This window comes from Phyllobates terribilis, unplaced genomic scaffold, assembly GCF_046119375.1.
Source record: "Phyllobates terribilis strain yellow unplaced genomic scaffold, ASM4611937v1 Scaffold_11__3_contigs__length_659146591, whole genome shotgun sequence".
In the NCBI taxonomy this organism is placed as follows: Eukaryota; Metazoa; Chordata; class Amphibia; order Anura; family Dendrobatidae; genus Phyllobates; species Phyllobates terribilis.
In genome coordinates this window covers 407,816,334-407,960,512 of record NW_027362771.1, presented here as the reverse complement: position 1 = coordinate 407,960,512, position 144,179 = coordinate 407,816,334, and positions in this window count along the sequence as shown.

Sequence of the window (144,179 nt, the reverse complement as noted above, 5' to 3'; positions counted from 1 at the left end):
GGATAACACATTGGATGATGACGAGATTGAAGATCCTACTTGGTGTGAACCTAGAGTCACGCAGTCGAGTAGCTCATCTGAGGAGGTGGAGGAAGAAGACAAGGAGGTTACATTTTGCCCTACGGTGCAGAAATGGAGTGATGCAAGCACGAGGAGCCAGCAGCGGTCATGGGTCTGCTGCTCGCAGGGGCAGCAAGGATTGCCTAGCATGGGCCTTTTTTGTCACTGCAAAGGATGAGCCAACTCCCGTTATCTGCAAACTTTGCGATAAAAAGCTCAGTAGAGGGAAAAACTGCAATAATTTGACTACTACATGCATGAACATTCACATGCTCTAACATCACTCTTTACGCTGGGAATCTTACCGCTCTGAAATGCGGACCAGCGCACCTCAACAACCATCAGCTGCCCCATCAAACGCATCTGCTGCTTTCTCCTCCTCCTCTGTTACCATACTAAGTATTGTCACGCAGGTCTCCCATTGCAGAAACTCCGGTTCTTTACCTGCTCCAGTCAGTCTGAGTGACAGCTCGTCAGCTGTAACGGAAGCAGACACGCCTGCTGTGTTTGTTTCGCCGAGCACACCGCATGTTTCTCAATCCACCAAAACATCTGCACCTCACTCACGCTCCACTAGTTTTTCCAGTTCACAATACTCCGCCCTCTCTCAGCACCTTAGCCAGCCCTCAATCCCACTGTTGTGGTCACATAAAAGATTGTTTCATCCTACACATGACAAAGCTATGAGGTTGAACTCCACCATCTCCAATCTGTTGGCCACGGAAATGGTGGTCTTACAGACTCTTTCTGCTGCACTCTGATACAGACTCTGCCTGCTGCACTCTGATACAGACTCTAACTGCTGCACTCCTGATACAGACTCTGCCTGCTGCACTCTGATACAGACTCTGCCTGCTGCACCATTTAGTCTATCCTACTGGGTCCAGTTGCCGCGCATCCGTTGGTCTGTCTTGGAGTGGCACCTGGCGTTCATCGGGAGCCAAGTCTAACCTCACCATCACATGCTCTAGTGAACAGTCCAGTGCTCTCTTAGTCATGCCCCTCCAGGCTCTCCGGGTTCCGTGGCACAGTGGTTCCACAAACTACATCCATGATAGTGCACCTTGGCAGGCAGGGTCCTCTTTCCTGCTGTACCAGTCAGTGACCCCTTTTGACATGTAAAGCGCAACTGAATAAATATCGCTATCACAGAAATAATAATTATAGTACTTGTACTCTGGGTCAATGGATGGCTCTTCCCTGGTGTCTACACCTAATTTGATGTGTTTTGGCAGCTTTTGGTCCCGTTTCTAGGTGTTGTATATGCATTTTTTTGGTCCCCCCATTGACTCCTATGGGATTTCGGAAAGGTTTGACGAACATTCGGTAAATAAATTCGGCCAACATCAATTTGTTCGGCGGACTTTTCCGAACCGAACATTGAAATGTTCGCTCATGCCTAGTTCTCATCAGCTTCTGTAAACGGGCCACTAAACAAACACCCATCAACTTGTATATAGCTCACTGCTTATTAACGGGATAAGATTGGTAAGTGTGACTGTAACCATAAGTTGTCCATATTAGATAGCTGCCAGCGAAACGATAGATTCTCTCTCCAGAATTTCCCATACGCAAAAATGTTCAACCATTCCTGTGTTCTCTATAAAGGAGCTGCTGCGTAAATAATTTGGCAGCGATTTATCCCCTTGCAGAAAAAAAGGTGAGTGATTGAATTTAATCCCCCAGATCCCTATGTCCCCAACATAATCTGTCAGTCGATAGTGAGAAGACCGCCATGTACATTAGATGATCAGCTGATCTTGCCAAAATCAGTGATTCTGGACAACAGTTATCTAATGTTTATGGGGCATTTAGATCTTGGATGCCCTTTGGCAATTGTGTCTATTGCCCTTCCTATGGTCCAGCCTTGTGAACATTCACTCATAAATGTTGAAGAATAACAAAAAAACATGATAAATGAGCATAGTTACAAGGAGGAAAGAAATGCCTTATTTATGTCGCCATGTATTTCACAGCTTGATTGCTGAATAAATATTCCGTAGCAAAAGGGTGTACATTTTAATGGGATTTCAGAACAGATAAGTCCCATAAATGCGTTATTGTTTTCATAAAAATGAACTCGCAGCCATCACAGTATCATTTTCTTGATATAACTTTCTCATTTGCAATTCATAAAATGTCATTTTGCTCTGCTAACTTCCTCCCAGTTCCCTTTGTGGCTCTTGCTGAGCTTGCACCATGCTGCAAAAATGACAAGACAAGTGGAAGAACTGAGCTGCCTCCCACAAAGAGAGCAGCTGCCGCTGTCTCTCATTCAATTCGTCTGCTTCTAATCTGAAGGCAGTTTATCTTCATCAAGAGAGCGGCTCCTGTCAAGTATTCTTTTTTTTCTGTTTTAGCATAAGAAAACATTTTGCACTAGAGAAAATCTATACTACCCATTAACATGTCATGCATGTTTACCTTGTGTTTTTCCTACTTAGATTAATCATGACATAACCCAAAATTCAACTTTATATCATGTTACAGCCTAATGTATTAGCCTCTTTATATTTTAAAGATCATAGATTTAAAGCAACAGCTACATTTTTTGTGCTCTATTTTTTAGTTGTATCATGTTTTGGTGCATTATTACGCAGTGACTACATTCACTTTTGTACATATGAAATATTTGTGAAAAAAAAAGTTTCCCAAAGATTTATATATTTATGCACACTTTGGATATGGCAATTAAGGCTGTGTGCCCATGATAAGTTTTTGATGCTTCCTGGTATATGGCTTTCACAATACTTTATTGATATAGTCATGTGCAGATTAATTGCATTTGTTGATGCATTTCAGATGCAGAAATGCATTAAAAATGCATGTGCATGCTTTACCTGCAAATTTTTCGCATCTAATGCAAGTCTACAGGGAAAATCTGCTCATAAAACTCAGTGAACCCGCAAGAGAAATTGACTCGTTGTGGATCTGAAACACGTTTATGAAAGAGGGCACCATTCAAATCTGTATATATGTATTGGGATCAATCTATGCAGCAACATATTGAAAAAAAAGAAAAATAAGTATGCAAAACTAGGGATATGTGATGCTGACAAGCTGTAAGTCTCAATAGTCAAGGAGTGCGAGGTCAAAAGCCAGGAGGGTACATCATAAACAGAAGGAAGACACAAAGGTGTAGTCAGGTAATGGTCCGAGGTCAAAATACAAGGAAGACTGAGGATCAAAACAAAGGGGTTAAACAGACGGATTGTCAGGACGAGCTCCAAAGTCAGGCAATGAAAGATCAACAAACAGAACACAAGGCGCAGAGAGACAAACCACACAAGGCTGAATGTACGTCTGGCAGAGGTCTGTGACTAATAGCGCAGTTAAATAGCCAGGCAATCACCTGGGACAATGAACACCTGGAGACAGCCAGCACCTCCCATAGATTATGTCCTTGTCGTGGCTGTGAGACGTCAATATATGGATTCATAGAATATATCAATGATAACTGTGATAATATCAAATTTTCTTGTAATGTACATAATTGACAAATTTCAATTCTTGATGTTTTACTTTTTGGTGATCCACTCAATTCCAATGTTAAATGTGAACTTTATAGGAAACCCATTGCTGGGAACTCTCTCTTATTTGCTACCAGTTGTCATCCAAGACATATTATTCACAACCTACCAGCTGGTGGATATGTTAGAGCAAAAAGGTGTTGTACGCTTGAAAGTAAATATATGACAAAAAGCTCAAATATTGATTAACATTTCCGCAAACACAGTTATTCTGAACATATTTTAAACAGAGCTAAAAAAATTGCTAATCAAAAAACAAGAAAAGATTATTTATCTCAAAAATGTAAAAAAAATACAACCTATATGGATGACAAACCAGTAATTTTTTTCTATCCGGTACAGTACTAATTATTATCAGATTGCGAAAATATAAAGAGAAATTTACCCATTTTACATATGGATGAAGCACTGAAAAATATTTTGCAGAAAGGGTGTAAATTTGTCTCTAAACGTTGTACAACCATTGGTAATTATATTTCTCCTAGTGACCACATAAAGGTAAAAAAAATAGTGCAAACAGGAGAAATTAGTTATCCACCACTGGGTCCTATATATGTGGACAAAAATCTTGCGGATTGTGCATTTTTATGTTTAATACTAAAACTAGCATATCCTCTGCTGAGGGTAAAGAGTATAAAATTGATTCTTTTATCAATTGTGTCAACACCTATGTAGTATATGCCATGACATGCACTAAGTGTAACATGCAATATGTTGGTTGTACAACAAGAATGTTACGGAGAAGCATCTCCGAACATATTTATGATGTCCAGAACAATACAACCTGAAGCTTGTCAGGTTCTTCCCAACACTTTCTAAATTACTACCAGGGTGATGTCTGCACTCTTAGAGTTAAAGGAGTTGTCCACTGCTATTGAAAATAAGCCAATGTATTTTTATGTTGAAAATAAGTTTCTTTGTAAATATCTTGCGTTGCTGTTCTTGCCTGTGAGCGGCACTATCACTGGCCACTCACAGGCATCACGTGACCCCTGACTGCAGCCGGCTCTGACATCCGCTGATGCCACGTCAAGTTCTGGAAGGGACAAACTCCTTTAATAGAGATTTATGAAACACGTGAGGGATGCGAAGGGATGGAGGAAGCTTTAATCTAAATGCCACTGGATTGACCATTTCCAGGATTTCATATGGACCAATAAACTTTGGACCCAACTTCACCAATCGCACTTTAAGTTTAATATTTCTAGATGACAACCAAACCTTAAAAACAGTACCCACCGAACATCTTCTATTGGCCTTCCGTTTTTTGCAAATCTGAGCAGTCCCAATATTCTTTTGTACCACCCTCCAGACGTTCCCAAGTCTCTGCACTGCCACTTCTATCCCAGGACATTCAGAACTAATTCTAGAAAATTCACCAAAATGGGGATGAAATTCATAATTAAACTCTAGAGTGGGGTAAAAACAAAGACTCCTGCCGAGCCACAAAATGCACCTTAAAATTTGTTCCAAAGATTGATTTGTCCTCTCAGTCTGACTGTTGGTTTCCTTGTAGTAAGCAGATCAAAATGACAAGTCAATCCCAAGTTTACAACAGAAAGCTCTCCAGAATTTGGAGACAAATTGCACTCCTCTATCAGACACAATGTTAAGAGGGATTCCATGTAACCTTACAATAAGAGAAATAAACAACCTTGAGAGTGTCTCTGCATTAGGTAATCCTGACATAGGAAGAAAATGAGCTTTTTTTCTGAATTGGTCAACTACCATCCAGATAGCTGTTTTCCCACCAGACAGAGGCAAATCCGTGATGAAATCCATGGATAAATAAGTCCATGGTCTTTCTGGAGTTGGTAGTGGCAATGGAGCTAATTCCCCGGACGGCCGGCCATGACAAACTTTAGCGTGTGCACAGACTTCACAAACAGATACAAAATCTCTAATATCATTATGCATGGATGGCCACCAAAAAAGTCTAGCAATGACTTACCACACAGCAGTAGCCCCTGGATAACCACTGAAGATGGAATCATGAAATTCCTGTAACACATACAATCTTAGGTACACAAGCACAAATAATTTGAACCCTGGAGACAGCCAGCACCTCCCAGTCTCAGATTGGAGAGCCAAGCTGTCAATCAAAACCCCGACATCTCAGCATGCCCACTGAACTAAACTGGACACCGAGCTGCCAATCAAAGTATTGAGAACTTCAGTATGCCCCTGAACCAAATTGAACAGCTGAGCCATCAGTAGCTGTATCCCACACACACTGAGGGGTATTCATTAATTAACAAACAAGCCAAATGGAAATTTAAAAACATTTAAAGACTACAACTGGCTAAAGCAAATAGAAATATCAGGTTACAATAAAATGTAATCTAAACTGTCTGTATATACAATATGAGAATTAGAGATACCAACACATATCACAATAACCTTCTGGAGAATGGCCTAGTGTTCCCTCATGAGAATCAGTAGAGCAGACATAAGTTAGATAAACCCGCAATGTGGGTTCAAAAACAAATAGACTGTTTAGAATTGCCTGACAAGAGAGTTAAAATAATCATGCAATAACAATCCTAACATATGTGCCATAATAAATAGTTAACATATTGTTGGCACAATGATATAACCAGTTAAATATGTAAATACATTTGAAATAACCTGAGTGAAGGTAATTATACAGAGAGTGAGGAAAAGACCCTATGATTGTGGCGTCATCAGGGAATTTGAAACCCGCACCGCTGGTCAGTTTACGCTGAGTAAAAAAAGCACAGTGGGCGTGAGATTTCTATAAATCTCATCCACTTTGAACTGTAAGACGCTGTGATTTAGGCTACATTCACATGTTCAGTATTCGGTCAGTATTATACATCAATAATTGTAAAAAAAACAGGAGTGGAACAATCAGAGGAAAAGTATAATAGAAACTCATCACCACTTCTGTATTTATCACCCACTCCTGGTTTTGGCTTCCAAATACTGAGGTAGCATACTGACCAAATACTCAACGTGGGCACGTGGCCTTATTTACAGTGAAAATACACAGTATCAAAAGCTCAACAAAAACTCATTGTGGGAATTTAATTTTAGTTCTGTTTTTGGAAAAGGTTACCTGTAGTTCAATCTGCTCACTTTCAGTCATTTTGGTCAATCCAAGATTTTTACTCTTAGTGCTGTAGATATAGAAGAAGGAACACCAAATGTCATTATTTTTGTGATCTCCATTGTTTCCTCATTCTGGGAAAACAATTTTCTAACTTTTCATTGTTAATTTCTTGCAATCCTATTATTTATGCATATACCATTACCCACGTAGCAACACTTTCTGTAGTCCTATACATAGATTATAATCACTTTTAAAAGTACTTGCTTCCAATAAGGTTCACAATGTAATATCCCTGTATTAAAAACACATGTAGACACGAGGGTCAATTTCATAGGAAACCAGTTAACCTATCAGTATGTGCTAGGAGTTTCTAGGTGGAAACTAGAGAACCTCTATGCAAACATCAGCAGAACATACTAATGGCATGCAGATGAGTCCCTGGTCTGATGCATAGGGGTTAGCAGTTTGATAGCATAAAAAGGTGACTGTCATGGTGCTTTCTTTCCACTAAGAACTAGCAGCAAACATTTCACATTACTTCTGTAAGTTCTTCTTACTGAACACTTTGCTGGTGAATGACCTGGTACCAGTTTAAGAAATATCTGCCAATTGGCCTCAGCGGCTTTTTACAGGTTGCGGACAAATGGAGTCCTCTATAAAGAAAAGTCTCCAATTCCAGATCCAGAATGTATGTGACCTGTATAGTATTATTGCTAACAAAATTACCTTGAAACATAGAAGTCATATAAGTCAATATAATTTGATTGATAGAATAAATATAAGATAATGGAATCCATATGATGGAAGCTTGATCTGATTTCCTTCATGTCCTTCATGAATACAAAACATAGAATCCAATTAGAGTTTCTTATGTTGAGCCGGGTAGAAATAGGTTCTGAATATCTATAAAGGCACATGTACATAAAATACTGTTACTGGAGGGTGCATTTTTAATATCAACATATCATATTATTTCAAATGATGGTGTTTGTTTTACTTTTTGGGGAGTTCACCACCGCAGTCCAAAATAGCTCAGCACGTGACAGTGGGAATTGGATGTTTCGCCCCCAGCAGTTCGCCTCCAGCAATTTGCCCCCGGGTACATTTCGCCCCCGCACATTTTGTCCCCAGCATTTGGCCCCCAGGATGTTTTGCCCCCCGCACATTTCACCCCCGCACATATCGCCCCCAGTTTGCCCCCGGATGTTTCGCCCGCAGCAGTTCGCCCCCGGATGTTTCGTGTAGGGTGAGGCCTACTGATTCCAACTATGCCTCACTTATTTAGTTGCGGTCTGATTCTCTGCTCAGCTTCAAAGTAGAAATCCTGCCTTTGAGATACAGTGATCTGCCATATTCATAAGCAGAGTGGTAACCTTGTCCACCAACCATGATTTGCAGGTATCCAGCCATTGTCAATCACAGCCAGAGGACAAGGTTGTCGCATCAAACCCGCATCACTAGATATCAATTTTAGTATAGAATTTTCTGCTATAAAAGAGCTGCAGATTGTCTGCTGCAACTACTTAGTGCATGTGAATGTACCTTAAGGATTCATTAACATGTCCCCTAACCTCTGTGGAATATCCACAACTGTAGATATACAGCTATTCTGGTGTAGATAATTCTACACCAAAATCTCCATTTAGCTCTATGGATTTAGGTGCAGGTTTAGTGAAGAATTTTAGCCCCTTGTCTGAATGGCTGGAATCTTCGAAACGTCCGGGGGCGAAACATGTGGGGGCGAATCTTCCTGGGGGCGAAATGATAGGGGAGAAATGTGCGGGGGCGAAATGTACCTGTGGTCGAACTGATGGGGGCGAACTGCTGAGGGCAAATTGCTGGGGGCGAACTGCTGGGGGCGAAACTTCCTATAACCCGTGACAGTATCAGATATACCCAAGGTTATTACTATTTTTGCATAGTAATTGTGGTAATGGACTACATTCATCTATCAGACACTCTGACTTTAATGATCTATCCACAACTTGGTTTCCTTCCACAATACATATTTCCATGTCTCTAAATTTATCGAAACACCTACCTTATTTTGACTGGATACAGCTGACTCAGCTACTAGTCATTTGTCATTTGACTCTCAGCCTCTTGCAATTTTTAGCTGTCATATTTATACCGCCATCTGCAGAGCTTCCATATGTATCTTTAAACTTTTAATATCACAAAGTAATTGATGTTACCAGGGAGCATGAAATAGCTTTCAGAATACACAGTCATCCTAGGAAGCCAACAGCTATGAGAGGAACAAGATGTATGCTGCATAGACTGAATTCACTGCAGAGAGCCATAGTGTCAGAGCTTTGCCTGTAGGGAAGTTTTGGAAATTCAGAGGAAAATGCTGTGTACATGTCACTGAGTAGAAAGTAACAGATGGTATCCTGGAAGGCCAGAGTTTAGCTGGTACTAGCTAAATAAGAGTAAGCTGGCTTGTTTAGAAATCTAGAATCATTTAGGAAGAATGCATGCTATTGACATATACACTCCTCAACATTGAAAGAGCAACATCAATAAGGAAAAGTCGTGGAATTATGGTAATCACAGGATGGAAAGACATGTTAATGATATGGAAATAATGAAACAATGGAAGCAAACTTTTAAAAACATATTGGCCCAGATTCATCATGACTAGCGATGTGCGAATATGCTTGGATAAGATGTTATCCGATCACGCTCGAGTCCTAACAGAGTATCTTCTGCATGCTCAGAAAAAATGTTTGCATTGCCGATGTTGCATGTCTCGCAGCTGTTAGCGATTGCCTTTTTGTCAGGCAATCTCTGCATGTGTTGTGGCTATCAAACAGCCGTGGCGACTCCAGCATGCCAAAGATGCTCGGTTAGGACTTAAGCTTGCTCGGATAACTCCTTATCCGAGCACGTCCGCACATTACTCAAGACCTGTGTTATTCACGCCAGTATTGATGAGGGGATGTATTGGAGCGAGACTGACCTGATTCATTAAAGAAGTTGGCCACAACTTTTTATTATACCCCCAATTTATCCCCCTGGGGCCCATAAGTGTGTTTGTAATTACCTTCTGTTGCAGGTTCTGCCTGTGAGCGGCGCTATCGCAGGCAGCTCCCAGGCATCACGTGTCCCGCCATTGGTGTCACGTCAAGTAAGGCGTGACATCAGTGATGCGGTCCCCGCGGTGGCTGCAGGGTTGTGGACGGGGTTCCCCCGCGCGTTACACCCAGCATCCACCGCGCGCTTTTCCGATGAATGAGGAGAGGGAGAGCGCGCGGTAACTCCACCCACAACCCAGCATCCACCGGTGGAACTCAGAAGAGGGACCCTCGGCTGCAGCCTGGACTTGTCGTGACGTTAGCAGATGGCAGAGCCGGCTGCAGCCGGGGGTCACGTGATGCCTGTGAGCGGCCAGCGAAAGCGCCGCTCACAGGAAGTAACTGCAACAGAAGGTAATTACAAAAACACCTATGGGCCTTGGGGGGATACATTGGGGAGGGGATAATAAGTAGTGGACAGCCTCTTTAAGAAACATATACCTCTTAATGAATCTGATGTGTCTTAAAAGTGTCATGTGCCTCCATGCGCTTCAGCAGAAATCTTACTCCAATTCACACTGGAGTAAGATTTGTGGCATAAGGTATACAACAGCTCACCATAAATTAGATGAGCAAAAGTCTGTCTATTTTGGTAGAGCTGTCCAAAACTGGCAAACGTCACAAATGTTTTTGTGTTGCGCCAATATTTAAAGAGTTTTACAGCAGACATAATTGCTTTGATGAATGACGTCCTAGATGAGCTCGATGGAGAAAAGTTTGGAGATGCTGCAGGGCATGGCAGCATACAATAACATAAGTAACATTTGTACTGGCTTTGTCGTGTTGCAAAATGGCTCCTGGAACACTTTGGAGTAATGGCCATACTACTGGTTCTGTGACCAAATCAATATAATGCTCATCTGTTAATGTACTTGGAATCGAGACTAGAGGGGACCTTACATTATAATACCCCACTCCATAATCCAGGGAGTTGGTCCAGTGTGACGTTACCTCGTGAAGGTCTCTTTATGGAGTTGCCCGTCTGGTCTCCAGGCCAATCTCTGGCTATCATTGCACCCAATACAAAAGTAAGAATCATCGCTGAAATGGATTGACCTCCATTTCATCCTCCATTGCAGTCTTGCTCTGAGGCTTAGCTTTTGAGAGTGGTGATGTGAGGTTGATAAAACACCTGTAGCTGGATGTCTGGCTTGTAGCCTAATGTCATGCGAAAACCTTCTTATGATTTGTGTAGACAATGTCTGACGCTTAAGGATTGGTATGTGACATCCAACTACACTTGCCTATTAAGGCCCCGTCACACTAAGCGACGCTACAGCAATCCCGACAACGATACGACCTGGCAGGGATAGTTGCTGCGTCGCTATTTGGTCGCTGGTGAGATGTCAAACAGTCAGATCTTCCCAACGACGCAGCAAAGATGCGGCGACCCGTAGCGACCTGAATAACGATGCATTCCTATGTGTTTCTGTGTCGTTAACAAGGTCGTTGGTAAGGTGTCAAACACACCGATGCATGCTACCCAGCGGGGCTTCAATGATCAAAGAAATGTCCAGACCATTCCGACATGACCAGCGATCTCACAGCAGGGGCCTGGTCGCTGCTAAGTGTCAAACGCAGCGAGATCGCTACTGAGGTCGCTGTTGCGTCACAAAACTTGTGACTCAGCAGCGATCTTGCTAGCGATCTCGCTTAGTGTGATGGAGGCTTTAGAATAGATAACTATGTGCTGTACCTCTAATCTGATGAACCGTTTGTGCATCGGTTCAGCTTTGTGAACCTCTTGCTAACATTGCAGTTCATCGTTGTTGTACAAGCACTTGGGCATGCAACAATGAACAATGCTGACATCTCGGTATATGTGTATAATGATCTTCTGTAGTGATAAGTTAAGGTTTCTCAGTTCATGGATTCTGTACCTCTCAGTTGATGAACAGGAGGCATTGCATAATCATCCCACATGACACAATCCTATTTTTTGAGGCTTCAATATGGCTAAAAAAAAAAGTGCTTTCAATCTCGTTGTTATGCCCCTCACACATGCCACAATGGATGCTAGGTGCTTGAAAATTTGATCGTTAGCAAGGCATTACATTTTTAAGTTAATTTTACAGAATATTTCGTGCAAACCAATGTAAAAAAAAAAATCACTGTTGTCCAAAAGGAATGTGATTTGAAGTGAGTAGCAAACTAGGTGAATAAGTTATATCATTTTACCTCATAACAATAAGGACATGGATTTATTGCAGACAAAACCAATATTTAAATTTAGTTTGTATATTTCTACCATCTTTCCTTTTCAGTCCATAGGACTTTGCCATTCAACCTGCTGTCACCAGAAGTTGCATCAGTTGATAACATAATCCTTCCAAATGGGAGACATCAATAACGAGGTTACAGTGTGTCACCATCTGCAGATTTAGTGAGAGCGCTATAGGATTTCTTTGAAAATTAATATTTATTTTTTCTAAGCAACGCTGCCGTACTGCCATATATGGCACATATTACCGTAGATCCATACAATATGCTAACTAGAGATGAGTGGATCTGCCGAGATTCAAATTTGCCAAATCCACCAGATTTTACCGGGAAATTCAATTCACAGTAAATTTATTCTCTGCAAATTGAATGTCTTTATGATCTTGAGAGACCCGAGGGCATAGTAATCATAAGATGTAGAAAAACAAAAAACAACAACAATATTCACTTCTCATCTCCACTGCTCACTTACCCAGTACAGTCCTTGGCACCTCTTCTTAAAGCTGTCGCATGCATTCTTCCTGGGCATTTTCAAGCTAGACTGGGACTTCCACAAGGATATCCTGGGTCTAGTTGAGATGGAAGGCTTAGCCTGGAATGCCCATCGTAATGTCATGGCAAATGCATGGCCTAGTGTGAAGAGGCCCTGGGTTTCAGCTTACGGCAGCAGTAAGAAGAGGCATCAAGGAACTGCGGAGGAGAGCGTGCAGCGGAGGAGGCCAGGAGGTGAGCAATGAGGTGAGTATTTGCTTTTTATTTTATTTTTTAAACCTTTTGCCGGCATCTATGGTTCAGCAAAATGGTGGCCAAATTTGATGAGTTTGCTGGAAGCTAATTACAATTTTTGTAAAGTCTGAGCTGAATTCAATTTCACTCAAATAAATATCCTAATTTTAAAAATTATTTTAACGAAGATATGCGACACCATGGCAAGTATTTCTGTGCGTTAAATGTGCTCACAAGTAGAGATGAGCGTTGTTCTACTCGAACTGTTCGCCAATCTCAAATTCGAGCTGTTTTGGGCGGTGTTCGAGCCGTTCGGCGAACACGAACGATTTGAGAAAAATTCGGCTGTTCGAGGTTATGTTCGATAACTGTTTGTGCACCAAAATCATAACTGGATTTTTTCTCAGTAATGATGAAAATTAATGTTAATACGCAGTTTGAGTGTACAGCGGGGTGGGGGGAGGGGCAGGGGATGGATCTCTGCAGGAATAATGAAGATCTCCATTTTTTTTTCTCTTTCCCGCATTTGCAGTGGGGAGGTGCAGTCTGTCAGCCTATCAGCAGCGCACACACGGAGCGAACTGCTGTTTTTCACACAAGCAAGGGCATGTGTCATTGGCAGTGTATGTCACATGTCCTTGCCCTATAAGACCAAGCCATTTTCCCCGTCGCCACCATTTTCTCACTGCTGCAGCTGCGTGTTGGACGGCACCGCTGTTGCTGTGTGCGCTATACCTTGTTAATTTCAAGCCAATTTTCGCACAAATCTACAGATAGCTTGGGAGTAGGGAATAGTTGTGATTGCAGTCCTTTTAAAGACTAGGTTACAGCATTTCCTACGACTTTTATCAGGCAGGTCTGTGCTCTTAAATAGATAGATTGTGGGAGTAAAGACTAATTGTAATTGCAGTCCTTTTCAGGACTAGGTTACATCAGTTCCTATCAGTTTTTGCCAGGCAGGTCTGTGCCAGTGCTGTGCAAGTTTTTTTCACAGCATTTGGCTGAATCTAGCAAAGCTAATCCTTTTTGGCCTATTGCAGAGTGTGATAGTCAGTGGAGTAGCCTATCTGTGTTGCAAGATATACCACCTGTGTATAGAATACCAATTTTTTTACTGCACCTAGTGAAGTAAAATCTTTTGGGCATAGCATCATTCTATTAGTCCATCTATACTGACCTCCATCAGGTTGCAAATTGAATATAATTTTTTTCTGCATCTAGCTCTGAAAAAATATTTGGGCTTCTAGCAGTGTGTGGGACTTTCTCTATTAGTCCATCTATACTGACCTCCATCAGGTTGCAAACTGAATATATTTTTTTTCTGCATCTACCTCTGAAAAAATATTGGGCTTCTAGCTGTGTGTGGGACTTGTTCTATTAATCCATCTATACAGACCTCCATCAGGTTGCAAACTGAATATAATTTTCTTCTGCATCAACTCTGAAAAAATAGTTGGCCTTCTAGCAGTGTGTGGGACTTTCTCTATTAGTCCATCTATACTGACCTCCATCAGGTTGCAAATTAAAAATAATTTTTATCTGCATCTAGCTCTGAAAAAATATTTGGCCTTCTAGCAGTGTGTGGGACTTTCTCTATTAGTCCATCTATACTGACCTCCATCAGGTTGCAAATTAAAAATAATTTTTATCTGCATCTACCTCTGAAAAAATATTTGGGCTTCTAGCTGTGTGTGGGACTTGTTCTATTAGTCCATCTATACTGACCTCCATCAGGTTGCAAACTGAATATAATTTTTTTCTGCATCTAGCTCTGAAAAAATATTTGGCCTTCTAGTAGTGTGTGGGACTTTCTCTATTAGTCCATCTATACTGACCTCCATCAGGTTGCAAATTAAAAATAATTTTTATCTGCATCTAGCTCTGAAAAAATATTGGCCTTCTAGCAGTGTGTGGGACTTTCTCTATTAGTCCATCTATACTGACCTCCATCAGGTTGCAAATTAAAAATAATTTTTATCTGCATCTACCTCTGAAAAAATATTTGGGCTTCTAGCTGTGTGTGGGACTTGTTCTATTAGTCCATCTATACTGACCTACATCAGGTTGCAAACTGAATATAATTTTTTTCTGCATCTAGCTCTGAAAAAATATTTGGCCTTCTAGCAGTGTGTGGGACTTTCTCTATTAGTCCATCTATACTGACCTCCATCAGGTTGCAAATTAAAAATAATTTTTATCTGCATCTAGCTCTGAAAAAATATTTGGCCTTCTAGCAGTGTGTGGGACTTTCTCTATTAGTCCATCTACACTGACCTCCATCAGGTTGCAAATTAAAAATAATTTTTATCTGCATCTAGCTCTGAAAAAATATTTGGCCTTCTAGCAGTGTGTGGGACTTTCTCTATTAGTCCATCTATACTGACCTCCATCAGGTTGCAAATTAAAAATAATTTTTATCTGCATCTAGCTCTGAAAAAATATTTGGCCTTCTAGCAGTGTGTGGGACTTTCTCTATTAGTCCACCTATACTGACCTCCATCAGGTTGCAAATTAAAAATAATTTTTATCTGCATCTACCTCTGAAAAAATATTTGGGCTTCTAGCTGTGTGTGGGACTTGTTCTATTACTCCATCTATACTGACCTCCATCAGGTTGCAAACTGAATATAATTTTTTTCTGCATCTAGCTCTGAAAAAATATTTGGCCTTCTAGCAGTGTGTGGGACTTTCTCTATTAGTCCATCTATACTGACCTCCATCAGGTTGCAAATTAAAAATATTTTTTTTCTGCATCTACCTCTGAAAAAATATTGGGCTTCTAGCTGTGTGTGGGACTTGTTCTATTAATCCATCTATACAGACCTCCATCAGGTTGCAAACTGAATATAATTTTTTTCTGCATCTAGCTCTGAAAAAATATTTGGGCTTCTAGCTGTGTGTGGGACTTGTTCTATTAGTCCATCTATACTGACCTCCATCAGGTTGCAAACTGAATATAATTTTTTTCTGCATCTAGCTCTGAAAAAATATTTGGCCTTCTAGCAGTGTGTGGGACTTGTTCTATTAGTCCACCTATACTGACCTCCATCAGGTTGCAAATTCAAAATAATTTTTTGTCTGCATCTAGCTCTGAAAAAATATTTGGCCTTCTAGCAGTGTGTGGGACTTTCTCTATTAGTCCATCTATACTGACCTCCATCAGGTTGCAAACTGAATATATTTTTTTCTGCATCTACCTCTAAAAAAATATTTGGGCTGCTAGCTGTGTGTGGGACTTGTTCTATTAGTCCATCTATACTGACCTCCATCAGGTTGCAAATCGAATATAATTTTTTTCTGCATCTAGCTCTGAAAAAATATTTGGACTTCTAGCAGTGTGTGAGACTTTCTCTATTAGTCCATCTACACTGACCTCCATCAGGTTGCAAATTAAAAATAATTTTTATCTGCATCTAGCTCTGAAAAAATATTTGGCCTACTAGCAGTGTGTGGGACTTTCTCTATTAGTCCATCTATACTGACCTCCATCAGGTTGCAAATTAAAAATAATTTTTATCTGCATCTAGCTCTGAAAAAATATTTGGCCTTCTAGCAGTGTGTGGGACTTTCTCTATTAGTCCATCTATACTGACCTCCATCAGGTTGCAAATTAAAAATAATTTTTATCTGCATCTACCTCTGAAAAAATATTTGGCCTTCTAGCTGTGTGTGGGACTTGTTCTATTACTCCATCTATACTGACCTCCATCAGGTTGCAAACTGAATATATTTTTTTTCTGCATCTACCTCTGAAAAAATATTGGGCTTCTAGCTGTGTGTGGGACTTGTTCTATTAATCCATCTATACAGACCTCCATCAGGTTGCAAACTGAATATAATTTTCTTCTGCATCAACTCTGAAAAAATAGTTGGCCTTCTAGCAGTGTGTGGGACTTTCTCTATTAGTCCATCTATACTGACCTCCATCAGGTTGCAAATTAAAAATAATTTTTATCTGCATCTAGCTCTGAAAAAATATTTGGCCTTCTAGCAGTGTGTGGGACTTTCTCTATTAGTCCATCTATACTGACCTCCATCAGGTTGCAAATTAAAAATAATTTTTATCTGCATCTACCTCTGAAAAAATATTTGGGCTTCTAGCTGTGTGTGGGACTTGTTCTATTAGTCCATCTATACTGACCTCCATCAGGTTGCAAACTGAATATAATTTTTTTCTGCATCTAGCTCTGAAAAAATATTTGGCCTTCTAGTAGTGTGTGGGACTTTCTCTATTAGTCCATCTATACTGACCTCCATCAGGTTGCAAATTAAAAATAATTTTTATCTGCATCTAGCTCTGAAAAAATATTTGGCCTTCTAGCAGTGTGTGGGACTTTCTCTATTAGTCCATCTATACTGACCTCCATCAGGTTGCAAATTAAAAATAATTTTTATCTGCATCTACCTCTGAAAAAATATTTGGGCTTCTAGCTGTGTGTGGGACTTGTTCTATTAGTCCATCTATACTGACCTACATCAGGTTGCAAACTGAATATAATTTTTTTCTGCATCTAGCTCTGAAAAAATATTTGGCCTTCTAGCAGTGTGTGGGACTTTCTCTATTAGTCCATCTATACTGACCTCCATCAGGTTGCAAATTAAAAATAATTTTTATCTGCATCTAGCTCTGAAAAAATATTTGGCCTTCTAGCAGTGTGTGGGACTTTCTCTATTAGTCCATCTACACTGACCTCCATCAGGTTGCAAATTAAAAATAATTTTTATCTGCATCTAGCTCTGAAAAAATATTTGGCCTTCTTGCAGTGTGTGGGACTTTCTCTATTAGTCCATCTATACTGACCTCCATCAGGTTGCAAATTAAAAATAATTTTTATCTGCATCTAGCTCTGAAAAAATATTTGGCCTTCTAGCAGTGTGTGGGACTTTCTCTATTAGTCCACCTATACTGACCTCCATCAGGTTGCAAATTAAAAATAATTTTTATCTGCATCTACCTCTGAAAAAATATTTGGGCTTCTAGCTGTGTGTGGGACTTGTTCTATTACTCCATCTATACTGACCTCCATCAGGTTGCAAACTGAATATAATTTTTTTCTGCATCTAGCTCTGAAAAAATATTTGGCCTTCTAGCAGTGTGTGGGACTTTCTCTATTAGTCCATCTATTCAGACCTCCATCAGGTTGCAAATTAAAAATATTTTTTTTCTGCATCTACCTCTGAAAAAATATTGGGCTTCTAGCTGTGTGTGGGACTTGTTCTATTAATCCATCTATACAGACCTCCATCAGGTTGCAAACTGAATATAATTTTTTTCTGCATCTACCTCTGAAAAAATATTTGGGCTTCTAGCTGTGTGTGGGACTTGTTCTATTAGTCCATCTATACTGACCTCCATCAGGTTGCAAACTGAATATAATTTTTTTCTGCATCTAGCTCTGAAAAAATATTTGGCCTTCTAGCAGTGTGTGGGACTTGTTCTATTAGTCTACCTATACTGACCTCCATCAGGTTGCAAATTCAAAATAATTTTTTGTCTGCATCTAGCTCTGAAAAAATATTTGGCCTTCTAGCAGTGTGTGGGACTTTCTCTATTAGTCCATCTATACTGACCTCCATCAGGTTGCAAACTGAATATATTTTTTTCTGCATCTACCTCTAAAAAAATATTTGGGCTTCTAGCTGTGTGTGGGACTTGTTCTATTAGTCCATCTATACTGACCTCCATCAGGTTGCAAATCGAATATAATTTTTTTCTGCATCTAGCTCTGAAAAAATATTTGGACTTCTAGCAGTGTGTGAGACTTTCTCTATTAGTCCATCTACACTGACCTCCATCAGGTTGCAAATTAAAAATAATTTTTATCTGCATCTAGCTCTGAAAAAATATTTGGCCTACTAGCAGTGTGTGGGACTTTCTCTATTAGTCCATCTATACTGACCTCCATCAGGTTGCAAATTAAAAATAATTTTTATCTGCATCTAGCTCTGAAAAAATATTTGGCCTTCTAGCAGTGTGTGGGACTTTCTCTATTAGTCCATCTATACTGACCTCCATCAGGTTGCAAATTAAAAATAATTTTTATCTGCATCTACCTCTGAAAAAATATTTGGCCTTCTAGCTGTGTGTGGGACTTGTTCTATTACTCCATCTATACTGACCTACATCAGCTTGCAAACTGAATATAATTTTTTTCTGCATCTAGCTCTGAAAAAATATTTGGCCTTCTAGCAGTGTGTGGGACTTTCTCTATTAGTCCATCTATACTGACCTCCATCAGGTTGCAAATTAAAAATATTTTTTTTTCTGCATCTACCTCTGAAAAAATATTGGGCTTCTAGCTGTGTGTGGGACTTGTTCTATTAATCCATCTATACAGACCTCCATCAGGTTGCAAACTGAATATAATTTTTTTCTGCATCTACCTCTGAAAAAATATTTGGGCTACTAGCTGTGTGTGGGACTTGTTCTATTAGTCCATCTATACTGACCTCCATCAGGTTGCAAACTGAATATAATTTTTTTCTGCATCTAGCTCTGAAAAAATATTTGGCCTTCTAGCAGTGTGTGGGACTTGTTCTATTAGTCCACCTATACTGACCTCCATCAGGTTGCAAATTCAAAATAATTTTTTGTCTGCATCTAGCTCTGAAAAAATATTTGGCCTTCTAGCAGTGTGTGGGACTTTCTCTATTAATCCATCTATACTGACCTCCATCAGGTTGCAAACTGAATATATTTTTTTTCTGCATCTACCTCTGAAAAAATATTTGGGCTTCTAGCTGTGTGTGGGACTTGTTCTATTAGTCCATCTATACTGACCTCCATCAGGTTGCAAATCGAATATAATTTTTTTCTCCATCTAACCCAGCCAATAGTTTTGGCCTAATACCACAGTTTGGCCACTCAGCTCTGCTCGGTTCCCATCCATTGTTTTTTTGTGCAAACAACTCCAGAGTTGTGAATTAGTTAACCACCAAAGTGAGTGGAAAAAGGCCTGCTGCCGGTGGAAAGGGGAATAGGCGTGTTGGGAAGGGGAAAAAAGGTTGTGTCCGTGGGGTAGGTGTTAAAGCAACAGTAACATCTGCAGAAGAAAGACCATCTTCCAGCCAAACTAAAATGTCTACTTCTTTTAGCGGACAATGTGATAAGATCCCTTTCTTACGGCCAATCGCTACAAATTCCAGATGAGGCACAAAAACAGCAGGTGCTTCAACGGATATCAAGTGCTCCTTTAAGTGGGCTCTCCTCCACATCAACTTCAACATTACAAATACTCCAGTCCTCAAAGGTGTCACCCCAATCGCACTTGCTTCCTCACAGCTCCCAAATCTCCAGCTGCCCGTCTGAGTATGAGGTAGAACAGATGGTTGAGTCTGCAGAGCTGTTTACTCATACTATAGCCTGGGAATCAGAGGTCGACTCCAGCTCTTCTGTGAATCCAGACGAGGAAATGATCTGCACTGATGCCCAGAATCTTTATGAGTCGGATCCAGGACCAGACGCAGAAGGTTCTGACCATAATGTAGACCCTCATTCCCAAACTGTAACTCCTGTTGGTGGAGACAATGAGGAAGACGATGATGAGACTCAAATACCTGATTGGAGCGACAACTTTAGTTTTTTGTCAGGGCAGGAACAGGTTGGCTCTGAGGACGACGGGTGTGATAACGCACAGGGTGATGATGATGAGGTTGGAGATCCCACTTACTGTCAACCCACAGTCAGCCAAGAGATGAGGTCAGCAGAGGAGGTGGAGGAAGATGCTAGTGACGACGAGGTCAGGTTGCGCCTTCCTGGACAGAGACGTAGTACTGGAAGCACGTCAACAACTGCATCCTCAAACACAACTCTGCCTCTCACCACAAGTCGTGGTGGCTCTTCAGGTCGCATGGGTGCTAAGCCTTGCATAGCCTGGGCATTTTTTCAGATCGATAAAGATGACCCAACTCGTGTTATCTGTAACATTTGTCAGCAAAATCTAAGTAGAGGCCAAAAAATACATAGTTTGAGTACTTCATGCATGAACCGGCACATGGACATGAAGCATAAGTTGCAGTGGGAAGCTCAGTGTGCTACAATGCGGCCTAGCCAGCCGGGCCAACCACCGTCTGCCATATCTTGTGCATCCGCGGCCTCTTCATCCTCTGTGACTGGGGGGACAGCAGTCACACCTGTTTTGGGGCGCAGACCTGCCACCTCTTTACCCGTAACAGCCAGCGTGATTGGCAGGTCATCATTTTCTTTGGAGGTGGTAACACCAGCTGGTGTTGAGCGCTGTCCGACATCAATAGCACCACCTTTGGATCAAGGCAACCTAACATGTCCGCCTGCATCTTACTCACAGACCGGCAGTTTGCCGGGGACACCCTTATCAACCCCGTCTAAGCACAATAGCCAGCCCTCGGTCCCTCAGATGTGGACAAGTAAAAGACCATTTCCTCCTAGCCATGAGAAAGCTAAGAGGTTGAATTTCACCATCTGCAAGCTCTTGGCTACAGAAATGCTGCCTTTCCGCCTGGTGGACACAAAGTATTTTCGAGACCTTATGTCCGTCGCAGTGCCCCAGTACCAGATGCCCAGTCGGCACTACTTCTCAAAGAAAGGTGTGCCTGCGCTCCACCAGCATGTCGCACACAACATCACCGCTTCTTTGAGAAACTCTGTGTGTGACAGGGTGCATTTCACCACAGACACTTGGACGAGTAGGCATGGACAGGGGCGTTACATGTCGCTGACTGGGCACTGGGTAACTATGGTGACAGCAGGACAAGGGGCTACTGTCCAAGTCTTGCCGTCCCCACGAGTTGTGCGTCAATCCTCTTTATGTCAAAGTTCCTCCACTGCTTCTGCCTCCTCAACCTCCTCTCGGTCTTCCACCTGCACCCAAAGCCTGTCTTGTCATGCCACAAGCTTTCTAACTGCGCAGAAGGGATCCTGGACACCTCCTTACTATGCTGACAGTAGGGCTCAACGTCATCAGGCGGTTTTTACTTTGAAATGTCTGGGAAATGTGAGTCACACAGCTGAGGAGTTGTGGTCAGCTCTGGAGAACCAATTTCATGAATGGTTGTCTCCACTGGACCTGAAACCAGGGAAGGCCGTGTGCGACAATGCTGCAAACCTGGGTGCGGCCCTTCGCCGGGGCAATGTCACACACGTGCCTTGTATGGCTCATGTGTTGAACCTGGTTGTCCAGCTATTTTTAGCCCACTATCCCAGACTAGATGGCCTTCTGCAGAGGGCACGGTCGCTGTGTGCTCACTTCCGCCGTTCGCATCCCGCAGCTCAGCGACTTACATCTCTACAGAAGTCGTTGGGCCTGCCACTTCACCGGCTAAAATGCGATGTGCCTACCCGGTGGAATTCAACTCTGCACATGTTGCAGCGACTGTGGCAGCACCGACAAGCCCTGGTGCAATACGTTCTGACGTATAGCCTGAGCCAACGAGATCCAGAGGTGGGGCAAATCACGCTGGAGGAGTGGTCTCAGATCAGGGACCTATGCACCCTTCTGCACAGTTTTGAAATGGCGACGAAGATGTTTAGTGCTGACGATGCCATTATCAGCATGACTATTCCGGTGATTTACATGCTGGAGCACATGTTAAACAGAATTCGGAGTCAGGTGGTGGCACAAGAGGAGGTGGAGGAAGTAGAGGAGGAGGAGTTGTATGCGGAAGGGCTAACATCTGCAAGGTCCAGACGGTCGGCAGCACCAAGGCGGCAGGCATGTGAGGGTGGGGGAGATGGTTTTACCAGGGCGCATGGTAGCAGCCAAACTAGTGAGGAAGGTGCAGGAGCCCAGGAAGAAGTGGAGGACGAACTGATGGAAGACTCATCAGATGAGGGAGACCTTGATCACATTTCTGTTGTGCGAGGTTGGGGGGAGAGGACAGAGGAAGGAAGCATGATTGTTACCTCGCCACCAACACAACAGGGACTTGGTGCTCCTGGATGCGCCACACACATGAGTGCCTTCTTGCTGCACTACCTGCAACATGACCCTCGAATTGTGAGAATTAGAAATAATCCTGACTACTGGGTTGCCACACTGTTAGATCCCCGGTACAAAAGTAAATTTGCCGAAATTATTCCTGCCATAGAAAGGGATGCACACATGCAGGAGTATCAGCAGAGACTGTTGCAGAATCTTACATGTGCTTTTCCACAAAACACCAGTGGTGCACGTAGTGAATCTCACAGTTCCAACTTGCCAACCGTGGGACCGTCAAGTGTTCAGCACTCAAACCATAACAGAACCACAGTATCTGCTGGTAACATCAATTTTGCGGAATCATTTCACCACTTTTTTAGCCCATCCTTTGCAAGGCCACAGGAGACAAGAAGTCTGACACATAGTCAACGCCTAGAGACGATGGTACAGGAGTATCTCCAAGTAAACATTGAAGCCATGACTGTGTCACTGGACCCTTGCTCTTTTTGGGCTTCCAATCTGGATAAATGTCCGGAGCTAGCCAATTACGCCTTGGAGATCTTGTCATGCCCCGCAGCCAGCTTTCTGTCTGAACGTGTGTTCAGCGCTGCTGGTGGTGTGCTGACAGATAAGCGCACGCGGCTCTCCACTGATAATGTAGACAGACTCACGTTCATAAAGATGAACAAATCATGGATCCGAAACGACTTTTCTACCCCTGTGTCATCCTGGGGAGAGTAAAAGCTTGATGATTGGTTAAATCACCCTACCAACCGTTTTAAGCTTTCAAATTACTAATCATGTTTATCTGTATCTTGGCTGGAAAATAATTTGGGCTTTGTAGCAGTGTGCAGCACTGATTCTATTAGGCCATCTATAATAAGCTCCACCAGATTTAAAATTACTAATCATGTTTATCTGTATCTTGGCTGGAAAATAATTTGGGCTTTGTAGCAGTGTGCAGCACTGATCCTATTACGCCATCTATACTAAGCTCCACCAGATTTAAAATTAATAATAATTTTTAGCTGCATCTAGCCCGGAAAATAATTTTGAGGCTCCGAGATGCGCAAGACACATAAGTGCCTTCTTGCTGCACTACCTGCAACATGACCCTCATATTGTCAGAATTCGAAGTAATCATGACTACTGGGTTGCCACACTCTTAGATCCCCCAAACTTTTCGATCAACCTTTTCATTTTAATAAAGACCAAAAAAATGGTCATTTTTGAAATTATAAGCATTAGCAGGTTATTAGAAACTGAAATCAAACAGTTTTCAACTCAAAACTTTATTCTAGGTGATGTTACATTTTCACATAGGACCCCTTGTTCGAAAGGAGCTTCTGAACTCTCTCGTCCATTGAATTTGTCAGGTTTTGGATGGTTTCTGCTTCAATTGTTTTGCATGAGGACAGAATACCCTCCCAGAGGTGTTGCTTAGATGTGAACTGCCTCCCGCCATCATAGACACTCCTTTTGATGATGCTCCAGAGGTTCTGAATGGGGTAGAGGTCAGGGGAGCATGGGGGTCACACCATAAGTTTGTCCCCTTTTATGCCCATATCAGCCAGAGATGCAGATGTTTTATGTGCAGCTTGAGATGGTGCATTATCATGCAAAAAAATGATCTTGCTGTGAAATACACGGTTCTTCTTCTTGAACCATGGCAGGAAGTGCTGTTTGAGAAAATACACATACATTATGGAGTTCATCTTTAGCGCCTTCAGGGATCCTAAAGGGGCCGACAATCTCTCTCCCCATGATTCCAGCCCAAAACATTACTCCACCTCCTCCTTGTTGGCGCTGTAGCCGTGTTTGCGTGGGGTGTCCATCAACCAGCCATCCTCCACTCCATCCATCTGGACCATCGAGCGCTGCACGGCACTCATCCGTGAACAAAACAGTTTTGAAATCAGTCTTCATGTAATGTTTAGCCCACTGGAGCCATTTCTGCTTGTGTGAAGTGGATAGAGGAGGTCGACAGGATGCCGTATGCACAGCTGCAAACCTCTGAAGGACCCTGCATCTTGTTGTTCGGGGGACGTTGGAGGCACCAGCAGCTTCAAAAACTTGTCTGCTGCTATGACAAGGCTTTTTTGCCGCTGCTCTTTTAACCTGACGTAATTGCCTGTAGGAAAGAGTTCTCAATTTGCCCTTATCAGCACGCACACATGTGTACTGTGAATCAGCTACATACTTCTTGATTGCCAAGACACTTCATCCTGATCATCGCACAATGTTGATTGTAGTCATGCCTTGACCTAAACACTCCACAATTTGTTGCTTCTCAGCAGCCGACACATCCTTTTTCTTTCCCATTTTGGCAGAAAATGTAGGCTGCTTAATAATGTGAGACAGCCTTCTTAAGTAGTCTTGCCTTTCATTGGACACACCTGCCAAACTAATTAGCACAGGTGTCTGCAATTGCTTACAGTGATATAAAGAGCCCTGACACACATCACCATCAATGAGTTTAACTGACAAACAAACAAATTCTTCCCTTATCACTCCTAAACACTTTTTGCATAATAATTTGGAACACAGTGTACATGTGCTTTTCCACAAAACACCAGTGGTTCACGTAGTGAATCTTACAGTTCTAACTTGCCAACCGTGGTCTGTATGGAGTTGTTCAATAAAGGGCCCAAAATTAAGATAACATAGATGGGAGAGGTCTATATGAATAGGAATTCCTAAGTATTTGATACCCTGTGAGGGCCAGGCAAAGGGAAAGTTGGACTGGATGGAATCCTATATGGATTTGGGGAGGGAGACATCGAGGGCCTCAGACTTCGCTGCATTGATTTTAAAATTTGACCATGTAACAAAGTGATCTATTTCAGCCATAACAGCATGGATGGATATATGTGATTGAGTGATATATACTAGGACATCATCAGCAAATAGAGAGCACTTGTACTCGGTGCCTCCCACTAGTGTTGAGCCACCCCCGTAGTGTTCGGGTTCGGTACGGTTCGTCGAACACCGGGATGTTCGAGGAACTGTTCGTCGAACTGTTCGTCGAACACCTTAGAACACCGTCGAACACCGTTAAAACCAATGGCAGGCAAACAAAAACACATAGAAACACATAGAAAACACCTTCAAAGGTGTCCAAAGACTTACAAACTGCTCAGAAGACACTCTCTTTAAAAAAGCCGGCCGGCAATTCAGCAGCGGCATACACCAGTACCCGACAATTTAGACAAGAAGGAATAGAGCATCACACATAGATTAGATAGATAGAAACATGTCAGTCACACATATAAGAAGCACAGTGACAGTGTTGCTTACTGTACTTGTCATTTAGTGTAAAGGATTTATTAAAGAAAATATTAGTGTTTTCATGCACTGTCTCTTTAAAAAAGCCGGCCGGCAATTCAGCTGCGGTACCCGACAATTTATAACAGAAAGAATAGAGCTTCACACATAGATAGATATAAACATGTCAGTCACATATATGAAGTACAGTGACAGTGTTGGTTACTGTACTTGTCATTTAGTGTAAAGGATTTATTTAAAAAAATAATAGTGTTTTCATGCACCGTCTCTTTAAAAAAGCCGGCCGGCAATTCAGCATCTGTACCCGACAATTTATAACAGAAAGATAGAGCATCACACATAGATTAGATAGATAGAAACATTTCAGTCACATATATAAGAAGTACAGTGATAGTGTTGATTACTGTACTTGTCATTTAGTGTTAAAATAAATAATTTATTTAAAAAAAAATTGGCGTGGGGTTCCCCGTAATTTTAGGCTCTAGCGGAGGTTAAGCAGACGGCTGGGGCAGACGTTTGTAGCCTGGGAAGGGGGTAATACCCACGGAGCTCCCCAGGCTACTAATATCAGCCCCCAGCGGAATACCTAGCCTTTACTAGCTATTAAAATGGGGGACCCCCCCCAAAAAATGATGTGGGGTACCCCCTATTTTAATAGCTAGCAAAGGCTAGGCAGACAGCTGGGGGCTGATATTAATAGCCCAGGAAGGGTGCCATGAATATTGGCCCCCTCCCAGGCTAGAAACACCAGCCGTCAGCCGCCCCAGAAATGGCGCATCCAGAGGATGCGCCAATTCTGGCACTTAGCCTCGCTCTTCCCACTGCCCTGTAGCGGTGGCAGTGGGGTAATAGGGCTGGGGTTGATGTCAGCTTATAATGCCAGCTGACATCAAGCCCAGGTTAGTAATGGAGAGGCGTCTATAAGACACTCCCATTACTAACCCCATAGTGAAAGTTACAAAAAAACACAAACACCCAGAATAAAGTCCTTTAATTGAAATAAACACACAATTCTTTATTGTTCTAAATTAAACTATACTTACCATCACGCCCATTCCAGCTGAAGCCAACGATCTCCTGCAATAAAAGAAAAATAATAAACCAACATCATCCTTACCTTTCCATGGTTCCCAGGACAGCTTCAGCTCTGCTACATCGAGATGACAGGCTGGACCGCAGCAGAACGCTGCCATCCAGCCTGTCATCCCGCAGACACTGAGAAGCGCAGGCTTGCTTGCGCTCCTCAGTGTCTCGCTGTGACGGCATCCAGATGAGCCGACAATGAACTCGGCTCACCTCATGCACGTCACTGACAGCGTGGGAGAATTCTCCTGCACTCAGTGCTTCAGCGTGAGAATTTTCCCACGCTGTCAGTGACGTGCATGAGGCTGATATTTAAATTTGGCGCACGAATCGGTGATTGCTCGCGGGCAGCGTCCTCGACCAATCAGCACGGTAGTGTTTAACTTTGGCAGCAAGATCAGTGATTGGTCGCGCGCCAAGACCGCGACCAATCACCGATTTGGGCGCCACATTTAAATATCGGCCGCGACCAATCAGCACAGCGGTGTTTAAATGTGGATCCAAGATCGGTGATTGGTCGCGGCCGATATTTAAATTTGGCGCACAAACCTGTGATTGGTCGCGGGCAGCGTCCGCGACCTATCAGCACAGTAGTGTTTAACTTTGGCAGCAAGATCAGTGATTGGTCGCGGTCAATACGGCGACCAATCACCGATTTGTGTGGCACATTTATATAGCGGCCGCGACCAATTGGATGTCAGCGCCGCTCCCCGGTCCTACTTCACACCCTAGCCGCATGGATGTCAGCGGCGCTGCCTGTGCGGATACTTCCGCTGCGAGAACTCGGGACATGAGCGGGCGCTCGCAGCAGAAGTATCCTGACCCGCAGCGCCGCTCCCCGGTCCTCCCTTCACACCCTAGCCGCTGATGTCCCCACAGTATCCGCATGGTGTTACAAAGGTCCGGACACTTGTGTTAAAAATCGCTGATTGGTCGCAGGCGCTGCCCGCGACCAAACACCGATTTGGGCGCCAAATTTAAATATCAGCCGCGACCAATCACCGATTTGGGCGCCAAATTTAAATATCCTCCGCGACCAATCACCCATCTTGGCTCCACATTTAAACACCGCTCTACTGATTGGTCGCGGACGCTATTTAAATGTGGCGCCAAAATCGGTGATTGGTCGCGCCCAGCGTCGGCGACCAATCAGCACAGCGGTGTTTAAATGTGGAGCCAAGATTGGTGATTGGTTGCGGCCGATATTTAAATTTGGCGCCCAAATCGGTGATTGGTCGCGGGCAGCGCCAGCGACCAATCAGCGATTTTTAACACAAATGTCCGGATCTTTGTAACACCATGCGGATACTGTGGGGACATCAGCGGCTAGGGTGTGAAGGGAGGACCGGGGAGCGGCGCTGCGGGTCGGGATACTTCTGCTGCGAGTAGTCGCTCATGTCCCTGGTTCTCGCAACGGAAGTATCCGACCAGGCAGCGGCGCTCCCCGGTCCTCACCAATACGATTATCTGATTGGTCGCGCTCTCCGCACGCGACCAATCAGTGATCTTGCCGCTAAAGTTAAACACCGCTCTGCTGATTGGTCGCGGACGCTGCCCGCGACCAATCACCGATTTGGGCGCCACATTTAAATAGCGGCCGCGACCAATCAGCGAACTTGGCGCCAAATTTAAACAACGCTCTGCTGATTGGTCGCGGACGCCAGACGCGTCCAATCAGTGAGATTGGCGCCAAATTTAAACAATGCTCTGCTGATTGGTCACGGACTCCAGCCGCGACCAATCAGCGAGATTGGCGCCAAATTTAAACCCCGCTCTGCTAATTGGTCGCGGATGCCGGCCGCGACTAATCAGCATTATTGGCACCAAATTAAACACCGCTCTGCTGATTGATCGCGGTCGCCGTCCGCGACCAATCAGTAGTATTGGCGCCAAATTTAAACCCTGCTCGGCTGATTGGTCACAGTTGCCTTCCGCGACCAATCAGCGATTTTGACGCCAAATTTAAACACCGCTCTGCTGATTGGTCGTGGCCCGGGATTGCGACCAATCAGCATTATTGGCACCAAATTTAAACCCCGCTCTGCTGATTGGTCGCGACCGCTGGCCGCGACTAATCAACATTGTTGCCGCCAAATTTAAACACCGCTCTGCTGAATGGTCGAGGTCGTGACCAATCACCATTATTGGCGCCAAATTTAAACACCGCTTTGCTGATTGGTCGCGACCACAACCTATCAGCATTATTGGCGCAAAATTTAAACCCCGCTCCGCTGATTAGTCACTACCGCCGGCCGTGACCAATCAGTTATATAGTCGCCAAATTTCAACACCGCTTTGCTGATTGGTCGCGGTTGCTGGCCGCGACCAGTCAGCGATTTTGGCGCCAAATTTAAACACCGCTCTGCTGATTGCGCCGGGTCTGCCGCATACTTATTCTAGAATACCCGAAGCGTTACAATCGGGCTACCATCTAGTTTCATGAAATAATTTAAAAAAAAATTTACGTGGCTTCGCACTATATTTGTGTCCAGCCAGGTACAGCAGGCAGGAACGGGCTGCCCCCAACCACCAGCTGCCTATTTGTACCTGGCCGGACACAACAATATAGGGAAGGCCTTTTTTCCTTAATTATTTCATGAATTTCATGAAATAATTTAAAAAAAAAATACGTGGGGCTTCGCCCTATTTTTGTGTCCAGCCAGGTACAACTAGGCAGCTGGGGGCTGGAATCTGCAGCGCAGGGAGGCCCAAGCTTTCTGGGCCCCACCCGCTGCAAATTGCAGTCCGCAGCCACCCTGGAAAATGGCGCGTTCATAGAAGCGCCATCTTCTGGCGCTGTACCCAACTCATCCAGGGCCCTGGTGCGGTGGCTCACTGGGTAATAAAGGGGTTAGGGCCAGCTTGGCATTATCAGCTGGCCCTAAGCCCGAAATTCATGGAGTCACGCCAATATTAGACATGACCACTATGAATTTCTAGTAAAGTATTTAAAAAAAACACAAACACCCAGAAAAAAATCCTTTAATTGAAATAAACACACAATTCTTTATTGTTCTAAATTAAACCATACTTACCATCACGCCCATTCCAGCTGAAGCCAACGATCTCCTGCAATAAAAGTAAAATAATAAAGTAACTTCATCCTTACCTTTCCATGGTTCCCACGACAGCTTCAGCTCTGCTACATCGAGATGACAGGCTGGACCGCAGGAGAACGCTGCCATCCAGCCTGTCATCCCGCAGACACTGAGAAGCGCAGGCTTGCTTGCGCTCTGCAGTGTCTGGCTGTGACGGCATAAAGATGAGCCGAGGTCATGTCCAATGAACTCAGCTCACCTCATGCACGTCACTGACAGCGTGGGATAATTCTCCTGCACTCAGCGCTTCAGCGTGATAATTTTCCCACGCTGTCAGTGATGTGCATGAGGTGAGCTCATTCATGTCCAATGAACTCGGCTCACCTCATGCACGTCATTGACAGCGTGGGAAAATTCTCACGCTGAAGCGCTGAGTGCAGGAGAATTCTCCCACGCTGTCAGTGACGTGCATGAGGTGAGCCGAGTTCATTGTCGGCTCATCTGGATGCCGTCACAGCGAGACACTGAGGAGCGCAAGCAAGCCTGCGCTTCTCAGTGTCTGCGGGATGACAGGCTGGATGGCAGCGTTCTCCTGCGGTCCAGCCTGTCATCTCGATGTAGCAGAGCTGAAGCTGTCATGGGAACCATGGAAAGGTAAGGATGAGGTTGCTTTATTATTTTACTTTTATTGCAGGAGATCGTTGGCTTCAGCTGGAATGGGTGTGATGGTAAGTATGGTTTAATTTAGAACAATAAAGAATTGTGTCTTTATTTCAATTAAAGGACTTTATTCTGGGTGTTTGTTTTTTCTTTTAACTTTGACTATGGGGTTAGTAATGGGGGTGTCTTATAGACGCCTCTCCATTACTAACCTGGGCTTGATGTCAGCTGGCATTATAAGCTGACATCAACCCCAGCCCTATTACCCCACTGCCACCGCTACAGGGCAGTGGGAAGAACGAGGCTAAGTGCCAGAATTGGCGCATCCTATGGATGCGCCATTTCTAGGGCGGCTGACGGCTGGTGTTTCTAGCCTGGGAGGGGGCCAATATTCATGGCACCCTTCCTGGGCTATTAATATCAGCCCCCAGCTGTCTGCCTAGCCTTTGCTAGCTATTAAAATAGGGGGTACCCCACGTCATTTTTTTTTGGTGGGGTCCCCCATTTTAATAGCTAGTAAAGGCTAGGTATTCCGCTGGGGGCTGATATTAGTAGCCTGGGAAGCTCCGTGGGTATTACTCAGTTCCCAGGCTTCAAACATCTGCCCCAGCCGTCTGCTTAACCTCCGCTAGAGTCTAAAATTACGGGGAACCCCACGCCAATTTTTTTTTAAATAAATCCTTTATTTTAACACTAAATGACAAGTACAGTAATCAACACTATCACTGTACTTCTTATATATGTGACTGACATGTTTCTATCTATCTAATCTATGTGTGATGCTCTATTCCTTCTATTCTAAATTGTCGGGTACCGCTGCTGAATTGCCGGCCGGCTTTTTTAAAGAGACAGTGCATGAAAACACTATTATTTTTTTTAATAAATCCTTTACACTAAATGACAAGTACAGTAAGCAACACTGTCACTGTACTTCATATATATGTGACTGACATGTTTCTATCTATCTAATCTATGTGTGATTCTCTATTCTTTCTATTCCAAATTGTCGGGTACCGCTGCTGAATTGCCGGCCGGCTTTTTTAAAGAGACGGTGCATGAAAACACTATTATTTTTTTTGATAAATCCTTTACACTAAATGACAAGTACAGTAAGCAACATTGTCACTGTTCTTCATATATATGTGACTGACATGTTTCTATCTATCTAATCTATGTGTGATTCTCTATTCTTTCTATTCCAAATTGTCGGGTACCGCTGCTGAATTGCCGGCCGGCTTTTTTAAAGAGACGGTGCATGAAAACACTATTATTTTTTTTGATAAATCCTTTACACTAAATGACAAGTACAGTAAGCAACACTGTCACTGTACTTCATATATATGTGACTGATATGTTTCTATCTATCTAATCTATATGTGATTCTCTATTCTTTCTATTCCAAATTGTCGGGTACCGCTGCTGAATTGCCGGCCGGCTTTTTTAAAGAGACGGTGCATGAAAACACTATTATTTTTTTTGATAAATCCTTTACACTAAATGACAAGTACAGTAAGCAACACTGTCACTGTACTTCATATATATGTGGCTGACATGTTTCTATCTAATCTATGTGTGAAGCTCTATTCTTTCGGTTCTAAATTGTCGGGTACCGGTGTATGCCGCTGCTGAATTGCCGGCTTTTCATGTTTCACTGTTGGCACTGTTCCCATCGATTTGGGCAATCACTGTAATGCCACAACCACCATGGCTGTGGCATTACAGTGAGTGGCAGACAATCCCTGCATGATTGGTGCTCTAAATAGCGCCAGACCTGCAGGACAAGCTTTTGGTGCACGAACAGTTATCGAACATAACCTCGAACAGCCGAATTTTTTGCAAATCGTTCGGGTTCGTCGAACAACTCGAACACCGCCCAAAACAGCTCGAATTTGAGATTGGCGAACAGTTCTAGTCGAACACCGCTCATCTCTACCTCCCACCTCAATCCACCTAATATTGGGGTTATGGCGAATTGATGAGAGCAGGTGCTCCGTCACTAGGATGTATAACAGAGGGGACAGAGGACATCCCTGCCTTGTCCCATTGGTGATTGTGAAAGGTGATGAAAATGTTCTGATGCACCCCCTTGGGACACCCGGAGCCGGACCCTTTTTGGTGGATGCTGGTGGTTGTAGTCTTCGTGGCAGCGACCCGGTTCTGTGGCTCAGGGTGGTCAAACCAGTGGCGGAACTATTTATGTGGTTTTGATGTTTAAATGTCCGACTACGCCACCCGTGGATTGCGGTCAGAGTGAACCGCCGCTGCAGGGCAGACCGCCGAGGCTGGTGTTGTGGGTGCAGCAGACCGTAGCATAACTCCCCACGGGAGGAGTATAGCCTCAGGGCAGTGTATGCGGAGGATGGGGGTGATGGTGCAGGGCAGCAGCAGTAACGACACGGAGTCAGTGATGCAGTCCAGGGCCTTTACTCACAGTTCTTATTATCCAGACCACGTCTGCAGGTAACGGCTGCCCACGTCGTACTGTGCTCACCAGGTGAGGGGCTCAGACAACTCCCAGATAACTTTGGAGCGCTTCACAGGACTCCCTTTGTGTGTCCTTTGTCAGGCCTTTCTTACCAACCCTTCTGTCCGGCTGCCTCGGGCCTCCTCTTGGTAAACTTGGCGCCAGTTTCCCTGACCCTATGTGGTGCCTTCCTAGCGGGTGTAGCGAGGGGCTGTGCCACATAAAATGTCAGAGCCTCCGGTTTCTAGCTGAGGGTCGTTTCATGCCTCCACTAGTTTTGGGGACCGGTCTCCCCCTTTGGCCTGACCCCTCCACGCAGGTGGATTCGGGCGTGCGGTGGCGACTCGCCCCTCCGCACCCCTGGGATCCCTTCATTCCTCGTTCCTGGAGCCTTCTCCGCTCCTCTTCCTTCCTTCTCCCTCTTCCAGGCCTGGGCCTCTGTTACTAGGCCCGCCTCTGGAGCAGAGCTCATGCAGAGCCCCTGCTCCCTGCCACTTCTGCTCAGACTTCTCTGCACTGAACTAAGATGATGCCCACCTTTTATACTCCCTTCTCAATGCACCCAGGAACTGCTTCCTCCCTGCTCCTGCACTACAGGGTTCCCTTCCCTCAGTGTTCCCTCCCCCCACTCCAGCCAGGGACAGGGACTGTCGTGCCCATCTCAGAGGCATATTGGTCGCCCTGCCCCACGGCAATGTGGTGTAATGCATGCAGGTGTCGGGTCCTGATCCACACTCCATCCTTACCTGATAGTGAGATATCACACCTCTGGGTGAGGTGCAATACCTCTGTAGCAACCGAGCCCTCAGGGTGCTACAGTTCCATTTATCTTCAGCCTAGGTGACGTATTGTGATACAGGGCCATGATTTTGGCTATAAAAGGGTCCCCTAGACCCCTACCCCAAGCTTTTTAAGAGAATCATATATGGCGTGCCAGGAGACTCTATGGAATGCTTTTTCAGCATCCAACGAGAGTATCTAATTACAAATTTTTAACTGCATCTAGCCCAGGAAATACTTTGTGCCTAGTAGCAGTGTCTGCTAGTCAGCGGATTATCCCGGCTGTTAAGCAAGCTACACCACCTGTAGTTTGGACACTTAATTTTTTCAAAGGAAATGCTTCGGGACCACGGGATACTCAGTGAAGAGCATCAGGAGGCACCCCAAGGCATAGGGGCTGGGACTGGCAGTAGGATGCCTTGCGGTGGACAGCCGAGCTCGATCCTTATAAAAGCTTTTTAACTGCAGCAGCTTTAGTGGACGCTACTGGAGCTGGAATTACGTGGCTGCTGGCATGAGACTTGCCCTCCAATAGATCCTTGTAAATGGATTTAAAGTGTATTCATTCAAATTAGAGAGACAATTTAAATTAAAAAGCTTAGAGCTGCCTCCACCACAGGGGGGCTCGCTCGACCCACCAGCGGACAGGCACCAGTATTGGGAGAGGGGGGCTGGCCATCAGGGTTCACCGCGGCTCTGGCACAAACCCGGCGACACGGAGGTGGCACGGGCAGGAGCGGACTGAACGTGTCGGCTTCTCACTTTTTGGATTTTAGAAGGGCATGACATGCCTATATTTGTGTCTCCCCCTCCTTTTACTCCTCCACCTCTTTTCTTTTCGCATGACTATATGTACTTGTCACTTTTCCATGTGTTAGTTGTGTCTTCTGAGCAGTTTGTCAGCTTTTGGACACCTTTGAAGGTGTTTTCTATGTGTTTCTATGTGTTTTTGTTTGCCTGCCATTGGTTTTAACGGTGTTCGAAGGTGTTCGACGAACAGTTCGACGAACAGTTCGGCGAACACACGGGTGTTCGACGAACCGAACCGAACTCGAACACTACGGGGGTGGCTCAACACTACTCACAAGTACAGTTAAGAACAAAGCTCCTATTTCTGAGATGACAGGCCAGTTACTAGGGAACCCAAACAACAAATTATTTTGGAATACAAATAATTTATACAATAATCTAAGCACAGATTGTCACTTTGAAAAAAACTCTCATATGATTAAATGGGAAGAGGACCTAAGAAAATCCTTTTCACTAGGTCAATTGGAGAAGAGTATAAAGCTAACTTTAGCATTCCATATTTGTATGTCCCTCCAAGAATCATATTATAAGATTCTTACCAGATGGTATTATACATCAAATAGACTCTCTAAAATTAATTCAACGTATACCCCTAACTGCTGGAGAAATTGTGGGAAAAAAAGTGACTTAATGCATATTTATTGGAACTGTCCGAAGATCAAAAATCTGTGGTATCAGGTGTCTCAGTTAATTAATAAATTTCTTAACAGGGAAATTACACTGTCACCTCAAATGGCTCTCCTTTCTCTTGAGATGAAATGACTTGATCCTCCTCTTTGGCACCTTTTAATCCACATATTTCTGGTAGTAAAAAATTCAATAGCAGCCTTATGGAAAAAACAAGTTCCTCCTAAATTTACTGACATTATTGAGAAAATATCACTACATAAAATATATGAATGTAAATTTGCCATTACAAATAATATGTTTGACATTCTTTATAAAAAATGGGATCCTTGGAGTCAAATATTCCCTTAATTTGTCTCTCTCAGGTACTTAATTTGTTTCTCTAATTTTAACTTCTGTGAATTGCGTAATATTGTTCTTTTAGATTATTGTTGTTTTCTTGTATTTCTGCTGTAAAATTGTACAAATATGACTATACAATATTTGTTCTCCCCTTAATTACCCTTATCCTCTTTCCTTTTCTTTCCTTATTGCCCTTCCTTAATAAATATTTCCCTTCCCTTGTTTCCCGTTTTCCCCTTTCCTATCCCCATATAAAAATTAATACCCAATAAAAATCATTGAAACACAAGTACAGTCAAGAGTTTCTCCATAAAAATTACTGCCACTAAAGGCCATAGAAACAGATATACAGTCATTGATATAAATATAAAGCAAGATGCCCATAGTGATAGCAACCTTTGTGGAAGACTGAGATATCGCCTCTATTTTGTAAGACCCCCAGAAATTTGGTAGAGTAGGCAATTAGCTTAAAGTTAGACTTTACACATGTACAGTCTGAGAAAGACAGGGTCTCCGCAAAATAGGAGACCCACCATGACTTTTGAAAGACACAGAGATGCATTTGATCAGGTAGATTGCACGTGGACTATGTATTTTTGGTTTTGATACCATAGGCTTATAATTACTGGTACGGTGGTACATTGTGATCAACCCATGTAAGAAATGTTATACATTTCTTACATTGAGCTCTAAGATGATCAGCTCATTCTTGACAAATCAGCTGTAAGGAACTGATTTTGGTTTGGCATGGATTTCAGCGTGGATTCCATGATAAAATCCATGGCATAATCTGAATCTCATACATTTTCAACTCCATTCACATTAGGCCAGAAAAAAACCCTGAATGGGTTTTTGGCACCGCTGTGTACAAAAAACAGTTATCTATTTGTATGAATTTTATACAGAAAAGGCAAGTATCAGCCCCATTATGTGGTAATAGCCTAATCCATATGAAAATCTCATTGTGTTAGTCTCATATTTGTGCATGAAAATACATGTTGGCTTTTATGCCGATGCATGAATTTATATCAGGTTGCCCCAATATGAAAAATGTCATGCATCATATTCTGATAGTCTGGATAAAGAACTGCAATTAACATGTCTGGTGACAGAGTTGGACATACACAGCAAGTCTGTTATATACTCCTTGAGTTTAATTTATTCAAGGTCATTCATGTAGATATCACATCTAGGTGCTGTCATATTGGCAGATTTACACCCAGGGTCCCAGCTGCAAAAAGAACTGGCCTGGAGGAACTGCTTCACTGGAATTTGAATGTCCATGTTGGAAAATTAGCAGATTTTCTGACTGGTTGATTGACTTATTCGATTGATTTGTTGAATAATGGATGTCATGACTCACAAATGCATAGGTTTAACTGTATTGATTACAGAGAAAAGTGACCTTGTCTCCATTGCTCTGGTAAGAAGACAGGCAGAACACTGTTATCAATGTCTGACCAACCTTAGCATTGGTAGAAAAAAAAGGAGCAACTCTAAAAATGAAATCAAAAGCAAGAGAAACCATTTAGCAAACACTTGTGATGATGTAGGTCACAAATTAAAAGCTTAAATATGTAATTTCTAAGGCACAAAATGAGCACAGAAATGATAACATAACATGTAATTATTTTATGCAGTAATTTTACAGTCTTCATAATATCCAAAAATAGTTAATTTTTTCTATATTGAAATGTCTGTTTTTATTACTAAATTGCAATATTTCAATTAACATAACGCTCCAAGCGTCTAACAGGGCAGGGAATGTATGCCAATGTTACTCGCGTACCCATTGTAGATAAGCTTTAAAAATATACAGAGAGAATGTTGAAAAGACTGAAATTAGACGTACAATGCATTTCACACTTCCAGGAAGCCTGTGGAAAAAGCTTTACTGATTTTTTTTTTAAAGGGCTAACTTAAGGGCACATTAAAAATGCATAAGATGTCTGACTTCCTTCCATTATTTTCATTAGTGATAACTTTTCAATTTACATGTTTTGAAAACAACACTTAGAATAAAAATGGGAATTGTAGAAGTAAAATCTTTGTCAAGGTTAAAGGTTTGTCCATTAAAAAAATATGTTAGATGTGTTAACCCTCCTTCAGGCGCAGCTGATCTGACAGGCACGGCTCATTTAGTTTTGTTTCTCTCTCCTCTCCAATTTATCAGAAAATCTCCCCCCTCCCAGTTATTTCCTGTCTTTACATGCTCTTTGAAACCTGATCTCACAGTGTTACAGCAGACCTTTTGTAGAGCAGATCTGACCTTTGTGAGTTTTCAGGCTCACTGCGCCTGAACTCATCTCACATTTGAAGGTTACTATTTTCTCTTTTTGTTCATCACAATTGTTTATTTAGATTGTTTTATGAATGAATAATGCAAAATTTGTGGAAATAAGTAGGGTTTTCTTAGAAAAAAGAGGGTGACCTCTAAGGCACAATGTTTAGTAATAGTTATGTTGTCAAAACTGGTGGTTATTTGGCGATAGTTGAGAAATTGGGTACTTTTTGTTTTAATATGTTTATGGTTATTAAATGTTTTTTGGTATCTAATTTTGTGTTCTCTCTTTTCAGACATTCCTATGAAGGTCACTGATAACTTTTAGAGTCGTGAAATTGAGATAATTAGATATTATAGGCGGTTTTATAACCTGGACCTGTCAGGCGCACTGTGCCAGAACTCGGTCTTGCCAGAGATGTACCTGACGGAGGGTTAAAAGTATAGACAGGAAACTTACTAATATATACACTGCTCAAAAAAATAAAGAGAACACTCAAATAACACATCCTAGATCTGAATGAATGAAATATTCTCATTGAATACTTTGTTCTGTACAAAGTTGAATGTGCTGACAACAAAATCACACAAAAATCATCAATGGAAATCAAATTTATTAACCAATGGAAGCCTGGATTTGGAGTCACCCCCAAAATGAAAGTGGAAAAACACACTACAGGCTTATTCAACTTTGATGTAATGTCCTTAAAACAAGTCAAAATGAGGCTCAGTATTGTGCGTGGCCTCCACGTGCCTGTATGACCTCCCTACAAGGCCTGGGCATGCTCCTGATGAGGTTGTGGATGGTCTCCTGTGGGATCTCCTCCGAGACCTGGACTAAAGCATCCGCCAACTCCTGGACAGTCTGTGGTGCAATGTGACATTGGTGGATGGAGAAAGACATGATGTCCCAGATGTGCTCAATCAGATTCAGGTCTGGGGAATGGGCGGGCCAGTCCATAGCTTGAATGCTTTCATCTTGCAGGAACTGCTGACACACTCCAGCCACATGAGGTCTGGCATTGTCCTGCATTAGGAGGAACCCAGGGCCAACCACACCAACATATGGTCTCACAAGGGGTCTGAGGATCTCATCTCAGTACCTAATGGCAGTCAGGCTACCTCTGGCGAGCACAAGGAGGGCTGTGTGGCCCTCCAAAGAAATGCCACCCCACACCATTATTGACCCACTGCCAAATCGGTCATGCTGAAGGATGTTGCAGGCAGCAGATCGCTCTCCACGGCGTCTCCAGACTCTGTCATATGTGCTCAGTGTGAACCTGCTTTCATCTGTGAAGAGCACAGGGCGCCAGTGGCGACTTTGCCAATCCTGGTGTTCTGTGGCAAATGCCAAGCGTCCTGCACGGTGTTGGGCTGTGAGCACAACCCCCATCTGTGAACGTCGGGCCCTCATACCACCCTCAAGGAGCTGGTTTTTAACCGTTTGTGCAGACACATGCACATTTGTGGCCTGCTGGAGGTCATTTTGCAGGGCTCTAGCAGTGCTCCTCCTGTTCCTCCTTGCACAAAATGGAGGTAGCGGTCCTGCTGCTGGGTTGCTGCCCTCCTACGGCCCCTTCCATATCTCCTGGTGTACTGGCCTGTCTTCTGGTAGCGCCTCCTGACTCTGGACACTACGCTGACAGACACAGAAAACCTTCTTGCCACAGCTCACATTGATGTGCCATCCTGGATGAGCTGCACTACCTGAGCAACTTCTGTGGGTTGTAGAGTCCGTCTCATTCTACAACGAGTGTGAAAGCACAACAAACATTCAAAAGTGACCAAAACATCAGCCAGAAAGCATTGGTACTGAGATGTGGTTTGTGGTCCCCACCTGCAGAAATATTCCTTTATTGAGGGTGTCTTGATAATTGCCAATAATTTCCATCTATTGTGTATTCCATTTCCACAACAGCATGTGAAATTGATTGTCAATCAGTGTTGCTTCCTAAGTGGATATATTGATTTCACAGAAGTTTGATTTACTTGGAGTTATATTCTGTTGTTTAAGTGTTCCCTTTATTTTTTGAGTAGTGTATATTCTCGCAAAAGTTTTTGGGAATGTCAGAGACTAACTCCGGTTTTTAGTCCTTGCAGTACTACTTCCGGTTTGTGTTCATCAAAGGAAAGAGTTTCCTGTGGTGGCATCTGTGCTACCAGGGTTGTAAACTTGACCCTTTTTATTTTTTCTGGACAACTTATCAAAAAATCACGGATAGACAATATTTTTTTGTGGACACATTGTAAAACCATCATAAAAGATTATAATTGATAGAAGTTTTCAGCATATAAATCTGATATGAAATCTAAAATTATCATTACAGTAAAAATGATCTATATAGGGTTTTTTAAGCTTGGCAGAGGGGCAGGGCTGCCCAAAATTTGGATGCAACCCAATACCACTTTGAAAATTTGGTCGCACCCCAATACCCCTTGGAAGAGACTTAGAGGAGGGCCTCCTGAAAACAATGTTCCCATTATTAGGAAGTATGTGTTTGCCTATGCAGTGAATGCAAGGGTTGCCAAAAATTTGGAGGCACTCCAATGCCCCTTGGAAGAGACGTGGAGGTCAGAGGGCCTCCTGAAAACAATGTTCCCATTATTAGGAAGTGGGTCTCCCATTGTGTTTGCCTATGCAGTGAATGCAAGGGTTGCCAAAATTTTGGAGGCATTTCAATGCCCCTTGGAAGAGACGTGGAGGAGGGCCTCATAAAAAAAATGTTCCCATTAGAAAGGAGCGGGCCTCCTATACTTGTAATGCCCATGCACTAAATGCTTGGGTTGACAACCATTTACCCCTTGGGGGTATACATGAACATACTGTATAAAAAATTTTTTTTACAGGCATCATACAAACCCTTTAAAAAAATTATGTGGGTGTTGCATCATGGACCACTGTCACCCTGGTGATATGGTCGTGAAGGATGAGGATGTGGAGAAGGAGGAGGACAAGAGCAAATAGCCAAAATCAGGAAGCGTATACCCATGTATGGGTGTGAAGAGGTGCATGGGAATACACCTCCCAAAAAAAGACACTGGATTTGAGTTTATGTTACACTGCTATCATTCGGTGGTGTTGAGAAGTCTGGCCCAATCCAGCACTTGTTCATTTTTATAAGAGTCAGCCTGTCAGCATTTTCAGTTGACAGACGGATGCGCTTATCAGTTATAATTCCACCAGCGGCACTAAAAACCCGCTCTGATAAAACGCTGGCGGCAGGGCAGGCCAGTACCTCCAAGGCATAGAGAGTCAGTTCATTCCACGTATCCAGCTTGGATACCCAATAATTATAAGGCACAGAGAAATCATGGAGGGTGTTGGTACGGTCAGCAAGGTACTCCCTCAGCATCTTCTCAAACTTTGCACTCCTTGTGAGAGTACCCCGCGCCTCAGGGCCTGTGCGATGGGAGGGGCTGAGAGAATTCTCCCAGAACTTTGACAATGTTCCCCTGCCTCTGCTGGATTGAAGTTGTGTCTCTCTCGCCTGTACTCCTTGGTTATCCAATGAACTGTGACCTCAACCAGCGTTTTCAAATGGGAATTTTTTTAATAGTTCCGCAACAAGGGCCATCTAGTACTGCCCCATTTTTGTATACCTGTCCACCTCAGGAATAAGAGATAGAAAGTTCTCCTTGTAGCATGGGTCTAGAAGTGTCATGAACCAGTAATGACTTTCACCCAAAAATTTGAGAACGCGAGGGTCATGGGAAAGGCAGCGTAACATAAACTCAGCCATGCGTGCCAGACTGCTAACAGGCAAGACTTCCATGTCCTCATAAAGAGGACGACTGACCATGCTCTCCTCCTCCTCCTCCCTGTACTCAGGCCATCCACACTGAACAGACAGTATGACAGTTGTGCAGGTAGTACCTTCTATAGCATATTAAACTAGCTCCTGTTCCTCCTCCTCTTCCTCATTGTCACCCAATACACGTTGGGATGAGATGAGGCTGGGTTGTGTATAATCACCCTGAATGGTTCCTTGCTCCACCTCATCGTGCTCTGCCTACAATGCATCCTCTTTGATTGTGAGCAGAGAGCATTTCAGAACACAGAGAAGCGGGATGGTGACGCTAATTATGGCGTCATCGCCGCTCACCATCTTGGTGGAGTCCTCAAAGTTTTGGAGGATGTTACATATGTCTGACATGTGTGTGGAGTCTGAACTGAATACCGGCGGCCTTGTTGATGTTGGTAATCAACAACTGCCCTCTTCTGCTCACAAAACCTTCCCAACATCTGGCAAGGGAGGCGAAGCTGTAGGTGACTTTCTAAAATGGGCACACAGGTGGCGTACTTCAACAAGCAGATCCAGCAGCTCTGGGTAGGTTTTGAGAAACCGCTGAACCATGAGGTTATGCACATGGGCCAGGCATGGTACATGTGTGAGCTCACCTCGCCTTAGAGCCTCCACCAGGTTCGGTCATTGTCACACACTACCATGCCTGGCTGTAGGTTCAGCGGTGTAAGCCACAGATCTTCCTGCTCTTTCAGAGCTGTCCACAACTTTTCAGCGTTGTGTGGTTTGTCACCTAAGCATATTAGCTTCAGCACAGCCTGTTGCTGCTTGGCCGAGGCAGTGCTGCAGTGCTTCCAGCTTGCGACTGATGTGGTCATTTTGGAGATGGATGCTGAAGAGGAGGAGGAGGTACAGGAGCTGTAGAATGTGGGGGCAACCCTGATTGACCCAGGGCCCGCAATCCTGGGCATCGGGAGGATGTGTTCTGTCCCAAGGTCCGACTGGGTCCCGGCTTCCATTATGTTAACCCAGAGTGCCATCAGCGAGATGTACCGTCCCTACCCACAAGAACTTGTCCAGGTGTCCATGGTTTGGTGGACGCTCCCAGTAACTGTGTTATTGAGGGCACTGCTAATGTTGTGGGACACGTGGTTGTGTAATGCAGGCACCGCACACTGGGAGAAATAGTGGCGGCTGGGGACCGAGTACCGAGGGACGTCCACTGGTATGGACAAATGAACGCTGTGCTGGGACAAGGACATGGACGTGATTTCTGATGCTGCTACTTGAGAGTGTGCAACGACAGGTGAAGGGCAGGAGGCATCTTCGCATGCGCTATGGACAGGGGATTGGCTTGCACACACAACAGTGGAAGAAGCAGTGGTGCCACCCGCAGACACTGTTCCTGGACCCTGGGGTTCGGCCCACTTAGTCGGGTGCTTTTCTGCCATGTGCCTGATCATGCTGGTGGTGGTCAAGCTGGTAGTTTTGCTACCCCTGCTCATGCTGGCCTTGCAGGTGGTGAAAAAGGCCTTTTTGGGGTCATCGGCAGAGTCTTTAAAAAACAACCAGACTCTGGAAGACCTAACATTTTTACTGGCTACTTTCGTCATGTTGATGTTACAGAGAACTGTTTCCCACGTTCTGTTTGCGGCCACCACACTGCTTCTTCCTGCCTGTTGTGGTTCTACGCCTCTCTCCCCCTGTGTGCTGCTGTCCTCGCTCTGCATGTCCCCCTGCCAGGTTGGGTCAGTTACTATTTTGTCCAACACCTCTTCTTCCACTTCCGCACCCTGGTCCTCCTCCTGACTTTCTGGCAATTATGTCTCATCATCGTCCACTTCTTGTGACTTTTTCCCACCTTCGCCATCGTGTGACCGTGGCTGCTCAAATATTTGGGCATCGCTACATGCGATCTCCTCTTGCCCCACTTCGAGTGGACCGGGAAAGAGGCCTGAATCTATAAATGGAAAAGTGAACAGCTCTTTGGAGTGTCCAAGTGTGGGATCAGTTGTCTCTGGGCACTCGGCATGGTGGGAGGAAGGAGGATCAGGGTGAGGAATATGCTGTCCAGACTCACCGCTGCTGAGACTTGACCATGTGGAAGTCAGGGTGGTGGTGGTGGTGGCTAAGTGACTGGAAGCATTATCTACTATCCAACCAATAACCTTTCACACTGCTCTGTGTTCAATAGTGGTGTTCTGTGGTCCCCTATTAATTGGGACAGGAAGGTCGAGCGACAAGATGTGAGTGTTTGTTGTGGCACAATTTCAGCTAGCCCACGGCCTCGACTTCATCCTCTGCATGCACCATCATCATCATCACATCCACTTCCCCGTCCCTTGCTACGCGCCTTGCCCATTTTAAATGGAGGACAATATTTTCCACGTTCAGTTCAAATGACTGGATTTGAATCACAGTGATATGTGATACGTGTGACGAAAAACCACTGATTTAAATAGCTGGCCTGTAGGTAATAATTTTTAACAGCGACCTCGTGTCAATAACTTCAATGACACACTGCAACAAAAATTTAATGGAGTCCAGAAATGGCAGAATTTTTAGCGCACTTATATGTGATCCGTGTGATGGCCAAACCACAGTTTGTCTGTATTTTGCAGTGCCAACAAGCAAATGGAGCTGAAAAACTGTGTTCTCTGGATTGCTTTTTAAGCAAATAATCAGGATTAAGATCCAAAAATAAATTATTCCTGGCCCCTGATACCTGGGACTATTTCTAGAAATATCTGTTAAAGCACCATCAGAAAGAACTGGAATGGACCCTCTTGCTATATGTACTGCAGTCTGCCACATACACTGCCTACCTGACTAGCACTGAGATCTATGCAGCTGGATTAGTCCTCAGAAGAATTGTTAGTTGAGATGGATATGTGTAGAATATGTTGTGGTATACCTACACAAACTAAGAAACAAGCAAATCTCTCCCTAGCTCAGCAGCACCTCTCCCTACACTGCCTAATTCCGGAGTAGACTGTGACGAGCAGACGAGCATAGTGGCGCCAGGTCTGATATAGACCTGATGACGGTTTGCGGCCAGCCAATCACTGTAATGCCGCAACCAACATGGCTGCGACATTACAGTGTGTGGCAGACAATCCCTGCATGTTTATTGGCACTCTAAAGACCGCCAAACATGTAGGGAGGGGACCCGAGCTCCCGCCGAGCAACCCCGGAAATACTCGGCGAGCGCCGAGCTTCTCGAGCAGTGAGATGCTCGAGTGAGCACCGATCAGTAGCGAGCATGCTCGCTCATCACTAAACCTTATACCACTAACATTCCTCTTAGAAAAATGAAAATAGTTTGAGCATGTATCTTAAGATATGGTTTCTCTTAGCTTCAGTTTGCAACAGCTGCAATTTTCTCAGTAGACATTTTACATCAAATTTGATCCAGATGACTGATTTCAACAATCAGGCTGTATAGTGTATAAATAATGACTTTACTATGAAAGTTGAGCTTTTCAACTACATGGAGACCATTACAGTAATACCCCTCCAGAGATGAAGCCACGTAGTTTTGTATTAACATAATCAAAATTCTATACTTGTTTAACCGACACAGGGAATATCATTAACAAGAGTTATTTTAGCTCACAAAAAATAACATGTTAAATAATATGAGAGCCTAAGGAAAGTTTTGAACAATCAAAACAGAATTTTATGAATAAATAGCAAATATTTGGGACAATTAATGAGCAATCAGCCCTAACATAAAAACAACTCGCGAATTGAAGAGATGACCGAATGTGCCAAATTTCGAATTCAGATTCACTTAAATTCATTCAGGAAATTCAATAGCAATCAAATGAGCCCTGATTGCTGATAAAAAAAAGTAATTTAATATGCTCTGAAATGTTGTACCTCAAAACATAAAACAGATTTGCCATGAAGGGCTAATATAAATAAAACATCATACTTGCTTAGCCCCTCATCAGTTTCTGCTGCTGCAGCTCACCGCCAGTCCTCTGCTGGCTTCTTAAGTCAACCACTGGTCTCCTCTTTACTTACCAACACTTCTGGTACAGGCTAGACCTTGAGGCATATTCTACCATCATGAGATCATTAGGTGTGTCAGCCCATGGAAGTGCTTATGAAAAGTGAAGAGGAGACCACTGCCGGAGGTAAGGAGTCTTAGGAAGCCAGCGGTGGGCTGGCTGTGAGCTGAGGCTGCAGGTACAGGTGAAAAGATAGATAAGTATGATACTTTATTGTTTTCTTAATCCCATCTGGCCTCCATTTTGCTGGATTCAGATCTATTTTTAAAATGGATGTGTGTATGGCTCAATGAAACTCTATGAGTCAGTGTACGGTTTGAGAAGAAAAATGGACAGCACTAGGACTTGTCACATAGATGTGTGAATGTAGCCTTACTTCCAACTTTAATTAATTATTTATTAATTTATTTTTTGCACCCAACTTGATATGAGCAAAATCGATTGTAACATCCCTGGCGGCGTGCTTGCATGGTGCACCACCTCCCACCATGCAAGACTGCAATCTTACCTGTCAGTCCATGCTGCACTCTTTGCTCCAGTACCTGCTCTGTCCATGTCTCTTGTCTGATTGCTTAGGGAGTCGGTGCGGCTTTCTGCTTGTTTCTTATAGCTACTGTGTGCACAGTCCTAATGCGTCCCCAGCCTATTGCTGTGAGTCACTGGATACTTAAACCCCCTCCACCCAGTAGGAGGTGCCTGAGCAACACTTTCACTCAGTTTGTTCTTGCAACTGAATTGTCAGGTCCTGTCCTGTATCTAGTCTGTTCTGCCACCCTGGGGGCTGTATACCCAGGCCTGTTACCTGTCTGTTTCCGCCACCCTGGGGGCTGAGTTCCCAGGCTCGTTTCTGTATCTTGTTTCTGTTTCAGTTCCTGTCTGAACAGTGTCCTAGCCTGTTTCTTGTTTGTTTCCATGTTTGTACCTTCCCTTTTCCTGCAGTGTCTGAACCTGCACCTAACGCCAACTCGTTGTCTCTGTACTTCTGTTTGTGAGTTTTGTGTCCACTCGCTACTTCATTGTAAGTACCTTGTGTGTATCTGGTTCTGCTCGTTCTGTGTCCCGACTTCCGTATTTACCTCCTGTGTTCTAGCTATCTTCCTGAATCTTCCAGTCTGTTCCATGTGAACAGAGCCCAGTCCTGTCTGCCTTCACCTTCTGCTCTGTTCTGCTCTGCTTGCTCACCGCTCCGGCGGTTCCGCTCTGCTCTGCTTGTTTACCGCACCTGCGGTTCCGCTCTGCTCTGCTTGTTCACCGCTCCGGCGTTTCTGCACTGCTCCGCTTGTTTATCGCACCTGCGGTTCCGCTCTGCTCCGCTTGTTCACCGCACCTGCGGTTTTGCTCCGCTCTGCTTGTTCACCGCACCTGCGGTTTTGCTCCGCTCTGCTTGTTCACTGCACCTGCGGTTTTGCTCTGCTCTGCTTGTTCACTTCTCCTGTGGTTTTGCTCTGCTAGTCCACCGCACCTGCGGCTCTGTTCCTGTATCCCAGTCTGTACTGGTCCCTATCCAGCCTGCGTTCATACCTGCCAGTATCTGCCTGTCTGCATTCCAGCCGTGCATGTCAGCACCCGCCTGCCTTCATACCAGCCGTGCCTGCTAGTAACCACTTGCCTTCATACCAGCCATGCCTGCCAGTGCCCAACTGTCTGCATACCAACTAACCTGCCTGTTGCTGCATTCCCCAGTGTGGGTCAACAGCTGTGACCGGGGTCTGACCTGGAGTAGCACCTGGTCCCTCTGCTCGGTTCCTCCCTGGTTCACGGAGTCGACTGAGCCGCCATGTGACCTTGGTTGGAACGGGTTGATACTTAGTTACGCCCTTCCAGGCACTCCTCGGTTCATGGTACAGTGGGATCACTAATCACGTTCACGCCAGTCAATCCGGGCGTGAGCGTAACAGTTTTCTCAGGCCATGGTTCCCGTTGAGCCCCGCGGCCCTTCGCTCTCAGAGACATTTTGAATCCTTGTCTAGCGAATACGTGCACCAAGAAAAATTTTTTTCTCAAGCTGTGGACCAGGCTTTTTACGCACCAGCCCAAATGGACCTATCAGCACTTGTTCCTACGGATCCACCACGGTACTATGGGGATCCAAAACGAAGCCGTGCATTTGTGGAGCAATGCATGCTGCATTTCAAGTTCTATGCTCACTATTTTCCAACTGATCGGGTTAAAGTAGCATTCATGATGTCCTACCTAGCGGGTGATGCCTTGAAATGAATTACCCCGTATGGGAAGCATGGGATCCTATCGTCTCTGACCTGCAGGCCTTCCTGGTGGCCTTTCTGATGGTCTTTGATGACCCTAATCCTGAAGCTTCTGCTAAAGCTTCCCTTCCCATTATCCTGGAGCCTACCCGATGGGTGATGTGTGTAGGTAGCCTACCAGTTCTCCAGCCTGAAGAGACAGCTGCCCACACAGAATCCACACAGGATGACAATGCTCCACAGAATACTTCCCTTCCCAACCTCAAGAGGCAGTCCAGACATGCAAGGCGTTGAGGTAAACCGTCATGCCAGGTTCTGTCCTCCCAAAGACCTCCTGTTCCCCAACCTGTAGAGGCATCTCTCCGCACAGAATCCATGAAGGATGACTATGTTCGTCAGGCAAAGCAGAGGCCAGAACTCAGTCACAAAATTAGATTGCGGTCCCACTGCGGTTGTTTGGGATCCCCTGACGGTCTTTGTCCAGCGAAAGTTTGAGAATCCCAAGACATTAAGCCTGTAGGAGAGGCTGCCCTTGGTGTTAGTGTTTCCTCTCCACAGATGACCATGACTGTCTCCGTGGCAAGTGAAGGCCTCGGATTAACCGGAAGTTTCGGGCTTACAGCCTTGAAGAGTCAGTGTCTGATTCACGTCCAACAACTCCAGAAGCCGGTTTGGGCATTGTCAACAGAAGGACGTGCCCTACTTAGAAACAGTCAAAATATGTCTATACAAATTAAGCTCCAGATTGGAGTATTACACATGAAGAAGTTCACATTCCAGATGCTGTCTGGTTTACCCACAGGTCGTCCAGAGCCGAGAGATCTAGTGCCCGCTCAGGTCTGGAGATCCTGAATGGTGTTTCCTGGGGGACTGCTGAGGTGCAAGGGGTGTCCAGTCCCCATATCTGCAGGACAGTCAGCAGTTATTCTTCTTCTTCACCAGATCTGCTAGTCGCTGACTCGCTGTGCGCTGAAGTCTCCGAAGGAAGGGAAGCGGAGGCATTGTCCCCACACAGTCTCGATGATTGTACCAATGATCTCGCTTTAGGCACCGCCCCACCTCGCAGACGTGTCATCTCAGAGACCAGATTGAGGTTGGTCCCTAAGCAAGGATCCTCCATCTCTAACAAATCTGGCAATAAGTCCATCAAGGCGGTTTCTACCTACAAGTCTCTGCACCCCTCCAACTAGGCGGAGGACCTCCAGTTGTCTCCTGAATGCTCCGGGGTGCTACCTGATAACAAATGGAGAGAGACTTTTCTGCACCCTGTACCTGGTACTTCGCCCACTTCACCCAGTAAGTGTGGCAAAGTGTCTGTCAAGGCGGTGGTTACCCCCGAGTCTCTGCACCACTCCAACCAGGCGGAGGACTTCCAGTTGTCTCATGAATCCTCCGGGGTGCTACCTGATAACAAATGGAGAGAGGCTTTTCTGCACCCTGTACCTGGTACTTCTCCCACTTCATCCAGTAAGCTTGGCAAAGTGTACTTTAAGGCGGTGGTTTCCCCCGAGTTTCTGCGCCCCTCCAACCCAGTGGAGGATCTCCAGTTGTCCCGTGAATCCTTTGGGGTGCAACCCGATATTAATAAGTGGAGAGAGACTTTCCTGTGTCCTGTTCCTGGTACCTTGCCCACTTCATCTGTTGCTGAGGATGGCCCAATGGAAGGAAGCATCCTAGTTACCAAGATGATGAGACCAGCTTTGTTCCCTCTAGTGGACAGAAGAGGAAATCTTCGTGAGGAGAATGATCGGCCTCCAAATTCTCTGCAGAGAATTCTTGCTGGTTGGAGGAAGAGGGGGCGTAAAGAGGGGGGTACTGTAACATCCCTGGTGGCATGCTTGAATGGTGCACCACCTCCCACCATACAAGACCTCAATCTTACCTGTCAGTCCATGCTGCACTATTTGCTCCAGTACCTGCTCTGTCCATGTCTCTTGTCTGATTGCTTAGGGCGTCGGCGCGGCTTTCTGCTTGTTTCTTATAGCTACTGTGTGCACAGTCCCCAACCTATTGCTGTGAGTCACTGGATACTTAAACCCCCTCCACACAGTAGGAGGTGCCTGAGCAACACTTTCACTCAGTTTGTTCTTGCAACTGAATTGCCAGGTCCTGTCCTGTATCTAGTCTGTTCTGCCACCCTGGGGGCTGTATACCCAGGCCTGTTACCTGTCTGTTTCCGCCACCCTGGTGGCTGAGTTTCCAGGCTCGTTTCTGTATCTTGTTTCTGTTTCAGTTCCTGTCTGAACAGTGTCCTAGCCTGTTTCTTGTTTGTTTCCATGTTTGTACCTTCCCTTTTCCTGCAGTGTCTGAACCTGCACCTAACTCCAACTCGTTGTCTCTGTACTTCTGTTTGTGAGTTTTGTGTCCACTTGCTTATTAATTGTAAGTACCTTGTGTGTATCTGGTTCTGCTCGTTCTGTTTCCCTGCCTCTGTATTTATCTCCTGTGTTCTAGCTATCTTCCTGTATCTTCCAGTCTGTTCCATGTGAACAGAGCCCTGTCCTGTCTGCCTTCACCTTCTGCTCTGTTCTGCTCTGCTTGCTCATTGCTCCGGCGGTTCCGCTCTGCTCTGCTTGTTTACCGCACCTGCGGTTCCGCTCTGCTCTGCTTGTTCACCGCTCCGGTGGTTCCGCTCTGCTCCGCTTGTTTACCGCACCTGCAGTTCCGCTCTGCTCCGCTTGTTTACCGCACCTGTGGTTCCACTCTGCTCTGCTTGTTTACCGCCCCTGCGTTCCGCTCTGCTCTGCTTGTTCACCGCTCTGGCGGTTCCGCTCTGCTCCGCTTGTTTACCGCGCCTGCAGTTCCGATCTGCTCTGCATGTTTACAGCACCTGCGGTTCCGCTCTGCTCCGCTTGTTTACCGCACCTGCAGTTCCGCTCTGCTCTGCTTGTTTACCGCACCTGCGGTTCCGCTCTGCTCTGCTTGTTCACCGCACCTGCGGTTTTGCTGCGCTCTGCTTGTTCACCGCACCTGCGGTTTTGCTCCGCTGTGCTTGTTCACCGCTCCTGCGGCTTTGCTCTGCTAGTCCACCGCCCTGCGGCTCTGTTCCTGTATCCCAGTCTGTACTGGTCCCTATCCTGCCTGCGTTCGTACCTGCCAGTATCTGCCTGTCTGCATTCCAGCCGTGCCTGTCATCACCCGCCTGTCTTCATACCAGCCATGCCTGCTAGTACCCACCTGCCTTCATACAAGCTGTGCCTGCCAGTGCCCACCTGTCTGCATACCAGCTAACCTGCCTGTTCCTGCATTCCTCAGTGTGGGTCAACAGCTGGGACCGGGGTCTGACCTGGAGTAGCACCTGGTCCCTCTGCTCGGTTCCTCCCTGATTCACGGAGTCGACTGAGCCGCCATGTGACCTTGGTCGGATCGGGTTGATACTTAGTTACGCCCCTCCAGGCACTCCTCGGTTCATGGTACAGTGGGATCACAAATTACGCTCACGCCAGTCAGTCTGGGCGCGAGCGTAACATCGATTAGATGCGAGTCAAATTTGTGTTGAAGAAATTCACTAATTCCTCAAAATGCCTTGTAGAAATCACATCACATTGTATAGTCCTGTCAATCAGGAGGTACTATCGTAGCCTGTATAAAAGCAGAAGCAAGGAATGAATCAGGAGTGAATCTGGTACTGGGAGGACATCACAACCCATGGCTTAGGAGAAGAGGTAGGGAAAGAAAGTAAAAAAAAAACAATCAACCAATTCTACAGATACTATGTGTTGTACAACAGCAGTAAGGAGGACAACTTGTGTATAATCTGTGAAGATAAAAAAAATAAAGCGATAGGGAAAGAGAGTTAGGAGTGCAGGCGATTATTGATCACAGTGATTTTAGTGCAGCTGCTGCATTTCAATTACAATTTTTTTCTTTCTCAGTGTGGAAGCAAGCCAGAACTATTGTTGAAAAAAAATCTAACTCACTGTCTGCCACACAAAGTGTACATGTCATAAAATACTGAGTTTTTTCATACAAGTTATATTAGTCTAATTTGATGTATATACACACCACGCGAATACTGTGGACTGTTGCTGCAGTTGTTTTTCCGTGTACCTTGTACCTAGTATTTCTTGTTCAGTCCATTTTGGGTACATGGAATAATTGTGTTAAAAATGTAAAAAAGAATTTTAAAAAATTCAGACATTTAACTGTACGACAGTCTACCTCACAAAATGTACTTGTTACAAGCTACTGGATTTTTAACACATTCATTTTTTTGTCAAATTTGAATTCCCTACATGCTAAAACTATCCTGCAACCTGTTGCCATTGTTGTTTTTTTGGGGGTGTAACTAGTATTTGTTTTTCAGTACTTTTTGGGAAGGGCAGAATTGTGGTGGAAAACAGTGACAACAGTTAATTCTAGTGTAGTAAAAAATGTATGGTAAAAAAAGAAAAAAGTGGCAAAGTCAATAGATAAGGTAATAAGAATGTGTGAGCAGCAGGCAGCACTATCACTCTAGTTGATGTATTACATGAGATGAACAGTCAGCATTTGGACTTGGATGAGATGGTCGTGGGAATGTACAGTTTATCCCAAACAGGTTTTGTGTGGATCACAGGCATTGGCATATGGATTCTTAGTAGGTCCCTTTTAGGAAGACATTTCAGTAATTCTCCTAGACTTACAGGCTACAAACTGTCAGCCTGATCACAAAAGAGGGATAGTTTAGTAACATTTTTTAAATCTAAAAAGGTAATTTTCTGTTGTTTTTTACGACCGGTTTCCATCATCGTACCCAAAGCCATATATGTTGAGGTTGCTTTAACATACAGTGGGGAAAAAAGTATTTAGTCAGGCACCAATTGTGCAAGTTCTCCCACTTAAAAAGATGAGAGAGGCCTGTAATTGACATCATAGGTAGACCTCAACTATGAGAGACAAAATGAGAAAACAAATCCTGAAAATCACATTGTCTGATTTGGAAAGCATTTTTTTTCAAATTTTGGTGGAAAATAAGTATTTGGTCAATTACAAAAGTTCATCTCAATACTTTGTTATATATCCTTTGTTGGCAATGACAGAAGTCAAACGTTTTCTGTAAGTCTTCACAAGGTTGGCACACACTGTTGCTGGTATGTTGGCCCATTCCATCATGCAGATCTCCTCAAGAGCAGTGATGTTTTGGGGCTGTCGCTGGGCAACACGGTCTTTCAACTCCCTCCAAAGGTTTTCTATAGGGTTTAGATCTGAAGATTGGCTAGGCTACTCCAGGACCTTGAAATGCTTCTTACGAAGCCACTCCTTCGTTGCCCTGGCGGTGTGCTTGGGATCATTGTCATGCTGAAAGACCAAGGCACGTTTCGTCTTCCATGCCCTTGCTGATGGAAGGAGGTTTGCACTCAAAATCTCACGATACATGGTCCCATTCATTATTTCATGTACACGGATCAGTCGTCCTGGTCCCTTGGCAGAGAAACAGCCCCAAAGCATGATGTTGCCACCCCCATGTTTCACAGTAGGTATTGTGCTTTTTAGATGCAACTCAGCATTCTTTCTCCTCCAAACATGACGAGTTGTGTTTCTACCAAACAGTTCTACTTTGGTTTCATCTGACCATATGACATTCTCCCAATACTCTTCTGGATCATTCAAATGCTCTCTAGCAAACTTCAGACAGGCCTGAACATCTAATGGCTTAAGCAGGGGGACACGTCTGGCACTGCAGGATCTGAGTCCCTGGCGGCGTAGTGTGTTACTGATGGTATCATGTGTAACGTTGGTCCCAGCTCTCTGCAGGTCATTCACTAGGTCCCCCCATGTGGTTCTGGGATTTTTGCTCACAGTTCTTGAGATCATTTTGACCCCACGGGGTGAGATCTTTGGTGGAGCTCCAGATTGAAGGAGATTATCAGTGCTCCTGTATGTCTTCCATTTTTCTAATTATTGCTCCCACAGTTGATTTCTTCACACCAAGCTGCTTGCCTATTGCAGATTCAGTCTCCCCAGCCTGGTGCAGGGTTACAATTTTGTTTCTGGTGTCCTTCGACTGCTCTTTGGTCTTCACCATAGTGGAGTTTGGAGTGTGACTGTTTGAGGTTGTGGACAGGTGTCTTTTATACTGATAACAAGTTCAAACAGGTGCCAGTACTACAGGTAATGAGTATAGAACAGAGGAGCCTCTTAAAGAAGAAGTTACAGGTCTGTGAGAGCCAGAAATCTTGCTTGTTTGTAATTGACCAAATACTTATTTTCCACCAAAATTTGAAAAAAATTTCTTTCCAAATCAGACAATGTGATTTTCAGGATTTGTTTTCTCATTTTGTCTCTCATAGTTGAGGTCTACCTATGATGTCAATTACAGGCCTCTCTCATCTTTTTAAGTAGGAGAACTTGCACAATTGGTGCCTGACTAAATACATTTTTCCCCACTGTATGTTTATGTTAGAGCTTGAAAGATGTTGGATGCAGTCCTAGGAGACCTCAGAGCATTATACACCCTTTTCAGTGTAATTGGAGGCTTTGCAGTATTTGTGATTCTCAGTAAATCAATTTTTTTATAAATTCAGCAAAGCTGCTGAACTTGAATTGTAACAGATTTGCTCATCTCTACAGAAATATATAAATTACTTATTATGAAAAAAAACAGTTTTACTGTAGTCATATGACTATTATCATCCTGCCAATTGAAAAATTATATCTCATTGACTAAACTGAGAAAGTAATTTTTACAAGACCAAAGAAAAAATCTTGCAATTTCTATTATGTCAATTATAAAACTCTTACATAAAAATGACAAATGCAGAATTCACTGAATAATCTTGTTCCGGAGCCAGACACAGAAAACGTCTATGTTCTTTTATGATTTAAACACATGAGAATATTTTATATGAATTAACTGTGCACCTTCATCTCTCTGAGCACATACAAATGCCGCTCAATCCTCAGGAAAATCTTCAAGCTGTGCCTATGCAGTTAAGGAATTATTCTGCAGATGACTGGCTCATTAGGGTTAGGCTCTAAATGAGCTGGTAAAGTACTGTACATAATCTATTGGGAGAAAAAGTTTTTTTGCATTTCAACTTTGATAAAAGTTGCTCTTAGTCAAACTGGACAGTAAGACTAGTGGGTCAATGCAGTCATTCAATATGTTCCGAGCATGTCTCATCGGTCTACAGTACTAACATCTTTACAATTATTATCAATCGTAGTAAGTAGTGTTGAGCAAGCGTGCTCGTTTAACCTTTTAAAACAGCATGCTTGGGTGCTCGCCGAGTAGTTTCGGCGTGCTCAATATCTTTGTTTAAGCCACCGTGGCTGCATGTGTCGCAGCTATTAGACAGCTGTGACACATGCAGGGATTGCCTAACAAACAGGCAATCCCTGCATGTGTCACAGCTGTCTAACAGCCAAGACACATGCAGCCTCGCTGGCTCAAACAGAGATGCCGAGCACGTCAAAACTACTCGGCAAGCACCCGAGTGTGCTCGTTTAAAGGGTTAAACGAGCACGCTTGCTCAACAGAGTAAGTAAGCAGAAAGACATTAAATAATCGAGAGATTGGATCAAAACTGGCCACAGACATTGGATATCTGTCTACTAAATGGAGGATTAACAGTGTTTTTTCTCCTTTAGAGTTTATCAGATGACTGTATTATTGGTACATGTGTTATATATATACATTAACTGCACATGGAGAACACACGTACCCGCTATAGCCAGTATGCCAGTGCACGTGGCCGATTTTCCACATGTACAAATGGCCTGCATGGAAAAAATAACAGCATGCACTATTCAGGTCCGATTCATGGATCAGGCTATTGCATGCAAATAGCAGGTATCTCTTGGACTCATCTGATATGTGAATGAGTACACAGAGCTGCACACGGAACCAGTCAAGTTCGCAATTTGCGCACTTGACTGGTCTGAGTTTGTGTACCGTCTGAACCTGACCTTATGCTTCTAATGCCAATGTGATCTATATATATCTTTAGGCCACTTTCACATATGAGAACATTGCTGATTTTTTAGCACCTGTGTCTGGAACATGGAGAGGAACACGTTTCATCACCATACTTTTCTCTTGTCTTTGACTTACAAAGACTGATGCAAAATACAGACCAAATACTGCCATGTTGAATGGCCTTACCATGTGCATGAACTGGCTGTAGAACTTACCTGGTCCTATACTTTTCAGCTTGTCTATGAATTCTGAAGGAAACAAAGAATCATTTTTTCAAAAATATTTGTTTTGTCATTTTTTTAATGGACTCGTGCTTGATAAAATTGTACCTCCAGCCACAATTTTGATCTTTGTACTTACTCTATAGTTAGAGCAATATCTAATATAGTCTATCATGGCTAGGAGTTCTATTTCCCTGTCCACACCAATCAAATGATTTCAGTGACCCAGAGCTATGGTCAGGGTTGGATTGAGACTAAAATGCAGCACCTAACCAGCTCTGAAACTATATTGCACCCCCCAAAAACTGCAGAAAAATGATCTTGAAGCACAATGTATGCTGCAGCGATTGCTCCATGTTTTGATATACTTGGTCTTTCCGTTACCAGTATCTTAAATATGTATGTCTACATTCTGCCATTCCTGTTATTGCCCCTGGAAATATATGAATAAATTGACAATTGGCTATTACTTGGATTGCATAAGATCCAGTGTAGCAATTCCCAGAGCTGATGCGGAATATGGAACCAGAGAGGGTGAATACCATTAGTTAATATCTGTTGGATTTATTCAATAGATAATTGCCTGGGAAAAAATTGTGCCTATCACCTTTCCCCTCAAATTCATCGATGCCGAGTCCATGTGGACATGCATTGGGCAGCGATTTTTTAATTATGTATTTATTTTACTCACTTATATAGCGCCATTAATTCCACAGCGCTTTACAGACAATATCTGAATTCCCTATCAGTATGTATTTGGAATGTGGGAGGAAAACGGAGAACCCAGAGGAAACCCACGCAAACACAGGGAGAACATACAAACTCCTTGCAGATCTTGTCCTTGTATAGAATATAGAAATAATAGAATAATATATAATATAATTATATAATATTATTCTACAATATAATATATTGTATAGAATAATAGAAACATATTTGTTACTGCTGGCTGTAATGCTTGCTGACAATATCCATATGGATACCAACTAGAGATCAATGAATTTATTCAAATTAAATTGAATTCTACTCAAATTAAAAAAAATCCAAATTCTCCAGAATACAGATTTTTTTTTAGAACTCACTCCATGTAAATTCAGGAATAATGATAGCCAGTTGGCTACCATTTTGCTGAACTATAGAAGGACGGCAAAATTTTAAGAAAAAACAACAAAAAAAACGAATACTCACCTCACCGCTCACCTGTCTGGATGCTCCAGTTAATCTTTGCCCTTCATCTGGCCATTCGCACCTCTTCTTTACACCATTACACCACATCTCAGACCTTTTCATTCTAAGATAGGACTTCTGGGTGTGACCAGACCTCGGACATCTCTGCACTACTTGCCAACCTGATGCACATTGTGGCATCACAAAGTTAAGATGTAGGTCATGAACTTATGACACACAGGGACATGTGAAGACTCATAATCACCCCTACAAACCCTGGCCTAGACGGAAGAGGTTGGATATGTGGTGCGTAATAGCAGAAAGAAGAAGCATGGTGGACCGGACAGCAATTAGTGAGCAGTAGGTGCAGCGGGACAGGTGAGCAGTGTGGTGAGTATTAGTTTTTTTTTATATATATATATATATATATATATACATATATATATATCTATATATATATATATATATATATATATATATATATATATATATATATCTTACGTTTGTTATGCTCTGGGATCTAGAGAGACCCCAGACCACAATGAGGAAGATTGAATTCACACAGAACAAATTTGCTATGAATCAAATTTCCTGATAAAATTTGCGAGTTTTGGTGAATTTGAATATTTCTAGATCCACTCATTTCTAATATCAAATTTTTCTGCATCCAGGATCAAACAGAGCAGCTTGAGAACTCCCAATCTCTGTCAGAACAGTAGAATGTTTCATAGTTTATGATTAAAACACCTGGGAGACCAATTCATGTAAGAAGATTCTCACTACAAACACTTTCTCCAGGAAGATTGGAATATACAACCAATAATAGTTTTCAATTTTCTTTTATTTCTTGGAAACTTCTTTTTAATAGGTTGAACATGAGTAATTATTACTCACTTTGATCTCGCTCTTCTCTTTAGGGGAACCTGTCATAAGATTAATGCTGTTTGAATCATAGCAGTCTAAATTTTACTCTGTAATGCTGCGGTGTTTCTGTAAGGGGCTCAGGGCGGTAGTTATGGTCGAGGGGCTGCCTCACGTCACCCTGAGCTCCCTGAAAATAAAACATGCCCAAGTCCACATGTGCTGTGTGTGGTGCAGAACACTCATGTTTCGGTTGCAGGGCTCCACTATCTCCATGCTTCCGCATCCATTAACAGCCGCACATATATTAGGGGACACCCAGTTCAGGTTAATCAGTTCAACTTTACTTAACAGTCTAAGTTCAATAGATGACAACACTCGGTATTGGGCACAACCTTTTCCTGTGCTTAGGTCTATAGCAAAGTACATGTTTATGTTCTCCGCTTGTTCAGCCTGAACTATCCCTATGATTACTAGCTCCTTTAGCCCCCAAGATTTTTTGTCCAACTATGCCATGTTTCCCTCACATGATTTCACGTCCATTTTCCACTGTATGGAAGGGTTATCACTCATCAGCGCTCTCTATAGCCACTGACTTGAGCCCTAGGCTCCAGACATTAGAGGAATGTCCGCAGAGGAGTTTCAAACGATCACATACAACCAGAACAATAGGTACTTCTCATGCCTCCAGCCCACTGCCCTTGAACTTTCCTTTTTTTCTCACTGACACTGTCTTAAATCAGGAAATGCTTTCCCTTTTAAGTTGACCACCACCTCCAATGCTGGGCAGGTCCCAAATATTTTAACTGTATCCTATCCTATATCTTACTCACTGATAGGCCCACCATTTCCTATCTTCTTACCTGACCTACCCTCTAAGCCCTATACTAAACCTTATGTCATAAATCTAATACCATACTTTTCCTATGCACTACAAATTACTCAAATTGTACATTATATTCCAAGAACCGCATAAATCAGTACCTGTAACATTCTATGCAATTTAACATTTTACATCACTCCAGAACAATGCAATAAAACCATATGTCACAATACACACGTTACAATTGTGGTCTTCAGGGGAAGGTTTATAACAGTCCCTGTCACACCCTTACATTTCAAGGAAAATATACTTTGGATAGTTAGCATAAATCAGCTGACTGTTTCCCGTTAATGGTGTTAGCACTAGGACATTGTGCATTTGTACACTAAATCTTAGTGTTCTACAGTGTTGGAACCCAATGTGTCAACTCTCTGGGTAGAATATTTGCCATGAGGGAGAAGGATAAGTATTACCATCCATAATCTATTGAATAAATCCAACAGATAACTGCCAATTAGGAAGGAGAAAAAATAACTTCTATCCAAAATCTACCCATGTTGCTCATGAGTTTTACTTTGTTTTTCACACCATCACCATAGGCTAGAATTAATAATATTTATTTTAGCACAATACTTAACATATGAAAATAAAAGACACGAATATTAAAAAGTAAGGAGCATTAACTTTACCTTCAAAAACAAAAACAATAGGAAAAAGAACCAACAAAAAGTGTAACTAATATAACATTTTAGCACATCTAAGGAGACAATGGGTTGCTTGCATTTTCATTTCTTTCATTACTGCAAAGCTTTTCTTGGGCAAGCATGAAGTAAAGGAAGAAAATATGGAAAGAGAGATATAAGTTTCTGTGGGCAGGTCACATCCTGAGAAATTACGTCCTAATTAGACTATGCAAATCACTTTGTGTGTTTTGTGTTTTAAGAATAAAGTACCCGGAATATTGCCTTGTTAGAGAACACTTTTCATTTTGATTTTTACAATCTTATCTCTCTTGTGTGTGACTACAGTCATAAATTAGGATTACGTGTTCAGCCATAATTGCCTTGTCTACAAGCACCATTCCCGGTTCTGTGTGCATAATACTCCTATATAGTCTCTCCGCTTCTCAATTATATTGATATGGAGTTTTATATTTGCTTAGTAAAAACATTGAAACATCACAGACATTTAAAAAAATTAGGAGTTGTATCATTTATTAAATTAATATTAATAGGGGGTTGTCTAAGATAACAGACCGTAGCTTCTTTCTTTGAAAAACCGCGCTACATCTCTCGAGAAGTTGTATGTTGTCATGTCCCATGATGAAGGATTCATACATACAGTATTGTATTATCATTGTGTTGCATGATGTTTGGCTGCTATGCAACAGGGTTTGCCCTTCTTAGATCTGTCCTTCCTCTTTCCCTGTAGCTCTAATGTAGCTCTGAATGACAGCATTCCCATCTGAGGATCATGCAAAGTGCTTAAAGAACCTCGATCCGGGCTTTGATGTTCCTCCTATGCAATACAGCCTTAGTCTGCTGTGGGACATTAAACAGGTCACATTCACATTACAAATGTCAGTCTGTGACAAACTCTTCACTGAACAAGGAGTCTTATCTATCGCGAACAGCATTTATCATCCTCTTGGGTTTATAGCACCTATTACCATTCAAGTCAAGATACTGCTGAGACAGTTGACCACTGAGAACATGGATTAGGACACTCTACTACAGTCCCAGAAACAACAAAGGTGGGAGACATGAAAGAAGTCTCTGAAGGTCTTAGAACATCTCCAAGTCCCATTTTGTTATTCCTTAAAGTCCTTTTAAGCTGACATCAGAAGAGAAGTCCACATTTTCTCTAACATATCTAAAGAGGCCATAGCTGCAGTAACCTATGGGTAGACCTCAGATGCCAACAACAAGGTACATACATTGTGGATTTGTCCTGGGTAGGGCCATACCAACCCCAAAACCTACACATTCTGTTCCAAGACTTGAACTTTGTGCTGCTGTACTGGCAGTGGAAATTGTCAAAGTCACTCCTAAGCAGTGGCGCCACATCTCTACTGGCCTGGGTCCAGCTGATTGAAGAATAGGACTCACAGCAGCATCTAGCCTTAGCTACAACCCGTGACTGTTGCATTCAAGCTTCTTATATGAGGATCCATGTTGTCTTGATGCCAGCAGAGCATATGTGGTTGTCAAACTGGAGTCTGAAAGGGAGATCAAGCACATATGTTATACCAAGGATGAAGCTGAGGTCTCATCCCTTTGGTCACCGCTTGAGTTGGTCATCGTTCGTGCAGGCTGGTACTAACCCAACGTACATTGCCAAGGGCTTCATTACAATAAGGACATTACTGCCAACGGCGTCACATGAATAAGGACATTACTGCTGGACACAGATTACGTAGGGGAGCATACCTCCAGCTGTGTTTGGACATGGAACTTTTACCATTTGGATTGTTGTGTTGGTGGAAGTGTTTGCAAGTTGCAGTTTCCCCAATCCGAACATGGGTTTCCAATTGGACTTGGATTATCCTACTACTGTTGCGGGCTACAGGCCACCAACCTTAAATTGGACTGTTATTTGCAGTTTATGGTTGCATGTTTGTTTGTTTGTTTCTTTTTTGTCTTTCAGGTTCCTAAAATGCCGGTGGACATTATAGAAGGAAATAGTGTGGAGATGCAATTATTGTGAAGTCTAAACATTTCAGACTGGTAGTATAATGTCTCATGATTTAGGAATCATACAGACAGTATTGAATTATCATTGTGCTGCTGTTTGCTTGTTATGCAACAAAGTTTGCCCCTTTTAGAAGTCTGTCCTGCCTCTCTCCCTGTAGGTCTGATGTAGCTCTGATGTCAGTAACCTCTCCCTTCTTCCTCAATGTGTATGTCAGCCATGTAAAGAAGCATAAGTGTTTGCATATCTGGTTCAGAATAAGTTATTTTTACCTACTGTAATTGTGCATAACTACAAGAATTCAGCTGGAAAATAAACCTTCTTCAATCTTCATATGTACCTCTGCAGTCGAGTCAAACTATCTGGTGAAATCACTTCATGAGTAACGGAACATAGAGAGCCACAGTAAATGGTCTGTCAAGTGCCCCACACACTCAGCATAGGCATGGAGTCAGAATATATCTGATTTTCAATTCAGCTCCATTTAAGTGAATATAGAATACCACAATACGCATGTTTATGTACTATAAGAAAGCAGTTGTATTTTCCTAATTTGCCATAATGCCTGTAAATCTGTAAAGTCACTTTTATACATAGTGTAAGAATTCATTTTAATTCATTTTATAGAATGTACACAGCAAATAGTAACATGTTTGCTTGGATTGAGGTTCAAATTTATCATCTGTCCTTCATTGCTTATCTAGGGGAAGGAGAAATAACCCCTATGGGCTGGTTGCTATTTGTCTCAAGGGACTCAAAAAGTTCATTCTTAAAGGGAATCTGTCACCTGTAAATATAAGGTGACACTCTATTCACCTGTAAATATAGGGTTAATCAGCAGATAAATAGCATTAAAATGCTACCTGGCCACCTTATTTAAAAGTGTGACTACCAGCAGAAAATTAAAGGGGTTGTCCAGTACTTTTAAAAAAATGCCAGTGTGTTTTAATGATAAATAGAAGCTTCTTTCTAATTACCTTTCGCTGCTGATACTGCTTGTGAGCAGCAACTAAAGTGCTGTAGGTAAATCCAAAAGGTTAATAGACCTGAAACCTTAATACCATATTTTGCGGATTACAATTTTTTTTTTAATAAAATGAGGGTCCGTCTAATAGTCTGAATTTACGGTAGCTTACCAATGGGGTGGCGGCGGTGGAGCAGGGTCACTGGAGGCAAGGTCGCTGCTGCAGGAAGCCATCAGTGGCAGGAGTGGGATGATGCTGCGAGCCCCGAGTTGGGAGGAGGGGTTGTCCAGGTGGTACGAGGCTGTGGGCCCTATGCTTCAACAAAATGTCGGCAGATAGGCAGGAGCAGAGTCCCTGCTCTGCCCATTGATTTTCCGGCAGTGGGCATTAGGGAGATGGTTGCCGGAGGAGGCACATGCACAGATTGAGATCTCGTCTCATTCCAACTTACAGTATATGTATTGTTCAGTGGTGGTTGGGTTTCTGCCTTCTTTACCTCGGCCATGACTCTGAGCACTGAACACCTTGTACTTCTGGGCCTCCAGGGAGGTTGCAGTTCTGGATTATGACAGCATTGGACGATAATGGTTCCTAGTCACTGCACATTTGATTCTTATCAAATCTTTGGCAGTTAATGAGCGTCTTTTTTCAACACATTTTTTGCAACCCTGTTGACTATATTCAACAAAACTTTTAATGATTTTGCAATCACGCCCCAATATCTTAGCAATTTCAAGAGTGCCACATCCCACTGTAAGACTTGGAACAATTTCATTCCAGGTTATACATCTTGGCATTGGAAAATATGCATAGAAATGGGGATGTGGTCAAAATACTCACTTGTCTAATAATTGTGCACACAGTTTAGAGGACCAGTGAACTTTCTTGACTATATAAAAGTTTAGAGGAGAAAAATGGTTCAGTCTGTACCATGTGAACTATTAAAATGTGGAACAGTCTATTTCTGGAGTTGGTCACAGTGGAAACCATCAATGGTTTCAAAAATGTTTTTTTTTTTTAGAAGAAAACAACATAAATGCTGATCCATTCGATGGACTCTTTGGATCTGTAGGGAAAAACTTACTCTTTTAACGCACGCTGGTTCATGCATTTTGGTTGGATCTAAAACCCTATTCTCTTCATACATTCTCATTCCTCAGTTGACCTTGATGGACCAGTGTCTTTTTTAAACAGTACTGTGAAACTAACTCAAGTCCCTTTCCCACTTAGTAGTCATATCACCCTCATGCATTCTTCTTTATGTGCCTCTTCTCCTCAATGTAACAAAAAGGACACAGCTTGGCTAAACTTGCCTTCTACTCTCTATTTCTATGTCCCAAAATGCTTTAGGCCACGTACACACATTGAGTATTTGGTGAGTTTTTACCTCAGTATTTGTAAGCCATATCCAGGATTGGAACAATCGGTAGAAAAGTATAACAGAAACAAGTCACCACTCCTTTTTTCACCCACTCCTGGTTTTGGCTTACAAATGCTGAGGTAAAAACTCACCAAATACTCATTGTGTGTATGTGGCCTTGCACTAAATCTGTGGTTATTAAGATTTCCATAGAATGACAATTTTAATAACAAAATAACTTCAAATTGCAAACAACTAGAATCACAGAATGAAACTGTCAGACATGAAAAAAAAAGTGAGTTTTGAAAATATCTTGGTAATTTATAGTTTCAATTGTGGGAGTAGGCAATCGCTTCCACCAATCAGAAATATTATATCTGTTAGTCATCTTTGCCTGCATTTCACAATTTCATCTTTTGGTATCAGCATTTTATCTGGAAAAATTGAAATTTAATGGTTCTATGGTAAGTTAATAGACATGGTTTAGGATAGATCATATAATTTATGACTCCATTAAAAAAGATATGACCCCAGTGTGAACAGAGCCTTGGACTATCATAAGGTAGACAAAGTGAATAAAGCACATTACAGTCCATCATGTATTACTAAGAACAAGCCTCATCTAAAAGAAATTTAATGGCACTAGTACATGAATGTCCTGGGATAGCAAAAAATAAATTGTTCAAATGAAGGATAAACAGTAGTGATGGGCGAGCACTAAAATGCTCGGGTGCTCGATGCTCGGGTCGAGCACATTGGAATATTCGGGTGCTCGACCCGAGCAACGAGCCCAATGTAAGGCTATGTGCCCACGTTGCGGAATTGAAGCGGAAAATTTGCGCTTCATTTCCGCATCTCCTTGCCCAGAAAAATGCATGCGGAATTTCGCAAGCGTTTATCGCGCGTTTTTTGCGCGTATTCCACATGCGGAATTGCCTTGCGTTTTTTATTACATTGAAAAGGCAATTCCGCATGCGAAAATGCAAAATTAATGGACATGCTGCGGATTTTTGTGCGCATCAAAAACGCTGCGGAAAAATCCGCAGCATGGGCATAGAACTTGCGAATTCTCAGTGGTGACCATGGGGTGCGGATTGGCAAGCATTTAACAAGCGTTTCCGCTGCAGAAATTCCGCATCAAATACGCTTGTAATCCGCAAAGTGGGCACACAGCCTTAGTCTATGGGAAACTGGAGCATTTTTCAGGCAGCTCCACCGGCGGTCTGCAAATCGATGGGAACAGTGCTCAAATGACATGGGAACAGCATGAAGAAGACCCTTGGAAGCATTTCTGACTCCCAGGTCACTACTGTCAACAACGTTGTCAGAGGTATTACGCCACTTTTACAGACTCACAATAAAGCATACAAAAATAAAACCAAAATGGATTTTCCTGGGAAATATGTTAAGGAACATCCCTTCCAGGGTAATGACTTGTATAAAAGGCAAAATAAATAACCAAAAACAAAAATTCTCCTCCACACCTTGGGCTATTTTCACACGTAGCATTTTTGATGCGTTTTTGAACTTTTGCATTGCTTTCAACCAAGACAAATGCATTGACTGGGAAATGTCATTTTAACATTTTACAACCTTATCTGGCCATGTGGTGTGTGACACATCATCAGACACATGCATACAGTGCATGGGAACAGCATGGGGAAGACCCCTGGAAGCATCTGTGACTCCCAGGTCACTGCCTAAAAGTGTGCCCATTATAAGTGATCCTTGGCGCATACGAACATGCCTCCCGCCATGCACCTGTCATTGCAGACTTGCAACATTCACCGTTCACATCCTTGTCCCAGTGCAGAGTTCAGTTGTCCCTACCCCATTCCTTGGAATGCATGCGCAAGTATGCAGCCACCCACCCACTCACCCACAGGATGCAATACTATGCTGCCAAATTTTTGACAGCTGCTTGCACTTGAAATGTGGCTTTTAGGCTTGTGGAGGCGGAAGCTTTTCACAACCCCATGCCGGCGGCGGCCGGGTGTCCATACTCGGTCCCCAGCCGCCACTATTTTTCCCGGTATCGTCTTCGCCTTCCACAAGCATGGGTCCTACAGCATTACCCGTGCCCTCCCCTACTTACTGGGAAGGACCGCCTAACCACAAACATGTGAACAAGTGAATGTGGCCAGGGACAGTACGGAGCCGGTCCACAGCTTGTCGGTGAGTTGTATTTCACCACAGCCATATTCTTTAGCTTGGTGACAGAAATTGGGAAACCGTATCTACTCCAGCTGTCATTTCTCCCAGGAAGTCCTCGAAACTTGCTTGCACTTGTATTGTTGCCTTTTCAGATCGTAGGGGTGGAAGCTTTTCACAGCCTTATGCTGGCGACGGCCGGGTATCCATACTCGGTCCCCAGCCGCCACTATATCTCCCGGTATCGTCTCCGCCTTCCACAAGCACGAGTCCCACAACATTACCCGTGCCCTCCCCACTTTACTTACTGGGAAGGACCACCTAACCACAAACACGAGGACAAGTGAATGTGGCCAGGGACAGTACGGAGCCAGTCCACAGCTTGTCGGTGAGTTGTATTTCACCACAGCCATATTCTTTAGCTTGGTGAAAGGAATTGGGAAATCAAATCTACTCCAGCTGTCATTTCTCCCAGGAAGTCCTCTAAACTTGCTTGCACTTGTATTGTTGCCTTTTAGGCTAGTAAAGGTGGAAGCTTTTCACAACCTCATGCTGGCGGCAGCCGGGTATCCATACTCGGTCCCCAGACGCCACTATATCTCCCGGTATCGTCTCTGTCTTCCACAAGCATGGGTCCCACAACATTACCCGTGCCCTCCCCAGTTTACTTACTGGGAAGGATCGCCTAACCACAAACACGTGGACAAGTGAATGTGGCCAAGTACGGTACAAAGCCAGTCCACAGCTTGTCGATGAGTTGTATTTCACCACAGCCATATCCGTTAGCTTGGTGAAAGGACTTGGGAAACCGTATCTACTCCAGCTGTCATTTATCCCAGGAAATTCTCTAAAGCTGCTTGCACTTGAAATGTGGCCTTTTAGGCTCGTGGAGGTGAAAGCTGTTCACAACCTCATGCCAGCGGCGGACGGGTGTCCATACATAGTCCCCAGCTGCCACTATTTGTCCCGGTGGCGTCTCCGTCTTCCACAAGCACGGGTCCTACAACATTACCCGTGCCCTCCCCAGTGCACTTACTGGGAAGGACCACCTAACCACAAACACATGGACAGGTGAATGTGGCCAGGGATAGTACAGAGCCAGTCCACATTAAAAATACAGCCATAGAGTGTCCAGGAACCTTCCCACACACATTTTGTTGTCAGGACTGCTTCTCAGCAAGGTTGGACGGGTCCACCAGAGAATCCTCGGGTAGGCCCTGGCTTCTCCATCAGGAGAGTTCGTGATAGGTGCAAACTTTGCAGCTGCTATGGCGCTCTTGAGCAGGGGAGAAAGTTGGACCCTCAGAATCAAATCCTTTGGTGGGCCCAATGTTTTTCAGTCTGACACTGCTTCTCAGTGAGAGTTGTATTTCACCACAGCCATATTCTTTAGCTCAGTGAAAGGACTGGCATAGAGGGAAACCGTATCTACTCCGGATGTCATTTCTCCCCCACCAGGTTCTGCCCATTGTCAAACACGACCATGCCTGGCTGTATGTTCAGCGGTGAGAGCCACAGACCAGGCTGCTGTGTTACAGCTTTCAACAACTCTGCAGTGCTGGGCGGTTTGTCACCTAAGCATTATCTTCAGCACAGCCTGTTGCCACTTGGCCAAGTCAGTGCTGCAGTGCTTTCAGCTTGAGACTGATGTGGTCATTTCAAAGATAGAGGAGGAGATGCTGGAGCTAAACAATGTGATAACATTGAGGTTACATTGGTGACTCTGTTTTTTATACTAAAGAAATATCCTACTGTTTTGTTTTTTTTCACGTCATTTTTTAAGACAAATGCATTCACCGGGAAATGTCATTTAAACATTTCACAACCTTATCTGGCCACGTGGTGTGTGACACATCATCAGACACATCCTGTTTAATTTATGATGGAGGGACTCGGAAAGTCACAAAGCTTATTTTTATAGGGCCATCAGGCGGCCCTTACTATTCTTAAAAGGCCAGCAGTCAGCCCTCATTATTGTTAGAGAGCCATCAGCTGGCTATGCTTTGTTGTTCCTATTATTAAAGAGTGGGTCTCTTATGCTGTTATTGCGTATGCAGTGACTGGAAGGGCTGCCAAAAATTCGGAAGCAACCCAATACCCCTTTGAAGAGACATAGAGGAGGGTCTCCGTAAAAAAGTTCACATTATAAAGGAGCGGGTCTCCTATAGTGGTAATGCACATGCTGTGACTGCAAGGGCTGCCAAAATTTGGGATAAACCCCACTAACAATTTAAAGACACATAGAGCAGGGCCACAGTAATGACATGTTTCCATTACAAAGGAGCGGGTGTGCTATACATTTATAGGGTATGCAGTGATTTCAAAGACTGACAAAATTTATGAAAAACCTCACTAAGAATTTAAAGACACATACAGCAGGGCTACAGTAACGATAAATTTTCATTAGCAAGGAGAGGGTCTCCCATACTGTTTGCCTATGCAGTGAAGCAACGGCTGCTCCAATGCCCCTTGCAAGAGATGTAGAGGTCGGAGAGCCTCCTAAAAACAATGTTCCCATTATTAGGAAGTGGGTCTCCCATAGTGTTTGCCTATGCAGTGAATGCATAAGCTGCCAAAAATTTGGAGATACCCCAATGCCCCTTGGAAGAGACATGGAGGAGGTCCTCATAAAAAAATGTTCCCATTAGAAAGGAGCTTGTCTCCTATACTTGTAATGCCCATGCACTAACAGACATGTACCCCTGGTGGGTATACATGAACATACTGTATAAAAAATTTTTTTACGGCCATTATAAAGACCCTTTAAAAAATTTATGTTGGTGTTGCATCAAGGACCGCGGTCACCCTGGTGATATGGTGGTGGAGAATGAGGATGAGGAGAAGGAGGAGGACAAGAGCAAATAGCCAAAATCAGGAAGCATATACCCATGTGTGAGTGTGAAAAAGGTGCATGGGAATACACCTCCCAAAAAAGACACTGGATTTGAGCTTATGTTATGCTGCAATCATTCGGTGGTGTTGAGAAGTCTGGCCCAATACAGCCCTTGTTTATTTTTATAAGAGTCAGCCTGTCAGCATTTTCAGTTGACAGGTGGATCCGCTTATCAGTTATAATTCCACTAGCGGCATTAAAAACCCGCTCTGATAAAACGCTAGCGGCAGGGCAGGCAAGAACCTCCAAGGCGTAGAGAGCCAGTTCATTCCACGTATCCAGCTTGGATTTCCAATAATTAAAAGGCACAGAGGAATCACGGAGTATGTTGGTACGGTCGGCAAAGTACTCCCTCAGCATCTTGTGCACTCCTTGTGACAGTACCCTGCGCCTCTGGGCCTGTGCAATGGGAGGGGCTGGAAAAATTCTCCCAGAACTTGAACAGTGTTCCCCTACCTCTGCTGGATTGGAGTTGTGTCTCTCTCGCCTGTAGTCCTTGGTTGTCCAACGAACTGTGACCTCTGCCGCCAGCGTTTTCAGATGGGAATTTTTTTAATAGTTCTGCAACAAGGGCCTTCTGGTACTGCCCAATTTTTATAGACCTGTCAGCCTCAGGAATAAGAGATATAAAGTTCTCCTTGTAGCATGGGTCTAGAAGTGTCACCAACCAGTAATGACTGTCACCCAAAATTTTGAGAACGTGAGAGTCAAGGGAAAGGCAGCGTAACATAAACTCAGCCATGCGTGCCAGACTGCTAACAGGCAAGACTTCCGTGTCACCAAGAGGACGATTGACCATGCTTTCCTCCTCCTCCTCTCTGTCCTCAGGCCATCCACGCTGAACAGACAGTATGACAGTTGTGCAAGTACTACCGTTTATAGCGCATGAAACTAGCTAATGTTCTTCCTCCTCTTCCTCATTGTCACCCAATCCACGTTGGGATGAGATGAGGCTGGGCTGTGTGTAATCACCCTGTATGGTTCCTTGCTCCATCTCATCGTGCTCCACCTGCAATGCATCCTCTTTGATTGTGAGCAGAGAGCGTTTCAGAAGACAGAGAAGCTGGATAGTGACGCTAATTATGGCATCATTGCTGCTCACCATCTTGGTGAAGTCCTCAAAGTTTTGGAGGATGGTAAAGATGTCTTAAATCCATGTCCACCCCTGACATCTTATGTGTGGAGTCTGAACTGAATACCGACGGCCTTGTTGATGCTGGTACTCAACAACTGCCCTCTTCTGCTCACAAATTCTTCCCAACATCTGCAGTGTAGAGTTCCAAAGCGAGGAGCCTTCAGAGACCAGTCTGTTAGCCGGAAGCTGCAAACGCTGCTGAAACACGGCAAGGGCGGCGGAAGCTGTAGGTGACTTTCTAAAATGGGCACACAGGCGGCATACTTTAACAAGCAGATCCGGCAGCTCCGGGTAGGATTTGAGAAACCGCTGAACCACGAGGTTAAGCACATGGGCCCCGGCATGGTACGTGTGTGAGCTCGCTTCGCCTCAGAGCTGCCACCAGGTTCCAGTCATTGTCGCACACAAACATGCCTGGCTGTAGGTTCAGCGGTGTGAGCCACAGATCTGCCTGCTCTATCAGTGCTGTCCACAACTCTTCAGCATTGTGCAGTTTGTCACCTAAGCATATTAGCTTCAGCACAGCCTGTTGCCGCTTGGCCGAGGCATTGCTGCAGTGCTTTCAGCTTGTGACTGATGTAGTCATTTTGGAGATGGAGGCTGAAGAGGAGGATGAGGAGCAGGAGATTTAGACTGTGGGGGGAAACCCTGATTGACCTAGGGTGTGCAATCCTTGGTGTCGGGAGGACGTGTTCCGTCCCAAGGTCCGAATGGATTCCGGCTTCCACTATGTTAACCCAGTGTGCCATCAGTGAGATGTACCGTCCCTGCCCACAAACACTTGTCCACGTGTCCATGGTTTGGTGGATTTTCCCGGTAACTGCGTTGTTGTGGGCACGGCTAATATTTTGGGACACATGCTTGTGTAATGCGGGGACGGCACCCCTGGAGAAATAGTGGCGGCTGGGGACCGAGTACAAAGGAACGGCCAACGCCGTCAGGTTTTGGAATGCTTCTGTCTCCACAAGCCTAAGGGGCAACATTTCGAGCATAAGCAGTAGCGAAATGTGGGAATTTATTAGGGTGGCCTTTGGGGTGTTGGCTGAGTATTTGCGCTTGCGTTCCAAGGACTGGGGTATGGACAACTGAACATTGCGCTGGGACAAGGATGTGGACGTACTTCCTGATGCTGCAACTTGAGAGTGTGCAATGACAGATGCAGGGCAGGAAGCATCTTCGCATGCACCATGGACAGGGGATTGGCTTGCATGCACAACAGTGGAAGAAGCAGTGGTGCCACCTGCAGACACTGTTTCTGGACCTGGGGTTCGGCACACAAAGTCAGATGCTTTGCTGCCATGTGCCTGATCATTCTGGTCTAGGTCAGACAGCAAGTTTTGCCACCCCTGCTGATGCTGGCCTGGCAGGTGGTGCAAGTGGCCTTTTTGGGGTTATCGGCAGAGTCTTTAAAAAACAACCAGACTCAGGAAGACCTAACAGGTATATTGGCAACTTCCTTCGTGTTGGTGTTATGGGGAATGGTTGCCTGCCTTCTGTCTGCAGCCACCACACTGCTTCTTCCTGCCTGTTGGGGTGTTCTGCCTCCCTCCCCCTGTGTGCTGCTGTCCTCTCTCTGCATGTCCTCCTGCCAAGTTGGGTCAGTTGCTATATCATCCACCACCTCGTCTTCCACTTCCGCACCCTGGTCCTCCTCCTGACTTTCTGGCAATTGTGTCTCATCGTCGTCCACCTCTTGTGACACTTTCCCACCGTCGCCTTTGTGTGACCGTGGCTGCTCAAATATTTGGGCATTGCTACATGCGATCTCCTCTTGCCCCGATTCAAGTAGACTGGGCGAGAGGCCCGAATCTATAAATGGAGAAGTGAACAGCTCTTCGGAGTGTCCAAGTGTGGGATCAGTTGTCTCCAGGCACTCGGCATAGTGGGAGGAAGGAGGTTCACGGTGAGGAATATGCGGTCCAGACTCATGGCTACTGAGACTTGACCCTGTGGAAGACAGTGTGGTGGTGGTGGTGGCTAAGTGACTGGAAGCATTATCCGCTATCCAACCAAAAGCGTTTTCACACTGCTCTGTGTTCAATAGTGGTGTTCTGTGGTCCCTTAAGAATTGGGACAGGAAGGTCGAGCGAGAAGATGTGGTTGTTTGTTGTGGCACAATTTCAGCTTGTCCACGGCCTCGGCCTCGGCATGCACCACCACCATCACCATCACGTCCAGTTCCCCGTCCCTTTCCACGTGCCTTGCTCATTTTAAATGGAGGACAATATCTTCCACGCTCACTACAAATGCCTGAATTTGGAGTGAACTTATATGTGATCCGCGTGACAGACAAACCACAGTTTTAAAAACCTGGCCTGTAGGTAACTATTTTGAACAGCAAACTGGTGTCAATAGCTTCACTGACACACTGAAACAAATGTTTAATGGAGGCCAAAAATGGCAATATTTTCTGAAAACGTATATGTAATCCGTGTGATGGAGAAAACACAGTTTTAAATAGCTGGCCTGTAGGTAACTATTTTGAGCAGCAAACTGGTGTCAATAGCTTCACTGACACACTGAAACAAATTTTAATGAAGGCCAGAAATCACAGTATTTTCAGTGCAATTATATGTGATCCGTGTGATGGACAAACCACAGTTTTAAATAGCTGGATTTTTAGCGCTGTAATATGGAAAGGACCTGGCTGTATTCTGAAATGCCGACAAGCAAATGGCGCAGAACAACAGTGTTCTCTGGATTGCTTTTTAAGCAAATAATGAGGATTAAGATCCAAAAAAATTATTCCTGGCCCCTGAGACCTGAGCCTATTTCTAGAAATATCTAATAGCAGCAGCAACAGACAAAACTGGAATGGAGCCTCTTGTTCTATATGCACTGCAGTCTGCTGTATACCCTGCCTGCCTGCCTATACACCCTGCCTTCCTGATATCTCTGCAGATGGATTAGTCCTCAGAAGGACTGTTTGTTGAGATGGATATGTGTCTCTAATATAGTTTGGTACACCTACACTAGCTAGAAACAAACAAATCTCTCCCTAGCTCAGCAGCACCTCTCCCTACACTGTCTGATTCCGGAGTGACTGTGACGAGCATGGCGGCGCCGGGTCTGATATAGACCTGCTGACACTGTGCGGCCAGACAATCACTGTAATGCCACAACCAACATGGCTGTAGAATTACAGTGAGTGGCAGACAATCCCTGCATGTCCATTGGCTCTGTAAAAAGCACCAAACATGCAGGGAGGGGACCTGATCTCCCCGAGCAACCCCGGAAATACTTGGCAAGCTCCAAGCATCTCGAGCAATGAGATGCTTGGGCGAGCACCGAGCATGCTCGCTCATCACTGCTAAACAGAAATCATGTGCAAAATTAAACACAGTCTTAATTAAAAGCAATTTCTAATTTAGGTCTAGCTCATTATTAATCATACATTATGTGACTAAATCATGATATGTTTATAATATTATACATTGCCTTTGAGCAATGGCAGCTGTTAATACCTCTAAACAGTAGAGTTTCTCTGCCTTCCAAATAGTTGTCGGTTTATTTCTTGCTTGTACAATAAATGAAAACAATTTCACTGGACTCAACTCATCAACATTTTCTAACAAAGCCCTAAGAATAGCATCATACAGTATTCATATAACACAGCTCCTCAGTATGACATTCTAAATAATACAGCTGTACATTTCCAAAATAAGTGTCATACGATTGCTGAAGATGATATTGTACAGTGTCGAATTCAGCAGCAAACCTATAAGCAGCAGTCATTCAAGGCTCTGTGAGATCCTCTTCTCACCAGAGTTTTCCTTATATCTGGATTAGAGATGAATGAATATATTTGAGTTCAATTGAATTTTACTCAAATTTTTCAAAAATTCACGAAACCGCTGACCACCATTTTTTTAGCCATAATGTGCCATAGATTTATTCACCTCATCACTCACCTCTCTAACTCACCTCTACTTAACCAGTCCTCGCTGCATCTTCTGGTCCCCCGCTCCTCTAGTTGGAATATTCAATTCTCTTGAACTGAGCTAGACCTCCACGTGACATGGTGCCTTGGGAGGTTCTGCACAGATGCGCCATTGACCTCCGGCGTGCATGCGCAGGACCCTTTCAGGCGCCATAACATCTAAAAGTCTGGCGCAGTGCGAGAGGACTGAAGCCTCCAATGAAAGCGGTGAGGGATCAGAAGATGCGACGAGGACCAGACAGGTGGTGGTGAGTAGTCGAAAGGCCAGAAAGGTGAGAAGAGGGTGAGTGCAGGTCTATGAGAGGCAGAATGAGGCTATCATAGACTTATATTGAAAAGTGACCTCGGACTCCTTCCAGCAAACACTGGAGCAATCCAACAGGTCACAACCTCCTGAAGACCGATCGAAGCAGTGATGATAAAAGGTGAAGACAGCGGTAGGTAAGTATAAGACCGGGCACAGGGACCTTAGATTAGAAGCACCACTCCAGCGCTGCAGTAAAACAAAACGCTTTAAGGTAACGTACTCCTGATTCCAAATGGCTTTCTTGCCTTGGAGGTAATATATAAGGTCAATATTGTGTTTATTTACCCCTTTTAATAATTAGGGCAGTCTCCTGTGCATGCAGATCATTGTTCATTGCAACGGAAAACCTAAATCTCTTAGCATATGCAATAAAAAGAAAATAAATGAGTGGGACTTGAGGACTTTTTCTGAACTACTTTTGTTTTTCATAAAGTGCATACGGTAAATGACTTTTACGTCTTTGTTATCCTGTGAATTGTTCGTGGCCTGTATGTCCATATAAAAAGCTGATAAAGGACAGAATTTTTATAGCATAAAAGAAAGACATTTCCCACTGCACACTGTTCTTTTTATGTTGCTCTGTCACAATGTTACACGCTTCAGTGCCCCTGTGATAAGACTTTATACACAATCAACTTCGTAAAGAACAGAACTGTAAAGCAAAGTGCGCTTCAGCTGAAAAGAACATTTTTAACTTGCCCTGAAAGTGGACATTACCACAGTAAGAAGTCCTAGCCAGCTGATACACCAAGGCATTTTTTTTTAAATTGGCTCGAAATCACACAAACCCAAAATTAATTTTAAATTGAGTATGAAATGTTTAAATTGTTAGGCTGTGACATTGTATTGTCGCTTGCTAAATATACAGTCAGGTATGAAATGTGCTTCTAAAAACCTATTAATAAGCAGAGCAGTGCTTCATTGTTTTATACTGGCCACTATTTCTACAGATATGCCTCACTGAATTTATTACCATTGGTAAATATAGTTTGCGGTACGATGTAGGTTCATTAAAAACAACGCTGATGGTCATATTTTTTTAAGCAAACAAAACAAAAAAGTTGGATTTACCTTGCTGAATATTTGATAATCCAGTATACTGGCTAATTAACCAATATACCTGCAGGTAACCTTAATCATAGGAGTAAGAGCCAGAGTAGCAGAAGTGGCAGCTGCTATAGAACTCCGCAGCGAAGGGGGCACATCTCCACCCAAAGGTGATGTATAATTAGTAATCGAATTGGATCAAGTCGAGCAAGTTAAAAAGTGAAGGTAGATAACTGGAAGAGCAGGGTAGGGCTCAGGATAAATCATGAATACTGTAATAATCTAGTTTTTGAAGAACTAAATTTATTTAAAATTTTGTTATGGGGCGCTATGGTTATCTCTTATGCCCCTGAACTCTAATTTCACATTAAATTGGATATCCTGGCCCAATCCGGGAAGAATACATTGGGTACATATTGGCAAAATTATTAATCCTGTATAATTTTTAGATTGAGTAAACTTCAATTAGACAGTAAAAATTCTTCATACTCTTTCAAAAGTTTGGCTAATTTTTAGGAGGTTTCGTCCAAGATTATACATTATAAAAGTTGTCTTACTTTGCTCCAATAATTTGCACCAAATTTTGGCACAATTTTGGCACGTTTTAGACCACACCTCTTTTACAGAGAGCTACATCCATTCCACTGGACCTTGTCCATTTGTCCAATGATCCAGAAAACACATTGGGCATTTCCTGCACAACAGATACAACAGTTTTTTTGTTAATTCACAATTCTGGTGCATTTTGGTTAGTAAGTTTCTACCACAGTCTTTGAGTTCAGTGTTTTCCTGAAAAGACAGCCCCCCCTCATCTGTCCTCACTGCAATGACCGATTCAGTGACAATGGCATGCTCAGCATTCTGCCTGTCATTGGCCAAAACAGCAAGGAGAGATAAGGGGAGAGCTTTTCTGATGAAATATGTGGTCAGTGTAATTCTTTTTCAGTAATCCCAATAGCTTGGTGACCTGAAGCAGAAATATTCCATTACATAGAGTATTATACTGTATGAAGCTGACAGAAATTTTTCTAAAATAAACATTATTTTTACCAAGATATTCATAATAAAAATAAAGTAATACAATAATAACATTTGACTTGTGTGGTCCAGGCTCAGTTCCTGAGCCAGTTCCATGCACTTGCACCGGCTCCATCACAGATATACACTACCGTTCAAAAGTTTGGGGTCACCCAGACAATTTTGTGTTTTCCATGAAAACTCATACTTTTATTTATCAAATGAGTTGAAAAATGATTAGAAAATATACTCCAGACATTGACAAGGTTAGAAATAATGATTTTTATCAGAAAGATTAATTTTCTCCTTCAAACTTTTCTTTCGTCAAAGAATGCTCCCTTTGCAGCAATTACAGCATTCCAGACCTTTGGCATTCTAGCTGTTAATTTGCTGAGGTAATCTTGAGAAATTTCACCGCATGCTTCCTGTAGCCCCTCACACAAGTTGGATTGGCTTGATGGGCACTTTTTGCTTACCATATGGTCAAGCTGCTCCCACAACAGCTCAATGGGGTTGAGATCTGGTGACTGCACTGGCCACTCCATTACAGATAGAATACCAGCTGCCTGCTTCTTCCCTAAATAGTTCATGCATAATTTGGAGGTGTGCTTTGGGTGATTGTCCTGTTGTAGGATGAAATTGGCTCCAATCAAGCGCTGTCCACAGGGTATGGCATGGCGTTGCAAAACGGAGTGATAGCCTTCCTTATTCAAAATCCCATTTATCTTGCACAAATCTCCCACTTTACCAGCACCAAAGCAACCCCAGACCATCACATTACCTCCACCATGCTTGACAGATGGCATCAGGCACTCTTCCAGCATCTTTTCAGTTGTTCTGCATCTCACAAATGTTCTTCTGTGTGATCCAAACACCTCAAACTTTGATTCGTCTGTCCATAAAACTTTTTTCAAATCTTCTTCTGTCCAATGTCTGTGTTATTTTGCCCATATTAATCTTTTCCTTTTATTAGCCAGTCTCAGATATGGCTTTTTCTTTGCCACTTTGCCCTGAAGGCCAGCATCTCGGAGTCGCCTCTTCACTGTAGACGTTGACACTGGCGTTTTGCGTGTACTATTTAATGAAGCTGCCAGTTGAGGAGCTGTGAGGCGTCAATTTCTCAAACTATAGACTCTAATGTACTTGTCTTGTTGCTCTGTTGTGCAGTGGGACCTCCCACTTCTCTTTCTACTCTGGTTAGAGCCTGTTTGTGCTCTCCTCTGAAGGGAGTAGTACACACCGTTGTAGGAAATCTTCAGTTACTTGGCAATTTCTCGCATGGAATAGCCATCATTTCTAAGAACAAGAATAGACTGTCGAGTTTCACATGAAAGTTCTCTTTTTCTGGCAATTTTGAGAGCTTCATAGAACAAACAAATGTAATGCTCCAGATTCACAACTAGCTCAAAGGAAGGTCAATTTTATAGCTTCTCAAATCATCCAAACCGTTTTCAGCTGGGCTAACATACTTGTGCAAGGGTTTTCTAGGGTTTTCTAAACATCCATTATCCTTCTTACACAGTTAGCAAACACAATGTACCATTAAAACACGGTGGTGGTTGTTGGAAATGGGCCTATATACACCTATCAAAAAACAGGAGAACAAAAAAGAGTAATTAGGCAAAATAAGTAAAGTTTTATTAATGGATAAATTCAAGACATGAAAGTATACAAAATCCATAGAATGGGGGAATAAAGTGCAAGGTGCCGGAAAAAAGGGGAAAGGGGGAAATTTCTGGGAGGGCAAGAACAATCACAGTTGTTTAAATATATAAATACATGACCAAGGGTAGATATGCATCAATAAAATCAACAGGAAAGAGTATAAGTGGGACAGTAAAAGAGGCTCACCCCCATGAAACAGCAAGAACCTCCTAGTCAATACTAGATAGAGAATGTGTATACATCACAGATCATGTTCAGTAGCAGGGGATGAAGTCTCAAGTTAAATGCAATTGTAACTGCAAAAAACATGTCAATAAATACAGGGTGGACTGCAGTGATGTCCCAGAGGGATTCCCAGACTCATAAGCCATAGCACTCACCCATGAGGTCAATAAAGGAGAGCCCACTGTTCCCAGATGCCCCCAGGATGGCACATGTGGAGGAGAAGGGGAAAATTGTACATTCACACTGAAGGCATCAGAACTATGAATTAACACATGTGGAATTATATACTTAACAAAAAAGTGTGAAACAGCTGAAAATATGTCTTATATTCTAGGTTCTTCAAAGTAGCCACCTTTTGCTTTGATGACTGCTTTGTACACTCTTGGCATTCTCTTGATGAGCTTCAAGAGGTAGTCACCGGAAATGGTCTTCCAACAATCTTGAAGGAGTTCCTAGAGATGCTTAGCACTTGTTGGCCCTTTTGCCTTCACTCTGCAGTCCAGCTCACCCCAAACCATCTCGATTGGGTTCAGGTCTGGTGACTATGGAGGCCATGTCATCTGGCATAGCACCCCATTACTCTCCTGCTTGGTCAAATAGCCCTTACACAGCCTGGAGGTGTGTTTGGGGTCATTGTCCTGTTGAAAAATAAATGATGGTCCAACTAAATGCAAACCGGATGGAATAGCATGCCGCTGCAAGATGCTGTGGTAGCCATGCTGGTTCAGTATGCCTTCAATTTTGAATAAATCCCCAACAGTGTCACCAGCAAAGCACCCCCACACCATCACACCTCCTCCTCCATGCTTCACGGTGGGAACCAGGCATGTAGAGTCCATCCGTTCACCTTTTCTGCATCGCACAAAGACACGGTGGTTGGAACCAAAGATCTCAAATTTGGAATCATCAGACCATAGCACAGATTTCCACTGGTCTAATGTCCATTCCTTGTGTTCTTTAGCCCAAACAAGTCTCTTCTGCTTGTTGCCTGTCATTAGCAGTGGCTTCCTAGCAGCTATTTTACCATGAAGGCCTGCTGCATAAAGTCTCCTCTTAACAGTTGTTTAAGAGATGTGTCTGCTGCTAGAACTCTGTGGGCATTGACCTGGTCTCTAATCTGAACTGCTGTTAACCTGCGATTTCTGAGGCTGGTGACTCGGATAAACTTATCCTCAGAAGCAGAGGTGACTCTTGGTCTTCCTTTCCTGGGGCGGTCCTCGTGTGAGCCAGTTTCTTCGTAGCGCTTGATGGTTTGTGCAACAGCACTTGGGGACACTTTCAAAGTTTGCCCAATTTTTCGGACTGACTGACCTTCAATTCTTTAAGTAATGATGGCCACTCGTTTTTCTTTACTTAGCTGCTTTTTTCTTGCCATAATACAAATTCTAACAGTCTATTCAGTAGGACTATCAGCTATGTATCCACCAGACTTCTGCACAACACAACTGATGGTCCTAACCCCATTTATAAGGCAAGAAATCCCACTTACTAAACCTGACAGGGCACACCTGTGAAGTGAAAACCATTTCCGGTGACTACCTCTTGATGCTCATCAAGAGAATGCCAAGAGTGTGCAAAGCAGTCATCAAAGCAAAAGGTTGCTACTTTGAAGAACCTAGAATATAAGACATATTTTCAGTTGTTTCACACTTTTTTGTTAAGTATATAATTCCACATGTGTTAATTCATAGTTTTGATGCCTTCAGTGTGAATGTACAATTTTCATAGTCATGAAAATACAGAAAAATCTTTAAATGAGAAGGTGTGTCCAAACTTTTGGTCTGTACTATATATATATATATATATATATATATATATATATGCATGTATATATAAATGTATACAGTACAGACCAAAGGTTTGAACACACCTTCTCATTTAAAGATTTTTCTGTATTTTCATGACTATGAAAATTGAACATTCACACTGAAGGCATTAAAACTATGAATTAACACATGTGGAATTATATACTTAACAAAAAAGTGTGAAACAGCTGAAAATATGTCTTATATTCTATTTTCTTCAAAGTAGCCACTAGTGATGAGCGAGCATGCTCGCCACTGCTCGGTACTCGCCCGAGCATCTCAGTACTCGAGATGCTCGGAGCTCGCCGAGTACTTGCGTGATGCTCGGGCGGGAGCTCGGTTCCCTGTCCTGCATGTCTGGCACTATTTAGAGCACCAATCATGCAGGGATTGTCTGCAACTCACTGTAATGCCACAGTCATGGTGGTTGTGGCATTACAGTGATTGCCCAAATCGATGGGAACAGTGCTCACAGTGAAACATGAAAAACCGGCAATTCAGCAGCGGCATACACCGGTACTCGACAATTTAGAACAGAAAGAATAGAGCATCACACATAGATTAGATAGATAGAAAAATATCAGTCACATATATAATTAGTACAGTGAAAGTGTTGGTTACTGTACTTGTCATTTACTGTTAAAGGATTTGTTAAAAAAAATAATAGTGTTTTCATCCACCTGTCTCTTTAAAAAAGCCGGCCGGCAATTCATCATCGGTACCTGACAATTTAGAACAGAAAGAATAGAGCATCACACATAGATTAGATAGATAGAAACATGTCAGTCACATATATAATAAGTACAGTGATAGTTACTGTACTTGTCATTTAGTGTTAAAATAAAGGATTTATTAAAACAAAAAATTGGCGTGGGGTTCCCCGTAATTTTAGTCTCTAGCGGAGTTTAAGCAGACGGCTGGGGCAGATGTTTGAAGCCTGGGAAGGGGGTAATACTCACGGCGCTTCCCAGGCTACTAATATCAGCCCCCAGCTGAATACCTAGCCTTTACTAGCTATTAAAATAGGGGACCCAAAAAAAAATGACGTGGGGTCCCCCCTATTTTAATAGCTAGCAAAGACTAGGCAGACAGCTGGGGGCTGATATTAATAACTCAGGAAGGGTGCCATGAATATGGGCCCCCTCCCAGGCTAGAAACACCAGCTGCTAGCTGTGCTCTGCCTGCGCTCTGCAGTGTCTATGAAGGATGACATGCTGGATGGTAGCACTCAGCTGCGATCCAGCCTGTCATCTCAATGCCATCCCAGCATGGGAGAATTCTCCTGCGCTCACCGCATGGGCAGGAGAATTCTCCCACGCTGTCAGTGACGTGCATGAGGTGAGCTGAGTTCATTGCACATGAACTCGGCTCATCTGGATGCCGTCACAGCGAGACACTGAGGAGCGGCATGGCAAGCTGGATGTCAGCGTTCTGCACACTCTTGGCATTCTCTTGATGAGCTTCAAGAGGTAGTCACCGGAAATGGTTTTCACTTCACAGGTGTGCCCTGTCAGGTTTAATAAGTGGGATTTCTTGCCTTATAAATTGGGTAGGGACCATCAGTTGGTTTGTGAAGAATTGAGGTGGATACACAGCTGATACTCCTACTGAATAGACTGTTAGAATTTGTATTATGGCAAGAAAAAAGCAGCTAAGTAAAGAAAAACGAGTGGCCATCATTACTTACATTACATAAATGAAGGTCAGTCAGTCCGAAAAATTGGGCACACTTTGAAAGTGTCCCCAAGTGCAGTTGCAAAAACCATCAAGCGCTACAAAGAAACTGGCTCACATGAGGACCGCCCCAGGAAAGGAAGACCAAGAGTCACCTCTGCTTCTGAGGATAAGTTTATCCGAGTCACCAGCCTCAGAAATCACAGGTTAACAGCAGCTCAGATTAGAGACCAGGTCAATGCCACACAGAGTTCTAGCAGCAGACACATCTCTTAAACAACTGTTAAGAGGACACTTTGTGGAGCAAGCCTTCATGGTAAAATAGCTGCTAGGAAACCACTGTTAAGGACAGGCAACAAGCAGAAGGGACTTGTTTGGGCTAAAGAACACAAGGAATGGACATTAGACCAGTGGAAATCTGTGCTTTGGTCTGATGAGTCCAATTTGAGATCTTTGGTTCCAATCACCGTGTCTTTGTGCGACGCAGAAAAGGTGAACGGATGGACTCTACATGCCTGGTTCCCACCGTGAAGCATGGAGGAGGAGGTGTGATGGTGTGGGGGTGCTTTGCTGGTGACACTGTTGGGGATTTATTCAAAATTGAAAGCGTACCGAACCAGCATGGCTACCACAGCATCTTGCAGCGGCATGCTATTCCATCCGGTTTGCGTTTAGTTGGACCATCATTTATTTTTCAACAGGACAATGACCCCAAACACACCTCCAGGCTGTGTAAGGGCTATCTGACCAAGAAGGATAGTGATGGGGTGCTACGCCAGATAACCTGGCCTCCACAGTCACCAGACCTGAACCCAATCAAGATGGTTTGGGGTGAACTGGACCGCAGAGTGAAGGCAAAAGGGCCAACAAGTGCTAAGCATCTCTGGGAACTCCTTCAAGATTGTTGGAAGACCATTTCCGGTGACTACCTCTTGAAGCTCATCAAGAGAATGCCAAGAGTGTGCAAAGCAGTCATCAAAGCAAAAGGTGGCAACTTTGAAGAACCTAGAATATAAGACATATTTTCAGTTGTTTCACACTTTTTTGTTAAGTATATAATTCCACATGTGTTAATTCATAGTTTTGATGCCTTCAGTGTGAATGTACAATTTTCAAAGTCATGAAAATACAGAAAAATCTTTAAATGAGAAGGTGTGTCCAAACTTTTGGTCTGTACTGTATATATATACATATATATATATATATATATATATATATATATATACATGTCATGGAGCAGGAGGGGTTATGATGTACATGATAAACATAAAATGGCAGCTAGAACGAAATTAAACAACTTTAAGAACATGTGATGAAGTTCTCTATTCTTTAATTATTATCCGAAGGTCGTATGAGGTTTGTTACAATGTTTTTCCCATTTCTCACATCTACAGAAAAAATGGATCGCTGAAAAATTAGCTTTGATGCTGTATTTTCATCAAACTTGTTTCAGTTGCTTTATACCATGTGTCACATGTGCAGTGACCTGTGTGGCAGGTTTCACCTTTAAACTTGCTGCTGTCACTAGTGTGAAACGTGTTTTTTAATTTGTAAATGAGTCCTTATTAGGCTGGGGTCACAGGAGCGTATATTCTGTCATCTGAGAAAATCAGGCTGATTATGCAAATGACACTCAGAGCAAACTCTGCTCGGAGTGTGAGCATTTGAGGAGAAGATGGGGAAAAACATATCTCCATCTTCTCCATTCTGTCAGTCTCTGGATATCAGACTTCTGTCAGATGTCATCCGAGTGCAGTCTGATGTTTTCCACAGACTCATTGGCTGAGTGCAATCACAATTTTTTTCCTCAGACTGGCTCGGTCCGAGGAAAAGATCAGACATGTGCACGGCCCCATAGACTAACATTGGTCCGAGTGTGATACAATGTTTTGTCGGATCGCACTTGGGCCGAAAATATGGACATGTGTATGAGCCTTTACTATCAATTTGTCATTTCTGTCAAGTCCACATTCAGGAGGTATAAATAAAATGCTGTGAGAATAAAGAGTAATTGTTTCGGTTCACTTACCTATTTCTATCTTTCGATCGGACTTGATTTCTGTTCTACGTCTAGAGAAGCCCCTTTTTCTGCACCAGATTCAAGAGCCTCTAAATGAAATATTTAGCTGAGAAGTAAATGATGTATAATTACATACCATTATTGTGGGACTTCTAATTGCTTCCATTCTAGAATTATTAGCTTTCATATCTGAAAACCATCTACCATTACTTAATTTAATTAAAATTATATACTCTGATACCATTTGGTTAGAAAAGGGGGGTTTGAATAGAGTTCAAGTGCTCTTCAAAATGCATTATAGCGTTTCATGATTTTACACAAGCTTCTTCTTCTCTCGCGGCTTTTTATTTCCTCTCTCTTAGCAATAAGGTCAAGAGCACTTCTCCATCACGATATATTGTCGTATCTCAATAATGTATATTTTAAGAGACTGTTTCAACAAACACAGCCTTAAGATCTCCTTGAGCACAGTGTGCCTCTTATTGCCGCGCACTCAGGCTCATGCGTTGGAAGCTGTGGAATATCACACTAAGTCCCGTGTTCTTTAAGATCCCAGTTTATTTGTTTTGCCTGCTACTTATGTTTACTGGCAGTTGTAAAACTGTAGAGATATTAAATCTGCTTACTGTTCAAAAGATTGATTCCCTCCCCAGGTCATAAAAATGTTGTTTAGAGCAACCTATTGATACAGGCAATGCAAGAATCAGCAGATTTTAAAGAACACATTGGAAACAATAGACCCGGCATTGAGAATTACTCTTTAAGAGCATAAATAATATAAATGAAAGGAATTCTAAATCTTGTAAATAGAATAGAAAACATGCACTGTAATGACTGCAATTACTTATTTCACACATGCTCAAGTCTTGGTCCCCATATATTTTCTTAGTAGAACTTTTATCTAAGCAAATTTGGTTTTCCTCTGCTTAACCCACCACTTGCACCCTGCCATAGAGGGGCGCACATGTATAGAGTGGGCAAGGGAGTCATGCCTGCAAATCAGCTGCTGGCTGTAATACTGTACATAGTCAAGATTGAGTGATCCGCAGAAAAAATTGGAGCTGTGTCTAATTTTGATCAGAGTGTCGGCTAAAAATCGGCAATGCACGTCTATGGGTCCATGAAAAAAGTCAGACCGCACTCAGATGACATTCGAGCGCGGTCTGATTTTCACAGACTGATGGAATAGAGAAGGTGGAGAAACTTTTTTTTTCTTTTTCTCATGTCTGAGAAAAACTGATGCCCCTTAGATCAAACTCTGACCAAACTCTGATGAAAGTCTGTTCAGAGTAATCAGGCCACTTTTCTTGGCTCACGGTGCTAGCAATGATCTCATTGAGGTCACCGCAGTTAATCGGACCGGTCAATGAACTGCCCTTGGGAACCGCCGCTTCAGTGACTGGTGGTAACCTGTATGACGTCATTGATTGTCACTGAAGCTGCGCTCACAACAGCTTAGTATCTCATAGATTTCAGGACAAACTATAATGCTTTTTCCCAGGTGCCTGTATGTGACATGCTGATGACACACGGATGTCATCTGTGTGTTATCAGTGTTCACATGTGTGGCACGCATTTTGTCCTTGCTGCGCAGTCCTTAAAAAAAAACATTTTTGGCTCTGTGCCATTTTTCTAAAACCCTGAAATCTATTGGTGTGACATTATGAGGTTGCTGCCTACACATAGACCTCTTCTTTGTCATTTTTGGATTTTTTTTAATGGGTCAATGTGTTGTTAATATCTGAACATGTTTGTGCTTAGATTTTTAGCTTTGCTGTTGAGGTTATAAGTTTCTTGATCAGTTTCTTGGAGAATTAAGGCATCATAATCCACCAATATTGAATCGATCAGATGAAAGTTTAAAATGAATGCAATCCTCCTGACTTATACCTGATGCATGATGGAAAGAAAGATCAGGCCTGCAGAATTTCAACAGCCAGTCCTTTTGTACTATCTGGAGATAAGCAGCCAGATGATTATGGCAGCAACTCTCTCTTAGAGAACACAGGAGTGTATGGCTGAGCTAAACGCTCTTGTGCATGGGGTAGTTGCGACGACGGTAGAGTTGAGTGGATTGGTCCATGGAGGGTCAAGTATGAGTTGGGTTTACTGAAATTTGTAGTTTCACATGAATTCAAATATTTTGAGATTTGATTTGCAGTTTGCAAAAAAAAACAGCTTGTCCGTTTCCCATACTGCTTAAGCATCAGAGAGCAGGCTAACATTATTTTGCATGGCCGCGCAGGCTTTTTAATAATGTCCTGCAGCTATGACATCTATTGGAGTATCATACCTTGTACAGTGGTGGTCAGTACCTGGACTATGACTGATCAGCTGTTCCCATTTTAGCACAGTTTTTACCGCAGAATGGTTCTTCATCTACAAAATCACTGGGTAAATCTCTATTATCTGCAGTGTGTAAGCTCTTACGTTCAGCGGGATCCTCTCTTTCTCATGTAGCATCTAAGCTCTTTTGGTCAGCGGGATCCTTTTTTTTTCTCTCCTGTGGAGTGTAAGCTCTTTGGTCAGCGGGATCGTCTTTTTTTTCTCTCCTGTGGAGTGTTAGCTCTTTGGTCAGTGGGATCCTCTTTTTTTCTCTCCTGTGGAGTGTAAGCTCTTTGGTCAGCGGGATCCTCCTTTTCTCTCCTGTGGAGTGTAAGCTCTTATGGTCAGTGGGAACTCTTTTTCTCTTATGTAGTATGTAAGCTTTTATGGTCAGCGGGATCCTCTCTTTCTGATGTAGAATGTATGATCTTTTGGTCGGCGGGATCCTCTGTCTCTCTTTTCACTGTAGTATGTAAGCTCTTATGATCGGCAGGGTTCTATCTCACTCTCTCTCAACTATAATGTGTAAGATTTTATGGTCTCTGTCTCAACTCCCTCTTTCCCCACATGTATTTTCTGAACAATTACAAGATTTCCAGTTTTGAAATTCACTTGAATTTATTAATTCATTTTGAGAACACTAAATAATTTGAATTTCAAAGATCTGCTCATCTTTAGGAGGCAGCCATTCGCGATCTACCATAATTTGTTTAAAGATCTTTGTAGAATGTTATCAGATAAATATAGTTCATTATAACTGAGGTAGATGTTAGATGTTAGATACCTAGAAATGTGTTACTTAGACAAATAAATATAATTCTACAATTTACCAAACAAGTTTTTTTTGTTATGGAATTCTTCAGTACTGGGCAATGTCAATCATATTTTTTACACATGGAATTGTCTGATATAAGGTTAAAACATTGAATAAACTGTGTTTTTTGATGGGTTCCCATTTATGATTGTAAGTCTTACTAATGTTTAAATGTGTTTATTAGTTTGCAATTGAGTCTTTGTAAGTAACAGTTTATAATTGACTCTCGGCAATGTTACTTTTGTCATTTCTGAATGTGACTATCTTCACAAGATAGTGCTGAGTCTCAGATATATTCTGAATTGTCCTTTCAATGTCCTAGTGACCTACTTCCATCTGTTCTACTGAAAAGATGGGTCAAATATAATTATGAACAAAGGGCAAGATTTATTAAGATGTAAAATAGCTGCTTAAATCTTCAACTTGCAAAGTCAGTTTAACAGCTTTTTATGTTATATCTGATGTTGACTGTACTAGGATACAGACAGAATTTTTCAATGTCACATAAAGCCTTGGTCAAATAACTATTTTGCTCTAAATATCTTGAGAAACAGAACATATGATGTAATAATAAAAAAAAATGCATTATATTAAAGGCGTTGTTTCATATACAAGATTCATTATCGTTTCATATACAAGATTCTTTATGTTACCACAGGACCGATGACACATTTATTATTGCTCAAGTTATGAGACTCCCACCAATCCTGAGAATGGGGGTCTTAGGTGCCTTGCGTGAATGGAGGTGTAGTAAGCATGTGCGACCATCACTCCTTTAGTCAGTGAAGGAAGCATGATCACTACTGTATCATTCACACAGGAGAGACTTTAGTATTCCCAGTCTTATGATCTCAGGGTGTTGCAACCATACCACCAGTGATAATACATCCTATGGATAGGTGACATATGTTGTTCATGGGACAACACCTTTGATTCCACTTTCGTTATACATGTATCTTAGAACAATTTTACATATCATAAAAAATATTGTACCGAATAAAAAAAGTTTTTAACAGATGGTATGATGGCTCATAAGCAGAGATGAGCGAACCCAAATGTAAAAGTTCAGGGTTCGTATCGGACAATTAGTGTCCGATGCTAAACGCCGAACACGGACTTTCCCCAGAAGTCAATTGCAATGTTTGGGAGTCTGTTGCAATTCAATGAGTGAGAGATTTTTTTTTTTACCCAGACCAAAAATGTAGGTCTTCATTGTTTTCAATGGGATTTGAGATCTGGTTCACTAACCGAACTGTGGAATACCCAAACCCAATCTTCCACAATTCCATCCATCCCTACTCATAAGAGAAAATTATTCTATGGGCTCAACACTAGAGATGAGCGAACATGTTCGGAATAGATTAGTATTTTTTCAAATTTGACAGGAACGTTGCCCATTCATGCTCGGGTTCCTGAATCTTTTGAGCAAAAATCGGCAAAAATTGTCCTGAACACGAACATCCCTGGTTTCTCATGCTGTCATCTGCGTGACAGCATGGGAAACATGGGCTGTGATCGGAGGTAACATCGTTACCGTGGGTCACAGCGCTGCAGGATCATGCTGTCAGGTGTCAGCGTGATCCCGCAGCTGTGACAGTGACCCGTGGTAAAAAGCTTACCGCAGGTCATAGGCGCCGGCTGATGGGAATATTACCCCCATCAGCCGACGCCTGCTGACACTATTAACAAGGAGCGCTAGCGCCGCTGATGGGAGGAGTAATCTATCATCAGCCAGCTCTTGCTAAGTGAAAGTAAAAAAAAAGCTAAAATTAATAAATAATTATTTAAATAAAAATAATAAACACATTATACTCACCTACACCTAATTACCAATGAACTCCTCCCCTGTAAAAAATAAAAAAATAAAAAAACACCATATACTCACCTTAACGCCTAATCCCGATGCCCTCGTCTCCTAAAATAAAGAAAAAATAATAAGCTACCATAATCCTCACCTATCCGAAGTAGTCCAGGTAATATTGAGTGTCCCATGCACATCTCACTGATAGATGTGACTGTGCTAACCGGCAGCGGCGATACAATGACAGGAGCATGGTCACTCCTGCAGTGTATCATGATGAGCTGCCATGACAGAGGTCACACGAGTTCATCAGCTGATGAGCTCGTGTGACTTCACTTACTGCACTGCCGCGTGAGAAATTCTCACGCAGCAGTGGTGCCATAAGTGAGGTCACCGGAGCTCTCGGCTAATTGAACTACAGTGACCTCACTCACTGCAGCTCAACGCTGTACACTGGCACTCCTGGCACTTCTGTTCACTGGCACTTACACTCCTGTGTCAGTGTATAGCCTGCCATCTTGTAGAGCAGTCAGTCACATCAGTGACTGATGATGTGATTGCCCTACAAATGATCGCCGTGAGACACTCGGGATTATGTCATCGCAGTGGACAGGTGAGGGATATGGTTGTCTATTATTTTATTTTTTTTACAGATGACAATAGCTTCAGCGGATTTGGCGTTAGGTGAATATCCAATGTTTTTTATTGTTAAATAAATTATTAAAAGCGCGTGGACTTTTATTTCAAATAAAAGATTTTTTTCAGGCTGTGTGTTTATTTCTAAACCTTACTATGGGGATAGTAATGGGGGCTTCTTATAGACACCTCTCCATTACTATCCTGGGCTTCATGCCAGCTGCCAATACAAGGAACCCCAACCCTAATACCCCACTTGCCACCGCCACAGGGCAAGTCGGAAGAGGTAGGCTAAGCACCAGATTTGGCATATCTTATGGATGAGCCATTTCGGTGGCCACTGGGGATGGATATTATTAGCCTCAGAGGGGGCCAGTATCCACGGCCCCTTCCATGGCTATTAATATCAGCTCACAGCTGTCTGTTTAGCCTTTGCTGGTTAGATTACATAGGGGGACCCTACGTCAATTTTTTTCTGGGGTCCCCCTGTAATCTAACCAGTATAGACTAAGCAAACAGCTGTGAGCTGTTATTAATAGCCAGGGAACATCTTTGGCTAATGGTCCCTTCCCCGGCTAGTAATATCAACCTTCAGTGGTCAGCTTTCCCTCTGCTGGTTATGAAAATGACGCAGGAGCACACGCCATTTTTTTTATTTAATTCTTCATTTTATTTATAAGAAATCCCATGCCCACTGTGCTTGTTTTTGACTCTGCATAAACTCACCCGCAGCATATCAATTTCTGCTGATTTTGACCGATTTAAATGTCATTACAAGCGGTGGATCCGCATGTACTGACAAAACAGATGCGGCATTGGAACGCAGCATTTGGGGCGCAGCGAAAATACTCACCATGGGTCCGACGGTAATTCAAGGGTTAAATAAGTTGTCCACTACTTTTACATTGATGCCCCATCCGTAGCTGCAAGATGTTATGCAAAATCCTTTGTGGCTGCAACTGCGGCCTTGTCAGCTTTCTGTGACTAATGCAATGTCCTGGAAAGTGTAAAATGGTTACAGGTATTTTTTGAGTGATTCGCACAAATGAAATCTCACACTATTTAGATTCGCTGGGACCTACAAATTTGATAAAATTTGACTTGAATTTGATTTACTGTACGTGGAATCGATTTTATCATTACCACTACAAACACTGTAGTGGTGATGGTCAAATCACAAAAATTCACTGATATATTTACCTTGGAGAAAGCCAGTGAACAAATTGAAGCTTATTTGCCACGGGATCTTGAGATCTTCCATTTTCTTTCAATGGTGTTTTTATTAGAGGATTTTTTACAATAACTGGGGAGGGGGCTAAAGTTGGCATGCAAATATGATATGAATATTCAATACAAGATTAAGACATTTGGGTAAAATAAAACCAACCATTTATGTGTCTCTAATAGAGATGAGCGTTGTTCTACTCGAACTGTTCGCCAATCTCAAATTCGAGCTGTTTTGGGCGGTGTTCGAGCCGGTCGGCGAACACGAACAATTTGAGAAAAATTCGGCTGTTCGAGGTTATGTTCGATAACTGTTCGTGCACCAAAATCATAACTGGATTTTTTCTCAGTAATGATGAAAATTAATGTTAATACGCAGTTTGAGTGTACAGCGGGGCGGGGGGAGGGGCAGGGGATGGATCTCTGCAGGAACAATGAAGATCTCCATTTTTTTTTCTCTTTCCCGCATTTGCAGTGGGGAGGTGCAATCTGTCAGCCTATCAGCAGCGCACACACGGAGCGAAGTGCTTTTTTTCACACAAGCAAGGGCATGTGTGATTGGCAGTGTATGTCACATGTCCTTGCCCTATAAGACCAAGCCATTTTCCCCGTCGCCACCATTTTCTCACTGCTGCAGTTGCGTGTTAGACGGCACCGCTGTTGCTGTGTGCGCTATACCTTGTTAATTTCAAGCCAATTTTCGCACAAATATACAGATAGCTTGGGAGTAGGGAATAGTTGTGATTGCAGTCCTTTTAAGGACTAGGTTACAGCATTTCCTACGACTTTTATCAAGCAGGTCTGTGCTCTTAAATAGATAGATTGTGGGAGTAAAGACTAATTGTAATTGGAGTCCTTTTCAGGACTAGGTTACATCAGTTCCTATCAGTTTTTGCCAGGCAGGTCTGTGCCAGTGCTGTGCAAGTTTTTTTCACAGCATTTGGCTGAATCTAGCAAAGCTAATCCTTTTTGGCCTATTGCAGAGTGTGTTAGTCAGTGGAGTAGCCTATCTGTGTTGCAAGATATACCACCTGTGTATAGAATACCAATTTTTTTACTGCACCTAGTGAAGTAAAATCTTTTGGGCATAGCATCATTCTATTAGTCCATCTATACTGACCTCCATCAGGTTGCAAATTAAAAAAAATTTTTTTCTGCATCTAGCTCTGAAAAAATATTTGGGCTTCTAGCAGTGTGTGGGACTTGGTCTATTAGTCCATCTATACTGACCTCCATCAGGTTGCAAATTAAAAATATTTTTTTTCTTCATTTATCTCTGAAAAAATATTTGGGCTTCTAGCAGCGTGTGGGACTTGTTCTATTAGTCCATCTATACTGACCTCCATCAGGTTGCAAATTAAAAATAATTTTTTTCTGCATCTAGCTCTGAAAAAATATTTGGGCTTCTAGCAGTGTGTGGGACTTGGTCTATTAGTCCATCTATACTGACCTCCATCAGGTTGCAAATTGAATAAAAAAATTTTCTGCATCTAGCTCTGAAAAAATATTTGGGCTTCTAGCGGTGTGTGGGACTTGGTCTATTAGTCCATCTATACTGACCTCCATCAGGTTGCAAATTAAAAATAATTTTTTTCTGCATCTAACCCAGCCAATAGTTTTAGCCTAATACCACAGTTTGGCCACTCAGCTCTGCTCGGTTACCATCCATTGTTTTTTTGTGCAAACAACTCCAGAGTTGTGAATTAGTTAACCACCAAAATGAGTGGAAAAAGGCCTGCTGCTGGTGGAAAGGGGAATAGGCGTGTTGGGAAGGGGAAAAAAGGTTGTGTCCGTGGGGTAGGTGCAGAAGAAAGACCATCTTCCAGCCAAACTAAAATGTCTACTTCTTTTAGCGGACAATGTGATAAGATCCCTTTCTTACGGCCACGCCAATCGCTACAAATTCCAGATGAGGCACAAAAACAGCAGGTGCTTCAACGGATATCAAGTGCTCCTTTAAGTGGGCTCTCCTCCACATCAACTTCAACATCACAAATACTCCAGTCCTCAAAGGTGTCACCCAAATCGCACTTGCTTCCTCACAGCTCCCAAATCTCCAGCTGCCCGTCTGAGTATGAGGTAGAACAGATGGTTGAGTCTGCAGAGCTGTTTACTCATACTATAGCCTGGGAATCAGAGGTCGACTCCAGCGCTTCTGTGAATCCAGACGAGGAAATGATCTGCACTGATGCCCAGAATCTTTATGAGTCGGATCCAGGACCAGACGCAGAAGGTTCTGACCATAATGTAGACCCTCATTCCCAAACTGTAGCTCCTGTTGGTGGAGACAATGAGGAAGACGATGATAAGACTCAAATACCTGATTGGAGCGACAACTTTAGTTTTTTGTCAGGGCAGGAACAGGTTGGCTCTGAGGACGACGGGTGTGATAACGCACAGGGTGATGATGATGAGGTCGGAGATCCCACTTACTGTCAACCCACAGTCAGCCAAGAGATGAGGTCAGCAGAGGAGGTGGAGGAAGATGCTAGTGACGACGAGGTCAGGTTGCGCCTTCCTGGACAGAGACGTAGTACTGGAAGCACGTCAACAACTGCATCCTCAAACACAACTCTGCCTCTCACCACAAGTCGTGGTGGCTCTTCAGGTCGCATGGGTGCTAAGCCTTGCATAGCCTGGGCATTTTTTCAGATCGATAAAGATGACCCAACTCGTGTTATCTGTAACATTTGTCAGCAAAAGCTAAGTAGAGGCCAAAAAATACATAGTTTGAGTACTTCATGCATGAACCGGCACATGGACATGAAGCATAAGTTGCAGTGGGAAGCTCAGTGTGCTACAATGCGGCCTAGCCGGCCGGGCCAACCACCGTCTGCCATATCTTGTGCATCCGCGGCCTCTTCATCCTCTGTGACTGGGGGGACAGCAGTCACACCTGTTTTGGGGCGCAGACCTGCCACCTCTTTACCCGCAACAGCCAGCGTGATTGGCAGGTCATCATTTTCTTTGGAGGTGGTAACATCAGCTGGTCTTGAGCGCTGTCCGACATCGATAGCACCACCTTTGGATCAAGGCAACCTAACATGTCCGCCTGCATCTTCCTCACAGACCGGCAGTTTGCCGGGGACACCCTTATCAACCCCGTCTAAGCACAATAGCCAGCCCTCGGTCCCTCAGATGTGGACAAGTAAAAGACCATTTCCTCCTAGCCATGAGAAAGCTAAGAGGTTGAATTTCACCATCTGCAAGCTCTTGGCTACAGAAATGCTGCCTTTCCGCCTGGTGGACACAGAGGATTTTCGAGACCTTATGTCCGTCGCAGTGCCCCAGTACCAGATGCCCAGTCGGCACTACTTCTCAAAGAAAGGTGTGCCTGCGCTCCACCAGCATGTCGCACACAACATCACCGCTTCTTTGAGAAACTCTGTGTGTGACAGGGTGCATTTCACCACAGACACTTGGATGAGTAGGCATGGACAGGGGCGTTACATGTCGCTGACTGGGCACTGGGTAACTATGGTGACAGCAGGACAAGGGGCTGCTGTCCAAGTCTTGCCGTCCCCACGAGTTGTGCGTCAATCCTCTTTATGTCAAAGTTCCTCCACTGCTTCTGCCTCCTCAACCTCCTCTCGGTCTTCCACCTGCACCCAAAGCCTGTCTGGTCATGCCACAAGCTTTCTAACTGCGCAGAAGGGATCCTGCACACCTCCTTACTATGCTGGCAGTAGGGCTCAACGTCATCAGGCGGTTTTTACATTGAAATGTCTGGGAAATGTGAGTCACACAGCTGAGGAGTTGTGGTCAGCTCTGGAGAACCAATTTCATGAATGGTTGTCTCCACTGGACCTGAAACCAGGGAAGGCCGTGTGCGACAATGCTGCAAACCTGGGTGCGGCCCTTCGCCGGGGCAATGTCACACACGTGCCTTGTATGGCTCACGTGTTGAACCTGGTTGTCCAGCAATTTTTAGCCCACTATCCCAGACTAGATGGCCTTCTGCAGAGGGCACGGTCGCTGTGTGCTCACTTCCGCCGTTCGCATCCCGCAGCTCAGCGACTTACATCTCTACAGAAGTCGTTGGGCCTGCCACTTCACCGGCTAAAATGCGATGTGCCTACCCGGTGGAATTCAACTCTGCACATGTTGCAGCGACTGTGGCAGCACCGACAAGCCCTGGTGCAATACGTTCTGACGTATAGCCTGGGCCAACGAGATTCAGAGGTGGGGCAAATCACGCTGGAGGAGTGATCTCAGATCAGGGACCTATGCACCCTTCTGCACAGTTTTGAAATGGCGACGAAGATGTTTAGTGCTGACGATGCCATTATCAGCATGACTATTCCGGTGATTTACATGCTGGAGCACATGTTAAACAGAATTCGGAGTCAGGTGGTGGCACAAGAGAAGGTGGAGGAAGTAGAGGAGGAGGAGTTGTATGCGGAAGGGCTAACATCTGCAAGGTCCAGACGGTCGGCAGCACCAAGGCGGCAGGCATGTGAGGGTGGGGGAGATGATTTTACCAGGGCGCATGGTAGCAGCCAAACTAGTGAGGAAGGTGCAGGAGCCCAGGAAGAAGTGGAGGACGAACTGATGGAAGACTCATCAGATGAGGGAGACCTTGATCACATTTCTGTTGTGCGAGGTTGGGGGGAGAGGACAGAGGAAGGAAGCATGATTGTTACCTCGCCACCAACACAACAGGGACTTGGTGCTCCTGGATGCGCAATACACATGAGTGCCTTCTTGCTGCACTACCTGCAACATGACCCTCGAATTGTGAGAATTAGAAATAATCCTGACTACTGGGTTGCCACACTGTTAGATCCCCGGTACAAAAGTAAATTTGCAGAAATTATTCCTGCCATAGAAAGGGATGCACGCATGCAGGAGTATCAGCAGAGACTGTTGCAGAATCTTACATGTGCTTTTCCACAAAATACCAGTGGTGCACGTAGTGAATCTCACAGTTCCAACTTGCCAACCGTGGGACCGTCAAGTGTTCAGCACTCAAACCGTAACAGAACCACAGTATCTGCTGGTAACATCAATTTTGCGGAATCATTTCACCACTTTTTTAGCCCATCCTTTGCAAGGCCACAGGAGACAAGAAGTCTGACACATAGTCAACGCCTAGAGACGATGGTACAGGAGTATCTCCAAGTAAACATTGAAGCCACGACTGTGTCACTGGACCCTTGCTCTTTTTGGGCTTCCAATCTGGATAAATGGCCGGAGCTAGCCACTTACGCCTTGGAGATCTTGTCATGCCCCGCAGCCAGCGTTCTGTCTGAACGTGTGTTCAGCGCTGCTGGTGGTGTGCTGACAGATAAGCGCACGCGGCTCTCCACTGATAATGTAGACAGACTCACGTTCATAAAGATGAACAAATCATGGATCCGAAACGACTTTTCTACCCCTGTGTCATCCTGGGGAGAGTAAAAGCTTGATGATTGGTTAAAATCACCCTACCAACCGTTTTAAGCTTTCAAATTACTAATCATGTTTATCTGTATCTTGACTGGAAAATAATTTGGGCTTTGTAGCAGTGTGCAGCACTGATCCTATTAGGCCATCTATAATAAGCTTCACCAGATTTAAAATTAAAAATAATTTTTAGCTGCATCTAGCCCGGAAAATAATTTTGGGGCTCCGAGATGCGCAAGACACATAAGTGCCTTCTTGCTGCACTACCTGCAGCATGACCCTCATATTGTCAGAATTCGAAGTAATCATGACTACTGGGTTGCCACACTCTTAGATCCCCCAAACTTTTCAATCAACCTTTTCATTTTAATAAAGACCAAAAAAATGGTCATTTTTGAAATTATAAGCATTAGCAGGTTGTTAGAAACTGAAATCAAACAGTTTTCAACTCAAAACTTTATTCTAGGTGATGTTACATTTTCACATAGGACCCCTTGTTCGAAAGGAGCTTCTGAACTCTCTCGTCCATTGAATTTGTCAGGTTTTGGATGGTTTCTGCTTCAATTGTTTTGCATGAGGACAGAATACCCTCCCAGAGCTGTTGCTTAGATGTGAACTGCCTCCCGCCATCATAGACACTCCTTTTAATGATGCTCCAAAGGTTCTGAATGGGGTAGAGGTCAGGGGAGCATGGGGGTCACACCATAAGTTTGTCCCCTTTTATGCCCATATCAGCCAGAGATGCAGATGTTTTATGTGCAGCATGAGATGGTGCATTATCATGCAGAAAAATGATCTTGCTGTGAAATACACGGTTCTTCTTCTTGAACCATGGCAGGAAGTGCTGTTTGAGAAAATCCACATACATTATGGAGTTCATCTTTAGCGCCTTCAGGGATCCTAAAGGGGCCGACAATCTCTCTCCCCATGATTCCAGCCCAAAACATTACTCCACCTCCTCCTTGTTGGCGCTGTAGCCGTGTTTGCGTGGGGTGTCCATCAACCAGCCATCCTCCACTCCATTCATCTGGACCATCAAGCGCTGCACGGCACTCATCCGTGAACAAAACAGTTTTGAAATCAGTCTTCATGTAATGTTTGGCCCACTGGAGCCGTTTCTGCTTGTGTGAAGTGGATAGAGGAGGTCGACAGGATGGCGTATGCACAGCTGCAAACCTCTGAAGGACCCTGCATCTTGTTGTTCGGGGGACGTTGGAGGCACAAGCAGCTTCAAAAACTTGTCTGCTGCTATGACAAGGCTTTTTTGCCGCTGCTCTTTCAACCTGACGTAATTGCCTGTAGGAAAGAGTCCTCAATTTGCCCTTATCAGCACGCACACGTGTGTACTGTGAATCAGCTACATACTTCTTGATTGCCAAGACACTTCATCCTGATCATCGCACAATGTTGATTGTAGTCATGCCTTGACCTAAACACTCCACAATTTGTTGCTTCTCAGCAGCCGACACATCCTTTTTCTTTCCCATTTTGGCAGAAAATGTAGGCTGCTTAATAATGTGAGAGAGCCTTCTTAAGTAGTCTTGCCGTTCATTGGACACACCTGCCAAACTAATTAGCACAGGTGTCTGCAATTGCTTACAGTGATATAAAGAGCCCTGACACACATCACCATCAATGAGTTTAACTGACAAACAAACAAATTCTTCCCTTATCACTCCTAAACACTTTTTGCATAATAATTTGGAACGCGGTGTACATGTGCTTTTCCACAAAACACCAGTGGTTCACGTAGTGAATCTTACAGTTCTAACTTGCCAACCGTGGTCTGTATGGAATTGTTCAATAAAGGGCCCAAAATTAAGATAACATAGATGGGAGAGGTCTCTATGAATAGGAATTCCTAAGTATTTGATACCCTGTGAGGGCCAGGCAAAGGGAAAGTTGGACTGGATGGAATCCTATATGGATTTAGGGAGGGAGACATCGAGGACCTCAGACTTCGCTGCATTGATTTTAAAATTTTACCATGTAACAAAGTGATCTATTTCAGCCATAACAGCAGGGATGGATATATGTGATTGAGTGATATATACTAGGACATCATCAGCAAATAGAGAGCACTTGTACTCGGTGCCTCCCACCTCAATCAACCTAATATTGGGGTTATGGCGAATTGATGAGAGCAGGTGCTCCGTCACTAGGATGTATAAGAGAGGGGACAGAGGACATCCCTGCCTTGTCCCATTGGTGATTGTGAAAGGTGATGAAAATGTTCTGACGCACCCCCTGGGCCTTGGGACACCCGGAGCCGGACCCTTTTTGGTGGATGCTGGTGGTTGTAGTCTTCGTGGCGGCGATCCGGTTCCGTGGCTCAGGGCGGTCAAACCAGTGGCGGAACTATTTATGTGGTTTTGATGTTTAAATGTCCGACTACGCCACCCGTGGATTGCGGTCAGAGTGAACCGCCGCTACAGGGCAGACCGCTAAGGCTGGTGTTGTGGGTGCAGCAGAGCGTAGCATAACTCCCCACGGGAGGAGTATAGCCTCAGGGCAGTGTATGCGGAGGATGGGGGTGATGGTGCAGGGCAGCAGCAGTAACGACACGGAGTCAGTGATGCAGTTCAGGGCCTTTACTCACAGTTCTTATTATCCAGACCACGTCTGCAGGTAACGGCTGCCCACGTCGTACTGTGCTCACCAGGTGAGGGGCTCAGACAACTCCCAGATAACTTTGGAGCGCTTCACAGGACCCCCTTTGTGTGTCCTTTGTCTGGCCTTTCTTACCAACACTTCTGTCCGGCTGCCTCGGGCCTCCTCTTGGTAAACTTGGCGCCAGTTTCCCTGACCCTATGTGGTGCCTTCCTAGCGGGTGGAGCAAGGGGCTGCGCCACATAAAATGTCAGAGCCTCCGGTTTCTAGCTGAGGGTCGTTTCCTGCCTCCACTAGTTCGGGGACCGGTCTCCCCCTTTGGCCTGACCCCTCCACGCAGGTGGATTCGGGCGTGCGGTGGCGACTCGCCCGTCCGCACCCCTGGGATCCCTTCATTCCTCGTTCCTGGAGCCTTCTCCGCTCCTCTTCCTTCCTTCTCCCTCTTGCAGGCCTGGGCCTCTGTTACTAGGCCCGCCTCCGGAGCAGAGCTCATGCAGAGCCCCTGCTCCCTGCCACTTCTGCTCAGACTTCTCTGCACTGAACTAAGATGGTGCCCACCTTTTATACTCCCTTCTCAATGCACCCAGGAACTGCTTCCTCCCTGCTCCTGCACTGCAGGGTTCCCCTTCCTCAGTGTTCCCTCCCCCCACTCCAGCCAGGGACAGGGACTGTCGTGCCCATCTCAGGGGCATATTGGTCGCCCTGCCCCACGGCAATGTGGTGTAATGCATGCAGGTGTCGGGTCCTGATCCACACTCCATCCTTATCTGAGAGTGAGATATCACACCTCTGGGTGAGGTGCAATACGTCTGTAGCAACCGAGCCCTCGGTGCTACAGTTCCATTTATCTTCAGCCTAGGTGACGTATTGTGATACAGGGCCGTGATTTTGGCTACAAAAGGGTCCCCTAGACCCCTACCCCAAGCTTTTTAAGAGAATCATATATGGCGTGCCAGGAGACTCTATGGAATGCTTTCTCAGCATCCAACGAGAGTATCTACTTACAAATTTTTAACTGCATCTAGCCCAGGAAATACTTTGTGCCTAGTAGCAGTGTCTGCTAGTCAGCGGATTATCCCGGCTGTTAAGCAAGCTACACCACCTGTAGTTTGGACACTTAATTTTTTCAAAGGAAATGCTTCGGGACCACGGGATACTCAGTGAAGAGCATCAGGAGGCACCCCAAGGCATAGGGGCTGGGACTGGCACTAGGATGCCTTGCGGTGGACAGCTGAGCTCGATCCTTATAAAAGCTTTTTAACTGCAGCAGCTTTAGTGGACGCTACTGGAGCTGGAATTGCGCGGCTGCTGGCATGAGACTTGCCCTCCAATAGATCCTTGTAAATGGATTTAAAGTGTATTCATTCAAATTAGAGGGACAATTTAAATTAAAAAGCTTAGAGCTGCCTCCACCACAGGGGGGCTCTCTCGACCCACCAGCGGACAGGCACCAGTATTGGGAGAGGGGGGCTGGCCGTCAGGGTTCACCGCGGCTCTGGCACAAACCCGGCGACACGGAGGTGGCACGGGCAGGAGCGGACTGGCCGTCTCGGCTTCTCACTTTTTGGATTTTAGAAGGGCATGACATGCCTATATCTGTGTCTCCCCCTCGTTTTACTCCTCCACCTCTTTTCTTTTCGCATGACTATATGTACTTGTCACTTTTCCATGTGTTAGTTGTGTCTTCTGAGCAGTTTGTCAGCTTTTGGACACCTTTGAAGGTGTTTTCTATGTGTTTCTATGTGTTTTTGTTTGCCTGCCATTGGTTTTAACGGTGTTCGAAGGTGTTCGACGAACAGTTCGACGAACAGTTCGGCGAACACACGGGTGTTCGACGAACCGAACCGAACTCGAACACTACGGGGGTGGCTCAACACTAGTCTCTAACCTATCTAAATGAAGGTTGTGAAGAGTAAACAGGCTTAATCGGATATTGGGAGGGGATAAGGATTTATAGAATGGGAAAAATAAATGTGAAAGGAAGAGGTTGGGGGGGGAGTAAAAGTATAGGGAAAATTGTGGATAAAGGGAAAAGGGGGGTACAAGGGAAAAGATCATCTGATTGAGGTGCCACAAATATTAACATATTTTACAATGCATTATTTATTTAGTTTAATAATACAACCGATTATAAAAAAAGATCTGTCTTTACTAGATGGAAAAATGAATTCCAAAGAGCCCATCTCTCCTGATATTTCTGTATTTATTATTCTTTAACTCAAAAAACAGTTTGAATGAGTTATGAGTGGAGATTATCTCTATGATATTGGTGAGGGATGGGATGATATTGCTGAGCGATGGGGTTAAGATCTTCAATTTTTACATATATATATTTTCAGTTTACATTTTCAGTGAAACAGAAAACGTTCAAAGTATGGTTGGGGTAAACTTGTTATTCTGTCTTGATTAAATGCACTGCCATTAAATGCAATACAGTTATCTTACGCATGGCATGTAGGCTACTTACATTACCATGTACACTAAAATAATGTTATTACTCAAGTTAGATAATTACCTCCATATGCAATATAATTAGAATTAATGGTCTGTGACATAAATGAGCTCAGATTATCTTGCCTGTTTTACCTTTAATAGTATCAAAATATTGTGAAATAAAAGCTATTATCGACAGTCGTAAGCGTTTTGCAATTAAAAAATCACAATAAGTATTTTAAAACTTCCACCCTTTATCTATTCGTTAATGACTTCACTTCAGCTTACAGGAAAGACAGTGGTGCTGTGATTTCTACTACTCAAAATCTAAAGTAAGACGGTTGCGCCTTAAATTCCATATGGGGAATGTCGCTGTGTGTATTGGGCCTCTTACCATTTTGTCTTCTGTTTGTCAATTTTAACCTAGCCTATAATCTTGTTCTATTCACATTAATGGAACAACGCTGTAATACCTGCAGGAATCGCTGTATTCGCTGTAGTCCATAGATGGATCCCCACAGATGTGATAATGGCCCGTCATAAGGATAAGCCATCAATTTGCAAAGGTTGCTTAACCCCTTTAAATGTATGACACAATGTGTGAGTACGGAGTGTATGTTGGGGGCTTTCTTATGTGGCATATTGTGGATGGCGTTGTGTATATGGCACAGAAGGTACTGTATTAAGGACTAGTGATGGGCGAACCCGCGACTGTTTGGGTTTGACTAATTGAGCCGAACGCCGAACAGTTTATTAAAAGTTCGGGTGCCAGAACAGTACCCGAACACGAACACAGACCCCATTCATATGAATGGGGGAGCCGAATATCCCTGGTTTCCCGCACTGTCATTTGCGTGGCAGCGCAGGAAACACAGGCTCTGATCGGCGGTAATAGCATTATCGCAGTCAGAGCGCTGTGGCATCATGCTGACAGGTGTCAGCTTGATCCCACAGCTGTGACAGTGACCCACGGTAAAATGCTTATTGCGGGACATATGCGCCGGCTGATAGTACTACTACCACCATCAGCCGGCGCCTACTGCCATAGGAAACAGAGAGCATAGGCACCGCTGGATGGGAGCAGTAGTCTCTCACCAGCGGTGCCTGTGCTGAAAGTAAATAAAAGTTTAAATTAATAAAAAAATATTAAAATAAAAATAAAACACATTATACTCACCTATACCTTGACCCCGATGTTCTCTGCCCCTGCAAAAAATAAAAAATAAGAAAACACCATATAGTCACCTTACAGCTAATCTCCGAAGCCATTAATCACCTGTAATAAAGGTAAAATAATAAAGCAACCTCATCCTCACCTGTTCGCCGCATTCCTAATAGCAAGGGTCCCACGATGATCCCATGAATAGAACGGCCAATTTGTATAATGTTACCGCTCTGTTCATCAGCTGGCAATACACTGATGCTCAGTGCCGGCAAATAATGTCAGCGCATGAGCAGTGAGTATTTTCCCATGCTTGCGCTGACGTCAATGAATTGAACTCAGTTCATGCAACAAGAACTCTGCTCAGCTCATTGACGGCACTGTGAGTCACTGAGGAGAGCAAGAATGCTTGCGCTCCTCAGTATCTCGGCAGGATGGCAGGCTTGATGGTCGCGTCCAGCTACTATCCAGCCTGCCATATGTAGCAGAGCTGGACACGTAGTGGGACACATGAATGTTCCTCACGTCAGAAAGGTAAGGATGAGGTTGCTTTATTATTTTATTTTCATTGCAGGTGACAATAGCTTCAACTGGAATGGGCGTGACTGTAAGTATGGTTTAATCTAGAACATTGAAAAGTGTCTGTCTTTATTTCAAATAAAGTATTTTATTCTGGGCGTGGGTTTCTTTATTTTACATTTCACTTACACTATGTGGTTAGCAATGGGGGTGTCTTATAGACGCCTTTCCATTACTAACCTGGGCTTGATGTCAGCTAACATTATAAGCTGACATCAACCGCAGCCCTCTAACCTTACTACCACCCCTAGGGCAGTGGACAGAGTGAGGCTAAGTGCTATAGGATGTGCCATTTCTGGGGTGGCTTAGGGCTCCTGTTTCTAGCCTCGGAGGGGGCCAATATTCATGACCTCTTTCTAGGCTATTTTCATCAGACCCCAGCTGTCTGCCTAGCCTTTTCTGGCTGATAAAATAGGGGGACCCCAAGTCAAATTTTTTTTGGGGGTCCCCCATTTTAATAGCCAGTAAAGGCTAAGTATTCAGCAGGGGGCTGATATTAGTAGCCTGGGAAGCTCCATGGGTATTACCCCCTTCCCAGTCTAAAAACATTCGCCCCAACTGTCCACTTTCCCTCTGCTGGTTGACTCATTGACGTCAGCGCAAGTGTGGGAAAATACTCACTGCGCATGCGCTGACCTCATTTGCCAGCACTGAGTGTCAATGTATCACGGCTGCTGAACCCAGCGGTCGCATTTTGCAATGTGGCCGTTCTATTCAAGGGATCATTGTGGGACCCTCGCTATTTGGACTGTGGCGGACAGGTGAGGATGAGATTGCTTTATTATTTTACCTTTACTACAGGTGATCATGAGCTTCGGGGATTAGCTGTAAGGTGAGTATATGGTGTTTTTTTATTTTTTATTTTTTGCAGGGGCGGAGAACATCGGGAACAAGGTGTAGGTGAGTATAATGTTTTTTACTTTTATTTGAATTTTTTTTTATTAATTTGAACATTTTTTTTACTTTCAGCACAGGCACAGTGCCTGCGCTCGCTGTTTCCTATGGCAGTAGGCACCGGCTGATGGTGGTAGTAGTACCATCAGCTGGTGCCTACGACCTGCGGTAAGCTATTTATCACGGGTCACTGTCATAGCTGTGGGATCATGCTGACACCTGTCAGCATGATGCCACAGTGCTCTGACCATGGTAATGCTATTATCACCGATCAGAACCTGTGTTTCCTGCGCTGTCACGCAATTGACAGCTTGGGAAACACCTGAACCCGAACCGGAATCCGAACAGTAACACGGACTTCCCGAGGAAGTCTGTGTTCGGGGTCCGTGCCCGAACAGTAGGTGTTCAGTACGGACCCCGAACTTTACTGTTTGTGCTCACCCATCACTATTAAGGGCCTCGCTGCATTTTGTTTGCATTGTCCAGCTCGTTACTAATAGTGGGAATTGTATTAAAGGAGATGTCTGATAAACTACATTTATCACCACAGGTTCAGCTGCTGAGACCCATGATAAATATACCATCATTGGGGTCTGAATGCAGAGAATTTCTGTATTCTCACATCTAGTGTAAGTGCATCAAAGGCATAGCTAGGGTTTTGGTTCGAGGGGGAAGAGGAAAATTCTGATTACAACTATGGTGGCACACCCCAATAGTGGATGTAGGAGAACCTCAGCAGATGACCACACTTACTGAAAATAATCTCTATACAAAGACCAACACCGATATTACACACATATGATGACCATATATTGAATACAGTACAACTGTAATGTATTCAATATATGGTCACCATATGTTTGTAATATCGATAGTGACTTACAGATAATGTTCTTTCTGATGAAATCGTTCACTTTACCCATCTTCTCCATCTGGCCCAGGCCGACATGACAACGTCTCCATCCAGGACTTGTCTACAGAGATTACAACACAGACACATTTGACTCCTTACATTTCAGGCACCGTCCCCATCTATTCCCAACTTGCACAAACACCTGATACTGCTGATACCCCAATACCAAGCCGCTGAGTATATGTCCCTATTACTGCACCTACTGTGTGCCCTCTAGATGGTAAAACAAAACTTTAGAATATACTAATGCCTTGTGCAAGTGCCCTAGAAAACAGAGCCCACCTTTTGCCCCCTAGAAAGTAATAATGCCCTCTGTGTGCCCCTTTGACAGTCACAATATCCTGAGTTCCCCTATAACAATAAGTGCTCACTTAATATTTAATAATGTCCTGAGTCTCCTCCCATGTACAGCTCCCCTCTACACAGTATAATACTCTCTTATACACAGTATAATCCCCTCACTGTATAGTACCCCTGCACTGTATACTGACTCCTTAGTAGCCTCCAAACTGATGGCTCCAATACTATATGATGGCCCCCACACTGTAAAAAGACCCCACATTATCTCCCACACTGTATGATGGCCCTCACTGTATGATGACCCTACACTGTATTATGGCCCCCCAAATAGCCTTCATATAGTATAATGCACCCCATAATCCTCAATATAGTATAATGCACCACCCATAGGCCTCTATAGTATAATGCACTCCCATAGCTCTCCATATAGTATAATGCACTACCCATATGCCTCCATATAGTATAATGCACCCTCATAAGCCTCTATGTAGCATAATGCACCCCCATAGGCCTCTATAGTATAATGCACCCCCATAGGCCTCCATATAGTATAAAATGCACCCCCATAGGCTGTACACGCCCATACAGTTACACTAGCGTACCTCAGGGTGGGACATCGCCCCCTCTGCCCCCCCCCCTGGTATCTATGCTACTGAAGTGCATTGATACATAACTAATATTACAGAGGAGCTGTCATCTCTCCTGATACATCTATTTAAGTAAAAACTTGTATTTCCCTTAAATAACAATCCTGAAGTATATTTTCTTAGAACTTTGTGTTGTGCATTTCCTTTGTTATTCCTCCTGGAAATATATACTGTAAGTACATGGACACCTAGTGTATCCTTATATAATGTGGTCCTGTCAGCCCTGATTGGACAGTGTCAGTCTATGTAATCCCCAACTAATAACACCCGGCTGTCAGTGTATTCATACATTTCTAGAAGGAATAGCAGAATGGCACGCAGAGCTCTAAGAACAGATGGGTTTACTAAACAAGCATATTAGGTGAGCCAAGCGGTCATTAGTAACAACTAATTAGGGGCATAATCAGTGTTAGAGCTCATTCAGACGTCTGATGTTCTCGAACAAGTGCTATTTAACGTTTTCACGAATAGCACTCACAACTGTGATAGTCTATGGGGGCCATTCACATTTCCCTAATGTTTTGTGGACCCAGTGTCCGTTTTTAAAAAACAGGTGCAAAGGCAATGATGAATTGGGGCCTTACTGTAAGGCCACGGCCCCATTATCAGTATTTGGTCAGTATTCGGTCAGTATTTTTTCTCACGAGTGGGAGCCAAAACCAGGATTGAGTGATAAATGCAGAATTGGTGACTTTTTTCTATTATACCTTTTCTCTGATTGTTCCTCACCTGGTTTTGGCTCCCAGTTCTGAGAAAAAATACTGACCGAATACTGACCAAGTACTGATAGTGGGGCCTTGGCCTAACGTACATTGAAGCAGCTGTCCAGTCACAGCATATTAAAGACATTTCCATAGAGATAAGTCATTAGTATCAGATCCATGGGAGTCTGACAGCATGCTTGTCCACTGATCAGCTGTTGCTCCAGCGTTGGGCAAATGCAAACACTGAGAAGAGCTGCAATGGGTAGTACCTTTCAAAGAATAAGGGGTCTTCTGACGCCACTTGAGTACCTGGTAATACTTTCATTTTTGTCTAATATAACGTTTTTCACTTTCCCATGTGTGGTGAGGTGAATCTCCATGGCGTGATTGGTTTCAGCACTATGCACTTTATATAATTTTCAGCCATTGCTATTCACCTCTGCCATTATTAGGCCTATTATGAGTCATTTTTATGCACTTAACAGATGAGGCTCTCTATATACTTATCATCATATGGATATTAAATTGTGGCTGTCAGTCTACATGAGAGCAATCTCACCTATGTACTATGCACTTTGTAGTTACATGGAAGTGATTCCCTCATTGCTAGGATGCATTTTTTTGTTGTTCTTTGCACACTTATTATGATTTGTTCTGTGATGGTTTATTCATAAGTATATAATGTCTTTTGTACAACAGAATATTATATTGATTCACTGCCGTCCCATGCAACTTGATTTAACACTGTAATATTAACAGACTTACCTAATGGGCTACTTTACACCACTTTTGTATATTATGTATATATGAGCTATCACCAGGTCCTTGATTAGTTGGAGACAGATTGTCTTTGTAACTTTTTATCCTTATCATGACTTTAATTCCCTATATTGTTTTTACATATTGTATTTATAAATAAAGTTGTTATATTATTATTGTACTACTTTATGTAGGAGTCCATTCCTTGCATATTTTTTTTCATGTCAATGTGAACCTTGTTTACCTTAGGGCATACCTTGGTTTATTACCTTTCAAAGAGTAGTGTCTGCTGCCGGGTACTGCAGAACAGCTCCTGTTCTTTTGAATAGGAGCTGATCGGCAGGACCTGACAGTGTCTGCTAAACACTGAATGGCACTACGCTTTGCTGCTCTGTTCAATATGTTTATATTCCTTTTAAAGAGTGGCCCATGGTCTGAAATAAAAAAAAATAATTATAAACTCACTTACTGGACTCCTTCTATTTACTGGGACCGTACCTCATGTCCACCACTGGACTCCTATTCTTGATTGAATTTCATATGACCAGGGCTCTTAAGAGCCTCTAGAGAGCATTGTCTGAATAGAGAAGAGGGCTTGCACATCTCAAAGGATCACACCTCCAGGGATTGGTGAGCTATCTCTTGTCCCAGAGATAAGGGATAACTTCCAAACTTAGCATGATCCCTAAAAGGGAAAATGCACTTTGATGTAGTGCAACGTATACAACTGTTTAGTTATGCACACTGTATTGTCGGGTAAAATTCTCACATACACAGGGCTTAAATATGAACATGAACAGTAGAAGTAAGGTGGCCCCTGGAGTAAATGCCACCTGTGGGCCCTAGTAACCCTAGTCCTACCCTGGCTATAAGGTGTCTTCAAGGCTGCATTCACTTACACTGTGGGCAGCCGGGGACCAGACAGGAGAAGATGGAGAGAGCAGGTCTGTAGTACATGCCTGACTTCTGCCTCCGCAATACAGCTAAAATCAGGACACAGTACAGTGTCTGTTGCCCCCCAGGAGAAGTGTTTTGTTGACCAATAATCCAGCACTGGTGAGTTTTTTTTTACTACACATCAACACCAGTCACACACTACACAGTAACACAAACCTCCAAAATAATAAATATAAAAATAAATGAGAAAAAAAGCACAAACATAAAGTGATATAAAAATGAATAATACCTGATGTCACCCATCAGTATCCAGGCAGCTCTGGCATAAGAAGGGATAATGTCACGGTGCTCTCTTGCCCCGGACCATTTCAGTGTAAGGGCCCCACTTATAATTTTGCCCAGAGCCACAATTTGTGTAAAACCGGCCCTGCTCCCTGCATTACCACAGGGCTTAACTATATCGGAGTACTGTGCACTATGATATAGTTAAGAGTAGAAGTAGTTCCGGGTGGGCAGCTCTGAGCGCAGGGTTCGGGGCAACCGCCCCCTCTGTCCCCCCAGTAGCTACTCTACTGGCAGTTTGCTAAATGAATGATTAGATGCTTTCTTTTAATGTACATAGCAAATCAAGTATATTTTGCCAACTATTGCTTATATAGAGGGGCAGGGGCATACTGCAGGATTCGCCTATTCCCCTGTGGGCCAGTCCGAGCCTGCTTACATCTCATAGGTACTCTACAAGTGACAAATAAGGATAGTAGGACCAACAGCACAACTAGCAGTAGTATTACCAGATATTAGTATTAGTTATAGTCCTAGATTAACACTTATTATAATCTATATTTTTTTCTTGATTTAGTGCAAAGATGCAGAATATTAAACAAAAAAATTAGAAGTCCGACATGAACTTTTAAGGCTCTGGCATTTTGCCTGTTTTCATTAGTAGCTGATTATAAAAAACCTGTTATTTGCAGATTAAAGGCACAAGCAGGACTGACTCATTCACTGAATGTTGAGTATTGACACAAATCTATGTTATTCCACAAGGCAATAAACGATGCAGTTGATTAAATACTAATACTTGTAAGGCACATATTTAAAACTAATTAGTTTTATTATTATGATCTCAGCACAACATCGATTCATTCTGGTTCTCCATTAAGTTTCTGATAATTACTTGTTAATTGCAAAAAGATTTACTCTTACATGAGACTTATCCATGTGGCAACATCTTCGCAAACTATTTTTACTTTTTAATGTTGCTCAGCAACTATTAGTCATGATCACTCCGCAAAGTTAACTGCCATGTCCCAGAGATGGCTTTGCTAAGCAGAGCAATGCAAACTACTATATATTGCAGCTGGAATAATGAAGCTAAAGGAAAACGTATCAAAATAATGCTCTCAGTTAAAAAAAAAAAAAAAAAAAAAAGGAAAAATGTGTTCTATTTTAGTTTGCACATTCCTGACTAAATCTATTTCTGTAGCTGAAAATTCTGCCAATCACTACAATGGTAAAAACATTTTCTCAGTGTTGTGAACAAACCGGAGAGTGCAAATACAAAGATACCATAAATAGGGATGCATACTGCTTGTGTCCTCATGGGTGGAAATCAGTTTGCATAACACTAGGGAAGAGTGAATTTATTCTTGCGGAATTTAATTCTGCTTGAACATACAAAACATCATCATTTTTGAGTGTATCAATTTTTGTCAATTCGCTTTGTGTGGATTCAGCAAAATGGTGTTTGGCTGGCTGGCATTTTAGCTAAACCGTAGATGTCTGGTAAAAGTTAAAAATAAAAGCAAGAACAATAAACAAATTTATACTCATCAATAACTGGCAGCCATCCGGTTCTCAGAGCCATCTCATAATTCCTTTGTCATGAGCCTCATCTCTTGTTTACTCTTGGCTGGACTTTCTGGCTGTTGTCAAGATGTCATGGACTTGCGATGCACAGTGATCTCTGAGGCCTGGTCATGGATGGAATTCCCAGCCTAGAGAGAATATGTCAAAGAGTCAACAGCGAAAAGAAATCGACTGGACAGCGGGCAGCGCTCCTCGCCATCTGGTACTTGGGGTCTCTTCTTTTTGCCATAATGGCTCCGGCCTGAATGCAGCTCGAAGTCCCAAGGTAGAGAGACCCCAGAGTGAAATAAGATATTTAGTTTGATATTTGTTTTTTTATCTTGAGAAATATATCAATCCAACACGGAAACGCATTAAAGCAGTAAAGAACCATTTTGAAACACAAAAGGCTTCTCATTTACCACAGTGCAGCCCGCAAAACATGAAATTGTCCTCCTCTACTAGAGAGTACAGGGTGGGCCATTCATATGGATACACCTAAATTAAATGGGAATGGTTGGCGATATCAACTTCCTGTTTGTGGCACATTAGTATATGGGAGGGGGAAAACTTTTCTAGATGGGTGGTGACCATGGTGGCCATTTTGAAGTCAGCCATTTTGGAACCAACTTTATTTTTTTCAATGGTCAGAGGGTCATGTGACACGTCAAACTTATTGAGAATTTCATAAGTAAAACAACGGTGTGCTTGGTTTTAACGTAACTTTATTCTTTCATGAGTTTTTTACAAGTTTATGACCACTTATAAAATGTGTTCAAAGTGCTGCCCATTGTGTTGGATTGTCAATGCAACCCTCTTCTCCCACTCTTGACACATGGATAGCAACACCGCAGAAGAAATGCTAGCACAGGCTTCCAGTATCCGTTGTTTCAGATGCTGCACATATAAGCCCATAAAAAGTCACCACATCGAAAATAAATGCATTAAGTCAAAAGACCGACAATATTGATAGTATGTTAGACCTAGTGATCATGTGCATCAGAAGTGTTTGGTGGGTGAACAGATTATCTCAGAGCACTTTTTGCCTCCTATTCATTTTCTTATAGCATTTAGACCAGTGAGGCAGTGTGTGATGTTCTTATTGAATATTTCTTCCCCTTTTTTCCATACAGTAACTATTTTATATTCTTATATTGTGCATTAAGGACTTACTATTTATTAACACTGTCTTTTTCTGTTCTACCCTCCAATTTTATGTGTTTGTGTGTGTTTTTATAGGTACTATTTTAATTGTTAATTAATAAAGTATACATTGCCATTTTGCCTTTCTAGGTTTATTGATTCTGGGTGTAATTGACCATTACTATTAACCAGGTATACAGTATATGGTCTGTTTGATCCATAGAAAATGGTAGAATCACACTCACGATTCAGCGCTACTTATCCAATTATTGACTTTTTTGCTAATTATACAGTTGAGTAACTAACTTACAGTTTATTTTTTCCTGTCTAAGATTTCCTCAGTAATAGATACATTTTCTTCACACTAATCCTGATCTGTCACCAGTTTTAATGAGTAGTTATAAAAAGCAATTTTGGATAAAGAATACATTGTGTTGTTTATTTGCTATAGAACTTTCTGAAAAAATTGACATTTGGGCGTTCCCATTCTCCTTATCAAAGGGGTGTGTCCCTGCACAGTTTACACTGACAGTGCTGAATGGACAATATTAGATTACGTTGGGACAAAAAAATTGGACAACATTTTTTTAATTTTTCTAGTAGGAATAATGCAGATTTCTAGGAAAACTACTTCAGAATTGTCAAATAATAGGGAATTTAATTATTTAGTCAAATAGAACTGTCAGGTCCTCTTTAAGATAAACCAGTGAAATTCATATGGATTACATAGCTAGTTATACGCATGGGAACAGCCCTTAAGTACTGTATAATTTATTCATTACATTTTTCTAAAAGTAAATGTCCAAACACAAAATAAGAGCAATTTAGGGGATATATGTTCTTTACTGCTCTTAAGCTATATTGGTTCTTAAAAATGATTCATTTTATCAAGTATTTTACATTTTCCAATTTATTTGCAAAAATATTTCACAGCACTTTACATTATATCCCATTATATATTATATCCACTTAAAAAGTAAAATAACACCTTACAGTATACTTCTAGCAACTTGTTTAAATAGGAAACTCTGGAAATAATTATATCTGCAAAAGTACAATAGGCCTTTAAAAAAAATATAAAAATTAAGTGCTCTAAAAAAGAACATGCCTGTCTGTGTAAATTGTACTTATAGATGTGCCCTCTACTTTCATTTTTTGAATTGCTCACTGTGCAGTAAGTTCATACAGCTTACAACTTGAATGATAAAAAATCTATTATTCAGTTTGTTGATAAAATGATTCTCTAATTTTTCTCAGTTCCAACTAGAAAGCATGTGTCTCCACCAGCAACTGCTCCTGGCGCCACTGTATTCATTCTGACGTCAGAACCAGAGGCTATGGACGGCGCAAACTCAGTCCAGTCACTAAGTTCAAGGCGGATGGGACTTGCAGTGCCATCCAGTCTGGCAGTGTGGGTGAGTGCGCTGTCTAGCGGAAGGTATTAGCTCCTTCCTTCAACCAACTGGAATACACCACACCCTTCTTAAGCTTCCAGCTAACTGGTGGAGACTGCCAGATATAGTCTTGTGCTTCTTTGGTTTAGTCCTGTCTTGTTAAGCTCCTCGGTAGTATATTTGTTTCCTGTTTTGATGGTTGCATGTTCTGTATTGTTACATCTTCTGATTTTGTACTTTTTCTGCCCTCTTGGTTCTGACCTGACTACCTGACCACTCCAGCTAGCCTGCACCATCGAACAGAAGCTTATTCCGTGACCTCAACTCAGGGACCTTTGTTTAAGTCCAGATATCTGTCCTGAAGTTAAAGGGTGAAGGCCAGGGAAGCCCCTGGGATCTGGTAGGCAGAGTGGCTTGCGCGAAGCCTGTCTGTGCTAGCCGTTTTAGAGCTGCCAGGTGACTACTGACACTAAGGTGACTACTGAGTCCCACTAAGGTATAGCTTTCATCATTTTATTAAAGGCCTAAAATGAATCTAGAAAGTACAAAAGACATCTCAGTTCAAATAATGAACATTGCCTGGTTTCTTTAGGTTAGAATGTTGTGACTTTAATGTTACAAAATCCATGACTTCACGTTGTATAGATTTACTCTATACAAAATTTTCCAAGCATTGCCTTAGATAAAAATGGAATTTCCAAAACTGACAATCTTAAAAAGCCGGTATTTCAATGGTCATTGTCCAGTGGCTTTACAAGATGTGGTGAGACTTTGCCTTGAAGAGTAACTAAACTTTTATTATTTTTATTAGAATCTCTTAAATACATTGCAGATCGGTGGTATCTGGGTCCTTATACCACCCCAACACCAATTGCTCAAATCTTCCCTGAAGTGCTCAGCTTTCCAGGAAGAAGTACTAAACTGTGTATGGACCTATAAAGTTTATATTGAGTGTGCACACCGCTGTATGCATGCTCATGCAGAAGCTTTGCTTGTTTGCCTGTTGAGCTTTGTACTTCTGCCCAGTTGTTTGAGTGATTGGTTAGGGTCTTAGTTGCTGGACCCACACCTACTCACACCTGAGCAGTGGGTTGGACCAGATGACCCAGGAGGTCCCTTCCAACTCTACCATTCTATGAATTCTATGAATACCTACAAAGTATTTATAATGCTCCTATGTAAAGAAAAATAAGAAAAGTTTAGTTAATCTTTAAATGACAATAGCTAAGATTATCCAAGTACCGTGATAATCATTTGTATATGTTTTTGTGCCATCTCAATAACAGCTGAAAAGCAGTTCACAATGCATATACGTACTGTACATAGTTGTTTCTGGCAACAAAAGTGAGAAGCAATAACACACAATGACAGATTTCCGATTCTGAATGGTCAAAGTGCCAAGTGTTGTCAGAGCACATTGTTGTTCAACTTGATTGTGCACATGTGAAAATTTCCATGAGTTCAGCAAATTTTAGGGTTGATGTGATGGGGAAAAAAACAGACATCTTTTCACTTCAGTTTACATTCTTGAAAACCTATTAAGCTACTTATTCACCAGTGAATTCTCAGCATGATTATTACAAGACACCCAAATAGACTTAGTTTTCCAGGATTGAAAGCTAATCCAGATGTTGCTAATGCATAACGTGATAGATCATTAAAATGAGTTTCCTTTTCCTGACTATCCTGATTTGCTCCTCTACTAACTTTCTAATGAGTCATGTCTTCCAAATTGCAAACTTTGAAAAGCATTCATTTTTTGTTTCCTGGCCTTTCTACAATGTACACAGTCCACGTCTCTTCTACAAAAGAAAGGGAGAAAAGTTAAATCAGTTAGTATTATTAGATTCCAGGGATTAACTGCATCTTAAATGTGCACCTCTGGCTTGGAGTGGTAAGAGCTTGTATACTTTAATAGGAAATTGTAGCATAAGGGAATGCAATTAGTTTTTAGAAGTACTCTTTGCAGCCACAAAGAGTACTTTGTACATCTGATTATAAAAAAAACAATCAATATAATCTGTAAGAAAGCTGAGCTGCAGGCAGATGTCTAATTCGAAGCTTTTTGGCTCCATTGGGTCCCAATTATGTTGTATCTTTTACAGTACTAGAGTCTTCCTATGTGGCAGATATGGACTTTGGGCCTCCTTGGGCTGCTTAGGTCACTTTATATGCAGTCGTGGTCAGTTATTTCAATTATATTGGTATGTAAATGTCTTCTTTTGAAGTGGAACCACTGAAGAGGAATAACCCAATGTTACACCTGTTGCGTTGCTGATAAATATTAGCTTATTCGAACAATTTTAGATTAATTTGTGATTCATGAGGATCACAAAAAAAGAGGGCTCATGACATGACATTAGTCGCGACTGAACGGCTTCAACCATAATGCCTTTCAGTTATCACATCACAAGGTCTAGCGCAGTCAATTTGAGTGGACTATCACAGCCACTATAAAAGATGATGGCTGGCCAAGCAGCAACATTTTTGGATTTTACAGCCTAGATACATCGGTTAGAGTGCATAGTTCATTCCACATAAGGATAGAAAATCGGAATGTGGAATAATACTGCAGCAGTGAAGCACTTTTAAAATGGAGTAGTCCTTTAAAGCTTTATTAATTGCCCATTGTCTTAATCCATTACACTGGAAATCACAAGATATTCCCTCCATTTTTCTTTAGATCAAGAAAGCTAACCAAATCTCCAGACTAGAGGAAATCTATAGGTTTGAGCAATGATGTGGGCTGTGGTACACTTTCGTGTCCCTCCAAGAAAGCGTGTTCACCGTCACCTTACCCTTATCTTATTGGGTGCCATCATTATTTAAACAGCCTTCCCCCAAGATAACGCCACTCCCAGGCGAAGGCAGATTACCAAAACACGCGTACGGGTGGACACCATCATTTCAGAGAAGACAACATTACAAGTATGTTTTTGCAATATTGTGGCTGTTGTTATTATTATTTTCAAGTTTTCATAGGGCAGACATGTGCTATCGATACCCGGACTTGTATTCTTTTGAACATATTATATACCTCATTCTATTTTGTATGTACTTTATGACCTATATATGACTATATTATAATTCGGCTATCCCATCTATATTATGATAATCTCAGACACTGATTGTGGACACCATGTTGCATTTGCCAAGCTCCTGAGGTGACAAAACAGCAGAAACACTACACAAGTGATCCCATTTGGAAACAAATTATCTCAAGAATTTCATCTAAGGGTGTGGTGAGCCTTTTAACGTATGGCTACTTTACAGAATTTTATGAGCTGAGCTGTGAAAATGAAATTTTTTTTTTCCAATAAAATATTACTTTAGCCACAATTTTTGTATTCTCACAATGGGTAATAGAAGAAAATTGACCCAATAACTTGTTATGTAATTTCTCCTCAATTCAGTGATGCCCCATAAGTAGTTCAATAGTAGTAGTGCCATTTGACTTTGGAGTGTAATTTTGGCTTGAATTGATTGCAGGCGCCATGTCTCATTTGCAGTGTCCTTGTGGTTTCCAAAACAGCAGAACCCTCCCACAGGCTACTCAATTTTGGAAGCTAAAGCCAAGAAGAAATACATCTAGTGGTGTGTTGAGCATTTCAAACCAACTTGTGCTTCACAGAATTTTAGAAAACTTGGCCATGGAATTGAAAAAATATATATTTTTTCCTCTACAATGCATCTCCAGTTTCAAATATTTCATTCTCACAAGAGGCAATAGGGGAAAATGGATGTCAAAATTTGCTAGACAATTTCTACTGAACATGGTTATACCCCATATTTGGTTGTATACTACTGTTCGAGAAGTAGTAGCAGACTTTTGTTTGAATAGATTATGGGTAGCATTAGCAAGGTCTGTGAGGTAGCAAATCAGCAAAAAAACAGTACAAGTGACCACATTTTGGACACTACACCACTCATGGAATTCATCTAAGGGTGGAGAAGCATCTTGAACCCACAAGTACTGCACAGAATTGTATAGCTTTGATCTGTGAAAATAAAAAAATACATTTTTATCAAAAAATGTTTTAGCTACAAACTTTTCATGTTCATAATGGATAATAGGAAGAGAGGAACGTATCAATTTGCGAAGGATCGAGTTCAAGTGGAATTTCCTGAAATTCATGGTTTCATATGAATTCAAACATTTTGAGTTTTGGCTATTGATTTGCAAAAAAACAACTTGACCGACACCATTTCCCATACTGCCGAAGCACCAGAGAGCAGGCAAAGGTAATTTTGTATTGCCACAGGAGCTTCACCCTAATGTCCTGCAGCTATGACATATTAGCATACCTAGTACATTGGTGGTCAGAAATCAGAGGTTTCCAGGGAGCACTGCTTGAACAGCATAGTCCTTTTTTATCTACAAAGTCACTGGGTAAGCCTCTGTCTTCTGTAGAGTGTAAGCTCTTATGGTCAGTGGGTTCCTCTCTCTCCTAGAGAATGTAAGCTCTTATGGTCTGCGGAATCATCTCTCTCCCTCTCTATTTCGCCTGTAAATTGTAATCTCTTTTGGTCAGTGAGATTCTCTCTCCTCTCCCCTAAGTGTATTTTACAAGCAATTATACGCTTTCAAGTATAGAAATATGCACAAATTTATTCGCTGCAAATCTAATTTTTGGAAAAAATTCTGCAAAGTCAGAGAATTCGAAGTTCAAAAGATTATCTCATCTCTAGCCAGTCCTTTGTATTGACCACACATGTATTTATACATATAATTGAGATCAACTCTGAGGCGTTTTTTTCTAAGCTACAGAAGCCAAACTTTTCAAACCTTTCTCTGTAGGAGAAATCTTCCATCCCATGAAGTTTGAACTGCTTCTAACTTCCCAAAATCGTTTTCAAAATGTGGAGCCTTAAACTGGATCCCATATTCAAAATGTAGCCTTACGTTGATTTATAGTTTTCATTTCTCTTTTTATATACCTCCAAAATCTTGTTTACTTTCATAGCTGCTGCTTGACATTGAGTACTCTTGCTTAGCTTACTTGTAACCAGAATACCCAAGTCCTCCTCCTTGTTTGTAAGCCTTACTATATTTCCATTTAATTTATATGCAGAAATATGAATACTCTGGCCACGGTGCATTAAACATCACAGAAAAAAGGCAGCCATATTTACCAACATCAAGACACAATATTAAATGCACTGTAAAATGCAGCAGACTCCCATGATAAAGGCTGTCACACAGATAAGTGTAGTTCACAGTGTCTTGCTTAGAGCCTATTAGTGACAACCATACTTTTGGACCAGGCAGACAGCCCGGCATTATATAAGTGTACTCCACAAGGACAGACACCCTCAATTCCTAGGAACATTACTCTACATTTGTCATCAATAACCCTGTTTTGCCATATGTTTGTTCTTGTTTCCTGATTCTTTTGTAATACTATACTGTTAAGCTAAGTTTTTATTATCCTATAAAGTTTAGGGTCGTCAGCAAAAACTGACACTTTCCTCTGAATCCCATCCACAAGGTCATTGATAAAGAGAATAAAAAGAATTGGTCCTAATACAGATCCTTGTGGTCCCCACTGCTGACTTTATCCCATTTATAGAATGTACCATTTATGACGACTCTTTGTTTCCTGTCTCTTAAAGGGAATCTGTCAGTAGGCTTTTCCTATGTAATCTGAAGACAGCAGGAGACAGAGGCTGAAACGCATAATTCAGGGATGTGTCACTTGTCAAAGTGCAGTGCTGTTGTTTACTAACTGTCAAGGATTTATCATTAAGAGATTAAGATTGCCAGACTAGTCTGGCAATCTAGCACCTCACTATCTGTGCCCTTTGTACACAGAAAGCCTGGAGTGGGCGGGATTATTTGTGGTGTGGGCGGGATTAGCTTTCTCAGCTCTGCTTTATTCTAAATCTATAAGCTCTGTTTGTCTTTGAATGGCTGCACCCAGTAAACTAAGTGGATTCAGCTTCTTTTAGACTACACGAGGCTGCTCTCAGATGAGGTAGCAAAAACCTGTTGTCAGATTCCCTTTAACTAGTTTTTTACCCATGGGCGTACAGTATTCCTTAGTTCTTGCTTCTGAAGCAGTACAAGGCAGTAGGTAGTCAGGACCTCATTTTTTTTGTCAAACTGGGTCAAAACACAGAATAGCAAGAATAGAAACCTTAAGAATAGATACAGGGCACACACCACTATAACAGCACTAGAGAAATAAAAAAGTCCTCAAACCACATCTTGGCCTCAAGACTAGTCCTCCTGTAGGGTGAAGAGGGGAAGTCAGGGGAGCATTGCAGTAATGCAGTGAAGTATGCATATTACAGTCAGTTTTGCCCCAAGTGTTCTTTAAATTCAACCATCTATTTATTATCAAATAGAAAGATGCATTTCATTAATAGGTGCTATCATTCTGTAGGTAACACTTCAGTAACTGTGAAATCACTTAGTTGAAGTTATCTATAATGATGTGACCTCAGAGCACATACAAGAATCATCTAGAGTCAAACATTAACCGGTTCATCAATCTTGATGAACGTTCAATGAGTTCTGTAGATTCCACTAAAAAAAGAAATTATATTTAAAAGGAAAATTAAAAAGAGAATAAAATGGAATAAGAAAATGCCCTGGGACTTGGCCATATGTACTAATTAATGACCATTTGCCCTTGTTATTGTAGCCAGATATATAGCTAGCCTTTAAATATCTTTTCCATACAGAATTTGATGCTAATGTAATGAGCTAAATTTTTTTCTTTCAACAGTGTCCAAACTGAATTAATTTTCTTCCACTATTAATTCAATATAGAGGGAAAATAATGAAATAAATAGGCATTACAATGAAAGAGTTGAAATTTTTTTTTGCTCAGGTCAGTCACTAATTAGATAATTGAAGAGGTGGGGTGAAATATGTCCAGAAGACAAGTATACATATATTTGCTCCAACATTAATAAGGCAATGCTACTGTGTCTCAATATAAGGTTATCATTATCTTCATTTTGAGGATTTTGTGGATGACTTGGAGTTCAGCTCTGCGCATTAGTTTACTAATGACACTATGTTTTGCACAGCCATAGAAAATAATAAAATATTATGTGTATAATTTTTTATGACTTACATAAAACTGTTGTGTCTATAACAGCTACTAAACTTGAAAAAGAACATTACATTTGGTTATGGGAATGAACTTCATTGTTTAAAAATACTTGCAGTATTAATTGATATGAAATTTCTGGCATGATGTAGGAGCTTAATGACAAGCAATATATTAGGAGAGAAACTCTGTGAGAACTGCTAGGAGGGATCCGACAAGCCATGCACAGGAAACTGGAGACTGACTTCCTATTTACACAGATGATCATGTACTGGACTGGTGGTCATACTGGGGATTACATAACACGGATGTACATCATAAAGTGTTCAAAATGTATGGATAGGTAGAACTGATCTGGGACTAAATAAATGACCTGCAGCCAATCAATGAGCAGCTCTGCCGATGTAGATGGCACAAGATACTAAGCTCATTGACTGTTTGTAGTGCCTTTGAACTGACATCACCGCTGCAGTCAAACAACAAAGACTGGGGACACAACACTGGACAGGAGAAAGTAGAGAAAGTAACTTCAAACTGCAAAAGTATCATGGAAGGGAACAACCCTTTAATACTAAGAAATGCTTTAAAGAACTTAAGGCTGAGTGCCCACTACACCGTTTTCAAGCGTTTTTGCCATGGAATTTCCACAGCGAAAACGCTTAAAAAACACTTGTTAATACGTGCCCCATGTTTCCCAATGATAATCCACATGTGCTGTGCATATTCTGCGGAAATTTCCGATGCGGATTATCATTGCGGAAAAATCCGCAGCATGTTTATTATTTTTGCAGAAACGTGGTGTAATTGCCGCCATTGACTTGCATTGAATCGCATAATATCCGCATGACTACATGTGCACACGCGGATATTAAGCGATTCAATGTGCGGATGGTACCCGGGTTTGGAGAAGAGGAGACTCTCCTCCAGACCCGGGTACCATAGTACCTGTTAAAAAAAAGAATTTAAAATAAACATTATACTCACCTTCTGATGTCCCCCTTATCTCCTGTACAGTGCATCCTGGCTCCCCGGCAGCTCTCAATGCTGTAAAAGGACCTTCCATGACGTCATTTAGTCTTGTGACAGGTCACGTGACCACTGACGTCGGCGGTCGCGTGACCTGTTACATAACTAAATGACGTCATGGAAGGTCCTTTTACACCATCGCGAGCCACCGGGGAGCCAGAACGCACAGGAGAGAAGACCGCGGGCCATCAGAAGGTGAGTATAATGTTTTATTTTTTATTTTTTACCATTTTTATTCTTTTTTTAACTATTAACTCGGTCACACTATATAAATCCATGTCGGTGGCATGGATTTATATAGTGTGACCAAGTTGTCAAGCACTTTTCCAAGTGATGCTAAAATCGATTGGAAAAGCGCTTGATAACCCGCATGCGGAAATGCATGCAAAAAAGCTTGACAAACGCTTCTACTTGGCAGGAAAAACGCATGTAAAATGCGTTTTTCCTGCCAGGGAGATGCAGAAAAAATCAGCAGCATTTCTGCATTGTGGGCACATAGCCTAACAGAAAAGCTTTTTATACCTATTGTTTTTCATATTGTATGGAGTAAATAAATTGTCATACAGTCATATTTGCAATTTTGCGTGAGGTTGGAGTAGATCCCATAGGATCCCTATTGCATAGGAAGAACAATTTCTGCATCTCTTTAATCAAATCAAATGCCATTTTTGATGTAAGATTCACAGACCTCACACAAACTACATATATAATGGGGCATGAGGCATATCTTTATGGTTTGGTGAATTTATAACTGTCATAATTGTGGTCTTTATTCAAACCACTGTCCATTATTGTGAATGCAGGTGATTCCCCTAATACCTGCATTTTTAGCTTCGCTGTGCTTTTAAACTTATTTTTTCTGTCTTTCTTTAAAACAAAATACAAACACACATTACATTCACCCCATCAAATATGAGTGAGGAAATGAAGAGGGCAGGGCAGGGATAAAGTCGTGTTCACATGGGCAGATCCAGCACTAGTAACCCTCTGCTCTCCTCTGGAGACTTTCCTTATAGCCGCCCTCCTCATATTAAACACTGGTCCATTAAGTGCAGAGTTCATTGCTTTAGACAGTGAGTTGCTGTTCTCATTGTGTTGACACAAGCACTTGGCAGACATTGCTTAATACGATTTGGATGAGTGAAAGGTTTTATTCAAATTGCAAAAACTCAATTTCCATACAGCTGAATTGACTCTGCGGGCACTTTTCTGTTTGATTTATATGCATCATGTAAAGATTGCAATGCAATAGCTGGAGAAAGGCCATGAATACGCTGCGATCCTAAACTGCTTGGGAGAACTGGTTAGAACTGTCAAGGAAGATTTTCACTTGGTGCATCCGTAGTGCTGCGATGGCCGACTCCTGCTTTACAGGTGAAATGTTATATGTAAGAATAGCAATAAGTCAGATCAAGACATCCAATAAGTAACACAGTAATCAATTAGAATGTGCTTGATAAATACTGGAGCATTCTTCACTTAACGAGCAACGGTATTGATAAAGTATTGGGTCTTTCAAGGGATAACTCACAATATGTTTATTTCCTTAGTACAGACGCAATCAAAATTATTCTCTCGTGGCATTGCAAATTAGGTTTCTTAAGAAGATTTAAAACCCTTTTGCCATATCAAAAATAAGTAATCCAAATAGCTCAACAAAACTAATATAACAAGTGGTTTCTCCACATGAAACACAAAATGGAACTTTTAATGACTCCGACAGTCTGAAAATTATTCTATCCCATCATAACTAAAGTGTTTAGTAGTAAAGTGTTCTTTTTTTTGCATCTTTTCCCTTGTTTGTGCAACCCAATGGTCTTTTCTTTTAAAGAGAACCCGTCAGCACGATTTTATAGTGTAAAGACATGGTTGTAATGGCGCTGTAATACTGATTACATTGATACATTTGGTGAAGAAATCCACTTTGTTCTTCTTTAATCACCATTTTAAGTTTTATGCTAATTAGATTGCAATGCACAGGGGCCGGACTGTGCACTGGGTCTTCTCCTCTCTCTTTGTGATTTCTGGCCCCTCCACCTGCCTCCGGTGTATGGACGACCTGTCTCAGATGTCTGAAATCTCAGCAGTGACCTGTCATTCAAAGGCCGGAGGAAGGGGGAGAGGCCGGGGAATCACCTACATGGAGGAGAAGACTCAGTGCACAGTCCGGCCCCTGTGCACCAAAATCTAATTATCATCAGAAAGCTTCAAATGGTGATTAAAGAAGAATAACAAGGTGGATTTCTTTACCAAAGGTATCAATTAAATCTATATTATAGTGCCATTACAGCTATGCCTTTATTTTACATTACAAAATCATGCTGACAGAGTCTCTTCAACTTTCTGGACCACTCTCTTGACAACACAACATTATTAGTGAACTAGAGGCAATTGTCCATGAAGAATGTGCTAAGTTTCCTCAGGAATTCTGCCAGAAGCTGGTGTCTGACTATGCATCACGCTTACAGCAGATCATAGCAGCCAAAGGGTCTTCTTCTAAAGATGCTTGTCATGTAGCTGTTGAGTAATTCTGAGACTGCAGTAGTTAAAACTGACTTTTAAAGAATCCACTCATCATATCAGTTGTATTGAGTTACATAAGTTGTTCTAGTTTTGTGGATTTATTGCAAACAGCAGAAAGTTTGTAAATTTTGACAGTAAACCTAATTTGCAACAGGGATGGAATAATTTTGATTTCAACTCTATATGTCACACCATAAAATTTACTCACTTTGCCAGACATTAAATTGGAGAACCAGGATAAGGAAGTTCTTGAGGTTCATTTGCCTCAGTATATGTAGCGCAGTTACCAGATTTTCTTTTTTTTTTAATTGTCTTAAAGTTGCTTGCAGTTTATAATCCTGTTTTCTCTATGGCAATGTTGGGTTTTCAGTAGGTTTTTGCTTTTGCACAAAAGTGAATCAGAACAAGCAGATCTGTAGCAGAGAGAGTGAGAGAAAAAAGGATTTCAGATGACTTCATAGTCCCTGTATAGATTGCATGTTAAATGTGCTGTCCAGGTGTAGCACCCCGAGGGCTCGGCTGCTACAGGGGTATTGCACCTCGAACCAGAGGTGTGGTATTCCACTCCTGGGTAAGGATGGAGTGTGGACTAGAACTCAGTTAGCTGCATGCACCACATACATCCCATTTCCGGGGGACAGATCAACGGTACTCCCACCAGATAGATGTGCAGGTACGACAGCGTCTGTCCCTGGCTGGAGTGGGGGGGGGGGGGAGGAATATCCCAGTGGTGCAGGAGCAGAGAGGGGAGGGACTCTGGGCATAGGAAGGAGCCCATTGGTGGCTAGTCACCTGGGCTCGGGTGTCAGAGGGAGTATAAAAGGTGGGCACCATCTTAGGAGTTCAGTCAGACAGAAAAAGAGGAGAAGAGTAGTGACAGGGAGCAGCAGCCCTGTCTGGGTGCTGCTCCTGAAGGGAGCAAGAGAGAGAAAGACAAGAGGAAAGGAACAAGGAACAAGGAAGGAATGGAACCTGGAGAAAGGCCCAGAGACATGAAGGAAGAGGGAACCCGAACACGCTAGGAGTCAGCGGGTGAAGGGTTGGCAGATCAGGGTACCGGATCCCGAACTGGTGGAGGCCACTTATCCTCAGCCAGGAACCGGAGGTCGTGGCCACGTCTTGGCGCGACCACTCACTACACTCACCACGAAGGCACGCCACATAGGGTCAGGGAAACCGGAGATAGGTTTCGCCACCAGAAGGCCCGAGGAAGCTGGACATGGGTGGGTCCCTAGTGGGGACGGCCAGAGAAAGGAACGGAGAAAGGAGTTCAAGGTCACACTCTGGAACTGCCTGGGGGTTGGTCGAGCCCCGTACCTGGTGGACGCAGCATGGCTCGGGTCGTCATCACCTGCAGGACTGACACTGATAACATCTGTGAGTAAAGCATTGAAAACTGCAATCAGTCTCTGTGTTCCATCGCACTACCAGCACTAAAGGTACCGGGACGCCCTTTCTATCACTCCCTTCACCCGCACCAGCTGCCCTGAGGCCATACCTCTCCCGTTGGGGGTTATACCACCATTGCTGCACACATACCACCGGCCTCAGCGGACTGTTCTGCAGCGGCGGCCTTGCGACCGCAAATCAACGGGTGGCATAGTCGACACTTAAACAACATCTACAAAGACTGCCACACACTTATTTTGACCACCCTGGGCACGGACCGGGTCCCCGCCACTCGGAGACTACTACCCCCATCGGATCCGGCTCCGGGTATCCCCCCCCCCGCGCACACGTGCGCCGCACTACAGCACTGGCCCAGGGGGCGCGTCAACTTTGGCGTAGTCGGCAGGATCTCGTGCCCGTAACCACCGGGTACTGCGTGCCTGAAAAAGAGACTTTTTACTTACCTGTGGTGAAGTTTCCCGCCGTCCGGAGTCGTTTCCCGCCATCCGGAGCCGATTCCCGCCATCCGACGCCATCTTCTGCCTTCTTCCCGCCATCCGTGGAGTTTTCCCGCCATTGGGCGCCATCTTGAGGACGCCGCGCGGGAAGAAGAGGGGTGTGGACTCCGAAAGCCCGCGAGAACTGAAGCCCCGCCTCACGTCCGAACGTTGCGTAAGGTCCTGGAAGGAGCCCAGTGACGCCGACGTCACAGGAGCGCGACGGAAGGTCCTCAACCCTGACGATCCACTGCGGAGCCGCGGCCTACGGAAGAGGATCATCGCAAGGTAGGCCACGGTCCACTAGGGGGGAGGAGGATGTCGGATACGGAGGAGAGCTTCACCGCCACAGCCGCCATACCAGATTGCAGAGCTGCTAGCGGTGCTCCAGAAGGAAGAACCGGAGTACGCGCAGGCCGCGCTGGAAGAGCTGAACAGGAGGATGATCTGGGCGCAACGAGACGTGCTCGCCGGGTGGAAGGAGGAGTTGACCTGGCGCACGCTGACCTGCCAACCGGAGGTGCAGCCACCATCCAGCACCGCGTCGATCCCGAGAGACAGCAGAAGCGGACCGGAGGCCGGGGACGACGCCGCGGGGGAGGCCGCAATGACAAGTAAGGGGAACGCCGTTACTCCGGGCCCTGAGGCCGCGGACCTGCCCCTACCTCCCGCCGTGGGACCCGAAGCTCTGGGTGCCGCACCGCCCACCGTACCTCCACCACCAGTAGTCAGTCCTCCAGCAGCAAGCTCTGCAGCGGAGCCTCGCCCTGAACCGTGCTCCCCAACACCGGGCACGATCAGAAAGTCACCGGCCTGGTTAAAAGGCCGAGTGCCCGCGGGCGCTGCACCCCAGCCGGGGCCCCCAGTCGTGCCATCATTGGGGAAAGACCTGTATGAGCAGCACACCTGCCCGGATGGGACACCATTCGTCTGGCCGCCTGAGTACACCAACCCCCGCTCCAGGAAGATTCATCCCGTAGGAGCAAGGGCCCCAGATGAACCGCTAATCCCAGCTCCGGAGCCCGTGGACCTCTCTTCACCCCGCTGGAGGACGCCCAACTCGAGGGGGACCCCACTGGAGAAGACCTGATGGGGTTCACTCAGGAGACCCGGGCGGGCGCCGCCCGGCGCTATGAGACCTGCCGCCAACAACTGGCAACGTTTGAGCGGGAGCGGAGAGAGAGGAAAGTGAAGGAGGAGTGGCTCCACATTAAAAACGTGGAGCAGAAGACAAGGACCCGCCAGGACCCCCCCCGTACAGCTCACGGTCCCCGAGTCACCGGGACTGTTGTTAAGTTTCACATGGCATGTGGCTGGGGCATCATCCAAGACCCGAAGACCATAAGCCAGGTGTTTGTAAACAGGAGCGACGTAGAGTCCCACCTACCGGAGGGGCACAGTGGACGGGACCTGGTGCCTGGAGATACCGTCACCTATACCAGGCATAAGGGAGTGAAGGGGTGGTACGCCCTTCATGTCCACCGGGTCAAGGAGGAAGAGGAGCAATCGTACCAGGAGGAGGAGGAGAAAGAGGGCCCGGACGGGTCTGAACCTGAGGAAGAGAAAGGAGCGTGTGGAGCACACCGTTAATCGTAAACGGTAAAAGAGGAGATGTAAATAGTTACCCGACCGGGTATAAGGACTGTTGTGGGACTGTTTCCACTAAGAGTGTGGTCCCCGTTGGGACAGAAAGAGAACTGTTGCCTATTTTTGCCCTAATCCCTAACCTGACCGAGGACTGAGAGCGGTCATCCCTTCCCTCTACCTGGCCGAAGACTGAGAGCGGCCAGATCCCAAGATCCCAAGAACCCGAGAATTCAAGAATGTTTTATTTGAGAATGCCTTAATGTGAAATTTGATATGATGCCAAAGTTTTACATAGTGTTTTTGTAAAAGAGTTCCGGTGGCATTAGCCAGCTGTTGAGAAAACCTCCCATAAAGGGATGGATGAAAGTTGATGTGTTTTATGTGTACGTACACATTAAAAATTGTTTTTACTCTATTTCAGCCCGAGGATGTGCTGTGGTTTACCGGGGGGGAATGTAGCACCCCGAGGGCTCGGCTGCTACAGGGGTATTGCACCTCGAACCAGAGGTGTGGTATTCCACTCCCGGGTAAGGATGGAGTGTGGACTAGAACTCAGTTAGCTGCATGCACCACATACATCCCATTTCCGGGGGACAGATCAACGGTACTCCCACCAGATAGATGTGCAGGTACGACAGCGTCTGTCCCTGGCTGGAGTGGGAGGGGGGGAGGAATATCCCAGTGGTGCAGGAGCAGAGAGGGGAGGGACTATGGGCATAGGAAGGAGCCCATTGGTGGCTAGTCACCTGGGCTCGGGTGTCAGAGGGAGTATAAAAGGTGGGCACCATCTTAGGAGTTCAGTCAGACAGAAAAAGAGGAGAAGAGTAGTGACAGGGAGCAGCAGCCCTGTCTGGGTGCTGCTCCTGAAGGGAGCAAGAGAGAGAAAGACAAGAGGAAAGGAACAAGGAACAAGGAAGGAATGGAACCTGGAGAAAGGCCCAGAGACATGAAGGAAGAGGGAACCCGAACACGCTAGGAGTCAGCGGGTGAAGGGTTGGCAGATCAGGGTACCGGATCCCGAACTCGTGGAGGCCACTTATCCTCAGCCAGGAACCGGAGGTCGTGGCCACGTCTTGGCGCGACCACTCACTACACTCACCACGAAGGCACGCCACATAGGGTCAGGGAAACCGGAGATAGGTTTCGCCACCAGAAGGCCCGAGGAAGCTGGACATGGGTGGGTCCCTAGTGGGGACGGCCAGAGAAAGGAACGGAGAAAGGAGTTCAAGGTCACACTCTGGAACTGCCTGGGGGTTGGTCGAGCCCCGTACCTGGTGGACGCAGCACGGCTCGGGTCGTCATCACCTGCAGGACTGACACTGATAACATCTGTGAGTAAAGCATTGAAAACTGCAATCAGTCTCTGTGTTCCATCGCACTACCAGCACTAAAGGTACCGGGACGCCCTTTCTATCACTCCCTTCACCCGCACCAGCTGCCCTGAGGCCATACCTCTCCCGTTGGGGGTTATACCACCATTGCTGCACACATACCACCGGCCTCAGCGGACTGTTCTGCAGCGGCGGCCTTGCGACCGCAAATCAACGGGTGGCGTAGTCGTCACTTAAACAACATCTACAAAGACTGCCACACACTTAGTTTGACCACCCTGGGCACGGACCGGGTCCCCGCCACTCGGAGACTACTACCCCCATCGGATCCGGCTCCGGGTATTCCCCCCCCGCGCACACGTGCGCCGCACTACAGCACTGGCCCAGGGGGCGCGTCACAGGCTTGGTGTTCAAGTCTGCAGTTATTATATGTGACTGCAGACTTGTGAATCCTCACAGTGCACTCAGTGCGCTCTGTCAGGATTCTCCTGTGACAGTGGTGAGACTGGGTGGTTATGTGACCGCAACTATGTGATTTGCCTACTCCAGGCCACATTTCGACTAGACATGTACAGCCTCACTCAATTCACTTGCATTGAGTGAGGCTGTGCAAGTCTAGTATGCATGTGACTGCATATATGCAAATTGTACACTCGTCTGACCACTTCCAGCGCCAGCACCAAAGAATCCTAACAGCGTGTGAAGATTCAAAAGTCTGAATTGTGCCAAAATTTTGGAACATTTAGCGTTTTCTCGCCAGTTCTTCCAGCTCTGACAAAATGCGCGGAACTGGCGTGGGATGGGGGCAGAACGTAATAGCTCATCTACACCAGAAATTTCACTCTAGTATCTGACTGGAGAAATATTTCTGTCGTGGAACATGGAGGTGCACACTACTTGCCAGACACTCCCGATTCATAAAGAGGCGTACACCTCTTCATGAGTCAAGAGCGTCTGACTCAAGCACTCCCCCTCATCAAGACTGGCATGAACAACACCAGTCTTGATGAATACCCTCGGTATCAAGCACAGCTTTTTGCTTAGCTTTCAATCGGCACAATGTAATATTTTTTTGCCACAGGGAAAATGAAGACATTTTGAAAAGTTTCCTTGGTGATAAGAGTAGGGGCTCCAAACAACTTAAAAAGGAAGGAGTCCTAAATGACAAAGGGTTAACAGGAGAACGGCTTACATGAGTTTTATGCTTGAAGTGTAGCACAGATTGCTCACTCCTGCCTGCTACCGATATGTTCCGTATGGAGATAAACTGTTAAGTGATGATTTGGTATCATGCTCTGGTATATACCAGTCACCAGGGCATGATGTGTTGTGTAGTACAAGGGTAGACAGCAGACAGTCCTCTGACTTAAGCTTTATTGGCTAGAAACTTGTATAACAGATTCTCACTTTTCAACAGATGAATTCCTTTTAATAAGCTATGAAGATAGAAGTGAATTTATCGAAATGTCTCAATCTAAGTGTAGTCATGCCTTGTCGTAAAGTTTACCATCTGTCCAACTCCTCCTGTTGAAGCATTCCTCAACCTATAAATATAGCATGACATATGCTGCGCATATCAGCTCCAAACACCACTTGTAATAGAAAGGAAGGATTCCTGCTGTGCAAACAAACCATTAGCATGACAGACTTGTGACACCTAATGTAATGTATGATTATAAGAGCAATAACAAGAGATCGCAAGAGATTATGTTTATTACAAAACAAATATGACAATAGTACACAGAAATGCACTGCTTATGAAACCCATGCATGTATAGGAAGAAATGCAAAAAAAGAACTGGAGAATTTGGAACAATATGTAAAGTAACATCCACTTATAGGGTTTGTCTTACCTTCAGGAGCACACTGCTCCCCGGCCTCCTGGCATCCTGTTTCCTTTCGGGGAGGTGCACTCCTGAAGATTGACAGTTCGGACCAGCAGTATGGTTTCACTGATGGTCTGAACTGAACGCAGAAGCACTGCCATCAAAGTTTTTATCCTTTTAATATATTGCAATCATCATATTATATAGCACTGTGTACTCACAATTGCTCATTTTGCCTTTCTACCCAGTTAATTCTGCTCTATGTAGAAACAGGAAGTCTCTTGTCCCTGCAAAAATCATTCCCCTCTTCAGCTCCTGGCCCAGCTGCTTACCCCGTTTGCCAGCTCTATAATCTAATCCTGATGAGATTTAGATTACTCAGGGCCGACTCAATGCTGGAAACATCACTATTGTATAGTCAGACAGGGATCATACTATTAACGTGTCATCTTTACTGTGACAGATTTTCCTATTTTAACTTCAGTACAATCTACTATTAAGTGTATTATAGTGACTTTCTTTTTCTTTTCCAAGAATATACTATAGAAGAGTAATCATTTTCTATGTATCTCTTCTGTATTGTTACTGTGGCAATATTATTACTTGTGGAACTGCACAAGATAATATTTTGAATAGTATTCATGAGATATCGACAATATGTTGAAAGCGCAGTACAGAAAGGAAAGAGCAGATATAGATACCATAGGGCAGAATACCTTCCTTACCATGCTCATCATAATGGGAAAAGTCATCTGTCAATTGGGTTCATCTTTTCAAACAATTAGTACTTATCTATAATTCAGTCTCAATAATTGGGTTCATGCCAGAATAGTATGATGGCTGGCTAGTGAGGTATGCAGTAGTAGCCAATATATCTTTTCAAGACAGTAAGGTTTTGTCATATCAATGCAAATTTTAATGACATTCAAGGTCCATGTAAACTAGATAATAGCCCTTATGGCTCATGCTCGTGACCTTATTTTTGGCACTTGGACCAATATTATTTTATGGGGCTGTGCACATGTCCGATTTTTTTTCCTGGGACTGAGCTGATCCGAGGAAAAAAAATTGCAGCTTGCCCGAGTTTTATCCGATATTTGGATTGCATTCAGCCATGAAAGTCAGTGAGTGTATGGAAAACATCGGACTGCGCTCGGATGGCATCTGAGTGCAGTCTGATTTTCACAGACAGAATGGATCCCTAGTGACTATGTAGCAAAATTCGCATGTAACACATTGATTTTGCCAAGGATTTGTAAAGATTTTTTCTAGATCCACAGTGCAAAACTTTCCTGTGCATAGATTTACCCTTAGTCTTGTTAAAATAGTATTCTCAGTTCAGGTTTTATTTATAAAACAGCCTAAACCAAGAAACGAACCTTATGAAGACAGAGATATGGTTTATCATGGCAAGATGAAGACGTTGCAGTGAATGCTACAATTATGCCTTCTGCGACCTTGGCTTTAATAGTTGCTTACATTTGGTCACCCATGAAACAAGGGAAAATGTATTTTTCTGAGCTGACATGGTTTCTGCTTACGATAGTGTAATATGTCATCTGTCAGGTGCAGAGGATGAAAATCAATCCTCGTACCATGTGTACAGTGCAGTGTAGTGCCGAACAATTTGTCCTGTGTAATCTATCTTCTGCTTGTATCGATATCAATATAAATTATAATTTATAGGAATGTAACAGGAAGAAATGGTAATTACTCAGAGAACCTTGTCAGGCCTTGGAATCATTGAATCCTTCATGTGCTGCCAAGATACTCTAGCTATAATAGATGTGTACTTAGCAATATTGTATATTTTACCTTCGGGCTACTCCGCAGATGAAGCAAAATCTTTAGTTGCCCTTTTTCCTGCATATATCTTGTTTTTTGTTTGTTTTTTGTTTGTTTTTTTACCTGAAATATTCAGTGGAGGAGTTTTACATTGTTAGCAAAGTAAATTTTGTCCACTTTGTTCGGAAGCTACTTCTAACAATGTATCTAAGTTAGATAATAGACTGAGTTACCTTATATATCTTTTCCATGCTGCTGGTATGGCTACTGGCACTTAATGATCTTGACTATGATCTTGCGGGAATAAAAATGATTTCAACACTCACTTCCTGATGAGCTTGTGATAGGCTTGTATTACACATAGCATCCATTCTAAAGAGCTGCAGGGGATGGAGAGAGTAGCAGACTGGACCAATAATGGAGCGTATGTAAATTGTAGACCACCATAGACCCCTGTAGACATTGCATTTGAGCTGTACTAACAGATCACAGCTTGCCATTAAACAACCAAGCTTAAAAGAAGACTAGAACCAATGTTTACTATCTATAACTAACACAGAAATTTTAAGCTCACGACTAGACATTCACTTTAACCCCTACAAGACATATGACGTAAATTTATGTCACATGTTGTGTCCCTGCCTTGATGTGGGCCTGCATCTTTCCCAGCACATTACAGCTGATTTAATCAGCCATCATGTGCCTTCAACAGCCGCCGATGGAACAGTGCACCGCCCATGGCTGTTAACCTGTTAAATCCAGTTATCAATTTCTAACAGTTGGATTTAAAATGCGCCGGCATGGAAGTGCGTCATTCCACGCTCCCATCGACATGCCTGTGAAGTGATTGCGGGGCGCTGCTGCTGTTGTCATGACAGCTAGGGGTTTGCTGATGACCCCCGTGTCTGTCATTACGATCCTCCTGTGAACACCGGCCCGTTGCTGTCGTTCATAGGAGATTGTGATTTCTGCTAAACATAGCATTGCTGATGCACTGCTATGTATAGCACGAGCGATGGGATGATCACAGCTTCAAGTTCCCTAAGGGGACTATTAAATACAGTGAAAGTAAAAAAAAAAGTTTTTAAAAATATGAAAAAAATAAAAAAAAAACACAAAAAAGTTCAAATCACCGCCTCTTGCTCCATTAAAAATAAAACAAGAAAAAAGAAAAAAAAAATAATAATAAAATAAATAATAATAAAAAAAAAAAATTAATCTGATCTGTAAACAGTGCACCAAAAAATCCAATCTCCAGAGTTACTTTTTTTTTATTAAAATACAATAAAAGGTGATCAAAATATTGTTTCTACCACAAAATGGTATCAATAAAAATGTCAGCTCATGGTGCTAAAAATAAGCAATCACACAGCCCCATATCCTGAAAAATTAAAATGCTACTGGTCTCGGAAAATGACGATAAAAGCATAACAATTTTTTGTTACAAATTTTGATTTTTTTTTCACCACTTAAGTAAAAAAAAACTATACATGTTTGTTATCTGCATACTGGAGAATCATTGCCTGGTCAGTTTTACTATATGGTTAACATGGTAAGTAAAAAAAAAAAACTATTGTGGGATTGCATTTTTTTGGCACTTTCACCCCACTTGGATTCTTTTTTCCATTTTCTAATTCACATTATGTTGGAGAATGAATGATGTCATTCAAAAGTACAACTCGTCCCCCAAACAACAAGCACTCATATGGTTACTTTGACAGAAAAATAAAAAAGTTATGGCTCATGGAAGAAGGGGAGTAAAAAAAACGAACATACGGCGGAAAATCGCCTGGGGGTGAAGGGGTTAAACTCTCCTGCCATAACTGCATACAGTAGAAAAAGTAATGTAAAATCTATGATTATTTCTCACCCTACTTTATATATTCTGAAAGCTATGGTACTTTAGATTGACTATGAACCACTTTACTAGCTAGATGACTTGAGTACCTCCATTTTAACTACAGAAGTGCTCTTGCTAATTTGCTATATAATGCACTGCATGTATGTGGGTGGGCTTGGCTTTTATTTCTTACCTCACACTCAAGTATTATAGAAGACTCCACGATTGACAAGATCAGAAAGTATCCGTGTAATTAGAACAGGGCTTATGGGAGACGTTATGCAGACATATGAATGTGATAGAAGTGTACTTTGTCCCCAAAATGCTTATTGTTCTATATGCATAGTAGGCCCCTGTGACTACTGTATTTATTCACACCCACCACAGTTCTGCAAAAGTATTGAGATTTCAGGAATTAAATTATGACAGCATACAAAAGAATTTTTATGATTTGTGTTATAACTGTTAGAAATGAGTGGATCTTTGTCATTTCGCTGGCTTTGCCAAATTTTCCCAGAAATTTCTGGCTAATAAATTTTTGCAAATCTCTGTACTGAAAGCTTGTAATTGCTTGAATAACACATGTGCGGGAGAAGAGAGAGAGCCCCACTGACTATAAGAGCTTAAACGCTATAGGATAGATAGAAATAAAGAGAGAGGACCCTGCTGACCATAAAAGCTTACACTCTATGGGAGAGAGCGCTTAGGATACAAACAAATGAGCAAATACCCTGCAATAAGTAAATAAATACATAGTAATAGCACATGTAATTAACATAGGGCACTTAATTGACACCATTTTGATCAAAAGAACGTGGGGCAGCATGGTGGCTCAGTGGTTAGCACTGCAGCCTTGCGTGGGTTTCCTCTGGGTTCTCCGGTTTCTTCCCTCATTCCAAATACCTACTCATATACAATGTAGATTGTTAGCCTTAATGGGGACAGTGATGACTATGTCTGAATTGTAAAGCACTTCGGAATATGTTGCCACCATATATATAAAAAGATTATTATTATTATTATTATTATTATTATTATTATAACATAGTAGCCATTCCACCATGCCAAGGTGTACTTAATTGGGACTGTCCTATCCTTCCTGTCTCTAGTATTAAAACCTCACCTTGTGTCAGGTGACCTCAATGTCGATAAGGGCTGAGCAGGACACAGGCCAGAATGTTCAGACACCTGTCCATGGGTAGCTATATTGATGAAATGCCTAGCTCAAAAAAGGTGGAGCCACACCCCTGTTGGTACAAAGTACAAGAAACTACAACAAAACCTACAGAAATGGCTCACACTATGAGTTAATATAAGTCCAATATGTAACAGAATATTCACACTGTAGCTATTTTACAGACAAAACCCAAGAAAAAAACAAAATGAGCAAATATCATGTAATAAATGAATAGTAATCGTACATATAAATAACATAGGGCACTTAGTTGACACCATTTTGACCAAAAGAGCATAAAAGCCATCCCACCACGACAAGGTGTTCCCAATCAGGACGGTCCCTAACTCTAGTGTCTCACCTCGCTATGTGCCAGCAGGCATCAGAATAGATGGGGCAGAGCAGGACCCACTCCTGACTGTTTCAACACCCACCCATCAAAATCTATATAGACAGAAAGCACTGCCCAAAAAGAGGGAGCCACTCCCCTCTATCTCCAAAATGCAGGAGACAAAAGCAAAACCGAAGAAATGGGCCTGCACACAGGTTGGTATAAGTGTAATATGTAGGTGTACATTCACACTGTGGCTATTTAACAGACAGAACCTTGCCGCGATGGGATGACTTTTACGCTCTTTTGATCAAAATAGTGTCCACAAAGTGCCATATGCTATATACATGTATTAGTATTTATTTACTTACTGCAGGGTATTTGTTATTTGCTTATTTTTGTCCTAGTTTCTGTCTGCTAATCGGCCACAGTGTGAATATGCACCTACACATTGCGCTTATGCCAACATGTGTTCCTGCCCATTTCTTGCTTTACTTTCTTGTACTTTGTACATACAGGCCCTTGTTTGGGCTGTACATTCCGCCTATATGGCTTTCCATGGGCAGGTGTTGAAACAGTCAGGTCTGAGTCCTGCTCTACAAATGTCTATTTTGAGATCTGCAGGTACGTAGCAAAGTGAACTACAAGAGTTGGGGACCATCCTAATTGGTTTGATTATATTGATCAAAATAGTGTCTACTATGTACCCTATGGTATTTACATTTAATATTACTTTTTATTTGTTTACTTACAGAAGGGTATTTGATCATTTGTTTTTTATCCTAGGTTTTGTCCGTTAATGACCACAGTGTGAATGAGCTAAACATTGTACTTATACCAACATGTGTGCCGGCCCATTTCTTCAGCTTTTCTATAGGAGAGAGGGATATAGAGGACCCTTCTGATCATAAGAGCTAATACTCTATAGGAAAGAGACAGAAAATATAGAGATGGGACCCGGCTGACCATAAGAGCTTACACTCTATAGGAGAGAGAGAAAAATAGAAAGAGAGAGTACCCTGCTGACCATAAGAGCTTACATACTACAGAAGAGAAAGAAACGTATCCAGTGACTCTGAAGATGGAAAACGACTCTGCCATACAAACTGTGCTCCACTGGGAACAGCTGATCTGTGATAACCCAGGTACTGATCACCACTGTACAAGGTAATCTGTAAGATGTCACAGCTGTAGGGCATTGTGGAGAAGTCCATGTGGCATGTGGCAAAGATATTTCCCTGATATCTGATTCTTCAGCATTGTAGGAAGAGGTGCTGGAAAACGTTTTTTTTTTTAAGAAACTCAAATTAAATCTCAAAGTGTTCAAATTTGAGTGAAACCACAAAGTCTCAAGAAATTCAACTCAAACCCAATTTTTCACAGAGCGACCCGTTCATCTCTAATAACTACAACTTATCCGCTACAAGGCAATATCCAACAAGACCGATACGGAGAGCACATACATATTTTTTTATATAACTTTGTTATAACATTTTTTTTAACTTTACCACATTTGCTTCAGATGTTACTCAGAAGTCCATTTTCCTTTTAAATAAGCAAGCATCTAGAATGGTCACTTCATGACTATACCCCGGCAGTTTCACAGCTGTAAAATCAATTTATTTAAAAGGAAGACTAAATAATAAGACTATAATTGACACAATATGGATGAAAGGAAAATGTGCCACAGACTTCTGAAACTTGTATGCTTCTACCGGTTATATTCCTGACTGCAGGCAATGGTCTTATTAAATAAGCATGGCTGTCCATTGAAGGATAGCTCATACCATATTGAATCATTGCTAGTGGGGAAGTAAGGCTTTGATGAATAGACGCTAGAGCTTCTTTTTCTGGCGATCTGCTTCTAAAGAGATAAAAGATTGAAGGAAGCTCGGAGGAACTGGATAGGAAAAGGAAACTGATCCCAGCAGTACTAGAAAAGAAATACGCTGTGCAGGCTGTTACCCTTTGTGGACTTGACTTCATCTTATGCTCTTTGTTATGTCTGTAAATATTTATTCTGTCAGTAAACAGGCTGTAGACACTTCCATAGATGTAGAAGAATAAGAAGGCAGGGGTTCAGAGGTTAGACTTGGATGACACCAGTTTATTTCTTCAGAGACAGAATTTAAACATGTAAAGCTGCATGGTTTTGACTCCCTCTTGCCCTCCGTTGTGATGTTTCTGTTTGTCAATCAGTATTGACAAACAGAGAGTGAGTGGTATATAGAGAGAAGTCTATTTGACAGACATCTTCAGAAACGCAGTTATCTGTTCCCGGCTCTTACAGCAGTGACAGCATTGTCTAAGCACAATAGAGACATTGTTTCATAGCTGGACCAAAGCTAAAAAGCAGAGTCAGCTAAACCAAAATATAGTACCATTAGTGTAATATTTTAGGATATCCTTCAATATGTATATAACTCACATATCACATGCTTATACTATAACACAAACCTAATAAATGCTCCCCTCAATACAGGGACTGCAGGGCTAGCAGAAAGGAAATACCATGCAGAGACTTCCTTCTTACTTGGTCGGATATACTGCTCTTGTCCTATGATGAAAGATGGTGTAGAAGGATCGATGTAAATACTTCTATGCCAAAAATGACAAAAGTATTCTTGGGGTGATACCTTTATTGGCTAACCAGAAAATATATATATGCAAGCTTTCAGAGCACAGAGGCTCCTTCTGTGCTCTGAAAGCTTGCATATATATATATATTTTCTGGTTAGCCAATAAAGGTATCACGACAAGAATAGTTTTGTCATTTTTGGCATACAAGTATTTACATCGATTTTTCTGGCTAACACGGTACCACAATATAACTTTGTATTGTACATCACGGTGTAGAAGGATAAAATTTACATTTTGGCTGTTTTGGAATGAAACCTCCTATAATTTTTATTAATGCATTCAATGGGTGTTCCCAACAATGTGAATGTCAAGAAAGCATGTAGTAAGTTGTGGCCACAGCTAGAATATTAGGGCTAAATTTTGATGCTGGTAATATTCAAGGTGCCAGATTAGGGGTACAACATTCATAAATAGTCAGGGAGTAGCGTAAAGGACTTATTTCTGCTTTTCTGTTATTGGGAAAGGTAATGGCCCCCAAATACATTAGATGAATATTGGTAGAACTACCTGATATTAATGGGTTTTGCTGATGGTCTGAAGGTCAGAGGGATGTCGTTCGGGCATGTCCAATTTTGGACAACCAATTGCGGACTGACGATCACATTGTTCTCCTGGAGATAAGCCGCTGGCCAATGTCGTTTGACGTTGTTCTCATAGGTCGGCCAACTGAGCACTCCTGTATATGGAAAAGTAGGCTGAGATGACTGTCGGTCGAATGATCGGCTGAAGCATTGTTAGGCCGACAGATATCTAATGTGTACAGCCAGCCTAGGTGACATCAAGAAGAAAGAGCACATCCTGTCACTGTACTGTTATCTAACCTCCTGCACAGCTCCCAGTAAGCGCAGTGGAGGAAACAGGAAATTTTGTTCATGTTATCACTCACTTTATCAAGCAAAGAGTATGACCCTAATTCAGTAAGACTGCTGTTTTGAATGCCCATGTTAATGAAAGGTTCATTGGAGTATGATAGGCAAAATCAATTAAAAGGCGCATGCTTCTTAATGAATTTCGTTCATCTTACAGCTGAGCCTCCACCAAAATGGGCTGGTGCACCTATCTGGAATTTTGTGGTTCAAATTATGATAAATTTGACAGTCGGCATTGCCACACCATGACCTACCCCAGCTCTTCCCAATTGGCGGAGGTGGCTGGTACTGGTGTAAAAGCAAGAAAAGTCACAAAAGTAGCATATATGAACTCTGCACATCCTAAACTATTATTTTTAGTAGTTTTTGTTTATTTAAAGTTTTGCTTGAATAGGAATTTCAGCCGCAAAAATGAATTTGTATGAATTCTTTAATTTTTTTTTACTTTGATGCAAAATTGCACTTGTTGGCCCTTTTGCCTTCACTCTGAGGTCCAGCTAACCCCAAACCATCTCGATTGGGTTCAGGTCTGGTGACTGTGGAGGCCAGGTCATCTGGTGTAGCACCCCATCACTCTCCTTCTTGGTCAAATAGCCCTTACACAGCCTGGAGGTGTGTTTGGGATCATTGTCCTGTTGAAAAATAAATGATGGTCCAACTAAACGCAAACCGGATGGAATAGCATGCCACTGTAAGATGCTGTGGTAGCCATGCTGGTTCAGTATGCCTTCAATTTTGAATAAATCCCCAACAGTGTCACCAGCAAAGCACCCCCACACCATCACACCTCCTCCTCCATGCTTCACGGTGGGAACCAGGCATGTAGCGTCCATCCGTTCACCTTTTCTGCGTCGCACAAAGACACGGTGGTTGGAACCAAAGATCTCAAATTTGGACTCATCAGACCAAAGCACAGATTTCCACTGGTCTAATGTCCATTCCTTGTGTTCTTTAACCCAAACAAGTCTCTTCTGCTTGTTGCCTGTCCTTAGCAGTGGTTTCCTAGCAGCAATTTTACCATGAAGGCCTGCTGCACAAAGTTTCTTCTTAACAGTTGTTGAAGAGATGTGTCTGCTGCTAGAACTCTGTGTGGCATTGACCTGGTCTCTAATCTGAGCTGCTGTTAACCTGCGATTTCTGAGGCTGTTGACTCGGATAAACTTATCCTCAGAACCAGAGGTGACTCTTGGTCTTCCTTTCCTGGGGCGGTCCTCATGTGAGCCAGTTTCTTTGTAGCACTTGATGGTTTTTGCAACTGCACTTGGGGACACTTTAAAAGTTTTCCCAACTTTTCGGACTGACTGACCTTCATTTCTTACAGTAATGATGGCCACTCGTTTTTCTTTACTTAGCTGCTTTTTTTCTTGCCATAATACAAATTCTAACAGTCTATTCAGTAGGACTATCAGCTGTGTATCCACCAGACTTCTACACAACACAACTGATGGTCCCAACCCCATTTATAAGGCAAGAAATCCCACTTATTAAACATGACAAGGGCACACCTGTGAAGTGAAAACCATTTCCGGTGACTACCTCTTGAAGCTCATCAAGAGAATGCCAAGAGTGTGCAAAGCAGTCATCAAAGCAAAAGGTGGCTACTTTGAAGAACCTAGAATATAAGACATATTTTCAGTTGTTTCACACTTTTTTGTTAAGTATATAATTCCACATGTGTTAATTCATAGTTTTGATGCCTTCAGTGTGAATGTACAATTTTCAAAGTCATGGAAATACAGAAAAATCTTTAAATGAGAAGGTGTGTCCAAACTTTTGGTCTGCACTGTATGTAGACAACATTTTGATTTGTTTTAAACAAGAAAGGGATAAAGAAAACATTCTAAAAATCCTGAAGCAACATTTCAAAATCAAAGACTTGGGAAATGTGAAACAGTACCTAGGAATACAGGTAGAAAGAGAAGAAGATGGAAGTTTCCTACTGAATCAAAATCACATGATTCAAGACATAACAGAAAAATTTGGATTAAAGGATGCAAAAACAGTAAAGCCTCCAATGGAAACTAATTATCTCAAAGAGATGAACAGTGAAAAAAATATTCTACCAAATAATGAAGAATACAGAATAGCAATAGGAAAACTACTGTATCTAGCGACCGTTACAAGACCAGACATCGCAGCAGCAGTAGACATAAGATATATTTTCAGTTGTTTCACACTTTTTTGTTAAGTATATAATTCAACATGTGTTAATTCATAGTTTTGATGCCTTCGGTGTGAATGTACAATTTTCATAGTCATGATAATACAGAAAAATCTTTAAATGGGAAGGTGTGTCCAAACGATTGGTCTGTACTGTACATGTCAAACTCAGGCCATGGGCCAAATCTGGCCCGCAGTGCAATTATATTTGGCCTGCAAGAAAATACTCAATGTCTACTACACTCCCTGACAGAAGTTATGTCGCTTATCCATATTATGTAAATAAAAGCTTATAACCTGACTTTAAATTCATCCATTGGTTTTATAAATTACTGTTTTGAAAGCTGAAACCCTCCCAAATTTTGTTTAGGTTAAGAAAATAAATTGGCATCAATGCTGAAATAGTGATCATTTAATGAACACAGAATGGTCAGATTTTGGCAAGACAAAAGTTTTGTCGCCCACAGAAAGTAATGTGATATTCAAACAAATAATTATCTTAAAATACAAATATATGTTGCATAACATTGGTGAATGAAGTTGTGGTGCTATTAGAGTCATATTTAATATTTTGTGTGACTTCCATGAGCTTGAAAGACTGCATCCATGCGGTTCAACAATGATTCATACAATTTATTAATGAAATCATCAGGAATAGCAAAGAATGCAGTCTTACATGCCTCCCAGAGTTCATCTAGATTCTTTGGTTTTGTCTTCCAAGCTTCCTCTTTCATCCTACCCCAAACATGCTCAATGATGTTAATATCTGGTGACTGGGCTGGCCAGTCCTTGAGCACCTTGATCTTTTTTGCCTGGAGGAACTTTGTTGTAGAGATGGATGTATGAGATGGAGCACCATCCTGCTGCAGAATATGAGCCCTTTTATGATTTGAAATGTAAGAGGTAGTTAATACTTCTTGATATTTTAGGCTATTGATATTGCCTTCCACCTTGCAAATGTTTCGCACACCCCCTTACTGAATGTAACCCCAGACCATGATCTTTCCACCACCAAATGTAACTATTTTCTGGGTGTATTTTGGATCCATACGGGCTCCAGTAGGTCTCCTGCAGTATTTGCTGTGGCTGTGGTGTAATTCTACTGAAGATTCATCAGAGAATTCCACCTTCTGCCACTTTTCCTGAGTCCATCTGTTTAGCAGGCTGTGGGACTTTGCAAATGCCACATGCTTTTTTATTTGCCTTTTGTTTAGTGCTGGCTTCTGGGCACTGATTCGACCATGGAGGCCACTTCGAGACAGATTCCTACAAACTGTTCTAGTTGACACAGGGACTTGAGGTGACCAGGCCTGTTGGAGCTCTGCTGCAGTGGAAGAGGGGCTGACTTTGGATTTTCTAACCAACAAACGTTCTTCCTGAGCAGTTGTCTTGCGGGGTCTGCCAGACCTGGGCTTGTCAAACACATCTCCAGTCTCTTCAAATCTTTTTTTAATTCTTTGTACTTGACGCTGAGACACATTAAAGGTGTCAGCCACCTCTGCAGTGGATCTGGTCTTCAGCCTCTTGATAATCAAGGCTTTGGTCGCAGGGTGGATTTTTGGCATGTTGTCAGAGCTCAAGTTGGAGTTCAAGTGAAGGTCTGGGGTGCTGATTTTCTTTTTATACACACCCACTAATTAACCGATAATTTACTAAGCACTGGTGAGGATGTAAGCTAGGATTATATGACCAGGTGACAAAACTTTTGTCTTGCCAAAATCTGACCATTCTTTGTTCATTAAATGATCAATATTTCAGCATTGATGCCAATTTATTTTCTTAACCTATACCAAATTTGGGAGGGTTTCAGCTTTCAAAAGAGTAATTTATAAAACCAATGGATGAATTTAACATCAGGTTATAAGCTTTTATTTACATAACATGGATAAGCGACATAACTTCTGTCAGGGAGTGTAGAGCTGGCCAGCCGATAGACAGCGCAAGATAATACTACAAATTTGTACCCTATGTCCTCCTATGCTATCACAATCTGCCATTGACACCATCATTGCGGCCTCCATCACGCCCGTATCAATGATGTGGTGCACCCATCGCCTCCCCCTTACATGCCTCCGACACCTCACATCATTCCCTTGATGACATGGTACCGTGAGCACTTCTGGGTTCGCGTGCCCACGTCCCATACACCCACACAAATATACACACTGTTCCCCCTACTCCTTTCCATATCCTGCTCAGTGCCACATACATTGACCTCTTTCTGGCTCTTCCTGTAGGTAAGGCTCCATTTTGACTACCTGCTGTTATGCCCATTCTGTGTTGCAATGTTATGCCTATGCCCTCTTGTATACTATTCAGCCATCACTATGCCTCACCATTGATATTATCCCAACTTTTCTTATAAGCTAGGCTCCCTGACTACATACCATTTTCACCATTCTGCCTACACTACTTTCTGCCTATCCTTTCACTCATACCTACGTAACAGCATTCTTCTTCATTACTGGTTTTATTTCTCATTACCCATACATATCTCCTCACCCTCTAATACACCCCATATCTTGACCTATGCACTGTACAAATTCCCTCTTACAATTTTTTTTTGCACATTTTTATCTGCCTTTTTCTCTATTGCATCTCATCTTTATTTTTAGGTCTTACAACTCCAACCTCTTGACCCTTATATCAGTCATTTGAACAGGAGTTAATAGCTTGGGCTTCATAACAACCTTATCCTTTCCTCTTAGCAGTTTCTTACAATGATCCATACCTGTTAACACCATGCTTTCCTACCCCTTACCAATTGATCCTTTCCCTTCTCACTATCCTATTCCTTTTATTTTCCCTCCCGCTGTGATATCTTCAACCATATTCCTGCATGGTTGGTCACATAAATTACACAGGCACATTTATAAGATTATCTCAGCACAGGAACATTTTTTTAACACACCCAAATGTGAAACATATTTTTATTCTAAGATCTATTAATTAAGATGTACTTTGACAGCCCCTTTAAATTTGTTTCCTTATGAAAAAGTTCATTGTTATATTTGATGATAAGGAAAAACTTCCTCAATTGTAGACAATTTTTAAAATACAGTAAATATCAAGGTTGGCCCACGACTTTGTTCACATTTTTAATTTTAGTCCTCTGTGCATTTGAGTTTGACATCCCGGCAAGAAATAAACACATACCCTAATCCAGTGCTCCTAATTTAATCATTCTTGTTTCCTTTTGTTAAAATAGATTTTGAAGAAAAGCATGTAGCGGAAGAAAAAGTCTACTATTTTTTAATACTGAAAACTGATGACAAATGTCCATTTGTTTAACAGTACAGCTCTTAATAGCAAAGACTACAGCAGGATCTCATCCCCTCTTGAATGTACCTCTGACCCAGCTCTAGAGCCAGAAGAGTGGAGCTTTTCTTTATACACTCCAGTTGACATTGCTTGGGTCATAACAGAATGTGATAGATCTTAATTTTCTTTGATGTTGTGCAGCTGATAGCTGGAAATGAAGGATCTCCTCATATCAAACAGAAATATAAAACAGTCCCATTATCTCATTAGATTCATTCTTGATGCTTAATCCATCCCTTGATGATTGGGAGAAAAAAAAAGAACTAAGAAAGAAGCCATGTTTAACTACATCGTTCACTGTGAAGTAGATAAATACTAAAAAATCTGTTTTTCTTTACCTTTGATTGGCAATGAGCAGAAGTAAATAAACAGCAACACTCCATTATATAGAAGAGAGAGGTACATTCAACCTCTGGGTTGACAGTTTCTGTTTAATCCATCCTTTGAAGTATGTCTGCGAGGGGAACAGGAAGTCAATTCTCACAGTGTACAACAGTTCAGAAGACCTAGGGGCCTATTTTAAAATGTGTGAAGTGGTGAATCCACATACTTCCACTTAAAAAACACAT